This window comes from Amblyomma maculatum, chromosome 3 (assembly GCF_055883805.1).
Source record: "Amblyomma maculatum isolate TAMU_Amacu chromosome 3, ASM5588380v1, whole genome shotgun sequence".
Classification (NCBI taxonomy): domain Eukaryota; kingdom Metazoa; phylum Arthropoda; class Arachnida; order Ixodida; family Ixodidae; genus Amblyomma; species Amblyomma maculatum.
In genome coordinates, this window is record NC_139346.1 from 177,023,506 (window position 1) to 177,167,684 (window position 144,179).

The following is a 144,179-nucleotide window of genomic DNA, read 5'->3' on the forward strand; positions in this document are numbered from 1 at the left end:
GCCTTCTCTACGAGTTGCAGCAAGAAAGGCATGGCATAATTCACATGACGTGTGTCATTGCATTGCAAGCAGCAATCATGTGTGCGCGATATATACAGCAACTGAGTTATTCCCTGATAAAACATTCAATGTAATTCAGCCCCGAGATGAGCTTCTATTGTCCCTTCCTTAGGATACCAGCGTGGCTTCCTGTACATTGGCTACCTGATGCCTTTCTACCTGTCGCCGATGCTGTTCTACGGAACACATGTGAGTACTAAACTACTCACGAGCAGTAATCGTCTTGCTTCGCTAACAGTACCCTAACTGCAGATATATTTAAGATGAACCGCTTGGGCCACAGCCCTAATAGCACTACACTCAAATTAACTACATGTGATCTTGTTAAATATTTCATATTTTTTCTTCTACAGCTCTATCGATAGAAATGAAGGGGTTTGGTGCACTCCGTTGCTGATTGCGGCTATTGCCATTGGCAGCGCCACCTAAAAATGAGAACACCCTAGTTCTTTTGATAGCTTTAGTTGCTTAGGTGGCTTGAAACTCAGCACAGCGCACTAAAAAAAAAAAGGAGAGGAGAGGGGGCGGACACTGCACATAACCTGCTCCACTGCTGCTCTCAGTTCTATTACTTTGAAAACTTTCCAGAGCTGGCCATCTGGTGTTTTTTATAACTACTCGCCGCATTTCCAAATACACTAAAAATCATCACCACGACAGCCGCGATATCGGTACCCGTCACAAAAAGGAAGCGCAGTGTAAGCAGGATTAAAACATACTATGGTAGCGACACCTGGCTAAGAAGGCGACTTTAGAGAGGCAAAAGGGCTTGCAGATTCTGACCAAAAGAAGACAATTCGTTTTATCCATCATTTCTATAGCAGATAATTTTCGCCTTCGTCTAGTACAGCATACACTGCTAAATCGTACGAACAATTGTGTTCACAATAAAAATGTAGCAACTCGGCAGTAACATTCACATTTCGCAGTCTTTTTAATCGGATCAAGACTTTTGCCTGGGTTAGTTCGTTCATGGTTAAAAGGAGAAAGAACAGCACGAAAAAAAAAAAAAACGAGGACGAAGGAACACGCAAACACGACGGGCGCTGACTGCCAACTATTTATTTTCTAAAATCAAGCACGACAAACACCATACATACTGAACCACGTAGTAGGTCACATAATAAAGCAAAGACATCAAAACTTTGATGTGTTATCGTAATGAGTTAGTGATGAGTGTTATGAGCGTGTTGAGTTTTGCTGTGTTATTGCCCTTCGCTTTATCATGTAGGCTACCACATGGTCCACTGTGTATGGTGTTTGTCATGCTTGGTTCTAAAAAATAAACAATTGGTAGTCAGCGCCCATCCTGTGTTTGCGTGTTCCTTCGTCCTAGTTTTTTTTTTTTTCGCGTTGTTCTTTCGCTATTTAGTTCTGAATCGGAACGACCGTTTTAACCAGCGCGCGATTTAAGCATCAAACAAAAAATTTTCCATGTCAGACCCAGGTACATTGGGGAACGTTAGTCTAGTGGAAACACGCGCTCATCGTATCAGTCACTGAAAAAAATTTAGTCGCCCTAAGAGGACCTTAGGATAGACAAGTCACACTGATTGCTGTACAGAAGGCCCGGCGCTGGCTGCGGCAAGGAAAGATAACACAAAGAGGAAACGGAACAGAGATTCGCGGTAAGGGGCCGTCTTGATAAAACTACTTCGGCTTTTGTAAATACAAACAGAGCGTAGTCCAAAGACTTGGGGCCTACACGATCCTGTAATATGCCTACACTATCGAAAGCATCAAAGGTATCATCTACACTTGTGTAAATCTTGTGACACGAACACATGCTACTGACGCCGTTTGTCTTGGTATTTCTCCCCAATTTACGAAGGGAGGTCGTCACAAACAAGGAAATAAGGGCAGATGCTTAACACTCTGCCGTCTAATAAGTGCTCGGGTGACTTTCATCTCAAATTACTCGCAGCGTTCCTACTCTTTGTACTGCGTGACGCTGACCTTGAGCTGGTGGATCATCGGCCCTATGCCCAAGGCGACCCACGCATTCCTGCTGATGTGCTGCGCCCCGCTGCTCAAGGTCTCCGACCCGCAACGCCTAGCCTCCGCCTTCTTCTCGGTACGGAATCAAATACCGATAACACTACGTGACGACTTAGTGGCATCCTAAAATTACTTCGCTTGTCGATGCATGTACAAAAATAATGACGCGAAACAAACTAATTCCTAAGAATATGATGGCACTTTTTACTTCTGTACATCGGGCAGATTATGTGAATTTCAGCACGCCTTGCAATGCGCTTATATTAAGATATTCGTAGCGATGTTTTTATTTTTGCTTCTCAGTTACACTTGCGAAAATTGCGAAACGACACGAGCGAAAAGTTCAAACCGTACTGCAGGTGCAAAAGTTTTGTTGCAGAAAAAACATCAGCATTAGGATATAGTTTTTGGTAACAGCAGTGTATAAAGTGAACCTCGTTACGAACCTTTGAAGAAGAAATAATCCTCAAAATGAATTCAGTTAGCTAGACACACTCTACTTGGACCACGTGAATTTTCATGTTCACGCTCCCGCTCAGAAGATCACTGGACAAAACTGATTTCTCAGTAAGGAAGGGAGGCGCTATTGTTCTTTCGGCCTTAGAACAAGTGCAATTACGAGCAGTGCTTCACACGGCCGCCATAGATGCTTTTGGATCGTCCAACCCCATCTTGACAATTCACAATGACCGCGTCCGGCTCAGTTTGATGTCGTAGTTTATCGCTTCTTTGTCGCTTTTCCTTTCTGTCGCCTTTCAGCTGTGCATATTGTGTAAATTCTTAGATTCAACGCGGGGGTCGCCTTCCTCGTATTCGGTGTTACCAGGTGAATTTATCAGTGGAGAAATTAAAACTGCTTCTTGAATACTAAAGCCGAAGAAATTTCTCAGTGTTCAAACCTTCATTTTGCCTATTAGCAAACATTGGACATAACCGCGCACATTAATAAAACACTTCAAGCGAACCAGCTTCCTCAACGGAAGCACCAGCATTCAAATAAAAGTATATCTCAACGCTTTGAAACCTAAACAGCGCCGAATTACAAAGCATAGACGAAGTATACGAGACGGAAAGGCGATGGCGTTTGACCTTTTTGCCCAGGTGGACGTGCTGGAGGCTTTGCTGATGTTGGTGCTTTCGGCAGCCGACCGCAATGTACGCTTTCACCTGGCGCCCTGGCTAGCCCACCGCTGCCAGAATGACCGCGTGCGGCTGCGGTGGCTCTTCCCTGCCGTGTGCCTCGGCGCCTTCTTGCTCGCCACACGTCTACCCGCAACGGTGGTCGCCGTACTTCTGTTCGCGTTCATCGAACCCGGACTCCACTACCTGGAGGTAGGTGCCTTAAAGAACGCAATGCGTGAACCTGGAGTCAATCGACTGCTCTGGAGCTATGGCTTGAAAGTTTCTAGTTAGTGAAGATTTAATAGCTGAGGCTGTGAACCGAAGCTTTTCTTAAGCTTGAAGGCAGTTCACCAAGGAACGCCGTAAGTACGGCTGAGGTCCTCTGCTACACATTCTTTGGGTTTTTGGGCAAACTTCGTGCAATCTAGAATTCGCGCCTCCACCAGAGCGTCCATCTCCCTCCGCACGACTCGCAGGAGAAAGTACTTGTTATAATTATTCCTCCGGCTCAAACCAACGTATTGAAAAGACTAGATGGGATCCCACGAAAGATCGTTTACAAATGGCAGCCTGAACTGCATGCAGCCTGCGTATCCCAGATTTTGCACATACGAGCTGAACAGATTAGAACTCAGCTTAGAAGGTCGCGATGTTGAGTTGTTTATTATATGTTTCATCGAAAAACGGGCTATAGATAATCTGGTATTTCGATAATAAACGACGTTTGAGGACCTTTGTGATTGCCCGCCGAGGTAAAATATTGCATCGAACTGCAGCTGCGTAGAACAGATGCAGCTAGCAACCATAGACGGCTACAACAGCATCAAAGACAGACGGGTAGTTCATCCAGACTCTCAAGTGCACTGCACTGCCATCGAAAAGAAGTGCCCCCAATATATGCCCTTCCATATCACACCGTCAGGCAATCGTGGTTGATGAGCAGAGGCTGTATATCATGTTCGCGGTGCACTTAAGTAATGAGAGTTGTCGGCGGACTGAAGCAGCTTGCCCTGGCGTACTTCTAGGCAGAATATTATAACCGTGTTCACGTATGCACTGACGGACGTGTGTGACCTCAGGCCTCGGTGGCATCTGGCCGTGTTGATACCGGCGCAGCAGACGAGTCGTCGATTTTAGGACAGAATCCAACATCCACTGCTGCCAAGCTTACGGCCTTTCTGGAAACGATTTGCGATATTTGTGGGGAACCTCATCGAAAATGGCATATTTCCCTCGGCTCTTTTCATCTGCTCGTGAAAAAGGTCCCCTTACAGTGACTCATTTGATATCTGGACACTGCGGGATCGATGGGGACAGTAAGGCATAACCAGGGAGTGCCTCCTCTAAACAGTGCCTTTCTTCAGACCGGACCCAGGCAGGCAATCGATATACTCGCCTTAAACGGCTCAGGTAGTGTACCCAGAGTAGAACGGGGTCACTAGACCCGGATGAAATTTTCTGTTCCGCCCCATCACGCATGCTTCTTGCACAGACTGCGTTCAAGCGTTACTTATTCACGCGCACGCGCTTATGTTTAATCGGACATGCGGGCTGTGCTAATTTTTCCACATGCGGCATCGCTGAGACAGAGAAGAAGAGGAAGAAGAAGAACAAGAAAAATGCTCTGTCACCTGCAGCTAATGCTTTCACTCCACATTCGGTTCAGCAACGTTGAACCCGGCCTTCTCATTTTTTTTTTTACTTTTTTTCCAATTCAGGAGGCACCGCAGCGTTCTCCGTTGGGGGACCCGGCGCTGTTCACGGCCGACGAAGCGGAGCGCGTCATGCTGATGCTACAGCGCCAAGGGCTGTTGGGCTCGCTTCCTCGCTCACAACCGCCTTCGTCGTCGGTCCCGTCCACACCACACATCCTGGCCGACCACCCGCTCAACTGGTTCTCGCCACAGGGGCAGCCGCCCGCCAAGACCATGGCGGATGCCATGGCTGCAGTGGCTGCGGCCAGGATGCCGTCCTCAGCAGCTGCCCCGATACCAACCGCCTCCGCCAGCAAGGTGCGGTTGAGGCACTGTTGTACCTCGCACAGCGAGTCTTATCACTGTCGCTTTCAAATAACAGCTGTTAAAAATGCTTTACATTCGTGCCTCGGTGGGACTTGTAAGTGGGTGTCGTATTATGTAACAAAAACGAACTCTCGAACCATTCCATAAACTTTTACGGGTGATCTATTGCTCTATTGCAGGGTGGTTCGAAGGCTGCCAAGGGCGAGGTGGAGGTCGTATAACTCCATAATTTATTTATTTTATTATTTCACAGAGGCCTGATTAACAATTATGCGCGATAAACCAAGCTATACTCTCGCACATCTCTGGAGAGACCTGATTTCATTCATTCGCAAGTTTAGGCGTGGAAAACAGTCACAGCTTCATGGGCTATTGCCATGCATGTTGCAGAGACTGTGGCAGTAGTTCTGACCGTCACTGCAACCGTCTTCTCGGACGCTGACTACTTTAGTTCTTAATCGTGCGCTCACGATGCATTACATAAATAAAATAAAAATAAACACGCCATCCACGCGCGTTCTGTGTCTCTGTCATTAAGAATTTACGCAATGCACATTGTGGAGGCTCACCCGCAGCGCCGAGTGCTCCAGCGTGTAAAGTCAATCGCGGGCGGGCCTCGAACAAACCCATACTGAGTAGAATGTACAATATTATATTATACTCCTTTACCTTTTAACCTAAACTCTTCTTTCTCCCTGTCGCTTACCTCTTTGATTTATCCTACCTGTCTCCTTACTATCTCTATATTTCCGCCACCCTAGTTCAGGTGCTTCAGCTCATTTCGATAGCAGATATCGGGGCAGGCAAAAAATATTTTCTTTCGTTTATTATTTTTATTTTATTCTATTATAAAAAAAAAACATTTACTACTACTCGCGTTGCACAGCACGTGAGCGTAAACGTATTTCTCCTCCAAAAGAAATGCGACCATTACGGCCGGAATTCGAACCCGCCATCTTTGTCTGAACTGCCAAAAGTCATGCATGGCTGCCGAGATACCGCGCGACTGGTTGGGTTATTTTTAAGTTTCAGTCTTGTGCAGTGATAACTAAATCCTATTTGACAAATTTTCAGCATCTCACATATTTCGTACTCTTTAGGAATATTTGGCAGAAATATCCTGCTTGCGGTTCTCCGTGTGCAGAAAACATCCACGGTGAGCGGAGACGCTAGGGCTCGGGAACCTTCCTTGTGCTCCAACTTGAACGAGCAGGGCGGCACCGCGCACTCCTCCACCGGCTCTCAGGCATCTGGCACTAGCTCATCGCCAATGGCGACACCACGCTTCTGCATAGCGTCGACGGAGAGCGCCGCCAGCGTCAGGTCTCACCGCGATCTGCACGGCTCCGTTGCTGACGGTAGCACCGACGGTAGCTCGGACGATGACCGTGATGGTGCAGCCACCGGAGTTACCTGTCGCGTCATCATCATCGGCACCGTCACGCAGCCGGTCCCTACCACGTCGCGGGAGTCTTCAGCCTCCCGCATCACTGGCGGTTCCCCTAGATGCAAGTCTGGCAAAGGCCAGGGCGCAAACATCCCCTCCAAGTGAGTTCCGTGCATCGAAAAAGTAATTTTTGTACTCCGGAAGAAGTTAAACTGTCTTCGTGGCGACCTGGTCAATTTTATTCCGTCTGCACCATATACGGTAATGAACCAATGCAAGGCGCAGCTCTCAGGAGAACTAACTGGCGTCTACTGGAAGTTGGCTGCTTGATAATTACGCGTGCTCAAAGGAAAGGGGAAGCTTAAGTCAACTCAAGAACCAACCAACGTGCCATATTGCCCGAGCACTGTTAATGGTTTGATGGACGATAGTAAAGCTCATGAGATAAAGAGACTCCGGAGAGAAGATGCACGAAATAATGTTCACTGCAGTATGCGTGTGACTCGATTTAAGTGGAACACGTTTAGTTGCATTCATTTCAAACTGTGTGTTTTGCTTAACGCCGCTAACACACAGCCGTATCATTACTTTCGCCATCCAGCAAGGGTTCTCTGGCGCATAGCTGTTGGACGGTACGATATATTGCTCTCAAAGATCGATGATAACTTGAATCAACTATTCGGGATTGCGCCGATACCAAGGGTCTGCTATAGATAGCTTTTCGTAACGATTGCAAGCAATTTCCTTGGCACGCTAGGCTGTTTGTCGCAAAAGAAGTCGCAACTTGCTTAGCAATCGGTGACTGAGCACACATTTGCGACAAACAGCCTAGCGTGCCAAGGAAATTGCTTGCAATCGCTACAAAAAGCGAACTATAGAAGACCCTTGGTATGGGCGCAACAATTCGTTACAAGTAATAACTCATTAGGTCCACCCAAGACCCGCTACATGCACAAACAAAGCTATGCGTCTGTAATGAAACCTTTTAGTTAAAGTTAAATTCAATCTGATGAGGACTCTAATCCTGCATCGACGCATTTAGAATTCGACGATAACACTAGCTTCGTCGGATCTGCTTCGCACTAAGCTGAGCCGCCAAGCACACAAAGCTGTCTTAAATGAACGACGCGAACTGTCTTCCCCTTTTTCGATTTCCGCTCTGTTTCATTAACTTGGCAGCCGGTGCACTGAGGAACAATCGCTAGCGCGATACTGTTAAAGATGTGTAAGACTTCGCAAGCTAAAGGAGATGTATTTTCAGGCTTGCCAGCTCCACGGGCCTCGTGCCGCTGGCGGACGGGAGCGCGCGCGTGAGTAGTGGAGACTCCCACCGAAGCCGAACCCGCTCTGCACACGACGTGGGTTTTCACAAGACGAGCGCCTCTCCAGGTATACCACTTGCACCAGCAACACTTTGAACGCAGTTTTCGCTGTTTTGAACGCTGCGCTCGACGGGAAACAGGGACGGAAAGGGTTATGTACTCCACCTACAAACAATTTGCTTCCATGCATACGAGGAATATACACGCGTTGTCTTATGTCAAAGAAAAGCTGGCTTAGTGCATGTTACTGGATGCCACAGACATAGAAAATTTCGCGAAATGCACAAATAATCAACAGACTGAGCGAAATCGTTTTACAGGGTAGGATGGACTATAAATAAAGAACAAAGTTCGTCTAGTGGGTGTGAGCAGTATAGAGGATGACAATCTCACAGAGTAAAAGAATCAAGTACAACACAAAAAAAAAAATCGCAGAACACCGCATAATAGTTGACACATTGAGTTGGGGTCAAATTTGGGTATCTCGTCGGCAGGCTGCGCGTTGGAGCTAAAATATGTGGCGCGAACCCGAAGAAGCGCCGTGGAGAAGTAGGGAGAGTGCGTGCGTTTTCGTGTGTGTGGATATAGTATATATGAAGGAAAGAAGACAACAGTCGACGAGGCCAAGCAAAGCGGAAAATAAAGGCGGACCAAGAAACTTTTGGATCCATATAAGCTACCTAGTTTTAAAGAAGAAAGCAGAGTAGGATTCAAGATGCAGAGTGAAAATCGTTAGAGACGACCACTGCGAACTAAATTACATCAAATATGGCTGAGTCATTCAGAAGCGAAGATAGGGTAATCTCCCCTAATTAGGGAGCAACACAGGACAACATAATAATAAGCACCTTTGAACCGATCAATCTTAAATGGAAAAAGGAAGAAGCAAATGTCATTAAATGCACATCTACAGCCTTATTACGGAATTTTAGTCAAGCTGGTGAAAAAAACAAAAATCTTGGACCAAGAAGTGTGTAAAAGTTGTAAATGCACTGGCAACAGGCATAAGCGATAGGCTAATTCTAGACAGCTGGCGACAGAATAAAAATGATTTTGAATTGGAAAACCTTTCAGACCGGCCACGATAATATCTGTTATATACAGGCTAGCAATGCGGGCAGTGAAATTAAGAAAATGCGGTCATAGGTATAAAGTAATAATACACTCGGAGGACTTCAGAGCGGGTGTAGAAATGGTAGGCGGTTGATTTATTCAATCAATTTATTTTAATGTTTGCGTTTCGCGACTAAAATTTCTCATTTTGATTCATTCTTTTTAGTTTTTTACAATTTTGCAGTTTCACAACCATGACCATTTTCGCTGCTTAACCTCTTTTGAAAATTATTTAAACTTCCTATTAACGAAAATTCTGGCATTTGTTAAGAATAGTTCGTGTAAGACGTACCACTTCTTAGAGTAGATTAGTAGACTAAGGACTCATTTCCATCAAAAAACAGTAACAACCCAAGAAACATGGATGTTTTGCAAAGCGATCAACATGGCCGGTTGAAGCGGAATCGAGAACATGGAGGCATTGATAGCTCTGAGAGAGAGAGTGCTCAGTATACTACACACTTACAAAGTGACAGAGAAAAAATTCCACAAAAATTTCCATCGCCAGTAATGCTACTACCCCTTTTGTGTTCGCATGTTGCGGCGTTTTGGGGCTAACAACGCACATACGCATATGGTTGGTTGGTTGGTTTGTGGGGTTTAACGTTCCAAAGCGACTGAGACTATGAGAGACGCCGTAGTGGAGGGCTCCGGAAATTTCGACCCCCTGGGGTTCTTTAACGTGCACTGACATCGACAGCACACGGACGCCTTGCTTTTCGCCTCCATTGAAAAGCGGCCGCCGAGGTCGGGATTCAATCCCGCGTCCTTGGGAACAGTAGTCGAGCGCCGTAACTACTGCGCCCCCCCGGCCGCAATGACATAAAGCACGCGAGGAATATAAAATGTCATTGACAACTGTCCCAAAGTATTTTCGGTGCATCAATGCCAATTTGGTTTGGTTTGGTTTGGTTTATAGAGGTTCACATGCCAAGGCGACTCACGCTATGTGACAAGTGGAGGGCTCCGGAAATTTTGACCATTTTGGGTTATTTAACGTGCACTGACATCGCACAGCAGTCCAGCGCTTTATACACTGCGCCACCTCGGCGAAGCTCAACACCAACTTATGAGATTCGATAGTAGAATAGGTGAAGAGACAGTGCGCTGATAGTTATTACAATTATGTATTGTTTGTTTGTTTGTTTGTTTGTTTGTTTGTTTGTTTGTTTGTTTGTTTGTTTGTTTGTTTGTTTGTTTGTTTGTTTGTTTGTTTGTTTGTTTGTTTGTTTGTTTGTTTGTTTGTTTGTTGTATTTGGCTCCATTGGGACATAACATAGGGGCTTTTTTTACCGAATGTGAAGTACCTGTGTACCGGCTTGTTAATAGGTCATTAAATTAAAACGAACCACTTACAATCGTTGATGCCAGCCGCAGGAAAATTTATATGTATCGTATAGAATATGAAGGTACCCATGAGGCCTGGACAAATGCAGTCAATTATCCATGGGATTATTTCGTTCCGTTTTCTCATTACAGGTCCCATTTCTGACGTGGACGAGCAAACCTTCGAGGTTGAGGAAAGACACAGGTAAATTTTCAATAATCTTAATGGCTCCTAATAAGCTTTAATCATTATAGACATTGACGATGCAAAGCTGTTTGAGTATATAAGCTGATTTTCATCTTGTAAAGGGGCCTGTAGTCCCTCCTCCTTATATATGTGGAAAAGGCGGTGGAAGCTTCTTCTCCGCTTAGAGACTACAAGCCAGAAAGCACTACCCTAAAATCCCGGGGAAGAAAATGTGGCTCCAATCCACACTGTGAAGGTGCTTGGACAGTGAAGCTGTAAAATGACACCCAGTCACCGATTGCAATGTTCACTTGAATATTCACACTCGTATCTGGCGTCTTTATTTCTGTGGTCTACTCATAGCAGCCTGGAATGAACTAAATGAGTTGCTACACCAGCTGCTAGCTTACGCGACCATGATATTTACCGGGAAACACACGCGGGGAAAAGGAACGTGATTCGCATTGTTTGCAGGCGCCGTTATCATACATTATGCGGTTTGCACTTCACACGAGGGCTTCGAATGGCGTCAACCCCTTTAGAAGGCCTGGCGCTTTTTGGTTACGACAGCGACACGAAAATTTCCTTGGACGGAAAAGATATAAAGCTCAAATTACATCTTTTTCGATGATGTTATCTTAATGAGTCTTAATTACACGTTCCTTATCTAATTCGACACAGGCCCGGCGGTTCTAACCCCATTTAGACTTATATCTTTTGCTATTCTGACGTCCGCACTGTTTGCACGTCCCCGTGGCTATATCAACGTCCGCGCTATTTTGACGCATATTCCAGGGCCCTCCAAGTAAAGCATCTTCGTTTCACTCTCACCTTCCTCCCTTCCTTAAGCGTGGTTCGCATGTCCACCGAGAAGTGTGAAAAATACATGCGTCTTTCCTTTCCTCTGAACCAATTTAACAATTCATCCCATGACCCCCGAAATTTATAGGCCCGTTACGGTTTCAATGACCAGAGGTCGTTGGTACTGCTCCCTCACACGTGATCTCGACTCGGCAAACGATTCTGAGCATTAACTCGACCCACTATTCCATTAACCATTTAACGTCTTATGTCCGAACCTCAGGTGACCAGCGATTAGACGAATTTTTATTCAAATGACCCCCTTCCACCCCCTCCCCCCCCCCCTCCTCCAAGGCCTGGCATTTTTACGACGACGACACGAAAAATTCCTTGGACGGTAGAGGTTTTTAGAGCTTCGCTATAAAACGGGGGAGGGGGGGGGGGGGGGCGCAAGTCACCCGTAAAGTTTTCTCAACCTGTAAACAAAGCATGGGGAGTATAGGTGCGTTGCGAATCGACTTCAGTATAGACGTGCTCTGACCCATCCCCTCTGTTCCTGCATCGGAATCGCGCGCCTCTGTACGCAGGAAATACGCGGAGATCCGTACCGCCTTTTTAGTAGGGCCTGTCATCATGGCTGTGGTGGGGAACGTCTTCAGCCTCTGGACGCTGCCATCCCGCGTCGCACTCCCGCTTGCCGAAACCGCACAGTAAGCACGGACAGACTCTGTTGGCTCGTGTGTTTGACCGCAGAAATAGACAACAGAAGGCAGGGATCCCTGAACTAAGCAATAAGCGCTGCTTAAATGTTCAGGTGCCTCCACAGCCTAAAACAAGGGGCTAATACTGCAAAGATACTGCTGCTGTAATAGACTTGAGCCTTCTTTTATACGTCGTTTGGATTAATTCACAAACCGTCGCAGCGTGCCAGGCTATTCTTTCTATTAAGCCACATAAGCGCTCAGGTTCATTTTCTACATTACGCCTTTTACTCGTGGCCGCTCTGAGAATATAAGCATTTCTTCATCTGCCCCTTTCCAAGCTACGAAATGCTAGCCTTTACCACATACGCCGAGCTTAAAGTCAAGGTGGTCTCGGGGGGGTCTGAGACACCTACCTCTAATTAATGGAGTCTGAGACTCCTCCACTTTCGAGTGTATAAAGATTGCATGAATACGAAGCAGGCTGCCATATTTTATTCTTGTCAGTGCTTGTCAGAACATTTATTTTCAGTTGTTTCGTCAATTTCAGTCAGTTTAGTAAGAACAATTAAGGTAGTTTCTAAAACTCGAGAAGAAGAATAATTTCTGCCCTTTGTATAAAACAATGTGCGAAGCGAGCACCAGCCGCTTTCTCTCTCTCTCTCTCTCTCTCTCTCTCTCTCTCTCTCTCTCTCTCTCTCTCTCTCTCTCTCTCTCTCTCTCTCTCTCTCTCTCTCTCTCATATTTCCTTTCCACCTATGCTCGAATCACTAAGACACCCCTCGGATGGAAGCATACTTTTAGACCTGCCCATACATGCGATAAATGTTGGCGACAGATTGTAGACACCGTTTGCGCAGCTTCAATTACAAACCTGCCATTTAGCTTACAGTGTTTCCATTTTACAGAAGCAGACCGCAACGTGGTTTTCAAACTATATCTTCGTTAGATGTGGGCTGTACCATCGCGAAGCTACACATGGACTTTATGGACGCCGTATAGTCGAAGGCTCCGAATTTAGGCCACCGTGCGATCTCTAACTTTCGTTGACAGGGCAGAACAAAAATACTTTTTTTTTTATTTTTTGCCTCTGAAAACGCGGCCGTATGTGCACTGCAGTATAAAATGTGTATTTCTTCTGCACGGCACGCAATTCTATAATAGTATAGATTTTTATTTTATCGTCGATATCAGAGTACAGCGACTAGACAAGTCCGCAGCAGCGGCATCATAAGAACTCCAATTCAGCGCAGCCTTTAAGACGTGAGACCTTACAACTTGCCCCTCTGCGGTAGCTTAGCGGTTAGGGCACTCGACTGCTTTGTCCAAGGATGCGAGATCGATTTCCGGCAGCGGCGGCCACTTTTCGACGGACGCGTAAAGCAAGGTACCTGTGTGCTGTGCGATGTCAGTGCACGTTAAAGAACACCAGGTGGTCGAAATTGTCGGAGCCCTCTACTACGGTGTCTTACATAGCCTGAGTCGCTTTGGGACGTTAAACCCCATAAACTAAACTAACTTGCAACCCCTTCCCCCCCCCCCTCCCCCTCCCTCTGCAGTGGTGTGCATACCCGCGTGACATAACAGCAATGTGAAACTGCTACTTTTGCAGTGCTGACCATGATGACGGTGCTCTGGGCTTGTGGCTGTGGGCGCTACTCACGCTTCCAGGAGTGTTTGGAGTGGCGCTCTTCGTTTGCGGCTACTTCTACGTGGCAAACCTGCAACACCAGTGAGCAGCAGAGTGCCTGATCTTCCTGCGCTTTATCAAATGGAAACTATGAAACCCTACTAGCCTATGATCGAGCATGACTGCTAGAGTATATGTCAGAAGGGATAATCAAAACAAACTAAACCTTCCTATATAAAGGGACAGAACGGTGAACGTTAGGCATCTAACTTTTTCCGGCGCATTGATAAGCTTCCTGTCTACGAGTTCCATTCTATATGCAAGCAGTTTTGTTAGATGCACTGCAAAAAAAATTTACGGGGGATTTCTTCTTTTTTTTTTATCAGTGCATGAGCCCGTTGTTATTTTTATATAGGAGCAAGTGTGACAGATACTGCGCCTTTCCCTTCCTATGAACCAACCAACCAACCAGTGATGGAAACTATTAGCAGCAACCGCGATGACGATTAGGCGTCGACAAATTTGATGTGCTGAAAACTAATACAAATTATACATTCCAGGCACTAATTACACATTTTAGTGTACAGTAACGCCCATTTAAGTTTCTACATTCAAGGCTGATAAGGCAAAAAAACGTACTCATCATCGACAAAAGCTTTAGTGGACCGTGGTCACCGCCTCATCTAAGGAATTCGAAACACAATGTCGCCATCTATTGACAAACGCTGAATGCAGATCATTGGCGATGCGAAAGGAGGGGTGGTATTTACTTGAGGGCGCACTGGGGAGAGCGGAAAATATAATGAAACATGACGTGCGCTTCTGAAGAAAAAAGAACAGTGTGTGATATTTTACTGAGATTTCGTATGGGCTACTATGATAGTAACAACGTGTCACCGCAAGAGGTCACCTCAGTTGTTTTTGTGATTTTCAATTATAGAATAATAATTCGTTCACAGGAAGAGCAAGACGCAGTATCTGTCACACTTGTTTCTGTGGACACCTCAACCGCGACGTTACGGAAGGGAGGTAGGTGGGAGTGAAAGTGGAAAGAGCAATAGCAGTCGTAGTGGACGTCTATGGAGTAATTTCGACCCCCGGGTGATCTTTAACGTGCACTGACATCGCACAGCACACGGATGCGTATTTGTTTTGCCTCCATCTAAACGCAGCCGCTGGCGGTAGGGTTCGAACACGTGTACACCGGTACAGTAGTTGGTAATCTTAAAACCACTGCACCACCGCGGCGGAGCTTTTCAATTATAGAACAGAATTATAAATATTTCTTTCATTGATATTATACTGCTCGATCTGTACTATATGATGCATGATCTTTTCATTTCCACTGTAATCTCATGGCATATTATCGCCAATGTTCTGTCCCTTTAACTTCACTGTATGACTCAAACTGCAAGTTTCCCAAATATATATCCCATAACTGGTGTAAAGACTTCGTGTGCAGATGATTTGAGGCGTAATTCTTTTCAGCCTTTACAAGTGTGGTCTACGGAGTTTTGATGCGTAATTAATAAAACTAAATTCGAACTAGTGCACAAGTGTGATTACTGGCAGTTCCATCCTAATGTTAAAAGAATAACAATAAATCAAATTATCGATCATATCCATACTATCAGCCAGGTGAAAAATGTTATCTATAGCTATAGCCATCCCTTATATATAGCTATACCCAGCCCTTATACATAACATTCCTTTATTACGAAAAAAAAAAACATTTAACTCAGTCGAAACCTCGACAGTCCTGCAGGAATTGCGAAATGAAGTTGTAGACGAACTGTATGTGAAAGTATTGGAATATATCTTTAGTGGCTGCTCCGCAACCATAGTTCTGCATAGAGTAACAAAATTCCTATGAAGAAATGAGTTAGTTAAGGAGACACGATCTGCCCAGTACTATTACCAGCTTGCTGAGATGAAGTATTCAGATTTGGAATGAGAGCACTTAGATGTATGGGTTATTGGAGAATACCTCAGTAATCTGCAATTCGCTGATGACATTACCTTGCTAAGTAACTAAGGGTATGAACAGTAAATAATGATAGATGACCTATAGACAGGCAAAGCAAGAAGTTAGGCCTAAAAATCAGTATGGAGAAGTCTAAGGTAATGTTCAACGGCCTCGGGAAGGAACAGCTGTCTACAATATGTAGTGAAGCACTGGAAGTTGTAGGCGACTTTGTCTGCTTAGAACAGGTAGTAATCTGGACCATGAAAGGAAAATAACTAGAAAGATAAGATCGGGATGGAGCGCGGTTGGCAAGTACTCGCAGATTATGACTAGCAGCTTACCGGTACCGTGGTATATAACAGTTGCATCTTACCTGTGCTCACCTGTGGGACTGAAACGTGGAGGCTAACGAATAGGGTTCTGCTTATGTTGAGAACAACGCAGAGAGCTATGGAACTGGAAATGGTAAGTGTAACGTTAATAGATAGGAAGAATACAGAGTGGCTCAGAGAAATAACACGAGTTAATGACATTCTAGGGGAAACCAAGATGAAGAAATGGGCATGGGCAGGGCATGTAGTGCGAAGAGAGGGAAACCGATGGTCACTAAGGGGAATACATTGAATACCATGATAAGGGAAGTGTTGCAGGGGAGGCAGGGAGTTATGCCGCTGAAGCTAACAAAGAGCCGGTTTAACTGGAGTGATATGAGAGAGGCATGTGCCCTGCAGTGGGTCGATACGGGTTGATGGTGGGGATGATGACAATAATCTTTATAATAAGATACCATTGCCAGGAAAGCTGAATTCTGGTTTTGGAAGCGTCAGTATATTTCCACTTTATTCCCTAAAATTAAATTTCGTCGTAAATTGCATCGGGCACCTCATGAGATAATTTTGGTCCTCCCACGGTATTTGAGGAAATATGCTAATGCAATAAATTCATAAAGGTGGCCTTTGTGAGTATTAGAATAAAACTTGAAGGCTCTGCAAGGAGCCTATAATTTGAAAATAATGTTTAAAAAGTACTCCTGGCAGCCGCTCGCAATCTATTAGGGCCGCACATCCCACACGAAAACCTCCCCGATGACGTCACTGCAGCTTGCTGGGTGCGCGCCCATTCATTGAACGTTCCCATGTTATGCGACCGGGACGGTGTGTGCTGGGGCGCCATCACAACTTGTTCTCTTCACTTTTGTTTGCGCGCCGGGTGCGCTGAGGTGTGTGTGTGTGTGTGGGGGGGGGGGGGGGGGGTAGCATCATTTTCGATCGCCAATAAGATCAGTACCAATGGAGCAAGCTTAAGAAAGGTTTGCATTGCGGTGTGGTCTAATAGTCTGCCCATTATTGCTCATGCAAATTTTCTGTTTTTAGTAAATAGCATTTCATGGGCCATTTAAGTAATATAAGCGTCACGCAGAAAGCGCCCCTCCCTCCACTTCACTTCTGCAAAGAACACGAACGAAAGCAGTTAGTACACCGGAGCCTGCTTCGTATGCTTCCGGTCGCATATAACCCGTACGGGTAATATATAGTTCTTTGTCAATACACAAGAACCTAATAGAACTTGGTAGTAGGTCAGTTGACGGGAAATCGTTAGGAACAAAACCGCAGGAAGGACAGAACAGAGGCAGAGCATCGGACGGCCATATATTATCTCCATCCCTCTGTCCTGTCATTGCTGCTGTTTTCTTCCTTAAGATCACTCAAGAAGTCTGCTTCTAAGCCATGTAGTTGATCACTGCCACCTCTTGAAATCATAAACTTTGAAGAGTGATAACCAGTATTCGTCAGAAATTTCGATTTTTTGGAATGCTAATAACGCAAAGTAAGTCACCAATACAGATCCCCAGAAGCAAACGCGGCGGGATGTTGCACATTGTTGCAAAGGTGTCACACACATCTCGGCACTATGTATACGCGTTCCAGTGAGGCCATCAAGTACTCGCCGTCTGACCAGGCCATCAGCCAAGCGGCGCAGAGCAAGCGAACCTCTCCACCACCACCACCTCCCCCACCACCACGGTACGTGTTACGCCTTTCGCACTTTCATCCGCCACTGAAGCCGCATTTACCATACAAAGTTTCAAAAACTAAAATAAAGCAGAGACAGATCGACTCAGCCAAACAACGTAGCATTTTGCAAAGTCGTCCAAACCTGGGCTGTCCATCCACATTTAAGACTTTCCGACCTAATTTTGGTTGTGGGCCAATTCGATTTTGGACGCGATCAACTCAATTTTTTAATTTAACAGCCAATCCTGTGATGAGCCACCCTAATCTAGGAGGTGGGTGAAGTCCATTTTTGGTGTGGATCGACCACGGCAGTGTCGAGAACGCCATGGGTCACGCTAGTTTTCCCCGAAGCTTTAGTGAACTTAACGCTCAAATTCGGCGAAGGTCATTCCAATGTGAAAAGTTCGGGTGCGCCATGACATGTCTAAGACTTGTACAATGTACTTAACCGTGCACTTTCAATCATATGTCCTTCAGGATCTATCAAGGTCGTCCCCAAAAGTGAGCTTTGCTTGTTCCATTACTATGCTCACCTATTCCTGTACTCAGCTTGGCTGAGGCTTCATTTCGTGGCAGACATCGTCTAAATCGCTATGGACGAGCTATAAGTGCTATCGCACTATTAAAAAAAAATACCACAGTTCTCGTCCTTCCTTCTGCAAATAATAAATAGCGTTTGTCTTGCCTACAGCCTCCCCCCCCCCCCTCTTTCCAAAGAGAAGGGGGGGGGGGGGGGGAAGCTGTAGGCACTTATCACTACTCATCACCGACGAGCATTACCCTGATAATCAAACCGGAAATTACTGCACTGTGCACTCCTCCATCAACATTTTCACATTTCGAATGGCTGATTCCGTTGCCTGCGGCTTTTTCTTGGAGAAGGGAGATAAAATCTGCCACCGCATTTTGGTTTTTAAGGCAATCGTTCAGCCTAGCTTCTTCTTGACCTTCAAAATTGGCAAGGGCCTCTTGCATGCTGTTCCCTACACCAACTGCTTAATTTGTTAGCAGGGGGATCCGATACGAATTGCTCAAGTAATCATAAGGTTTCTTATAGACGGCTACCGTAGTTGTTCCCATCTAGACGATCATGCCGTGCCGGTAATGTCTGCCGAGGCTCATTGCGAAGCGGCTTGGCTGCTGAAAACGTTGTATACACCACAGAGAGATTTTTGAGAAATCACACGCAAATTTACGGAAGTCTCTGCAAAAATCTATCTTGTTCCTTTTTTTTCTCCATAACCACATTGGCCGTCGACAGGCGAAGCAGATACCTGTTCCTGGTCTATCTCATCACGTCTGGCGTCATCCTGATGGGCGCTGTCAATATTGGCGCGCACCCTACGTGAGTTTACTTTTATTTAACAAACACTATGCGATTTTAAACATGTCTACCGTGTTCAGTGACAACGCCTTCCTACTTATTCATGTAATGAGTGATCGTGGCCTGAATTTATGTTTGCCAGCTCATCGCAGTGAAATTGCCTTATTTTTTTCCTTAAATTTCATACTCGTACAAATAGCATGACAAGGAAAATCTAACGATTGCTCCAAATACATTATGCATTTCATACGTGCTCCGCACAGCTCGTGTCATATATACTTGTCCTTCAGCGAGTTCCGCTTCAAGTGCAAGTGATTTCTTTTTTCTTCCCGCGTTTTAAATACAAGTCCGAATACTGGGAGCATAAAGCTCTAAGAGCTGTATATGCGAGGGGATGAAGTGACATCTTTTTGCAGCTCTACAGTGAACTGAAGATTTTTAAACACACTCAAATTGGGATATGCAAACGTAACAGGGACATTGAGCCGAGATAATTGGTATGCTGATAAATGAAGTACCAAATATGCTTCTAGATTGGCACATTAAAAGGCCAGAATAAAGTTTGCAATGCCGCATTGTGCTCCCTGCAGACGATGACCTGTACAATACCATTGAACTGGAAACAGTAAGGACACATGCTCTTGGAAAAGCTCTAGCTTACTGCTTCTTAGCACTCCTGTTCGTTAGGTCACAGGCGCTTCATGCAACCTCTGCAGCTGATAAAGGCGCTTATGCAAGAGCGACGCGAAACTCATGGTCAGAACATCGAGACATATGGTATACCAGTGAGGACCTAGAGAAGGAATAGGGCTTTCCTGTGTGGCATGAAAATGCTTAGCCTGAACGCTTGGAACAACGTTGCCTTTTAGCAAATACGACTGCCGCCAGGCATGATTCGAGGCTGAATTCCTTTAAGAAAGGTCACAAACTGGGGACGTGATGCAAGTTCCTCACCACCTCTGTTATAAAGCGTGCTCCTAAAGAAACATATCGGCGACTACTTGTCCAATCAGATGGTCTATGGGAGAAGGGAAGCGGAAGCTTACCGTGGAGGGAAAAAAAAAATAGTGCACTGCGCGATAACCGGGATTAATAAGGATGCAAGTAGGCAGCTGACAGCCGCACGGGTGTTCGTCCACGTGATTATACATAGCATGAAAAAAAAAAAAAAAAAAAAAAAGTAACGGTCCGAGAACTTTTTTTATGAAGAGGAGGAGAACATGGCACATCTGTTCTGTTCCCCGGCGCGATGCTGTGCACACTAACCAACGTCTTTAAGGCCTGCTCCCCTTTCCCGTCCAACAGACAAGTGTGGATCCTGGCGGCATTGGTGGTGGTTGCCGCCGGCTCATCGCTATGGCTTGGCGACCACAGGGCCTTCCAGCGACACAATCTGGTCTCAGGCATACCCTGGAACGTCTTGTGCGTCTTCGGAGGTGCCCAGCTCATCACGCACTTCACGGTGGTAATAATCATGTGTTCCTGGTCCCCGTGCGCGCTTTGATACCTACCGTAGCGGTTACATTGACATGAAGAACCCGTCGAGTCGAAAAAAGAAAGACTCCTAGTCTTCATTTGATCCTACTCCCGGGCCCAGCACCTCATACAGCAGAATTACCGAAGTCCGAGCGTTAGCCGAATCGTGGACACTTTTTATTAAGCCTATCATGATCGCAAGGCTACAAGCAGCTGATTTTCGAAAGCGACCGCCTTGCCCGCACCTGACGCATGTATACCTAGCGTCAGATTTCGTGCTCCCCCGAGCATTAGAAGGCACGTAAGTGTTAACAGCAAAAAAAAAAAAAAAAAAGAAAAAAAGAAAAAAAAAACATTCACAAATTCAGCGAAATTATTTTCTAATCCTGCAGGAGTCATGCTTGTACAGTGTAATTTCTTGTTCGCGCATGCGCATGTCGTCCGCCCCGTCAGGAGGGCCGCCTGGTGGAGGGCTTCTTCGAGCTGGTGAGCCCGAGCTTCTGGCGCGGCAACTCGCGCTTCGCCAACCAGCTGCTGCTCACGGCGGTAGCCTGCGTACTGGCCGAGGTCGTTGGCGTGACGCAGCTGTGCCGTCTTCTGCAACCCGTACTCGTCACCATCGTATGATTCCTCCTCTCATCTCGAACTCGATTTATCTAGCGCTGTTTTCGAACTTGATCCGGATAGACTGAATAATCACACGCAATACATTTGCATGCTTGAATCCCCTGGCTTAAAAAAAGTGTCGTTAAATCCAGATTTACGTATAGTCCATTGGCGACCAGCCAGCCGTACTCGCAGGCGCAACAGTTCAAGCTACGAGAAAGCACCAGAAAAGTTCGATCTTTCAATGTATGCGGAGGAATCGCGGGAAAAACCTTTAAATGCTGATTTGTACGTTGTCACAGCTTCAAAAGCTTACTGCAGCGGTATATCCAGCAGATGGCACGGCTCTTTCCAAGCTAATCACTGCATTTTGCGCAGGCCTCAGAGTCGAGAACACGACTGCTGTACTACCTGCTGCCAGTATCGGTGGCACTGTCCAGCAACATGCTGGGACCGGTGTCGCTGCCGATCGTCATGCTGCACGAGGCCCGGAGCGTGTCCCTTCAGCAGCTGGTCAGTGTTACGTTTATAGCAGGGACCATAGAATGTGTGTGAACAGAAAGAATGTGTCTACAGTGGCTGTGTAGTTTACGTTGAGTATATTAGATGCACGTGTTATATCGGAAAGCTTGGTCGAGTACAATTGCCCTTTACTAACTTTAAGTCTCAATTACCTGTCGTTATTTACTTAATTGGGATTAAGGCGATAATTATGCTACAATATTAAGTCACATATCAATGGATAGCTTATGTCGAGCATAATTGCACTGAACTAATTGTATATCGTAATGAATTTGCTTTAATTAACTAATTATAATAATTGAACAATACGCTACGACATCAGTTAAATTATATATCGCGCTTATGTCGAGTATAATTGCACTGAACTAATTGCATATCGTAATTAAATTGCTTTAATTAACTAATTACAATAATTAAACAATACGCTACAATTTAAGTTTTATATATCGCTGGATAGCTCATATCTAGTGCGACTGCGCTACATAAATTGTAGTTCTTAATTAATAACCGTTAATTCGTTAAATGTGATTAACAATATTCTGATTAACTCTAGGCTACAACATGGAGTTATATATCATTGAAAAGGCCTCGATGAGTAGAATTCAAAATAAACCACGCAAAATAATGCCAAACTGATAAAAGCACGTGTTAACCAAGCTAACGATTATCTACCTCGGTCGAAAAAAGGCGCAACAGAAGAGAAACAGTACAACTTAACGATATTTATTGGCAGCACGTAAGGAGACTTAATTGCCCTGGTAGTTATTCTCGCTGGGATCACGATACGAAGTCTGCAGGAAGCCGGTACAAGATGTTGCGTTCTTCTCGAGAGGTAATAATTGCAATCGAAGAAGTTATATCGCAGAAAAAGGCCCGGAAGTGAGCTGTTTGCTTAACTTGGTATTTAAAAAAAAAAAAAAACTCTGTGGTCTGCTAGTTACGGCGCAGTGCGTCAGTCAGCTAGTAGTTTCTCACGCGGAACTAGTTTTTAAAAATCCCGGCGCCTCGGCTTCATGCGGCCGTTTTTTATCTTTAACGCTAAGTTTGATTTTATAAACATTTTACATATTTACAAGTCTTACACATTTTTCTGTTTGCGAAGTGTCACAGGCGAGCGGGTCCCGAACAGACGTTCAGCTAGCCCGGCGCACGCCTAAACCCTTCAGTCGCCGAATGTGGTCTACCGTTCGGTCTTCGCGTATTTTTGCGAAGAACAAACTTTCCAAGCAGAATTGTTCAAGGGGTGGTGTGCACCCACAGTGCTGAATCGGCCCGCCACTCTTCCTATCACCTGCTATCGTGGCACCGATATGCGAGCAGCAATGCAAAATACCAAGCCAATTTTCAGCGCTTCCAAGCTACACCAGGGATGTGAAGCGCGCAGTAGTAGAAGGCTGCAGATAATTTTGAGCATCTTTGGACCTTTACCATGCACCGAAATCACGACAAAATGTGGTTTTAGATCCGCGCTTCTATAAGAAAAATTGGCAGTGGCTTAGCTCGATCTGCTATGCCTGGATATACGTAGCGTAAAGCATGCACAGTTCAGCGCGGCGCAGCTGTCGTAAACACGGCTCCGGCTAAATATCAAAGGCTAGAACACTGTAATCAAAGGTCACGCGTCGGAGAGGAGCGCACACCGGCGGCGGCGAGGAGCTCGCACCGGCTGTGGTGAGGAGACGCCCACCTGCGCCTCTCGTGACGTCACGCGGCTCTCACGCATACGCATAACGGGCGGCGCACACTCACGCGAAACTCGGCTCTGACCCGCGTAGTGTAGCTTTTATGCAAATATACAGAAGACGGGGGGAAGGGGGGGGGGGGGGGGGGGGGGCTGCGTAGGTCGGCCTTGAGAGCGTTGTTACTCGGTATAGCTCATTCACGGTAAGCGGTTTCATGTTTCTTGAGGTGCTATTTCTTCATCGTGATAGCCACGGCAGCACACCCACTACATCGCTGGACAGGCGTCTATAGTACACGCTTATACACCTACGTGGCTTTCGGTGCATTCTAGCATGTAATAGGTGTTTGTTCAAAGTGGTCAATCTCGCGTGCTAAAAACTCGTGTTACGAAGTTTTCTCGGGAGTATACCTTTGACAAATGCATATACGTCTGCGGTCAGCAGGTATCCCGCCTGAACCTTATGTATAAAGAGATGTGCGCCACGTGGAAACTTTGGTGGCGGGGGATCCTGACTGGTCGAACCATGCGCTGCGAGGGCATGCTTCTGCCGTAATAGTGCGTGTGGGAATGGCGCTGTCGTCCAGGACAGGCTGGTCCAGATGTTCCGAGACAAGAGCGGGCGGTCGCTTACGTTGTTCTCGAAAGCACGTACGCTGCCTTAGTACTAACGCTGGCCGCGTTGTCTCACCACTCGGGTCACTCTTACCTCCAAGCTATAACCCTCAAGCTATGTTTTCATATGTTTCCCAAGACTGTCCCAACTCTAGCGGTAGTTGCGTTTCTCTCTTAAGTCTTCTGTGGGAGGCATGTGAAGCAATCTATGCCCTGCCACTAGCTGGATTCCGCCGTCGCACTTTGTGACTCCCATTGAGTACTCGGTTGACCGCGCCTCGTTACTCGCCTCAGTGAACCGGCGCACCGATAAAGTTCGGCGTTTCGCGTGTGTCGCATTCGTCTCTTATTGCACGCAAGCCCTTCGGACGAACAGTCTGCATAACTGTTTGTGATATGTCTAGCAGAGGTTGAAGCACACAGCTCCGTAACATTCTTTAGAGGAATGGGTGGACAGGCGCAGTGTCTTCATTGGCTATTTCAATGTCTTGACCCCCTACTATAGGAAGTATGTCCTCTCCGATGATCATCATCTTGCCAGTGATCGTTAGGTAGCTGTCCAGTACTTGCTGCACAGACTCGCGATGGTGTGAGGCGAATTACTTAATGTCAGCCTACAGCGTGACGTTATCGGCGTAGAACATCAGGCGGAAGTTTGGTACGCGCCGTAGTTTAACAGTAACCCCCTCGCCCTTCCAATCACCAGATTGAACATGACTGCGGCCAGGATAGCACCCTGGTGCACGCCTCTCATTTTCTGTAATAATTTTTATTTTCGCCGCTGACATCATGCGTGTAGTCGCTGGAGGAAATCTAAAAACTCTCATATGCTTGTAACAGCCACAAGATCTTTGCAATCCGTGTACGCGCTCAGGTCTCCAGTGCTACATTATACTTGCAGGTGCATCAACGTGTCATACCAGTTCAGGGTTCGCCGCAGCTACTATGTAAAATTTAATATATCAACAAGCATGTCTGCTTTTCATTTCCAGGTTTTCGTGGGCGTGGCCGGCAAGTCCATTCTGTTGGCCATGGTGCTGCTGTCTGTGAACACGGCAGGCAGCTATTTCTTCCAATGGGGCGACGCGCGCTTCCTGACGAAGCACCATAACCATTCTGTGATTTTCGGCCCGCATGTACCACACACATAGCCCGTGCTACTGCCTGCGAGTGTATTCGTCGGAGACGCTTCAAACACACCAATATGCATCGCAAGAATTGAAGCGCCCGACTGTGGTCTTGTGGACAGCGAGCTAGCGGAAGTGCGTTTTTATAGTATAGATGGAGTGCGAGTGGCCGGTATGCCTGACTGACCACAAGTTATGTGGACTTCATTTTCGTCGGTGTATATGAGAACCGGCCTCTTAATATAGGCGGCACACTAGTGACACTTTTCTTTTTTCGTAAATTTCTTCACCCATACGGGAGTTAAAGATGATATCCAAGAGGCATATAGGCACTGCGATTTCCATAGCAGATTTCACAACATATGCTCGTAGACTTCACAATGTACAGTTCTTGTACTTTGTTTTTGCGAACCACGTGGTCCTATAATACATAATACAGAAGCATGCACATTCGCAAGGACAAAAGCGTGTGCAGTTCCATCTTAAGTGCCCGTAAAGCTACTATGTCGCTACTATGTCATTGTAGCGTAATAAAATCTTTCAGTTAATGACTACATCAAAGCATTTTTTTTTTCGAACGCACCCCGAGTTGTATTTTTTGTTTCGAAACACGCAATGCAGCTAGTCACTCACCCAAACTTGCGCGTGCCCTTAAGGTCAGCAGCATTTAAATTTTACTGTGTCCTCGGTTTCTAAACCTTCTCTGGGGGGATTAGGGACCTATCTGGATCCTTCTGCTTAGTCTGAAGAATCCAGACAGGGTCTGGAGAAAGATTCAAGCCAATCGTTTCTTTCCATATGTTACTCTGCATAATGAGTTGACAGGTGGTCCAGAGGATTGCAATCTCTGCAACGTACCTCTGAGTCAAAATCATCTAATCTGGCAATGCCACAAATCTCCAGTAGCTAAAGAGACTGATCCCCTTAATCAAATTACCTGGGAGTCCTACATCCTACGCCTGGCAGAGGAGGCTTCCTCCAAGACCTTCTCTGCGACCACGGCGCAGGAGAGCCGGCAAGGAGAAGACCCTCCCTCTCGCTGAGCCCCTGCCCCGAGGTCCATCTCGGTGTAAACAGTCTTCTTCTCTCTTTCTCTCTTTCTTTCTCAACCTTCTCGTGTCAACTTTGTCATGCAAACAGCAGTCTGACGTCTCCGGCTGCAGTTGTGAGCAGTCCACAGGCGTCTGGTACGTAGCTACAACACCAAACTAAATACTAAAAGTGCCAACGCCATCACCACCGCTTCCGGAATGTTGACATCCGCATTGCGTCCGCGGATCGCCAACAGATGGGAGGCGGATGCTCACAGGCGCGTACAAATTAGTATATGCCGAGATTCAATTTTTTCATAATACCCTCGTAGACAAGCGACGTCCTGAAATAGCACATAACTGCTCCAAACTGCTTGATATCTGAATATAGCTGCTACAAAGTTGATGTTTGAGTGCCCCAAAAATAGCCCCAAATCCTTGCATGTCTGGCAGTGTAGCACTTCTTCCAGTTGGAAAAAACTACGGAAAATTTTCTGTTACGACCGAATTTCTGTGCGGTTTTTGACGGGAAACCTGTGTGGCAAGAGAACGTTCTGTAGTTACAACAGAAAAATTCTACAGAACTACAGACAACAGAAATCTAATACAGAAAAACTACAGAACTACAGAAACAAAAATACAGATAAAAATGAATGGCCTGCTATTGGTCCTCGGGATATCTGGTGGACATTGCATACTTAAATGTACACACCCCCAGCGTTATCTTGCACGTCATATAAAGATCTGCAAGTCCGAATCTGGCCATATTTTAAAACCGAAGCACGTCTCAGAACAGACATAACTTTGTGGGATGTCTACGGGGCATACAGGGGACTTATCTCTCCGGAACAATTTATAACTGAGTATGCGGTCAGGAAGGCCAAAAAGGTTTGTCTGGCGGTAATAAGCCAGGCAGGTCGTCACTTCCAATGTATAATTATAATTAGAAGGCTAAGGGGTCGACACATTCGGAAACAGCCCTTTTAGCGGTACAATCTTCATTGCATTCTTGAATGCTTTACGCGGAGTAAGGTGGAAGGCAGATAGCGACCGTGTGATCGCATTCCATCTGTGACGACGAGCGGAATCTTATGAACGTGTACTTTAGGCTGCAGGACTCTGTGAATACGTGGTTTGAGAACCACGAGCAGTATTTTGCCAACTGGGAAGCTTTTCGCTGTGAGCTGTTCGCCACGTTAAGCCAGTTTGCGAAAAGAAGCAGAAATCGCCGCTTGGTCCAGGTTACAGCAGTAAAATGAGAACTCGGCCATGTTTGTGGAGGACATGACACGACTTTTCAATCGGGCCGACCCGACATGCCTAAGGCAAATAAGGTACAGCACCTCGTGTGCGAGGTGAGAGAGCGGCGGTTTACTGGTCTCATTCGCGACCCTCCGAAAACCGTCACCAATTTCGCCAAAGAAGCCACGAACGATCAGTGCAGGAAATAAGCGCGTAATACGGATGTCAGGCAAGTGTAGCGGCCACATACCACTGCGCGTTCATGCCAGCAGCGAGGGAAGGCGCTGCGTGAGTTTGTGCAGAGCATTTCCGATGAAGAACTGCGAAACATTCAACCTTTGCTTGGATGCTCCGTCTTCAAGCTTACCTTCTACAGGGGATGCCGTCTGTGAAAAAATCGAACGAACGGTGCAGCCACCACCAGCACCCCTACAAGAGCCATACATCATATGTTATCGCAACCCCGCCCCCCCCCCCCCCCCCCCCCCGCCTGCATTCCGACCTATTGCCGGTCCACAAAACCGTTACCTTCGCCCCGCACCGTCGGGCAGCTGAGCGGAGGGAGGTGGTGAAGGGTGGCAGTTCCTGGCCCTACGGGGCTTGGACCGTAGGTCAACGCCGCTTGCGGCGGGGGCTAGCCAGCCACCGAATTTTATCTGTTGTAGGCCGTCATTGCACCCGCCACTGCTTCGGTGGTGGACGACGGCCGTTGTTGTGGCGCGCGTCTTTCTCCAGCTCCCTCTTTTTTTTTTCCTTTCTTCTCTATTTTGTCTGCTGTCCGCACGAGGCAGCGGAGGTGGCTCAGCTACAGAGCCAGTAGCAGGCCCATGCATTTTCTTTTCCTTCTTCCTACAGCCACAACAAAAACAACGTCGGGCAGCTGCAGGACCGGCGCCATATCAGAAAAGTGCACTTGTGGCGCACACCAAACAGACGACCGCTCTGCTATCACTGCGGGGAGCCCGGCCATATTCTTCGCGACTGCCTGTACCGGAAGATGGGTTTGAGAGGACTCCCACCGGACGTGTCTTGACCCCGCTATGGTGAAAGATGGCCGGCAATTGAGGATTGCCTGGTCGTTTACGAGTTACCACTGGCATCGCAGCAACGGCAATCGCGATCATCATTTCTGGGGCGCTTTGCTTCGCCCATTAGACATTCCTCTTCTAGGCAATTCAGAGGCACGTCCCTTCGCCGGGAAAATTAAACGCGGCGGCTCCGTGGGTGAGGCCGCCGCTACTGCTCAGACTCAACAGCTGCTTCCACCCGACGACCCGATCCGACGGCCTCACCGATGTGCTGCAAACGACTGGTTTCTGCTGAGGTTCTTGTAACCGCCGACAGTTGTGACGTGACCGCACTTACTGGCGCAGATTTTTTTGCCATGAGCAGCTAGCTAGCCACGATACTCCTTAAGGTTCGGACGCCTTAGTCTGGGCCAATGATTCGTATCGCCGGTGGTCACGTGATGACGCGCCGATTGGCGTGTGCACCTGCTCGAAACAGATCCGCAGCTTCACCTTCACTGGCACATTTGCTGTCTTACAAGAGTACTCGAGTGATATAATTCTCGGCATGGACTTTCTTCGTGAGTATATATGGTGCAGTTTTCGACTTTCAAAAGCTCTGGGTATCATATTTTTGATCGAGCGAGCCGTAATTGACACTTCGAACTTCTCAGAATGGGCTAGCCGAAATCTTGGTGGTATTTACGTGTTAACACCAACATTTTACGTCGCTTATTTGAACAACTTCAAGAGTGTATCTGGGACAGTGCACTCTATCCAACGCGTCGGGCCTCGACGATATCGATGTGACGCCTACCATTACGACCAATCTGAACCGGCACGTGCCAGACAGACCACTGCGTGGAAAGTCTTTGCAATTCCTTCCGCGAATGTTTTGCGTCAACCGCAAGGTCCGATAGACGCCCTTAACGAAGCACCGTATTACAGTTGCCGGCGACCAACGGCCACTATAATGTCGGCGTCCTTACCGGGTGTCTTCAAAACAACGCGATATACTATATATTTGCTGCCAATTAAGTAACTGAAACGCTCTAGGACATCATCCAACCATCACCGAGCTCCCGAGCATCGTCTATTGTCCTTACAGACGCCCCAACAACGTTGCGAAAAAAAGGTGTGTACCCACAGCCACGCGTTGATCACTAGATTGCCTTAGCCATGCCACCCACTTTTTGTCACTTGACCCCGCGGCGGGTATTGGCGAATACAGGTCGAAGAGCGCGACCAAGACCGCTCTATTGCGCCTGATGATATCCATTTTGGTCTATGCTCGGCCCCTGCCACATTCCAACTAATGATGGGTACCGCACGTACTCTCTGGTTTGAAGTGACAGTTGTGCCTCGTATACATCGATGTTGATTTTCTCGGACACGTTTGAAGAGCACCTGAAAGTTCGTGCGCTGTTTTCAAGGCCATCCGTTCCGCCGGTCTCCGTCTCGAGCTCCAAAAATGCCACTTTGCATTTAATGAGGAAGTTTCTCGACCACATTGTCAACGCTAGAGGCGTTTGCCCCTAGACCACGAAAAGACAGCAGCTGTGGTTGCATTCCCCCCAAGGAGGTCAGGAAGAAAATAGCCGAGCACAATAGAGAAATAGAGAGCTACGCATTCAAACTAGAAGAGAAAAGGTGGGATCAAAAATGCGACGAGCTAGAAAAGAATATGAGCCATCCCAACACGTGGCGGATGCTACGTCACCTCATAGACCCCACCAACACCAAAACCCACGCCAACATTGAGCAAATCAAGGCCAGGTACAAATTTGACGGAACTGATGAACAGCTAGCTCATCGACCGATTTAAAGACATATATATAGGCCCCGCATTCCCGGCAGTGGATAAAGAATATCAGGGGGCGGAGAATCCGCTACTGGACGAACCCATTCTAGTAGCAGAGGTCAGAGCCGCGCTCTTTGACCTCAAAAGAAACACAGCACCTGGGCCAGACAAGATAACCTACGGCATGCTTAGGAACTTAGACGACAACTCTATAGTTCACCTTACAGCATATTTTAACAAAGTTTGGGAATCCGGGGACGTCCCTAAACACTGGAAACATGCCAACATAATTTTAATCCATAAGAAGAGCAAAATCCCGGGTATAGAAAATCTCAGGCCAATTTTACTCACCTCGTGTCTAGGCAAATTAATGGAGAAGGTAATTCAGACGCGACTAACTCGATTCGCGGAAGAAAACAGCATCTGGCCCCACGAGATGGTAGGTTTCAGACCACACCTTAGCGCTCAAGATACCATGCTAAGGCTCAAACACGATATAATAGACAAACAAAAGACCAAAGATACAAGAGCAATATTGGGCATAGACTTAACCAAAGCGTTTGATAATGTCAGCCACTCGGCAATCCTTGACGGCCTGTCAGATATTAGCGTAGGGAAGAGGACCTTTGATTACGTCAAATCATTTCTCAAAGACAGAACAGCAACTCTGCATATGCAGAGCCTCAGCTCGGAAGAGATTAAATTAGGAAACAGGGGCACCCCACAAAGGGCCATCTTATCCCCCTTCCTATTTAATCTAATTATGAAAGACCTCCCGCGCAAATTAGGAAGCATCGAAGGGCTAAAAACGAGCGTCTACGCAGACGACGTCAACGTTTGGCTCAATGAGGGCAGTGATGCGTCTATCGAGGAAAGGCTCCAGCGGGCAGCCGACATCATAGACCTCCATGCCAAAAATAAGGGGCTGAGCTGCTCCCCGACGAAGTCGGAACTACTAATCATCAGGCCTCGGACGAGGGCAGCCAACGCATCTCCTCCCAGAATCTCGATAGAACTGAACGGGAAAGAAATTGTGCAAGTAGATGAGATCCGAATTCTGGGCATGCTAATAAGCAAAACAGGAAACAATCCCACGACTATAGCTAAGCTAGACGCGCATGCAAACCAAGCGGTAGGCATCATTAGAAGAATCTCGGCCAGAGGTAGAGGGCTAAAGGAGAAGAACAAGTTGAGGCTGGTCCAGGCCTTTATCTGCTACTCAACCCCATTCCTCAACATCAAAAAAGCAGGCAAAAACAAGTTAGACGCCAAAATAAGGAAATGCACGAAACGAGCACTGGGACTCCCAATCTCGACCTCAACCCTGGCACTAGAGGGAATGGGGGTGCATAACACATGGGAAGAGTTAGCGGAAGCAACGAGAACGGCGCAACTCGAACGCCTAAGTCTAACTGAGACAGGGCAGCAAATTCTAAGCTGGGTAGGACTACAAGGGAACAGAGGCACTAAATACCAGACGTCCCACATTGAGTCCAAAATTAGGAAAGCCCTCACGATCTTACCGATACCCAAGAACATGCACCCACAACACGATCAGGAAAGACGCCAGCACAGAGCCAAACACTTGGTAACAAAACTAAGCAGAATGCCACCCGAGACGGTTGCCTACACAGACGCCGCTTTTGACGATGACAGGAACTCTGTCTCGGTGGTAGTGACGGGTCCGGAATAGAGCAAGGCAAGATATATACAAGCGGAGTAGACGCCACGGCAGCGGAGGAAGCGGCGATCGCCCAAGCGTGCGTTAGTGCGAACGCGAAGGTGATCATCAGTGACAGCAAATCAGCAATAAGGAATTTCTGCAAAGGCAAAATATCACACTACGCGTTGAACATATTATCGAAAAGCAACATAGACAGAGGGATCATCCTAACCTGGGCCCCAGCTCACACCAACATACCAGGAAACGAAGCGGCCAACGCCCTTGCCCGAGCGCTCATTATCCGGGGGGGACGCCTGCCTCAACCTAACTTTAAGGTCGAGACGCTCGCGACCTACAACGAAGTCATTGAACACTACAAGTCGACGGCGGAAATACCCACCCCTAGATAGGTCCTTCACATCCACAGAGGCAGTCACCTGGCGCCGCCTGCAAGCCAAGAACCACATGTCTCCCAGATGGAGATACCTCACGCAAACTGGAAATCCGGAGGACCAATTCTGCAGATTCTGTAGCGATATAGGAACTTTAAAACATATCCTCTGGGAGTGCAGCCACTCCCCGGGCTACAATTTATTCAAGGACGCAGAAGCATGGGAGACCGCGCTTCATAGCGAAGACCCGGCGACACAGGCCAACATTGTCCGTCTGGCAACCGAAGCGGCGAACCGCTTTGTCTACTAGCCCCTGCCTCTTGGGGTGACATCGGGCTCCCTGGACGCCTGCGAGCGGTGCCGGAGCTCCGGTGTCGCCTTTTCCGGACAATAAAAGTTTGCACCACCACCTCCCCCAAGGCAAGGAATGAACGGAGCCTGCGTCGGTTTCTCGGCCTCTGCGCATACTGTCGCCAATTTAATCCAAGATAAGCTAGTATAAGTGGTTCTAGCTGAGCCCCTGACCTACCTGACGAAAGACGCCGAACTGTTCTTCTGGGGCTAGGACAAAAAAAAAAATGACAGAGGTTTAACCCTGCTAAACCTAAATAATCAAAGCAAAAGTGGCGGCACGTTTCGCTTAACCCGCCTCTCTTCGTCTCGGTGTGACAGCCTCTCGGCAAGCTACGTCCACTGGATGATCAGATTCGGCCTATCGTCTTCGCGACCTCTGAGACGCAGACAGCTCATGAGGAGTCTCGCTCGATCATCCATGATGGCTGCTGCCGTTAAATTGTCGAGAGCTGTTGCAATCCGTCGCCACCGGATGAGAGCGTTTAACCGGAATTTAAAGGTCTTTGTTCCGTCCTCGGGTTTCGGCACCAACAGATATGGTGGAATCAAGGAAGAACGCAATCAGCTGTCTGGCCTATGTCACAAGCACCTGCCCGAGCCCATGCGCGAGCGCGCAATAGCTTTGGCCAAGGAGGCGATTCATCTTTTTTTTTTTTTTTTTTTTTTCAAAAGCAGCGGAGGCTGTTAGACAGAGCGAGCGCCACGGCTCCAGCGTAGCTGCGGTTGAGTGACGTCGGGGTTGACAGGTGACTAGGCAGAAGTGAGCGCGCGGTTACCTTGGTTTCGGCAGCGGCAGTTGAGTGACTTCATAGCTGCCTCGTGGCTATGACCACTTATGTTATTCTCTGAAGAACCGCCGTTTAGTTTTTGCCACGCTTTACGGAGGCAAGTTTGGTACATGTGGCAACATTGACGGAATTTTCCCGCCACTCGCAAACTAGCGATTCCATGCGCTCTCATATAAATGAACATTTATTTTTAAAGTGTAGCCAAGCACATATATACCTGCGTATTTATAACGCCAAACCTCACATCAAGAAGCAGGCCCGCTTGTCAAGACGTGGCAGCAACGCTATCACTCATCCGCCATGTCGTGATGCCAGGCCGCGCCATCGATCCCCACTATATATATAATTAGTGGATGCCCACAAAATTACAGTTCCTATTAACCCAACATCGGCGATTGTTTGGTGCCCACTGCATCCCTGTCTTCACTCTTGCTTGCTCAGTCCACTCTCTCAAGGTGCAACTATTGTGCATAACTGAGTTACAGGAAAAACTATATTTAGAAAACTTTAGAAATACTTATGGAACAAAAAAAATGTAGCAGGCATGTTCGCTTCCTCTACTGCAACAGCTCAATTGTGCGCATCACAAAACACAGGGAAAAAAATGCAGAAATAGATACTCTTGGTTAAAAACCCGCAGAATGATTCTGGGTGCCCCCATCATCAATGGAATAACTAAATAGTATTAGAAATAAAGTGCCATAACAAAAATATATAAAAAAAAGTTTTGTGTTTTTCAAATGTGAGTCAAAGGAAGCTCGCACACTTGCATGCTCCAGCTTTGTCAAAGGAGCACGAGTTCCGCAAGCCAATTGTATATGCAAAAATGTAGCAGATTTAAGCCTAATGCTAGGCCCTTAATATAATACTCTATTTACTCACTAATAAACCCTCTCGCATAATAAACCCACCTCCCATATTTGCCACTAAAGATTTAAGCTGAGAATAAAAAAAAAAGAAAAGTTAGTCGTTATCGTGTCCCTCCATTTCGCACCATGGCAGTCTACAGCACATATTTTGGCAGCGTGCCAAGATGCTGCGTATCAATAACATCACCTTGTGTCTCTTGAGATTACCTCTAGTGACGGGTGGGTGTGGGGAAGGGGCGATCTTGGCAGAGTGCTAGCAGCCTTGACAGGAGTGCCAGTTGGCAAGCCTGGTTTTCAGTATGTTTGCTTTATCAACCCGTGATTTGGGTGGACGCAGTCCACTGCCAAAAAATTATGTCAATTTTTTAAGAGTATTAAACCTTCCTTCTAAACTGACATCAATTTTCCTTAAAAAAAAGTGGGGTCATTACACAAATAAATACCTCCAAGAATCCATAATTATGTGTGCCAAAGCAATTAAAGTAAATCAGGACAATCAGCATTATTAAACACACTTAAGTTTGCTGGTCCTTGCTTTCAAGCCCTTTGAAACAATCAAATGCTGGCAAGCAAAATGAAGTTCGCAAAAAGTAAAAAGAGAAAACCATGAATGCATTCTCCTTCATGAATGAGTGTTTATGATCGCAGGCTGCAAGGAATGAAAACAGATAAAACCATGTTGACATCACCAGCCATCATCACCATATTTCTTCTCGTCAAAGAACAAACATCAGCCAACATTTTGCAACATACATATATGCGCAGGTGTAAATTCTCTGGCTGAAGCCCATGTTACGCTAAAGCATAACCTCAGTCCTTGACTGCAATTTACCAAACCGAAAATACTTCTCACACAAACCCCACAAAATAGTTACGTCTTCAAACACATGCGTTAAAGGTTGAAGCTGATGACACTGAAAATGAAAACATTACTGCAACAACACACAAAACAAAACCATGCACCAAGCCCATTCACCACAGCGCTAATTTCAAACAGCACGGTATTCTTTAAAAAACCCCACAGGTGAAAGAGAACTGTGGCAATAAATGCTGATTTCTAGTGAATATTTTTGCAAGTTGTTCTTTCAGTGAGCAGATAATTATTACACTAAAGTACTACGATGTGTTCAAGACCTGTAGCATTTCCACCTTGCACAAGCTATGAACAAAGTATGAATTTATACAATTATAAGTCCAGTAAAGCATGCAACCCTAGCTTGGACAATGTGTATCCAATACAGAAAGATGGTATTAGTAAGCAATCATTTTTTCCACCTTAAGGGCAAACATTGTACCAATACAGTTCAATAGCAGTTTGATATTCTGCACACAAGTGCCTACCTGTCTATGATGAGCCTGTTTTCAAACACACTTCCACACAAACAGCCGGAAAAAACTTTTATCCCTTTTGAGAAAACATATTGCTTGCACGCTTCGCTTATCTCCAGTGAATAAAAGCAATAAGATACAATGCAAGTGCCCTTGGGAATTATTTTACAAATGCTCATTTAAATGTATGTTCCTGTTGACAGGATATTGAGAAAAAATATCCAGCTCTCCCAACATGATCCTTTCAGCATAATAGTAAACAACATCAGCTGTAATGAAGTTCCCATACCTCCTAAAGCACAATTCCTACGCAGGAAGCAGCCATTCACATTGATAGTAGTCCTAAACTGGGTCGTTGCTAGCGCATTCAAATATAATACTGCAGTCAAGGTCAAGACCAGAAAGCAAAACATCTGATATAAAAATTCCGAAATCTGGCAATGTGACATAAGGGCCTTGCAAAGAGCACAAGTCACTGTACCAGACTAAGTAACCAGAGATATCCACAATCCTGTGAATATCCACAATGGATACCCACAAGTATCCATTATAAGTCCAAATGTAGACCTATGTGGACATCCATATTGGGCACGTACAAGTTCTGCACGTCTACTTATGGACTTATGGGTGACAAATATCCGTGACATTACCCTTAACATTTGAAATACATTTACTCAAGCAAAAGGTAGGGTTGACATAAATTTTACTATAAATTGAAAGAAATTATGAATATGTCTTTGCACATGTGACCATCGCTGTTTTATGACAAAACTAGACAGATGGTCCAATATGCATGCCTCTAACTTCACACAAATATTTTCAAGATTAGGACAGTGAATCATAAAAAGATTTAAAGCAGATCTGCAGGTAAGAGACTAGACTTAATTCTTACAAGCTATATATGGAATGCATTGACAGACAATACAGCTAGTCGAGTACTACGTTTCAACATCAGACACCACGTGGCCGCAGCGGCTAATGCCACGAGCACATGAGCAGTGGCACAGCACTGATGATGGCAGTCCCGCCATTATAAACCCGTTTATGCACAATATGCTCTATAAAAAACCTTACAAATCTGTTTTTCCAATATTTTCTACAAGAGATTCCTTGCTGCTGAGCAGTCAGCCTTTAATGGAGCACAAACCTTTTGCTGGTAAAAAAAAAAATTTGAACCAGAGCCTCTGTCTTAGCAGGCATGGTATGAACCTGTAGTTCGGAGTGTTGCTGCCACTGTTTAAACGATGGATTGATTTTGCCACCCTTTTGTAAGCAAACCCAAGCATAAAAACGATATCGGTGCAGCTTTATTTTTGCTACAAGAATCAAACACCCACCTAAGATATACGCATGGCATCTAAAACAATTACACAGAAATTTCCATCAGACAGTGAACAGATGTTTAAGAGCATTTCAGATACCTCATAAGTACTCATAAAATCGAAAAATAATGCCTGATGGATGCTCCATAGATGCCCATGGCTATTTCAGCCCTTGAGTAAATCTTAATTCCATGAACATCCTTTGATGCTCAGTGCAGAGCAGTGACCAAGTCAAATGTGTAGCAATCAGTGTAAAAGAAGCTGCAGAGAATCTCAGACACTAATCCTAAATCAAACTTACAGTGTTTGACAATAAATGAATGGTGACAAAAAGAAAGGAAGATGACATTCGAGCTCCTGCGTGGATCAGGATGCCAATTTTCCCCCGGTATGCGCGAGGTGTCTGGGAAATGTCGCGTGCCATACTTAAGGCGACAATCCTTCATTCAGCCTTCGTTGTGCACTAGACTCCCAAGTGGGAACTGAAACATCACCTTTTTTTCTTTTATTTTGGTTGGCGTCCTTTATTTTTAACTGTTCTCCATACCAACCAACAGGCTTCCATAGAACTCTCAACTTCAAACTTATTTCTTAAAAATTTGTTGAAAATTACATCCTGCAGTTTTGAATCATGAGACTGGATTGCAACAGTGCAGCTAATGCATTAAAAAATCCACCCGGCCAAAAAAGCACAACCTGAGGGCACTATACTCTATGTATAAAATTTGAAACCGAAATTTAAAAGAAAGCACACGTGACAATATAATTTGTGGGAGGGCTCATCAAAAACAGCATGAGCTTTTATAATGCAAGGTAAGGCCTAAATTAAGAACTAAACGGCAGAAAAGCAGTCCCAACATGGTAAAGAAGGTGACAAACTGGCTGAAGCAGAGTGCATAGCAGCAGAAACAGTTTTCTCAAGAAGTAGTGCGTAAATATAATTTTGGTCAAGAGAGCAAATAAGAAATGCAGAGCAGCTTTAATGCTCCATGTGGAATTCAAATTGAGCTGTTGACTGCATATACAGCTTTTCTGTAGTGTTGGTGACCCACATGTGAAACTAAAAGCACTTCACGGTCCAAGAACCTGGCACTGTCCTTACAGTTGAGTTCAGCAAACGAAAGCAGCCCAAAATACTGCCTAAATTCTGAATATTGCGCTGTGGTGAAGCCAAAGATTTTGATTTACCCTAAACTGCAATGTACAAAAACAAAAACCACGGCGCTGAGCGAGTGCACTTGGCACTAACCTAACCCAGACTGCTACAGCACACAGCCCTCAAGACACATTCCCATTACATTAAAGAAAATTGGATCAAAAATTGCACAAAACAAAGAAACAAACTTAGAGGGTTGCATGAAAAAGGGATGAAACTGTTACATCACAAACATTTCAGACAAGGTTTCTCTTTTTTTTTTTTTTTTCCGAACAAGAAAGCGAGAAATGCCAGAGAAAAGAATGTGAAGTACACATGATATGGTTATAAAGACCTGTGCAGACTGCCATTTCGAAGCTCGAGTTAACAAACACGAACCTACTCAGCAAACACCCTCACGTGACTTGCATATAGCAGCATGCCAATAAAGGGTCCCGGTGCAGTCTTCTGACAATGGGACCCTCGTCTGTATATTTATGCACTTTGTAAATATGTTCAAGCTAATAATCTTTCACTTTCACTTAAAAAAAAAATTATCAACAAGTAACTCACCATTCAAGAGCAACTCGCAAACCCAGTGCATAGTGGTGGCATCGGTCTTTTTATACACTTTGCGCGGAAGGATGGACTCGCTCTTGTCTCATTTCTCATCGCAATGCACTAAAATCCTCTGTTTGTGGGAAATTGTACCACGAGATAAATAAAATGCTAGTTGTAATTAACCGGAGCATTCAGGCTTTCAACTACATGCATGGCAAGCCCTCATGTAATGTGACGCCACTGTCTGCAGCAGCATATACGCAGAGGTTAATAAACGAAGCTCGTATGTCAGCCTTCCAATGCAACGATTACAACAACTAATTAACTCACTGCCGTACTAAGCCAAAAATATCTCGAGAGACACAGGACTTAAAGTCAACAACACATCCCCAGTTACTCACAAATGGTCACACACAAGATCTAGCTGATGTGCTCTGCATTATGCTACACAGCTTGAAGGGTGGTGAAAAACTGTCATACTGAAGGACCCTGACAAAACATCTAAAGCATTTATTCAGGCTTATATATTTGTGCATGGGCTACGCCTCGAATTTTTGGCACAGCTTACTGCCGAAACAGGTGTCGAAATTCATCGCATGTTGACACATCAACCCAGCGAGCTTTTTTTGTCCTGCCTTAGCACTAAAACGAAAAGGAAAACTGCAAGCTCTAATTTCTGAGAAAGGAACCCTCAATTTTTCGAGTGCTCCACTACACCAGTGCAATACCACTTGTGGGAAGCAAAGACAGCAGTCACAGTTCTCTGCTAGAGACATGCATGCAAACCCACTTACACACACATACAAAAGAGCCCTTGCAAAAACAGACCTGCTGCCACAAGGAAAGATGGCAGCGTAAAATGCGGTGCAGCACCCTTTATATACGCAGCAACGACAATACTAGCAAGCAAAACAAGCACACGAAGGTACACACCAACTATGCAAGAAACAAACAAGCGCAAAACTAAACGTAGGGTATCACGCCAAGCTGAATGTGAAACGCACTGCAGGTGTCCACAGCCATTGTGGGCCCACGAGAGAGTAATGATGGTATTGTACATGTTTTCTTCCCGCCAGTGATGGGAGAGGCCACATTTGACCAAGTCATGAAGGCCATCTGAAGCGGCCAGCGGTAGCTGCACTCGAGTTAAGTCACTGAGAGACACGGACTTCTTTCTTGTCTGCCGCTGCGACTTGTGCCCAGATATGGGGGAGGAGGGCAACATCTTGGCGGCTTGCACTGGGGAAGTCCTACAGCGTGAGATAGGGAGAGAGAGTAGAGGTCGTCAGGGTTGGATGCAGTAAACACGAAATCACAAGGCAGCGTACGACCTGGGCTCTCACCTTGCAAGCAATAACTCATTTGGAACACTGAATCCACACTCATTAAGGTAATAAACAGAACCAGTGAATCACAGGGCAATTACTAATTACCGTCCATCAAGTACAGCCAACAGCTACAAACAAAAGCTATGCAACTTTTACAGAAGCTTTGCAGTTCAAAGGAAAAAAGAACCCCTTGTGGGTTTCCCCTAAGTATATCGGATGAACCTAGTGTAGCAGTAAAGGTGTTCACCCGCTAGCCAAAAAAACATGCTGCTTTTAGCTTCCACTCTACATAACACTTTCTTAGTTGCCTTCTTGACTGTGTGCTTTAGAAAGTCAGATGAAAATGAAGACTACAGAATAGAAGAAAACAATGTCATTTCGACAAAGAACCAATGGAAGCTTTTGTAAAATGAAAAAGAAAAAGCAATAGGGAGGGGAGAGATTAATGACATCGTCAACTAACAAAATCATGGGGGAGCTAGACAATGATAAAGACACCATGCATTTTCACTGTTCTTTTTTTCATTTTGCAGAAAAAAAATAAACTGAACCAAATAATTTTTAAGTGCTAATTGCCATGCCAGATAATATTCCTTTTGAAAATTCTTGGATAATATATTGTCAGGCAGTGATGAGGAGAGAAGAAGGAAGTGTGAAAAAGAGGAAGCTCGCCAACTTTCAGTGAATGCACCAAGCTAAGGTGGAGTCATCCCTGTAAGTAAACTTAAGAGTGTGGTGGCAGGTGCTGTAACGATCACCACGGACCCTTCTCGACCTCGTTGGAGCCAACAACTCGCTGGACTTTCACCTTTGCCTTTGAACTTGCTCCAGAAAGGAGACGCACAGCAGCAAGGCACAGCGGCACCCATTATCAGCAAGTGAGCAAATACAATCGCTGAGACGCCACAATCAAGCTGGCTAACGTTGTTCCTTCTTGGACGCCAAAGCCCTGACATGGTTTGAGGACCGTGAAACGTCCTTAACGAGCTGGAACCACTTTGAAGAGAAAATTCAAAATTGTTTTGGGGATACTGCGGCAAAACAGAAATGCGCTGAGCAGACTTTGCTTCAGCAAGTACAAGTGCCTGGAGAGATGTGCACAACATACATTGAAGAGGTGCTGGAACTCTGCAAAGCAGTAAATCTCCGAATGTCTGAAGAAGACAGAGTTGGCCACCGCTTAAAGGGCATCACAGAGGACATCTAACTTTTTATTCACTAAAGATAACTTGGATTCTGCCACAGCCGTTATCAAACACTGTCGCACATTCAAAGCTCTTAAACTGCGACGCATCACCTCGAAGTTCTGCCGCTTGCCTGATGTCACCACTGTCACAAGCATGCATTCCCATGAGCCTCCAAACTTACCCGACATAATTTGACAAACTGTTCATGATGAACTCTCCCGGCATCAAGATGTTGTGAGCCACAGTTCACTTCCCTGTGGCAGCTGCTCCCTGGTATATTATCCTGATCGTGCTCGTGAACCGCCACTTTGCTACTGCTGTGGTATGCTTGACCACATATCCCTATTCTGCCACTGCCAGAACCAGGCTCCCCACTACCAGCGCCAATGGTTGAGTCGTCTACATAATGTGACCCCACCTTTCCACTCCCTTCGGACCCCTACCGCTATGCTCCACTACGAAACGATTCTCCAGCTTCTGACCAGAGCCTGACCCCTCCTGCTTACAGCTGCCGACGTTAGCCCTTTCCACATCATTCTTTCCCGCCACCGAGAAACTAGCGTGTATGGCTGATGGAGGTAAGGTCGCCAGGTCATCGGTGTTGCCAATTCTTCTACCCGTCGTTATGCTAAAGAACCGCCTGGAAGTGTTAGTGGACGGTGTTTATGTTATGACCTTAGTGAGTACTGGTGCTTCTGTGGCACTTCTGTTTTAATAAGTGCCGCTTCGGGGAACGCCAGATTGTTGTGCTTGGGCATCTGGTTGACAAAAATGGTGTTAAGCCTAACCCACACAAGACTGAAGCTGTCAGCTGCATCCAAGAGCCCAAGTCTGTGAAAAAACTCAGGAGCGTCCTGGGACTTCGCTCTTACTTTCGGCGCTTCATCCCCAAGTTTGCCGACGTAGCCTACCCACTCACATACCTCTTGCAGAAAGATGTTCCTTTCAAATGAACTCTTGAATGTCATTATGCGCTTCACCAGCTCAAGTTTCTTCTTACATCGTGGCCCATACTGCAATGTTTCAGCCTAACAGCTTCTACTACACTCACATTGACGCCAGTAGCATCGGCGTGGGTGTCCTGCTCATACAACGGAATGGTGGGAATCAACACGCTGTCGCTTACACAAGTCGCACCCTCAGCAAGTCTGAACGCAGTTATAATGTGACGAAGCAAGAGTGTCTTGCCGTCGTTTTCTGCGTACAGCGGTTTCGTACCTTTATGGATGTGACTTTACAATCATCACTGTAAAATGATCTTTGCTGGCTGGTGAATCTGCGTGACCCCTGCGATCGGTTGGCCCGCTGGGCATTACGCCTTCAGGAATTCAACTCTACAGTGACGTACAAAAGTGGCCGCCAACACGCCGACGCTGACTGCCTCTCGCGGCTGCCTTCACAATTACTCTTTGCGATGAAGACAATTTTGACAACTATCTTATTGCCATTTCCGGGTCCACTTTCCAGCAAGAACAACGAAAAGATTAAGACTTGGTACTGCTTCTTGAAAAGCTCGTGATCCGGCATCTGCGAACCCTTTCTGTGTTTGCATTGTTTCGCTTTACTGAGAAATTGCTCGTCTAACGGTGCGCGCTTTTTGCTCGTCGTTCGGGCTAGCCTCTACTCTTCTGTTCTACAACCAATGCACCATGACGTTACAGCTGGGCACTTCGGGTTTGCCAGGATCTTTATAGTACCACATTGAGGAATGTTTTTACTAGCCAAATATGCATCAAACGACTCAGTGTTACATGACCTCCTGTGTGCCATGCCAGTGGTCCAAGCTTCTCACAACATCTCTGCCAGGCTGTTTACATCCAGTGACACCACTGACCACACCATATGAGCAAGTGGATGTTAACCTCATAGGCCCGTTATCGCGCTCGTCCAAGGGGAATCGCTGGGTCATCGTATGTGTTGACCATCTCACTCATTACTGTGAAACTGCCGCCATCTCTTCCACCACCACTGCTGACATCTTTCTTCCTTCCCGCTGTCGTCCTCCGTCATGGGCCTCCTCGTGTCATTATAACTGACCGTGGCCGCCAGTTTACAATAAATGTTGTGGAACAGCTTCTGCGCTTTTGTACTTGCCAATTGCGTCACTCTACTTCGTACCACCCCCAGACAAATGGAAACTGCCGCCATCTCTTCCACCACCACTGCTGACATCTTTCTTCCTTCCCGCTGTCGTCCTCCGTCATGGGCCTCCTCGTGTCATTATAACTGACCGTGGCCGCCAGTTTACAATAAATGTTGTGGAACAGCTTCTGCGCTTTTGTACTTGCCAATTGCGTCACTCTACTTCGTACCACCCCCAGACAAATGGCCTCTTTGAACGTACAAACCGGACACTGACGAACATGCTTGCGATGTATGTCGACTGTCAGTACAAGAACTGGGATGACGCGCTTACCTTCATTACACATGCCTATAACACCTCGAAGCAGGAAACAACTGCTTACAGCCCACTTTTCTTTCTCTATGCCTGTCCGCCTCGAAGTTCTCTTGACACCGTTTTGCCGTTCTCTCCCGACACCAAGCCTTCTGTTTCGAGCACCCTCTGCCATGCTGAAAATGCTAATCGGCTAGCCCAGTTACACACTCTGGCCTCACAGGACCGCTCTAAGCAACGCTACGATCATCGACACCAGGATGTCTGCTACTTTCCCGGAGACATAGTACGGCTCTGGACACCTCTCCGGAAACATGGTTTATTCCAGAAGCTGTTGTCACACTACACAGGCCCATTTATTGTGCTTAATCGAACCAATTACTTAAATTACGTGGTGTCTCGCTAATGTTCCCAGGGCCGCCCCTCTCGGAAAAGGCAAGTTGTGCATGTCGCAAGAATAAAGAGCTAGATGATAGAGGATTTCAACAAAAATTTGGTATACAGTATAAGATGCACCTCAACTTATTCAGGTTAGGGTAATAGGACTTCACTATATATATATATATATATATATATATATATATATATATATATATATATATATATATATATATGCTTGCTCGACCATCGAGTGCTATGCGCCTGAAAGAAAATTTGTTACGTGCGCGTGCGAATGACAAAAAAAAAAAAAAGAAGAGGTAACACTCATGCACAAAAGAACTCTCGCTCAATGAAAGCCGGAACTTTATTATTACTCAAAGCCTTGAAAGTTTACATCTTGGTACGTGGTTGCCGATTTCTCGCGACAGCGCTCAGGCGTCCTCTTTGCTCATAAACACTACGCTGATCGTCGCTGCACGCAGAGGCTCTGACGCACGTGGCAAAGCACATGCAGGAGGGAGAAAATACACATGCAATAGCCACCAAACAACGTTGTAAATCGTAACTGGAGAAGAGAATCAGCTCTATCTGGCTTGTCCCGGCAGCATAGAAAGGGCGAGGAGTATGGACATCGCCACCTTTTGGCATTCTGCCAGTGAGACAACTGTACAAATCTAGATCATTTAACACTATAACGACTGCAAGCATTGTAATCGCAGGCGTCGCTACCATTGCTGTTTTATAATAGAGTTCTCCTATGAGCATTTCGTAAAACGAAAAAGCCGCACTTAAGACGCCCGATGCACCGTTGTATAGGACGCACTACCAAAAGTTTTGTCAAAAAGCCGCGTTTTATACACCAGAAAAAATAGTAGTTGATTGTTAAATGGAAAGAAAAAAGTATGCATGTTTTCAAGACCAAAGAAAATGGCAAAGTATTTTTTTTTTTTTTTCCAAAGAACCAAAGCCTTTAGGCACAGTTAAGATGCAGTAAAGAAATAGTACATAATTAGGATATCCAGTTTAAAAATTTTGCCACATTTACCCATATTCTCGTGAGATACAGAACTGGTCAACTTTCCTCGCTAAGTTGTTCCATACCAACTGAAAGGCAAGCATACCAGAAAGCAATGTAACCTCCCAAGGTGTGCACAAATAGAGCAGAATGAACCTGCTGTTGGGCTAGTTAGTTATACAGTGCATTTTTAAATAATTAAAAATGCAAAACCACAGCACGGACACACAGTAGACAACGGGATGGAGCGCTTTGTCCTGTCGTCTTCTGTGAGTTTATCCTGTGCTTTTGCATCTTTAAATATTTCGGAACGGACTGAGTGTTAAAAAGAAAATACCCACTAAGACGGACTGTTTCGCATGTTCTTCGATTAAGATGAGACCCTGTCTTAGAGCGTTTATCCAACATTTCCATACCATACAGGTAGGACTTTGGAACACAAGCATAAAACATTGGTACATTGGTACATTGGTACATTGGTACCATTAATGATCTAAAAACAATTTTTCCCTCCTTCAGTAAAGTACCAGTGAAATATGAAAAGCATAATTTTTTTCCCAGGAACTCAGCACCAGGACCAACAATTTTCAAAGAAATAAGAGAGCTACTGCTCAAACCACAAGCCGCTGGACCAGACTGTTTTGCTCTTGCACTTGTTGGTTTGAAAGATCGAAAAATAAAAATAAATGACCTACTGATGTCACCACGAACAAGTCAGCTTCTTTTCCAGCACAGATATATATACTTATTACTACACAAGTAAATGTCAATTTCAAACAATCTGCACTAAACCCTCTAACTAGGAGCACTGGTTCTGTTTCATCTATTTCACATTGTTGCTGCATCCTTTAAACATATCGATATCTAAAATATTCTTTGAGCCCTGCCACCGTGGCTTAGTGGTTGGAGAGCTCGACTGCTGAGCCCAGGAACTCAGATTCAACTCAAGGCTTTAGATAGAGAAGACGCATGGCGCCTATGTACTGTGCGATGTCAGTGTCCATTTAATAGCCACAGGTGGCCAAAGCTACCAGAGCACAAAAACTACAGTATTCCTTGCAGCCAAAGTCACTTTGGAATGCTGGAGCCCCAAATAGCATATATCATACCACAAAGGTTCTGTGTGCACGACCTGCGCTCATATTAAGGTATTAGTTTGAGTTTCAGGTCAGCAACACTGTGGCTGCTATTGTAGTACTTTCTTTGCATTAGTGCATACGGGTATACCCGCTTCGGGCATCTATCCTGGCTTGTTTTTGCTTCAGTCTTCTTGAAAATTATTATTTCTTCAAGAAAACTTTCGCCATTTTTTCAAGGACTTATTTTCGAACTCAAAATCAAATCTCTGCTTTCTTTTCAATCTATGCAGTATGCTTGCATCTATTACAACTACATGATTTCCTAGTGAAGTGATGAATTGCAAAGTTTGGCTTGTGTTTCTTGTTGTTTATCTGAGCGACACAAAAGAACTAAACAAATTAGGAGTCATGAAAATGCTATAGCGTAGCACAAAACTGCAACAGCTCCACGCACAATTTCAACAAGACAGAGTTCTTTAGTATTTGCTATTTCAACGTTTCAGCGACATTTTTAAGTCATCATGCGCCAAAAGCATCGGACAGAAGCACGTGGAACTGAATATATCTGCAATACACTCATCCTGTCTTTTCTTTCGGTCTCTAAAAATGTTTGTTGCATGTTTTGCTCTTACATGTATACTATTACAGTCCTTAGAATTTTTCCTAAGGTGTCTCAGCTTTCAGCCTGCATTAAGTTCCTGCTATTTCATTTCTTCAGACTTCTTACAAATGGAGAAACTTTATAGCATTGGGACAATATAGCATCCTGAAGTGCCAATGCCATAGCACGACAATGTGATTACATGGTGCATACAGTCAAACCCACTTACAACAATATTTAAGTGCCATGGAAATATAATTGTTGTAACCGGGTTAGGCCAAAAACACACAGAAAGCATTATAAATTATACATTTAATGAGGACGAGGTAGCTTACAAGTTTTATTTTGTAGAGGGAAGAAACCTGTAATCCGTAAGCTCTGTCTGTTTCACAGCAATCTGGCCAACATCTTTCTGCAGAGCATCCAACTGCTGAATATACTGCAGTGGAAGGCTCTTCTCTTAATAAAAACAAAATCCCACAGGAAGTCAATCATTCTCAAAGCCTCCTGGTGAGACGCAACCTGCGCAGGTCGTCGTCGCTACTGTCACCAGCTTCCAAGTCAGTGACTGTTGTGACGATAGCCTCTTCTGTCAGTTCTTCACCTGTCGCGACTGTATCGTTGGCCTGTAAAAATTCCTCAAGCCCCAGCACGTCGCCGTCTCTACTGCTCACTGTAGACCAAAGTTCGGTCACAGCTGTGTCAGCAGGAGCTTCGCGACCTTTTGCGTCAACAGCATCCCCAGAGAAGCCCACTTTACTGAAGCAGTTCATGATGGTGGAGGAGCATTTTTGGAGCCCATGCTCTGAGCTGTACTGCCATCAGGAGCGAGATCTTCATGTCTAGCGCCGGTCGGCGTTCTCAAACAACAGAAATATCAAGGTTCAGCGCGAGCCTGCTCAAAACACGTCGGCGGTACAGTGCCTTGAACCAAGCAATCATGCTTGCATCCCTACAGCCTACAGTCATGTTAGGTGGGAAGAAAAAAAGCTCTGCGCAGTGCAATTTTCGAGCACCAGTACCAACTTCCTGTCTTCACGCTGCATCTGCTGATCAAACTCGACCAGCCACTCGTGGAAAAGTTCACGCGTCACCTATGCTTTCCCGTTATGGTGGTAACGAACCGGGATCCTTGCGACGCCACGAAAACAGTGGGGATTCTTAGATTTCCCTATGACAAAGGCGGGGCGCTTGTCGCTGCCGTCCATGTTGGCACACAAGAAAATGCCCACGCGCAATTTGCTTTCCTTGCCTCAACAGCATGCGTCTTCCCCCGTAGCACCTAGAAAAACAGCCCAGTCTCGTCCCCACTGTACAAGTCGCGGTCCGCATATGCTTCTTAGATGCAGGGCAGTGTTTCCTCAAGCCACTTCTGCCTAGCGCCGACAACGAGCGACCCTGCCTCGCCCACAACTGCCTTGTAGGCAATTCCAGGTCTCTCCTTGAGCCACTGAATCTGACCACCACCAGGCTGGAAATCGGTGTTGTGCAGGAGGTATGCGAAGTTCTTCGCCTTCTCCGCTAAAATCAGGCCACTAATCGGCATTCAAGAACCAACGGCAGGGCGCCTGTTCTATGTCTCTGTAGGCCCCATGTCGAACCCTTTTTCGGCCCGTCATTCACTGCATGGGCAGCACTGGCATCGCTTTTGTTCTCAACCTTGAGTTTGTTGCAGCCCTACCGTTGACACAACAATGCCCTCTCTAAAAAAAAATCAAAATTTACATATACCTTTTCATTGCAAATTGTGCAATTTCAAGACAAAATGTGAACCGAAGTTCAAAGAAATTAAGATTGTAGGCAGGAGCAGAGACAATCTTGCCCGTGAGCTGCTAGAAGCCTCGTTTATAAAAAGACTTGGTTCAAAATGTATTAGTGTACCATCTCTCTCACTGTATAGTAATGAAGGTCGACTGTTAAATGATGGTAGGTAGGGTTGGCCAAAAATGCTATGATGACTTCGTTGCTGACTTTGCAGGAACATTTGGATGTTGAAGAAGAAGTTTGTACGTGATGTTCCGAGAAAGAAATTGGAGTCGACGCCAGTCCTGCGAGTCTATTTGTGCCTATTTGTGAGTGTCTTTTTGTGCTATTAACCTTTCCTTTATGTGTTGCAGTCGTGCTGCTAATTACGTTATAGCACCAAGTATTTTGCACATAAGCGTTTTGTGTTTTGTGTAGTACAACATTTTCTCTTTACTTCTTGCTTTGTATCTCGCGCTGTATTTTATTACCTTTTTCCTCTCACATGTTTTCTATTTGTACTCTTACTCAATGCCCTTCTGGGCTTTGGGAAACATTTTGAATAGATAAATAAATACTTCCAAAAGACATGGGCCATTTTCTTTTCAATGGCTGCTGTTTTTATTATTTTTTTATTTACTTTTTTACTTTCATCCTGCTTCAAGCGCTTCAAAAGTGCCCAGCGCGATAGCCTCGTGTCTCTCCCTCACCTCTGTTAGTGCAGCATAGCTGTTATAAACTCCACGAGCACGTACACCACGTGCCTTTCCATCAGCCACAGGCTGTGCACATGGTGTATACGCCATAATAATGCGTGTCGCGACACCTCGTCAGTTGAAAATGCAGCTCCAGCATTTTTCAGCCTGAAGCACTTCATCCCATGGTCTTCCCCATGTTCGGCCTGTGGCTTTGAGTGTTTAAATATTTAAGAACGCACTGTAGCCAACTAGCCCAACAGCAAGTTGTCTTAAATTACATTCAGTCCTACGGGAAATTAACCAAACAGTCTCTTCTTGTCCCCCTCATCAGAAAGCCCATTTTAACAAAGTCTGTACTAATGGTAGTTTGCTGCACAACAGCAAAAGAATTTCTTTACACATCCCATGAATTTCCTGTCAGTTCCTGCTAGCACCAAGAAGCAACATGTTTCCTTTAGTTTCTGCATTCTTGATGGAGTATGGCTTCTTCTACTGGCAGTACAACACACATCATACCACACAAACATAAACACAAAGCCTGTGCTGTTGCTGACGTGAATGCATAGATAAATGTTAGCAATGGCTTACGTAATGTCATTTTCTAGGGCGCAGCATATAAGGTCGGGTATTGGTGATGAAACTTCTACCAAATAAATAAGTACTTTGTTTCTCACAAAAATTCCAATTACTTTTTGGGCAGTTCCATTATGTTCATTCTAGTGGAAATCAAGAAGAAGAAATGGGAATGGGCAGGTCATGTAGTTCGAAGAGAGAATAACCGATGATTGCTTAAGGTAACAAACTGGATTCCAAGGGAAGAAAAGCGTAGCAGAAGGCGGCAGAAAGTTAGGTGAGCGGGTGAGGTTAAGAAGTTCGCAAGGGTCAAGTGGATGCAGCTAGCACAAAACCAGGTTCACAGGAGGAATATGGGAGAGGCCTTCGCGCTGCAGTGGGTATAGTCAGGCTGATAAAGAAGAAGCAGAAGATGATGATAATGGTGGTGGTGGTGGTGGTGATGATGATGATGATGATAATGATGATGATGATGATGTGCCTGCAAAGTAAACAAATGAGAATACCCCTGTTTATACTGTAAGGTGCACAATATGTCCATAAGGCACAAAAACAAAAATGGGACAGTGTCATCCGCTTCTCGCTGAGAAATTATAAAAAGGGCTTCAAAGATGTCAAAATGATCAGAATGAAAAGCAGCCAAACTAAACACCTAAAAGACTACACGAGTTTTTCATCTTTCTCCCTTCTCTGGATTCTCACCTATCACCCCACCTTACAACGTCGACAGAGCCCACACCGGGGTGGGCAGCTGCTCACCCTGCCTCAGGAGTGTGCCAGGTGGCTGGCCTGCAGCACGGCCAATGAGGATGGCGGCGGGGGCATGGCCAGCGCCGTCGTATGCGGTTGTTGCTGCGGTGTAGACAGCATGCCGGGGGAGGGACCCGCCGAGGGCCCACCGTGCTTCTCCCTGCGCTCGGCGGCAGCTCGGCTCAGCAGGTACTGGGCCGCAAACTGGTGCTTAGGATCCGTGCGCATGTGCTCCATGTGGTGCAGGAGTCCTGCAGCCCACCCCAACAGAAGCAAGCAAGATGCAAGCCAGCCCACCGCAACCGCCAGACGGAGCATCAAAGTCAAAACACCACGTCCCACGGGTGTATGACACACCAGCCAGATATGGAGCATCGAAATGAAAACGCCACGTCCCATGGGTGTCTGAAATGTCTCCCATCACCTTGTCATGCACCACACTTGCAAGAAACATGTTAACTCGGAAGGTTCGAAATTGCATTTCTGAGGCGCACATTTTTAGTTTGTGTTCTGCTACTCTATGCCTGTGACACGGGTGTATGACACACCAGCCAGATATGGAGCATCGAAATGAAAACACCACGTCCCATAGGTGTCTGAAAAGTCTCCCATCACCTTGTCATGCACCATACTTGCAAGAAACATGTCAACTTGGAATGTTCGAAATCGCATTTCTGAAGCGCACATTTTTAGTTTCTGTTCTGCTACTCTATGCCTGTGATTGCAAGCAGAGTTACAGCCACCAGGACAGATATTTGCACTTAGGCCTGAACCAAAAGTGGAGTACCTGAAGCACAGCTACTGCACAGACCACCTGCCAAGCCAAAGTGAATGAAGCTACACAAATATGGGGGCCCTGTCATGACTGCTCCGAGGCTTGGACACTAACGAGCTCTTTCTGATAAAAGACATTTGCAATATGATGTGCACAGTCATATAGTAAAATGTTGTTAATTATACCTCCGGTAAATTCGAATAATTTAAACCAAGGGCGCAATCCCGGCCAATGCCCATGTAAAGTTCTATAGTAGCGGGTGCTTGTTAAGTCAAACAATGGGTGGGCTTGGTCTGATTAATTTGGACGAGAAAGTGTGGTGGTGGGGGCGGTCAAGATAAGATATGACCCATACAGGCAGCTACCAATTGCCAAAACAGACCTCTCCGAACCTCAGTTGCATTGGAAAGTGGCGCCTGTGAACTTGGAACATGCTATGGCGGGCCCAACGATGGTCAGAAGTTCCCCATAACCACTCAGTCGCATAGTATTGCTCTTGCTCTAACTTTACGCCATCCCGCAGCTGAGAAAGGGCATGCGCGTTGCTGTTTCAGGCACTGCTTGGCGCATCACGGTTATTTTTATTTTGGAATAGCATAATGCTGTTCTAACGCCTATGCATATACTCCTCGCGTGCATTCACATGCTGCTTCCGGTACCCCGAAATCACTGAAACCTTACATTGGACACAAGCAGTTTCATCGCACTGCGTGCTTCACTGCGATCTTCACCGCAGGTGGAGCATCCTCAAAATGCAACAGAGCTGTTTTGTGGAGGCCCCACTGGTAATGTGTCGCACTGCAGAAATGGTAGCAGAGGCCTTTTCAGATTTTGGAGCAATTCAACGTTCTCGACAGTGTGCGCAAAAGTAAAGCACTTGAAGAAACCGGGACAAACTGTCATTGTCACTTGGGTTCCATCTCAAATGCAAACAAATATCATACAGGTGTTCCCTGCAAACTATTTTCGGCAGTCTTTTCAGGCACGATAATTCGAACATTTGGTTTATTCGAACGTTTCGTCTGGTCCCGTATTAACGAGTTTGCTGTTGTTTCGGCAAGCACATTTTTGCTGTGAATACTCCTTAAACAAATTAAATATGGAACCTTAAAAACTTTAACTAAGCCAACAGACCTCCTTTCCGAAGCAAACTACAAAGTTCCACGGACATGCAAGAGATATTCCTAGGCAACTTACCGAAGCTACGTGGCTGGAACCTCAGCTAGATCACTTTTACATGTCCAGGGGGTATTTGATTTTTTGCTTTTGCCAGAATTCTGATAGAAATGCATGGAAAGTATTTTCCTTTTTACAGGGATTCTACTACAGCAAAGCACTGTGCTGGACGGTGCCTGGCATAAACACTGGTTCCTTCCCAATAGCTCTTACGGTGCTGCAGCTGCAAAGGTTGCCAGCAGCACACTAATTTGGGCCAGTTAAAGCAGTACACTTGACAGAGAGACATAAGCAGCAGAAAGAACAGGGGTTTATGTAACATCCTCTGTCCTAAATAAGAGCTTAGAATTTCAAGCTCAAGCAAATATGAGGGACCCTTAATCTCCGCCATTAAGGGCATGAAACAATAACGTAGGCTAGCATCCAACAATAAAGCCCCACTTTAACTGAGCCGTATGAATGTGCCTGCGTGGCATAGGAGTAGCGTGCCTGACACTTGAGTTAACCTTCTTATCCTGTCTCCTACTCTTTTCTTCCTCGAGGATGCTTGTAGGTTTGGCTTGTGTCTGCTTAATGGCAATGATGAGCGGAACCACAAACATTAAATGGTCAACTGTGTACTAACTGCGACCCCTTCATTTTCAATTATTAATGCAGGCGTCGTGAACGTCAGAGTTTAAATTCAAGGAACTGTGTAAAAGAATTACAACAACCAACAGGTACACTGGGCACTAACGGACACAAGAGAATTGTACTTTACACTAACCCTATCCTCTAGCCAGGCAGAACACAGGACTCGTATATTGCAGCCCAAATAAATTGTGTGTGTGTCCAAAAATCATATACACTGCATGCATCATCGCAAACTGTTCATCAAAGATAGTGCCATACACTTGAACAAAACGGTAGTTTACAATGCATGCTATCAGGCTCATCAGCTCAGAAATGCCTCCACCAACCTCCACCCGAGAACAGCATGCAAAGCATGAACCCCTCTAGTTGGCTAGAGTATGGCTGCTGTCGGCCACAGCTTTACCAGTCTCGTGGGTGAAGACGCTGTGGCAGACAGTGCAGGGCCACATGCGCAGCGGGGAGCCCAGGGAGGCTGCCTCTGGGTGGCTGCTCACGTGCTTGCGCAGCGAGCCCTCATTCACGTACACCTTGCCACACACAGGGCAAGCATGGCTCAGCTGCGGCTGCTGTTGGCTCGCACGCCGCTGCTGTTGTTGCTGCTGCTGCTGCTGTTGTTGCTGTTGCTGCTGCTGTTGTTGCTTGCCTGCGCCCACAGACAGCGCTGGTCAGGGGCGCAAGGCTATGCAGCTTAGTGGCAGCATTACAGAGAGCGCAGTCTTGAAACCTCACCACAGGCATCCCTCTTTTGCAGGGATACTGTGGGCTGAGGCATTCAATTGGCATGTGGACATTACCGATGATCAGTCACAGTATAACAAGCTCCAACTTCTTGAAAAGCATCAGGCACATCTCTTTGCCATTGTAAAGGAATTTTATAAAAGATAACAGCAAAAGAACAAATGAAAGGCTGTTTATGGCCAACGGTACAGCGACTAAAAACAAAAGGTGGTGCTACCTGCTACGATTGCATATCTCAAAGACTTTTGTGGCTTATGAGAGGCGGCAGAGCGAAGGTTCTAAAATTAATTTCAACCAACTGAGGTTCTCTATCAAGACTTCACACTGTAGTGCATGTGGGCATTTCTACATCTCGCTTCTGGTGAAATGTGGCCATGGTATCTGAGATACAATACTGCAGCCTTGGGTTGATTACACCTTGTGAAATACCTCATCTCAAATGGTTCAAATATGCATATTCAGGCTTTTCTTTGCTTATATATACATATATATAAAACAGGTGGCAAGGAAAACACGTGGCAATATATATATGCTATGATAAGCAAACTTTAGATATCCACTAGACGTAAATAACAGGCTACAAGCATTGAGGTAGTTTCTTGTGGGCACCCAGGGGCAAATGAAAAACATCTGTAATATCACACAGAGATGTCCATGGCATGTCTGATTGATATCCGCAGTTACTTACGAACAAGTGAAACACCGTTATCAAATGCAGTCCACAGAGATACGTTTCTGAAATGCTCAACATGTATGTAATAAATTCATCATCATCACCTTCATCAACAGTCCATCTATGTCTTCTTGTCTACTGCAGGGCTAGGGCCCCTAACGCTGATGTCCAATTCTACACCAAAAAAAACTTTAAGGTGAAAGCCTTTCTAGGCTCATGGAACGAAATCCCATATGCGAGAATTGTGCGCAAGATCAAATAATGCATTAAGAGGTGTTGGATCTGTACGCAAGATTCCACAAAATGTGTTCTCCTTGTCTAGTGTTCCTGAAATCCTGTAATTCCACATTTGAATGTGAGCCAAGGAACGCCACGCGACAGGAGCTAGGGCGCCATCCAAACTCATACTTGGTGGAGAAAGTGCGACAGATACTACGCCTTTCCTTTCTGTTAACCAATTATAATTATTGTAGCACTGCAACGAATGCCGATAAAAGGCAAATGACAAGAGAGGAAAGGTAGGCTTTCGCAAGAGACATCTAAGAGACCCTCTAATTTTAAAAGGTGTCCATGCTAAATGAGAGACTAAGTTTTTTCCCTAGACAGTGTGCACTCAGCAGGGAAGAACAGTGCCCACACCAGCAAAATGCTTACCTTGGTCTCCTGGTGACTGAGTGCTACCTGGAGTGTCACCACCGGTCCATGTTGTACCTGCATCAGAAAGACGAATTACTTCCATGCATTAGCTCTATAGCCTAAACACCAAGGCAGACAGGAAGCACAGCAACTTCTGAACCAGTTATAAGACACAACTAGCAAATTTAGCCACGCATTAAGAAGTGATGGCAAAGCAGAAGGCACCTGAGATTTAAAGGCAGTACAGCATACTTTTAATTACTTTCATTATTTTACCTATACGCGGAGAGTCTTGACGTTGCACAAACCGTCAGGTACCATAACATTTCATACCAAAGGCAGCCGTAATGACTTAGCATATTGTGAAAGAAGGCTAGGTCTAGACGACGAGGTCGTGATGGCAAGGCCAGCGATGCCTTGTCTAGCATTTTAATGCGATCACAAACCCAGGCGCGTGCCACAGCCGGCGCCGCGGGGCAATGACGATGGTATGTACAAATGAAAGAAGATCATGGCATGTACGAATGAAAGAAGAAGATCATGGAAGGTGCTCACACATTCTGCCCAGGGGGTCGGAAGCGGCCAGCCTAGCCGCTGTTAACTAACCGATGCACCGCGGCGCACAAACGGTTTCAAGCGAGAAACATGAACAATTTCAGTTCCACGGTGGCGTCGATCGGCTGGGGGATCAACAGGGGTGACTTTGTAGTTAACTGGGGAAGTTTGGCTGATGACCTCGTGCGGACCAAGGTTGCGGTGGTGGAATTTGTCTCTAAGGCTAGGAGTGCACAGTGGTGTATAAAGTGGTACTTCATCACCAGGACGAAAAGAGACCACACGATGCTTAGAATCATAGCAACTCTTGCGGTCTTCCTGGCACGCTACTGTGTTGAGGTGGCCAAAATGACGGCATCTGGGCACACGAGACAAGAACTGGGTAGGTACTGATGTGGAGTAGTCGGGCGTAGAGAAGAAGGAAGTGTCGAGTATTGTTGTATTGTTGTGGGAGGACGGCCATAAACGAGGAAAAATAGAGAGTAACCGGTAGTCCGCTGTACTGCTGTATTATAGTCGAATGTGACGAATCAATATTGATACCGAGAAAAACAACTGAATGGTTTCATATATATAGCTAACCACTAACTCCTAGTGTATAAAAGACGCATTCAAGGCACGTTAGAAGCAAAAGCTGCATCTCACTTTCTCTCAGGGCAACTCAAATTTCTCCTATTAGTACTCCCTGACGATGAAAACAGTGCTATGCTTTAGAAGCTGATACCAAACACCGCGTCTATGTATCATTGTGATGGAGCCTGCTACCTCTACAAATGCACAATAATAAAGCTATTTCAAAGCAGATTAAGAAAATAATATGTGAGGAATGCAGTTTGTAACACTGCAATCTGCCCTTTCCAGCACTGCAGCACTGGTATTCGCTCTGAAAGCATTCTTTTCTTCAAAGGGCTCCAGTGATCGAAATTCACATTCTCTATACTGAGCTCAACGCAGTAAACACTGGAGCAACATGGCATTCCTGTGCTTTATTTGTTTTAATACTTGCCCCTAGTACAGTCCTCCACACACTTCTCTAGAGAGCTTGAATGGCACAACACAGGAAGCACGTGCTTCACTTAAACCTAACTGCTCAATCGAGCTATATGCATGCAACTGCTCGGCTCCACAATACCATTCCCTGAGAAGAAGTAGGAGCAAGAAATTTTGCCACTTGTGAACTGGTCTTTAAAAAACCCTTCTGTGACTTTCCAATTTTTCAACTTCTCACATTTTCAAGCTGCAATTTCAGCAAATGTCTCGCATTACATTTGACTGTCGTTATTGCACAAGATGAACAAATATGGAGTGGAAGCAACTAATGCAAGCACACAACTGGCTGACAGTGACAGGAGATCCTTTCTATAGTAGCCCAGTAGGGCATGCAAGATGACTGTGAATGTCTTACTGCCCCCTCTTTTAAAGCAGTAACAAAGATCTGAAGCCAAGGACATAGAAGATGCAGACCCCATGCAAAGAGACCGACATAAATGCGTCCAGTGCCAACAGAGATGACCAGCTTAGTGCTTTCCCTCTTATCTCGCACCTGGTGTGGTGGTGGTTAATGGATCCTTGTGAGAAATGCGCATGTGCTCCATAAGGGCTTCAGCGTTGACGCAGATCTTGTGGCAGATCGGGCAAGACTGCGATGCTGCTCCTCCAACCAGTGCCGCGTGTTGCTGCAAGCGACGGATATGTCACATCATTTATGGCTCAACACACAACTCCAAAGTTCAAGGTGCTCCCTACAGACTGCATTACTTCAGAGAGGAAGATTACCATCACTACATAAAACAAAAAATACAGCACTGCAAAAACCATACAAGGAATAAACACTGCCACTAATTTATTGCTCTGCTAAACACAGTAACACATCAGTACATACTGCAGTGAACAACGAAAACAATTTTTTGACACATTTTGCCTGCTACTAGAAACCTGTCAATATACCATCTGCAACTTTTCATGTGCCTTGCAGTTTATTAGAAGTGATTTGATTACTTCAAGAGCGAAACAACAACTGCAAACTACCTTCCCAGCAAAAGGACATTTTCTTTTTCTTTTTTCGCTGCAAAGGTAGCAAAATGTTAGTATGTTCCTCCTTCAGCCCATCACCAAATGTTACTAAAGAAACGAACGAGCATGGATGCCTGAGACCGCTAAATACTATCACTAAGCAGATACTGCTATTGACAGACTGCACTATCACTATATTACTCTGGATGTTTTATTGAGCCCTAAATGCTTGCATATTGAAATAAATCCGTAGTACTGCCACAGTTTTTGCTATGACACAGGAAAAAAATTTTAACTTTCGACTTTTTATATGCCACATAGAAACAAGAAGTATGAGAATCTCGAGAAGGCACTCTTCCCTTACGTGTTTCGACTACAAGTGTATGAATGAGCAAAGGATGCACCCACCTTGGATCTGTGAGTCCGCAGACTGCTATCCGACGCGAAGCCCTTGCCGCAGATATTGCAGTGGAAGGGTCGGCTCTTGGCGCGTTCCATTTGGCTGTCATGATTTCGCAAATGTTGCTGTAGGTTGGACAGCTGGATGAATGCCCGGCCACACTCGGCGACGTGGCACTTGTAGGGCCGCTCGCCGGTGTGGAGGCGCGTGTGCTGCTGTACGTGTGAGAGCTGCTTGAAGCGGCGCTCGCAGTAGGAGCACTTGTACGGCTTCTCGCCCGTGTGGATGCGCACGTGCTGCGCCAGCTGGTGGGTCGACGAGAACGACTTGAGGCACTGGCCGCACTGGTGCGGCTTCAGGTCGCCCCGATGGGCCTCGCGCGAGTGCTGCTGCATCGCAGACTTGTGCGCGAACACCTGCATATGTGCGACTGAGTGAGAGACCAGCAAGCAAGCAACATAGTGGGCCATTTTTTTACCCTATGCCAGCTACACTAGTGTAGCTACACCAGTGTAGCTACACCAGTGTAGACACACTGGTGTAGACACTGGTGTAGACACACACCAGTGTAGACACACTGGTGTAGGTTAAAAAATGAAACGTCCAAAGCCTATACTGGTGTTTTGCTTCACCAGTACGAGTTTTGCTAAAACACCATTGTAGGTGCTTTAACCTACACTGGCATAGCTGGTGTAGATTAATATAAATGGCCCCAGTATTGGAACGGCAAGGTCACATACAAGGATGTGCATTTTGAGGCCAGGTACAGGCCTGGTGTATGTAAGAACACCAACACTATTCTGAAATTACTTGCTGTGCGACTCAAAAACCATCTAAGTTTTGACTCGGGTCATCGTTAAATAATTTTCGGATGCTTTAGTAATCATTAGTCTCAACTGGCACAGTCAGGTTTTGAGTTCACTAGCGTTTAAGCATAACAATGAACTGGGATTCAGTAGAGTTCAACAGCCCTGAAGACTGCTATGTGCTAAACACGTCTAATGAAAGTTTTGTTGTTTTTTTTCACTAAGGTGTAACACCATCATGTGCAACAATTGGGGCTCTGTTCCTGATCAAGTTAAGGATGAAATAATATTTATTGATTGAAGGACATTAAAGTATGCATACCTCCATCTCAATATGAAAGCAAATGATGCAAATATGAAGTGCCACACAAGCACGTACATTAAATAGCTCAAGGCTTCATCAATTCCTGGGAAAACCAAGATGCACCCGATATATGAATACCTTAATTCTGCCTCTGTCGGTGAGTGCTTAAAAATATTATGCTGGCCAACTTGATACCAAGAACAAGCAGCACCTTGAATGTTAAGGCTCGGTTCCCAATGTAGGCATGCAGACTGGCACACTTCGGCAGGAAAAGATTTCCAAACACACCAAAATACTCTGCAAGGTACAGACCCTGCATACCAGGCCAAAGTCGGACTAAGGCTAGTTGCAGAGCTCTGCACAACCAGAAGTATTGACACTACGCTAAAGAGGACCTCTGCAAAGGTCCAACATACAAGGCCAACACGGTCAAACATCAGCCAGCAAAGCAATGAAGCCACGCAGGAATGGTCTGTGGTTACCGCGAGCGATGGGCCGCCGCCGGCTAAACGTGACAGGTGTCACACCGGCTTGCCTCCAGCCAAGAAGCGAGCGCCCGCGCGCTGGTAATGATCGCTTCAACCGATGATAGCTTGGGTGCAGAATTATAGCGGTGTTCTCAAATGCTGTCCATACCCATCCACTGCCAGTACGCGTCGCATTATCGCTAGCTTTTTTCACGCTGTACAGCGTGCGTGCACGTCAGCCTGCTGCTGACACGGCCATTAATCACGGCGTCCATCGATCAGGTACGCGTCATTTTTCTGCTTACCTAGTAGCTCAAGAACCTGCGAATTCTGGCGATTCGACTACTAAATTAAACCTCGTTATAGCCATTATTTCATTTTACTCATAACGGTACCCGACCCATGGCTGCCCGCGCTGCGGTGGTTCAGTGGCAATGCACGATCGACTACTGACTGATCCGGGACCCGAGCACCTGCGTTCGATTCCGGCCGCGGCGGCTGCGTTTCGATGGAGTGTGCGCAACGCAAGGTGCCCGTGTACTGTGCTATAATAGTTTAGTTAGAAATCCCTTGGTCTTCCGGGGCCCTCCTCTACGGCGTCCCTGAGACTCTCAGCTAGGCCTTAAAACCCATAAAACCGGAACCAAATCGGCCTTGGCTACAACTGTGCATGTCAATATATGGGCTTACCGGCAACGGGTGAATGCAGAGCAATGTAGCCGGTGTTAAAAGTCCAAGCAAAGGATCTTGGCGGCAGCGTTTAACAGGAGCCACGTGCGCCGAACAGCCGCCACACGGCAGCGGATGCAAGCATAACAAACGAATGACTGACTGCTCGCTTTGCAGCTCGATGTGTAGCGGGCGCGGAGGCTCGCCGCAAAGCGAGCAGTCATTCGTTTGGTATGCTTGCTCCCGCTGTCGTGTGGCGGCTGGACAGCCCCCCAATACCGACGCCACGCGCAAGCTTAGTGCCCTGCTAGACTTCATGTCAGAGTCTGGCGCCCTCAACCTCACCTAACACGTACACCCCTTCCCCTCTAGGCCTCAGGTCATATCCTTATGAATAAAGATTTATGAATGAATGAATGAATGAATGAATGAATGAATGAATGAATGAATGAATGAATGAATGAATGAATGAATGAATGAATGAATGCTCGCTTTGCCAACGCACCCGTTTCCTCCGCGGCCCGCAGAGGCGACAGGAGAAAAATTAGGGGGACACTTAAGCCCCGCCATTAAGGGTTTGACATAGAGGCCATGGTTAGGCGCGATAGCGTTTCACACACACTATAGTTTTCACAGTTTTTCTTTATTTTTATATCTCTTATGGCATGCCAAGCGATGACGTCAGCGGTTTAAAAGTTGATGTAAAAGAAAAAATTTGCGAGAACACTGCAGAATCTGCACTGGGTAAACGTGTAAGCCTGACCATTGCTGTGTTATCCGCGATATGTGTCCAACGAGACTCCGCGAGTGAAATATACAGCGCCTTCCTTTCCTTTAAATCAATTATAGAACGCTGGTGAAGTCTGATGCGTTCAACGGAACGCTAGTTGTGCTCAAAAAGGGGCGCGCGATGCACCGTACGCAGCAGCAACGCTCGGCTTTTGCATTTCTCCATAGCACATTCTGCAGTTCTCTCGGAATTCATCAGACTGCAGTTGGTTGTTTACCTCTCTTCACACTTTCTAACCATTCCCACCATTTTGTGCACGCAAATCACGCCCTTTCCCGCTCGTTCACGTTCAATCATTTTAAATTTCCCGCCACCGGAAGCTTATTCCCGCTCGTTCACGTTCAAACATTTTAAATTTCCCGCCAACACAAGTTTAGCCTACGTCACCGGAAGTCGAGTACCACGTGACTTCATGACGTCGTCATTACCCCTCCTGGCTATTTGGACATCTGATTTACTTAATTGGCTCTATACCTAATTAACCCACATGCACCAATATTTTTCCCCAGCGAGATTTTTTCGTCCTCTATCTAATGCAACCATTCTTTTTTTCTTACAAGTCGTTTCGTTCGAATTTAAAAGTGCGGACCAACTCGTGATGACACTAACCTGTCGACATACTCACTTAACGCTTACGCATTAATAACAGGTAGGTCCGATTTTCAAGAGCTGAAGCCGAAGCGGCCGGCTGTGCAAGAGGCGGGCGTGCGGCGACGATTTAAGCGACGCATGTATGCGCGCAAGCATTGCTCAGCGGACCGCGCATCTAATTTTCGGCACAACAGACAGACCTTCCATACAGACCCGGGATGCAGGATGAAGATGCAGACTGTTATGAAAAAATTAAAGAGCACTGCAGAATCTGCATTGGGGAAGCGCGAAAGCACGACTGCTGCTGTTGGTTGCTTCTGGTTGCTTCTAGTTGCTTCATTCACTTGTTGTTTGCCCATTTTAGTCTTTGGTACTTTCAAATTGCACGCCAATCCCTTCATATGCCCTTTTTCGGCTCTACTTCCGGTAGCGTGACGTCACATCCTCTACGTCACATTAATTCACTTCTTGTTTATTCATTTCAGTCTTTGGTACTTTCAAATTGCGCGCCAATTACTTCCTATGCCCTTTCTCGGCTCCACTTCCTGTTGCGTGACGTGACATCCTCTACGTCACATTAATGATTGGTTGGTTGGTTGGTTCACAGGAAGGGAAAGGCGCAGTATCTGTCACACTTGCTCTGTGGACACCTGAACCGCGCCGTAAGGGAAGGGAGGAAGGGGGAGTGAAAGTGGAGAGTTTACTCATTTTAGTCTTTGGTACTTTCAAATTGCGCGCCAATCCCTTCCAATGCCCCTTTTCGGCTCTACGTCCGGTTGCGTGATGTCACCCTAATCGACTGCCTTAATTAACTACTTTAGTCTTTGGTACTTTCAAATTGCACGCCAATCCCTTCCTATGCCCTTTTTTTGACTCGACTTCCGGTTGCGTGACGTCACATCCTTGACGTCACCGTAATTGACTGATTTAATTAACTAGTTTAGTAATTGATATATTCAAATGTGGTGCCAAGCCATTCGCTAATGAGACCATTTTCGCTTTTACTTTTTCATTTTTGCATATAATTAATTACCTAATTATATTTTCGCGCACATTACATCACCCTCTATCGATTGACACCACTCATTAACCTCTACGACTTTTCAATTACAACTGCTGCGGACACGATTTTGTGTGTTTTGCCTTTAATTAATTAAATAATTCGTTTATTGACTTAATTATTATTTCGGACACAACATTACGTCAGCCTCCATCGATTGACACCCCTCATTAACCTCTACCACTTCTCAATTACAACCGCTGCGGACTTTTGCATTTCTTGCCTGTAATGAATTGCCCAATTAACTTATAGGCCTAATTATTCTTTCTGCAGCAACATTACGTCAGCCTCTATCGACTGACACTACTCATTAACCTCTACCACTTCTCAATTACTCGCAACTGCTGCGGACACGATTTTGTGGACGCGGCCTACGGACACGGTCTGTGGACAGAAATCTGTGAATATAGCAAAGTAACGCTTTCGCGTTAATATGATCTACTTCATGTGCTTTGGGCTCCGGATAATATCGACCACCAAGGGTTCTGGGATAAGCTTCCCGCATGTTAAAAACAGAGAAGCTATAGTTATGAACGGTAATACAAAGTTGCCACGGCACCGTTACAAAAAGAGATTTGCCAGGCGAAATGGCCAGCGGGGTTTACTGGGAATTTCGTGTAACCCATAGCTGCAAAATTTTACTTCGTATTTTACTTCGTAAAAACGAGGTATCAGATACACTATCTTATGTGTTCAAGCTTCCCATGGGAATTGCTATACGATCGTTATAATCAATGTTTCGTTATGTTTCGTTATGGATCGATTCGCCATCTCGAATTTCAACTATATTAACAGATAGACGCTGCAATGAATGTGCTTTAATTTAAAGTCTGAAGGCGCAGCCATGAGGAACGCTGCAGCGGAAAGCTTTGGAATAATTTTCGATCACCTAAGGTTCCCAACATGCCCTGATGCACTGACATCGCACAGTACACGGCGCCTTGCGTTTCCTCTCCATCGGAACGCAGCCGCCACCGCCATTTTTTTTAACTTACACCAGCTACACTAGTGTAGCAAATCTCCTATACTCCCAATGGTTTTTTGCTACACTAGTGTAGGTGGTGTAGGGTAAAAAAGAAATGGCCATTTTACCTCGCATCAGAGTGGTGATTGGTCAGCGGGATGTGTTACGCCTGTAGATCACGTGAACACTCGACGTCACCATACCATGACGCACCGCGAAAGCAGCAATCTAAAACGTGGGATTCATGAATGCAGCCGCATTCGATAGTACTGCGAATGTACACGGACGAAAACATGTGGGCGCTGACGGCAAAATTAAGAGACACCGGGCCGCGTCGGTTTAAAGGAAAGGCGCTGTGTGTCACACTTCCTGGTGGACACCTGACCCGAACCGTAGGAAGCTGCATATCGTAGCCGCAGAAAAACAACTAATCACGTTTCCATGCGCTATTTCAACTGATGTCGAAATAATGTCGCAATCCTCGCATTATGTTTGGTTGGGATTGACATGGGGATTTAACGCCCTAAAGCGACTCAGGCTGTCATAGTGAAGGGCTCCAGATAATTTAGACCACCTGAAGATCCTTAACCGGCACTGATATCGCAAGTGCTGATTCATTCTACGTTCCATAATTATGAGTCATGCCACGTTGCATTAATACTATTTATTTATTTATACTGCAGCTCCATCTGAAGTTATAGCAACGGTGGGGTGGCGCACATTCTAAAAAAAAAAAAAAGTGCAGAGTAGCATACAGTGCAAATCAAGTAAACAAATGCAGAAATCAAACTAACAATTTAATGTTCAAGACAGTGATCAACAGTGGCTGATTGCGTTACCAATTATTCCTGCAATGTAGCCTGTTCCATACCTCGATTGTACGAGAGAAAACGCTGTTTAAATGTGTTGATTCTAGCAAAATAAGAACTCAGGTTAAGTTAATGGTAGTGTTTTGTGGAGTAGTAGTAATAACTTTACTATAACAGAGGATTTTGTGGCATGCATGCCCCTGAGCCTCGCACGGCCCCACTACACTTTGAGCGAACGCGATGGTTAGATGGCATCCTCGAGGCACTGCAGATAAAGTTATGTGATGTTAGGAAGATAGTGAGAGACCGGAAAGCGTGGCGTGACATGGTCAATAGGGTCACGAAGAGTCGGACACGACTGAACGACTGAACTGAACTGAACATGCACTGAATTAATATAATTGGTAGATGAAAGCCGATAGTGAGCACGTACAATACTGCCACGAACGAGACAATACAACAAAGAAATTTCAAAGATTCTACTTGCCAGCGAGTTGCTAGCTGCAATGAAAAAAGAAGCGGAAGTGGACAAAAAATCCCGGCGAGACTGGCGACACATATGCGTTATAACGTTTGTAGAAACTTGTAATACTTAGCCTGCTACGTTGATAATGGCTATTACTCATGACTGCGATATGGTAGTAAGTCACGTGTCATCATTCGTGGCTACACATGCTCCCTTCATGTGCTATGACATCGTGCACTGACGCGGTGAAATCATTCGGATTTCGTGCCTATACTTTTGCGCTAAAAAGGCCTAAGTGCAGAATAATTCGCAACCAAGCAGTGGAGCTACGAGAAGCAGAAGGGTGACTATTAGAAAAACCGGAAGTTAATGGAGAAAACGCAGAAATGGCACAACGTGGGGGAGAGAAAGAAATGCGGAGGGTGATGCGGCTGGGGAGAGAGGAGAGCAGCGTAGGAAGGCAGAAGCGTAGGGTACAGCTGAGGGTGAGAGTACAGCGGGGACAAGCGAGAGAAATCGAGCGCTTAGTTAGCGCCGTATGCGTGGGTAATTATGAGCGCGCAGAAGAGAAACGTCCACACGCCTGCCCACACTCCGTTCGAGACGAGGTTGGCTAGGCGCGGCGACTCCACTCATTGCTGTGACGACCTCACGCAACTAGCGGTATGCGAATATTCGCAATTTCAAATATAAATCGAATATAGTTGTTATTCGATTCGTAATCTAAATACTGATATATTTCGAATTTCAGCGAATACATCCTAATATTTTCAAATTCATGGCAGTTTCTCAGCATTGCTTGCAGTTCACTGCGTAGTGAAGCATTCTCAAAACGCGACGGAGCCGTTTTGTGAAGACAGACTTTCTCTTTTGTGAAGGTCTTCCCGACAATGTGCGCAAATCGAAGCACTCAGACACAACCATCGTGCAGCTAGCTGTTCATCAGATAAAATTGCTAAGATGCAAACTGTTTTCGACATTTTTTTTTTCTTTTTTTGTTCAAAAGAGAGGGGTGAGGGGACGATCAAGCCGAAGATACACAGGCGTTGAAAGCTCCAAATCGAACATTTATCTATAGTGATCAAAATATGTTCACGCTGAGGCTTGGGCATATTTCCTTACTTCGCAGGAACTGAAAGGCCACGGCGACAGCGGAGTCTCTTGCTGTCCCTATAATATGCTCAAACGTAAACATAAAATTACCGCCACACAGAAAGTCACTAGGAAGAAAGAACCGAATAAATTCGACGAAGCGGGCGAGGCAAAGCATAAACTGCTGAGTTCAGCTCGACATCGTGTAAACCCGAAAACCAGTGCGACTTATGAAGCTAACAAAATACAAGGGGCGTAAAATTTTTCGCAGACTGGCGGCATGATCGCAGCAGAGAACCGCACAATATCACATACGCGGTCGCCTCAGTGTCCTCCCAATAACATCTGCTGCTTGACGACCAGCCGCCGATTCGGTCTTGTCAATTGAAGGGGAAATCGGTCGTGCCAAAGAACAAGGCGCAAGTCGTATACGATACCTCAGATCCTCCAGCAGCCAGAGAAGCACCCATGCTCGATGATGTCCACTTTTTCATTTTCAGAAATGCCAGCCTTGGACGACGGGGAGCCGTTCAGAATTACGAGTGAGCATCGAGGTCAGCTGACCCGTTACTCATAATGATGGTGATTACTACATATATAGGAAAATTATGTAATTTATAGTCGATTGATTATATAATTATTAATTAGGAAAATTTTATTGTGACAGGGCTCTACGGCTTATTAACGGGATGGCGTGTGGGTTGAGCAACATTTATTTTGGTTTAGAATCAGTGCTCTTCTTGTGCACAGGCTTACAGTACCAGCAAACCTTAAGTTCGCAACTCTCATCCGCACCTTAACAGCATAATTAAATACAGGCCAGGCAGCTAGGCCAACCTGTGAGACGCTGCGATCAAAAGCACCCGCGCTGACATCCAAAATTTATTTCTCTCGCAGGTGATAACAGACTTCCTTCCCTCCCGTGAGTAGAGCTGCTACGCTACTATAAGCTTCCGTATACATCCTATATGAAGCAGCACTGAAGCTGACTACAACTGCAGCAGCGTCGTGTACAACGACTGCAAGAGAGCGCCAACCATCTTCGTTATCCCGGCAACCACACAAATCACTGGCTATGGCGCCGTAGCTGCTGAGCACTAACTCGCTGGTTCGATTCCTGACGCTGTCGGCGCACGTAGACAGATACGATGCGGAAAAAACACCCATGTTCGAGGTTTTGTTCGTTACGTGTTAAAAAAAAAAAGAAAAAGAAAAAAAAATATAAGGACGATTATCATACTCCATAATGCGAAATTTGAACGCAGCAGCTAATTAGGCGTTTTTTCGATATATGGAGGCAAAGAATTTGAGCGATATGCTTTTATGTATGTATGCGCAGTTACAAAGTACTCTTAATTTTTCTCACGGGCCAAAAAGAGCTTCTCAGAAGAAGATAAAGATGAGCCACGACTGAGCGGCGCAGAGCTCATGGCTCCAAATTTCTGGTCATTGAGTTTACCGTTCCTTGTAACATCCCTAAAGTTATTTTGCATTCCACTGTCTTTCTGTATTGACGGCGCTCGAAAATTCGAGGGATACTCTGCTTTGCCGTTACCTTTATTATTTTATTCCTGCACATATTAAAGAAGTGCGCTTTCACTAGGTCCCTGACCACTGCGGCATTACATCGAAAGAGAGGGCAGATTTTTATTGCGAAAGCAATACTATACTCTAAGTTTCGAGCCTTCAGAGTAGCGCGGCGGTAGCCACGTCTTACCCACGTGACGCTGTGACGTCACACCCCACGTGACACTAGGCTGGGCTACCAACTCAAGCGGTCGGCGTAGTGCGGTCGCAGCCGCGGCGCAGCGCGTGACGTCACACCCCACGTGACACAAACCGTTAACCTACCTACACACGTTAACCTACCAACAAATTTTGACGTTTTCTGGGGGAAAAAAAATTGAACATCATTTTTTCACACACGGATAATGCGTAACTTAACGATAACAGTCAACATATCTGCAAATCGTTCCTCGGCAGGCTACTATAGTTTCAGGCTCTTAATTTTCAAAAACGCGCCCCATAATTTATTTCCTAAGGCAGTCTGATTTATTTGTTGTGAGCGCACAGTCATATTTCAGAAGCAAAATTCCGCTACGTGTACCGGAAGCTTACGCTATTCCACCGACATGCGCATAACAGCGTCTTACAATACCCCACATCTGCCTCGGTATCCCAGAAAGCCGGACTTGAATAACCACATGTGACCAAGAAAATCCGGACCGGGCGTTACAGGGGCTACGCTTCTGCGTCCCTCACAGCGCTTACTGATGCGAACTCACGACCAGTAAACACATAGTCAATGCTTTTTTTTTTTTTAATCAACGCTATGAGACTCTGCCATCATTTCCTCTAGGAAGCAGTCGGATTTTAACAAAACGTGCATTGGCGACACGCACAACTAGTCCGATGGCTTCCCGACTGCCCTCCAAGTTGTCCTAAATTCTTCGATGGATGGATGGATGGAATATAGGAGCGTCCCCTTTGAAACGGTGTGGTAGCAGTAGCTATCATGCTCATTTTTCTCCATATATCTTAATTATTTATTTAGAATGGTTAACTAAACCATCATTCTATTTATTAAATTTTTGTTCTTACATTACTAACATTATGTCACTTCTCTGCTTTTAAGCCACCAATCTTCCAGTCGTTTCAGTCGTTCCAGTTCGAAGGGCGACATTCAAACTCCCTCTGTAGCCCTGTATCGCCGACACACACAGCATGTGAGAAGAGGAGGGGGAAAGGGGGGAAGGAGGGGTTAGCGGGTGGCGCACGTCAAGTGGAAAGTGGCACCAATGCGACACGGGGCCCAGCCGCGCGTTCTAAACACGATCCGTGGCGAAGATACGCGGCTCAGGGACCCCGCTTGGGCGACAGACATCCTTCACCGTCAGCAACGAGGCAGGCTTGGTCGCAACGAACGACCATCGATTCCGTTTAGTCGCCGCAGCTGCCTGCTCGGGCACAGGAAGAATTGCAAAGTGGGAAGACAACAACACGGTCCCGCGGGAGGGACAGTCGGCCACGCTCGGCGCACAACTGCTCCTCCACTTCCATAAGCTGCGCAGGAGAAGGACGATGCGTGTTTTGGCCAGTTCGGAGTATATGAGATAAAGAAAAGCTCCGGCCGTTACAAAAGTTTGGGGGCACGTTAGGAGCCGATCTCTCCTCGAGGATACCCGTAGCACATTCATCAGGAGTAGCAGCACGCCTGCATTGGGCTTCCAGTAACTTCCGAGCTGCCGAGGAGGCACAGTCGTCATGACACTGTAAACTGCTGACCCCCGGCCCTCCAAACCTTCTTTTCTCGAAGCTATTCCCCAACTCGACAAACTCACCGGTCACTTCCGAAAGCACGACAAATGACGGCCACGAAGAACACGGACATTTTCAAGCCCAGGTCCCGCTTAATTTTTTTGCCCCAGAAAAAAAAAAAAAAAAGAGAAAGTAGAACGAATCCAGCGAACGCGATGGCACCGCACAATGCCCACGGTTTCGCATCCACATCCCGGTCACGAAGCGTGCTGTCCAGCTCGTAGCTAGGCGACGGGGATAGAACTCCTCCCCCAGCTTGGCCAGGCGGGACCCGAATTCGAGCTGTACTTTGGGACCCATCGATCAGCCGCCATTGGCCCCAATGCTGCCGCCGAAACCAAAATAAATAAAACATGTCGGTGCGCCCATGCCTGAGGCACAGACAAAGGTTCCATTCCGGTATTTCCGACGCGGAAAGCAAGTCATCCCGGCAGAGTTGAGTAAGCGAGGCTCAGCAGATTACTTTTCCATGTATCAAGGCCAAAGACGGCAGGTGACAGCGGGAAACACACTTGTTTAGGTGACTGCACCGCAAGGCCTACACACTGCGTCCGTCGGAGCAATTTGTGCACCATCCAAATAAAGTGTGCAAATCGTACCTTAACAATCAGTTCCCTTAGAGCTGCACATGTCGGGGCCAGAAGGCTTAAAGTTCGAAGTCTTGAAGTTCTTAAAGACACTCAGATGGTTTATATCCAAGACTGGACATCAACAAAGATGTTGGACTAAGCAGAGCACATGCTGGTAACTGCCAGGTTTTCTAGCCCCATTTCTGCCATAAAAGGAATGTTGATGATTACCTCAAAGGCACTGCGACACCACTGGTAAGGTTGTTTCTAACAAAAATACAGATTCCACCAAACGACAAGGTGGGGAAGACTGGCATGGTGTGATGATGGAACAACAAAAAAAATAATAATAAACCGTACACCGTAATCCCATACACTATAGGTAACGCCGCTCTACAGGCATACGCGGAAGATCTGAATTTATGGCACGAAATTCACCACGTTTACAATGATAGCACGATTCGACGCTTAACAAGCATTTGGCGACCCCCCTTCCTTCCCCCCCCCCCCCTCCCCTAACAAATCAGGCATCTGCTTCAACACTTTTCAGACTCCGCCTGATTAACTTGGGGTTGAAGTTCCTGCAAAGTTGCTATCAGAACAGGATCGCCTTCGGATCGCTAATGAGATGCGTCAACTACTGAGGATCGAAGTTATGGGTGCAAAGCTGTTCTCTCGTGCGACTGCAAGCTTCACGGGCTTTGAAATCGCAAGCTAACAACATATTTACGGAAGTGCGAGCGCGACAACCCTCTAGAGGGACGTTCCCGCGTTCGGCCCTGAGATGAGGCTGATGGAGCTGTAGGTAAAGCACGCGGACTTGAGCAACAAAAAGTCCAAGCACCACAAAAAAGCCCGAAACACATAGACGTCAAGATGACAAGTGCGCATGAGTATACCGTCTACCATCGCAGAGCTACCAATCAAGCTGCTTCTTTAATGACGTGTAACGACCATTATGGGCAAACGGGACCATGAGAGAACGAGCAAGTACGTCGAGTCAGCACAACTCGACAGAAAGCTTCGACAAGCGTCGGCGAAACCTTCGACATCGTCCATGGATGCTTCAAATGGTGCAGGAACCTTTAAGTGCGCGCAAAGAGAGTCCGAAAACACAAGTCTGGGCGTCTAGGCGGCGCAGCAAAAATGGTGTACTCACCGCTAAATTTACTGCAATCAGTCCTATTCCGAATACCAAAGCAGATAATGAAAACAGACCCAAGCCTTCCAGCCAAGTCAGCGATGACACTTCCGTCAGGACCTGTCGCCAAGGGACGCACGAGATGGCACAAAAATGTGCGGCGAAAAAAAAATTGTCCAGACAAAAAAAAATTATAAGTAGCACTAACGAATGTCGCGGATGCCGCCACGACGAACGTAGAGGACTATACCTTGCTGAGGTGGCGACAGAAAAGCGGCGTTCCAGTCCCTGCGACGCTGTCCGGACCTGTGGCCGGACGTCGTTGGCTAATCCCCGAACCGGACCCTCGACTCTGCTGCGCCGTACAAAGGGGGACCCGTCGCCGGGACCCAAGGGTGCGCACGGCGCCCCATCGGCTACCGGCAACGCGGCTTTCCCCACCCTGCTTTCTTTCCCCTATCATCCACGTGTCCCCCTCCCCAACGATATTTTATTCTTTTCTTGTACTACCAGGAATAATTCAGCCACCTTTGTACCAATGAGTTTATAGCTTTCCATCTCAAGAAAAATTGATGATCGATCAAATACTATATTTGTTTTTTCTGGTTGTGATAATCGCAGGCATTTACAGTAGAAATAAAATCTGATCGCAACTAAGAGGTCGCCGTCATGGCTGCAGTTTTAAAAACACACACACACACACACACACACACACACACACACACACACACACACACACACACACACACACACACACACACACACACACACACACACACACACACACACACACACACACACACACACACACACACACACACACACACACACACACACACACACACACACACACACACACACACACACACACACACACACACACACACACACACACACACACACACACACACACACACACACACACACACACACACACACACACACACACACACACACACACACACACACACACACACACACACACACACACACACACACACACACACACACACACACACACACACACACACACACACACACACACACACACACACACACACACACACACACACACACACACACACACACACACACACACACACACACACACACACAAAGCACATCTAACCAATCAAAAATAATCGGATTCCGTTTGATCACAACTATGTTTTCGTCAGTGCCAAACGGTCTCGAATTTTGATTCGAGTGCACAGAACAGCGTTCTGTGCTTGTCCAGTGCGAACGACGTTGCTCGCACAAAGGTGCTCTAAGCCTCCAACGACCGAATCTGTTGGTCCTACCAATTTTCCTTTCAGAAAACGATTTTTCCGCAATTCGAAGATATTACAGGCGGGAAAACTGCTGTAAGCGACCACGCATTAGCAGATTTACTTCAACAGTACTAGCACGGGCTTGCGTCCGTCGGTACCGTTGTTCTTCGCCTGCAAGCATTCGGATGCACCCAATTAACAATTGATGTAAACGCTGGAAGTGGCACCGCGACCTATATCACTGGCGGCTTCAACGTTACAGGCTCCGGAAGGTGTTTGAGTCGCCGCAAGATTCAGCATTACCCCCGCAACAAATTGGCCTTTGGGCCTTTAGAACCTGAGCAGACTTGCAGAGTTCAACCGTCAGTACCGGTTCGCATATTAGCAAACCATATCCCGTAGGAGCACTCGTGATTCCTCTGAGCAGCGCCATCTGGCAACAAATACTGGATATATTGTCTAAACGAATAAGAACGCATTTAAAAGCCGCCGTTCCTGTCGTTTTTGGTGGTTTTGTGTTGGTGATGACCGGCAATAAAGAAAAAAAGATTGGTGGCGCAGTGGATTAACACCATTCATCACTCTGCACTGATGCCACTTAAGCATCTTTTCGAATCCTGTGTTGTAATCTTTTTTCTGAAGATTTTTTTTGCAATTGCCTTCACCGTAATTATATCCTGCCTTCAGTGAGTGTATGTTACCTTTACATTGCATTCACAGACACCTTTAAGTAACAATCAGTATGACAACAGAGACACAAAAATTACCTTCCCCATAATCATTTCCTGCCTCAGTGAGTGTATGCTACCTTTAGGTTGCGTTCAGAGACATCTTTCAGCAACAATCGCCGTTTACAGTGAGTGTATGTTACCTTTAGGTTGCGTTCAGAGAGACCTTTCAGCTACAATCGCCGTTTAACTCGCCGAAAGCGTCGTCTGCTCCAGTGCGCCTACGGGATATATGGTTTGGCAATACGCTACCGGTTCAGCACGGCAACATGACCCCCGCGAATGGAAGCTTCCTTGGCAAAAGGCAGCCTCCAAGAGCAAGAACGTGGACCAATGAGGCGACACCGCAGTATCCCCTTCACACCACCCTCCTTACTAAGAAACAAAGAAAAACGATGAGATGACAAGCATTTGCCTGTGTAGGCACACGCGTGAATGAAGATGCGGTTAAGAGGAGGCGCCCTTTTTGTTCGCCTTTTCCTATCGTGGCATATGCACACTGCGACAGTAAAGCCCCTCAATAAACTAAAAGTAGCGCCATCTCCTCTCTCCTCCTCCGGCGGCGCCGCTCCTCCTCTCGCATTTCGACCGTGGCTCCACCTACGGGGTGCGCGACTAGCGCGCGCTCTCCGGAGCAGGCGCCCGTCACAGCCGTCTCGATCAGCGCCGCGCGCGCGCCGAACGAGGCGGCCGTGCGCCGGGTCTCACCAGAGCCTTGCATTTTGTCGCAATGTGTTCAGGTTAAAATATTACTCACTGCTAAATCATAATTACCGAATGTTGACAGGGATTTCCCGCCAGAATAGTTTCAGCTGTGAGTGTCATATACCACATATACGCGATTTTGGCGTTGGTTCAACTCGCCGTCATCTCCGTGTGTCCGTAGTTCGTCACATTTGGCCATTCAGCGGCATGCTTTATAAAATTTGTAACTAGGCGGCGGACAGGAACAATTTTGGAACAGTCTGTGTATGGTTTCTTCGCAGCGTTGACTGAATTGCGAGCTGCCGGTAAACTTGAGAAGTGTGGCAGCAGCTGTCTTCCATGTATTTTCAACTTCAGCTGCAGATAAGAATTAACTATAGGCGGCGGAAGCTGCAGTCTGTGTGGAGTCTTTGCAGCTTTGATTGACTTGTGAGCTACCGGTAAACTTGGGGAGGGAGGTAGCAGTTATTGTTTTTATATTTGGCGTTGAGGCGGTGCCGTGTTCAGCTGCCATGGTGTGTCGCCATACGTACACGATTTTGGCGTCGATTTAACTCGCCTTCACCTCCTTGAGTCCGTCAGCCGTTGACAAAAGTGCGCAACATGCTTGAAAAAAAAAATTAACTAGGCTGCGGAAGCTGCAGTCTGTGTGGTTTCTTTGCAGGTTGGACTGAATTGTAAGCTACCGTGAAACTTGAGAAGCGTGGTAGCAGTTTTTTTTTTTATATTTTGCGCTGAAACGGTTGCGTTTTCAACAGTCAGTGCGTGACACCATTTGTACGCGATGTCTGCGTTGGTTGAACTCGCCTTCACCACCGTGCTTCTATCAGCCGCCGGCCAAAGAGCGCAACATGCTTGAAAAAAAAATTAAATAGCCAGCGGGAACGATTTAGTAGCAGTCCGCGTGGCAGCAAAACACACGGCGATATGTGCCGCGCGCGCGCCGCCCGCCCCGCTGGAAAGGAGGAAGCTGCACGCCCAGCAAAAAAAAAAAGCGCGCGCGCGCACGTGACGGCGCTCGGCCAATGAGAGGGCCGAACGACGAAGGAGAGCGCAGGAGAGGAGGCGGGCGGCAAACTTCACATGTTGGCGCTACTTTTAGTTTATTGAGGGGCTTTATGCGACAGATCGTGTACTGATGTTGCAACAAAGGCCGCCTGCCCGTCTGCAACCGTTTCTGCTTCCGTCAACGACCGGAAGTCGACGGCCGATCGAGACAGGTTTCGAACACCGCACTTCCGGCGTCCGACCGTTACCTCGAGCGCGATCTAAGCGTCGGAGCCGAACCTCGGCCAGGGCTATTATTATACGAACGAACGTCGGCTCACAGAGAAAGGGGGCAAGGAAAAGCAAGCCATCAACACAAAAGGGGCCAACGTGCGTCGCCTGTCTTGGACTCGATGCAGAGTGTATAGTTTCGCTTATTTACGTTTTTCTACGTCTCTCTTTCTCTCTCCCTCTTTCTCTAGCTCGTTTCATCGAAACGGCAGATACACAAACGTCTTTGTCCACAGTTGTTCCGTTAGCAACGAAATTGCACCTTCAGTTTTCCTTAACGAGCCCATGCTAGCATTTATATCGCCTAGACAGGATATCTGGAAGTGCTAAAGTTATCTGGTCTGAGTACTTTGGAGTGACGGGGAGCACAAAGGAGGCGCAAAGAAGAGAGGCAGAGACGCGACGAAAAAAAAGGAGCGGTCAGGAAGTGAACAATAGAGGTCTGATCGAGTTAAATGCGCACACGCAAAAACACACCCAGTATATTCAGTATAGCTATAGGGCGCCGATGTTAAAACACTGCCTCCTGCTGAATACGGTACATCGCGCGCCCCTTGTCAAACACAAGCAGCGTCCCGTTGAACGCGTCAAAGTTTACCGGCGTTCTAGAATTGGTTTACAGGAAAGGAAAGGTGATGTATCTGTCATTCGTGGAATCCTGCAGATGAAGATGTTTTTGTTGTGCTCTCATCAAGGTCGCTATGTCGTCTACATCTTCATCATGCAACTGCAATCGGTAAACCGCTGTTCATGTGCTTACCCAAGGGTTTAAGCCCTTGAGGTTCAAACGTATAATTATATTCCTCTCTGTCTTATTTTCCCAATTAGAAAAAAACAACTGCTTCCAGTAGCCATATAAAAAAAAACTCGCAGTCCTGGCACTATACACGAAGCCGAGCGCTCGCTTAATTAAAGCACGCAAGTACGCACCCGTACACGATGCTTCAGTATTAATTAAGGAGAGGAACTAAACAGAAAGCGAGCGCTGTCAGCATCAAAGGCGGGGTTATGCGCTGGGAAAGGGCGAAGCAGAATTGGAAAGGGACGCAGATACAAGACGCGGAAAGGCGCGGAAGAGGGTACTACTCGTCGGCTATTCCTGTACAATACGGAAAGGGATAAAATGATAAAAACGGCCAAGTAAACATAAGCACACGGCACGTAAATGACGAATGTGAGAAAACGACATCGTCAGAAAGCGGAGCGGGAACTTGCAAGCTTTCAGGGTTGGCCATGAAGACATGAGGAAACGGGAGCAATCCGGAAATGCATAGTACGGTCAAGGAGAACTTTAATCGAATTCCGTAACAGCGACAAAGAACAACCACGGTGTAGAAAATGGAGGATACACGTGTCGAAAACGCTGCACATGGGGGGACACCAGAAGAGCGCAGGAAGAAGAAACGAGAACACAAACGGCTTCCGGGAATTGGTCCGCACTTCGAACGCGCAAGCGAAACCCGAGCCGAAGCTGCAGATGGCCCGCTCCTGCCCCGCGAAGACCAGCATGCCGAAGCCACAGCAGAAAGCTCTCTCCCTCTCCCCCTTTCCTCCTTTCATGTTTCTCTCCTCTCCAGTGCTGTCCGACTCTTGTAAAATAAACCTAGTTTCGTAACCGTTACCGAACGTGTATGTGTCGTTCTTTCGAGGCTCCTGCGTGCGCGGCCCTGCCGCCCGAACGAGTAATGCGCCTAATGCGCAGTAAAGGAGAATCGTGGCGCGACCTTGCTAGCATCGCTCCTTGGTGCGCGCTGTACAGTGAGACTAACATAACAAAGAAAAACTAGGAACTCTACACACGGCACGTACCGAGAAATTTCCGACCAATCCTGAGAGAGGGTTTTTGAACGTAAATTTTTCGCGCGTTGTATAATTGCACAATAACAATCAATATATAGGCCTATACTCCCTCAGCAGGCTTGTAGTCTTGGTTTGTGGGGTTTAACGTCCCAAAGCAACTCAGGCTATGAGAGACGCCGTAGTGGAGGACTCCGGAAATTTCGACCACCTGGGGTTCTTTAACGTGCACTGACATCGCACAGCACACGGGCGCCTTGCTTTTCGCCTCCATCGGAAAGCTGCCGCCGAGGCCGGGATTCGATCCCGCGTCCTTGGGAACAGTAGTCAAGCGCTTGTAGTCTTAGTGAGAACATGTGTCTATAGTTGTCGGGTAGCATAAGCTGCACTGAGTGGTCGGAAGTTATGCGAAGTCACAAGATCACAGACATGTCATGGCCATATTGGCAAGAGCTGCTAACTTGGAGCAGGATGGAGCAACTTTGGAGCAGGGAAGAGAAAACACCTTGACCCTCGGAACGAATAGTAATGCCGGGTGGTCTTTCGCATAATGCCGTCGTCTTCAGCGATCAACTTCCATATCCGTCCGCAATGGATCCAAACACACCGCTATCGCACTGCCCTGTTAGTGCGTTAAGTGAGCCGAAAATTTCACATTACCGTACCACTAAGGTAAGGTCCAAATCATTCATAATCATTCGTGGTTAGTGCCAAGCTAATCCACCCGTGGTATTTGTCTTGATACTTACTTTCAAAAGTGAAAATTGGCCGAATTGGTTTTCTATGGCAGTTCCAACTAGTACTCGGTGCAAACGCAGAAAATATTTTAAAAACAAATTTTTGGCACGCAGCGGCAGCTTAGACCATTCGCGTAAACATCTCCGTAACAATATAACATCAAACAGTTGCCTCTGAATTAAAACGTGTCCGAGAAATTCGACTTGAAACACATCCAAGTCCAGTCTGTTGCAAAAGAGCGCGTCGCAAGAAGTTCAGTGATCTGATACAATAATAGGTGATACACCATCGTTAGACTATAACAGTGTATAAATGTACACCAGCGTTAGAGTCGTATACGAATGGAGGCACTCTACATCCCACTCTCTCTGTAACTTATGGTAGATAATTTAGTCGCTTTTTTTCCAGCTAGGGCTACCGTTTCGTCTTTATTTTCCCTGAACCCTTGCCTAGGCCACCCATGCATGATAAATGGCAACGTCTGAAAGTGTACCGCCCCAGCGCTGGCCCCGGACGCACAACGCGCACTAGCCGAGAATAGGCAGACTCAAAGGCGCGCCGCAGGTCCAAGAAGGCAAGGGCACAAGCTGCGCGTGCAACACAGTGCGTTTCGGCCCTGTACAACAGACCACGGCGCGTATACGACAGCGGGCAACTTAGGCGTATACACACGCTGCCGGCCCTCTGAGCTGCCACAACGGTAGACCAGCAGCAGCAGCGTCGCCAAAGGAAGTGATCGAGGAGCGGGCTCGACCACGTGCGTCCAAAAAACGAGCTCGCTTTTTGCCCCGCGCACGGGGGCCCAAGCGCTGCTAACGAGCGCTAATGCGGGGCCCGCGAGCCGCGGTCGCTTTGTCACCCTGTCACCGACAGCGAGTACAGGTGCCAGGCTAGGCAGAGGGCTCAGAGCAAGATGCGCGCGCCACTCGGGGTTTGCGCGCACGACGACGTTCCGCCGTTGCACAAGGGCTCGCGTGGGTACCGCGGGTGTATAAGGTGCGCGGCGCGCCGGCTGTTGGAGATTTTAGACGACACCACGGCAGCCAAACCACCCCACCGTCACCTATCAACGCCCGGTGCAAACGCTGAGTCAGCACGGTACACTCTCTCACGTGGAGGAAGGAAAGCTCAAGTTATCTCATGCGCTGTCGCCGCATGCGTATAAGTTCCAACGGAAGGTGACGCCCACCGCAGAGTTCGACTTTTAAGTTCGGGCCCGGAGCACGCAGCACCCCATGTGAGGAGCGCGAGAGTGCAGATCGCCGTAAGCGAAAAAGATGACACCGCTTTTTGAAACTTAAACGAGACAGCCTGAAGCGACAAAAGCAAGAAAGTTTCGAAGACGAAACTATACTGCGCGCTTTGAGAGAGAGAGAGAGAGAGAGAGAGAGTCGTGTCACGTAACAGCAGCAAAACGATATCAATTCTGTGTAAACGAGGTTGCTCGATTTCGAACGAGTGTCAATTTTTCCCTCCCGTCCCGCGTATAATACGGCGTATAATATGGCGTCGTGACGGGCACCCAATAGCTTTCGGAGGCCTCGAAACACTGCCACATAAAACGACAAGTGACCGCGTCAACTATGGACAGCCCTGGATACAATCTGGAGCATCTGGAGCGCGGACTCAACGGAACAGCACACAATTTGAAATGGCCAGGTTCTCAGCGCCGTTAGCAATCAGTTGCCACAGAGACGTTAAGAGTCACTCGAAGCGATTCTAATTTGGTTTTCCGGCACTAGTGAATGGCCGGCCGCAAGCTATGCGCGAAGCGTCAGCTTCTATGATATCGATCGAATGCTTTTTGTCTCCAGCGAACGCCTCCGAAAGCACAGGCAATGTCGTGGTCACAACACTAACCTCCCACGCGTCACATGTGACAAAGAGTGCCAAAGTGCAAATAACTTCTGTTTGCACAACTACATGAATTGCTAGCATGTTTCATAAAGCATAATTATCGAAGTGTCACATGCCAAGGTACAGCGGGCATGCTGAAAGAAAAATTCCCGTAAAAGTTTAGCCTAAAATAAGAACAGCCTTAATATTCTTAGTGTAGATGCTGCATTGACAGGTGATGGAGCTGTTAACAGCTCCGCTGTTCATTCGCTGTACAATCCTGCGCACCTGCGCCCAAGTTGATCGTCCTCGGATCTTCAGGCTTCATCCAAGCCAGCTAAAACAAATTGTGCAATAAAGACATTTTCCGTAATAAAATTGCCAGCTTTTTTTATTTACATTCCTGCATTGAATCGACCATTTCTGACGAGATCCTACACGTTCAACTTTTACCTGAAGCAACTTTTCAATGGCTGGGCACCATAAAAGCTTAATGAATTAGTGTAAACAGAGCAGCTGGTAAATAAAACAGCAACCAATACGAAAGTCGGTCGCGAAAAAATGCCACGCCGGACTTTTAAAAAAAAAACAACATAAAAGGAAAACGAGCTTCGTTCCAAGGAGCAAAGGGATAGTGGAAATGTAACACGCATTGCACTATTGCAATTGATGTCCAGCGAGTAGGCTGGACACCATTTGGTTTACCAGAGCAGTAAGGGGGTATACATCAAGGCAGGCAGCCATTTCCTACCCACTAGAAAGATTCAAAAGCTTTGAATTCACTCATTTGTTAACAAGCAGCGATAACTAAGCACGCGTACCATGGATTCTCTGAGTAGGCAAGTCGAATTCGTTTACTATAGGATGTAACGGACGGAACAAATCCTGATAGAATGCGATATTAGAGATGCACAGCAAGAAGTACTTAGATACATGCTAGTGGGAATGAATGCCTTGGTTTGTTTGTTTGTTTGTTTGTTTTTGCTTTTTCTTAGCCCCAATCGCTGCATCACAGTCGTTTCCCGGAGATCCTGGAAACGAATTAACGTGCTTATAGGCCCCCAGATATATAGGAACTGCATTGAAACTAAATGGAAAGGGTGGGTAGTGGCAAGGGTCGCGTAAGAACGTAAAAGTGGGTGTACACGTCCGTGCACCTGTCACACCCAAGGTACACTATGTAGCGCAATGCGGTTCACGTAGCTCTAAAGAAAAGCCCCTCCGCCATTTTGCAATCGCCTTGTGACCTGAAGGCACCTACTGATTTGAAGAAGACACTCTATTTAACAAACGTGCGTTCCATCTCAGAATATGGTTGTGCGAATTGGGATCCTGAAACAAAAATGCTTATTAGCGAACTTGAACAAATTCAAAAACGGGCAGCAAGGTTTGTGTCCGCAAACTATGATTTCACTAAAAGCTCCTCTCAGATGTGCAAAAATTTGGGGTGGCCTCTATTGCAAGACAGACGTGAATACCTTAGACTTAAGTTATTTTACAATATTTTTTATAGGAGCAACAGGTTTGTCTAAAGATTCATACATGAAAGCTCCCAGCTATATATCCTCCCGTTTAGATCATTATTTAAAGATTCAAGAATGCCAATGCCGTGTAAATGTCTTTAAGAACTCATTTTTTCCTAAAACAGTGCATGACTGGAATAAATTGCCAGAAGAAGTTGTCTTAGTTCCGCAATCTTCGTTTGAAAATGCACTGTTTTTGTGTGCTGTGCTGCTGTACGTTTTCTTTTTTTTTTTTTTTGTATACGATTGTTTAATATTACAATATGCCATTTTTTACGTCTTTATTGCTTTCTAGATTCGTTTGTTATCAGATTGCTCAGCATTGAAATGCGTTGTATTTTTATTATTTTTATTGTGTTTTGCAAGCTGTCATCTGCATGACGATGTATGCTTTGATACTGTATCCCCCCTACAAAAATGCCCTCAATGGGCGCTGTAGGTACAGCCTTTGCTAAAAGTGTAGATCCCGGGGGAGGTCTTCTTTTGAGCCGTGTTGCGGCGCTGATTTAGCGTTAGTGGAGGTCCTTCCCATTGGACAGGGTAGGACAAAAATATCTTACTATCAAGAGATTCGGAACGCTGGAAATGCATTACAAGTCGCCTGAAGTGGCTCAGAAGCAAGTCCCCTGGGCTCTACACTTTTGACAAAGACTGTACATGAATAAATAAATAAAAGAATAAATAAACGGGGAGTTGGTCTATACGGCCAATTGTGCCTAACCATGAAAGCACAGTTCGAGCCCACCAACGCTTTTCATCGCGAGCTGTGCTGCTACAATCCAAGGGACATTACGTGCGACTACGCGCGGATTCACGAGTGCTGTCGGCGCATACGTAACGACACTTTACTACAGGTAGGGTTGAAAACACGTGCGGCAAACTCCCTACTCGAACTAAAAACTTCATTCTCCAGACTGCGAAAGAGAAAGAATAATAAGTTCGGTTCAGTCGGGGTCGGCTTGGCACCTGTGCATATTCGCTATCGTTGCCAGCGGCGTTGTCACACTGCGCTTTTCCTCCAACGCACACAGTTTAGAATAGCTATGCTCTTGGAGAGCTCTCGAAATACCAACGCGTCAAGTAAATCACGAGTGCACACCACACTTGGCACCTTTTGGCGCACTTTTTGGGAATAAGCACAACTTTAAAATGAATCTTTTGTTGCGCAAGGTTACCGTGTAACCTATAAGCACGTATATACCGGCAATAGTAATGTATAAAAAAAAAATTTGCAGAGTATATACAGGGTACGTCACAAATGAGTACCGTTTTTACTCATTTGTAGTGCACATAGTGCCTAAAGTCAAACCGAAATAGGAGCAGCAATGTATAGCGTATATAGCTAAAGGTTTATTATCCAAGGATACCGTAACTATTTTATTTGCTTCCTTAAACTTCATAAAACAAACAAAAAAAGGAGTAGACCTGTAAAAACCGAGGAAAGGTCACCTTTGCGAAAAGCTTTACGGCACATACGGAGGAATAAATCAACTTTGTGTGCATGTAAATGCAGGGTTTAACGCCACAAAGTCACACATGGTGGGACTGCCTCGAATTAATATAGGTCACCTGAGGTTCTCAGACTTGCGCTGACCATCGCGCACTACACACGGGCGTTTTCGCATTCGGTCTCCTCCGAACCTTGGCCGTCGTATAGTCGGGACTCTATCCCGCAACCCTGGGATCAGCAGCAGATCGAGTTTCAGAGCTATTGCCCCACAAAGTTAGTACATAAATATATGCGTGCGAATGTGCGTGCGCGTGTTTGTGAGTACACACAAAAATACGAGCTTCGAATGACATCATTAAAGCAGTGGGAGAGAAACAACATCCACGCAAAGCCACCCACGCGCATTCACAGTCTGCTTCTATGCAGTGGCCACTTGGTACATACCCCAACAGCTTTTGGTTTAGTCCAAGTAAGGAAACATTAATCAAATAAAAGCAACTCCTATCCAAGGCACGTAGCAAAAAAAAATGTTAATACGCATTCTATGACTTGCAACACGTACCTCACTCGTCTTCTGTCGCAATCCATGCTCTCGAAACCAAAGAGAGCGCCGCGCCATCGACGAGCACGCTGCGAAGCCGAACAGTAAGAGCACAAAAACGCGCGCGAAGCCAACGAGGGAAAAGCCGTCGGCACTCCAACGCGAGTCATGTTGTAATGTAACATGCTTGGCAGATAGTTTCGTAATTATTCTTCGCCTCTGCTTTCTTGCCTTAACCCACTCGCATTCACTCTCGCTAGAAGGTTATACTTATTTAGTTCTTGTACAAATTTCCAATGCCGAAGATTTCAACACCTGAACGTCAGTGCGAATCGTCTCAACAGATTTCGCGGGCGTGAAATAACTGTTCCCCACATCTACAGACAAGGTAGAGAAAGTATGACTGTCCATGCGAGGCCTTATAACCAAAAGGTCGAGGTTACATGTACTTAACAGCAGCTTTAGCGAATACGCTGCTAGTACTGTACGGCACACACTAATAGCCGATGTGGCCACGCCCAAGTAGCATATGTTATCAAACTCTTGCACCACGCCTTAACGAACGCCATATCATTAGAGAGATTTAGCACAGCGCGATTCGTGAACCCCTCCGCGACGAGCGGGTGGTAGTGGTGGGAACGTTTATCGATTAATTAGAGTTTGGGATGCCAGTGGCAAGAGTGCGGAACTAAAGTCTTCAGAAACCGGTCCGTGACGGCAGAGCACACTATGCTAAATCTCGCTAGCGACACCTGCGAGCTCACTTTCATCTTTTTAATACGTTTGTCCTCCTACCGAATCACACAGCATCTGTATCGGTGCCGTTAAACTCTTCAAGCGTGAGGCAGCTAATGTTGTCACCAACTGCATAACTGATGCGAATCTCATCTTCGGCATTAAACTGGCATCACAGGAACAAAAAGAAGGTGAAAATCAAGCTAAGTATACATGCAGCTCTATATCAGTACAACGACTTCGGACGTTCGCGTCTCACACAGCTCTTAACATGAAGCAAAGCTCATTTTTTGCACGATGATGTTTCTAACCACACATGGTCCACGCCTTCACAGTGTCCCTCCTCACCATCAGCATCCTCGGCCAAATCTACGCCAAACGAAGACTATACAGGAGAAATAAGCTGCAGAAATGAGATAGATCATTGATTAAATATAATGACTGAAGTAGTGAAGAGTTCTATACTATACAGGAGAAATAAGCCGCAGAAATGAGATAGATCATTGATTAAATATAATGACTGAAGTAGTGAAGAGTTCTATACTATACAGGAGAAATAAGCCGTAGCCGGAGAAATAAGCAAACCGTAGCCCGACACGATACGAGATCTTCGCCCTGAAACGGCAGGAGGAGCCAGAGGCACCACCACAGCAGGAATTGCAAGAGAGACAAAAGAGAGCACAGAAGCGACACACAAAACGTAGAGATGCAAAACATTTATTCTTCAGCCACAGACGCATGCACACGCACACACTGACAGATAGACGGCACGTATACACATACACACATAGACGGAACAGAGCGGTGCCTGGCACCGACCACCACTACTACACGCCGCGTTACACACGACTGCGATCACACTTTGAGGGGTGCAGTCAAACATGTACACACACACACATAAACTGAAATGACAACCGTATATCATAATGAGGTTTCTTCCTCGTTCCCCTCCCACCTCCATACTTTCATTCGGCTGGAGTGGCCCTGAACTGCTTCCTCGCCTCGGATGTCGCATCCGACCTCGATCAGACACGTACAGAAACGACGATCACCAAGCGCACGGTTGCCCTTGCTGGGAACGCAGTTGTGCCTGCCGGCTTGTAACGGTGCTGCGTTCTAAACAGTATAACTGCTCCAACTGCCCGATTCTCCGACAGACGTTATGGCTACTGCATGCAGTTTAAATGCGGTAATGTGCATAGGAGTAGCACCCCCCCCCCCCCTTTCTCTCTGTCTCTATTCTTTTCCGTGTGAATTAGACACGCGTTAAAAGAACCTCCTCGCGAAGGCGCGAATGGAAGAACCGTCATCGGGGGCAATAAGTTCAATTTTATGAGATCAATACAAAAACATAAGATGCGGGGAAAGGTGAGAAGTGCCGCTACCGCTGTAAAAATAAATAAAAAATAAAAAAATGAACAAGACGCGTTAATAAACGGGCAGCTAGAACCACCAATGCTACTACCACATCTCTAGCGATAGCCGAGGAGTCCTCTCAAACGTTTCTCACGCATAATACGCAGCTATATTTCCGCACCGATACCTTCCTTAAGCCAGCTCAGTAAAGCAGTACATTCGCTAGCTGGCGAAGCGATCGTCCCCGTATCAACGTTGGTTTATGAATTTGCGCGGTCACTTCGGCTTCCACCGAACGCGCGGCTAATTTGAATGGATCTTGTAAAGAGGAGAAAAGTGTTGCTGTCGGTGATTCCGATTGCTGGAACGCACTTCTCCTTCCCTCTTCAAACCCCATCTGAAAAGCATGACCACGCATGACAACTCACGGGGACCCCCGGCCGACAGCCCACATATGACACACCCTGACGAGATTCTTGTGTTCGGTTAGCGGGAGAATGAGAAAGTTTGTGACTCAAATATTGGAGCACAGTTTGCGACCCAATATGGCGGAAAATATTCTCAGAAATAGAAGCGGAAAGTCATCCACAAAAAAACAAACTGACAATGGCACGGGTGCCAGGCGAGTTCCTTATACGTTGTCGTTCAAATGTAAATGAGGATGACTGCAGCATTTTCGACGAACACTATTTACGTGCGCAGTTGCAACCTGGAGTGTCGAAATGAAAGCACAGGGGGAAATAAGCTACCGCAGCTTAAACTATGCCTTGCCACACCATCAGACGCGCGTGACGACACGTACGCGAAAGGTGATGAAATAAAAATTTCTGCAAGTGAGCGCGTCTCCCACGTCCCAAAGCATATTTTAAAGGGAAGATTTCTAAAACTCCCGGTGCTGGAAGGATTGCAAACACGCATCCAAATATTAATGTTAGGCTAAAAGAAGCTACGGAATGTGGCGAGCACGCAACAAAAAGGGTTATTTTTTGCGGCCAACATTCAACACGGAGAGGTCACGGAAATTGGAATTCTTAAAATGTGTACACGAAGTATTACTAAACGCAGGCTGATTCAGAAACAACCTTCAAAAAGGCGCTCTTATAGCTGAGTGTTTGTGCCTTACTTGTACCATTACAGGACGTTTTTTGTTGTACACAAAATATTACTCTGTTCTTGAGGGCTACACAATATCCGCTCGACAACAACTGAAGTAGGTCTGCTGCGGAGCTGGCCCAAGCTGGCTACGATTATTTCGGACCTGCATTTTCTTTGACGTCTTCTCTCAATCGGTTATGGTCAAACCAATGAGCTTTTGTAGTGCAACAGCATCTCTAAACTGCTGTCTCTGGTTATAATTGCCACACTTTGCAAGAGTGGTTGTCCCAGATGATGGCTGCGCCAGCTTACAGGAGCAACGCGCGACCCACTTTCTTTCATTGCCACTTGCAGACATCCAAACTGGCTTTGATGATTCTGGTTAAGCTTTCCTCACGTAATGGTAGCAAAGGTTCTCCTACCTGCAGGCTCACAAATACTCGCGTGCAACGCCTTACGACACAAAGCAGCTCTAACACCGTTCAGAAACGCTGTACCCAGAGGTTATTACGGATGGTCCTTGAAGACCAGCTAGATCGCCTCTGTGGTCCGTGAACATGCACAGACGTTCTGCATTTCGCTACCACACACGCGTAGCATGCAGACCGTGTGACTAGCAGCATAGCCTCTCGAACGATGCCACTCGATCACGAAGGCGTGGAAAAAGAATGGAAAAAGATGTAAAGCAAGCTGCACTGCACGATATGAAGCGGCATGGCCCGGTCTTGTCGGATGAAAACATAGGTTCATAAAAAAATGATCAGCACCTCCATGTCTGCTCTCATTACGACATGAAATTCGTGGTGTTGCCTGAAGAAAAAGTGTGGCGGCCACGCAAATGGTTTCGAGTCCACGTTCACAAGTCCCGCACCACTCTGCCTCCACTGAGTTAGAACCCTCCAGTGGCTCGTCGACGACGTGTCTCAAGGGTGCGGTAGACCTTAGGCGAACGCCCGCGCGACGATCTCCCACCGTGCCCGCCGACATAGCACGAGCGCATGCGTATATACGGCCAGAGCTGTCCTCTACCACACAGGCGCCGTTCTTGAGGATGTTGCCGAAGCGTGCGCACAACGCACACACTCACTTCCTCACGCGGACAGCGCAGTCCTAACGCAGACCTTCTCCGCCCTGTCGACTCGCAGAAGGTCACCGGGAGAGTCCTGCCGGTGGAAGACGGTGGGCAGCCCGTCCCTTGCGGTCGGCGTCGACGAGCCCGGCTGTCTCCAGAGGCGGCCCACCACCGCCACCATTGGGGTCCTCCTGTCAGACGTGGGAGACCGGAGGCATGGAGGCGAAGTTCCTGATCTGGTGCAGCGAGATGAGCTGGCTGGCGGCGCTCTTCGGCTCATACTGGGTCTGGGGCTGCTGCGTCGACGACACGGGGTTGCAGTAGGCCAGGGCGGCGTTCGCACCCTGCGACTGTGGCGGGTGCGGCAACCTCGACTCGCCCTCGTGCCACGTCACGGCGGGCGCCGGTGCCGGGGAAGACACGACGGTGGCGGTGGTACCCTGGGGAAGGCCAGCTGCGACGGCGGCGACGTGCCTCTGCATGTGCCTGAGCAGGTATGTCTCCTGCGTGTAGCTCTTGCCGCAGCGGGGGCAGATGTGCGTCTTGAGGTGCTTGGAGTCCCGGTGTCGCGGGATGTGCTCGAGCAGGGCGTCCTCGTGCGCGAAGCACTTGTAGCACGAGTGGCACTTGAAGGGCTTGTCCGCCTGGTGGCAGCGCGAGTGCGACTGGAGGTTGGACAGCTGCGAGAAGGCCTTGCCGCACCCCGGGTGCCGGCACAGGTAGGGCTTGTCGCCCGTGTGCGTACGCACGTGCTGCTGCAGATGCGACAGCTGGGTGAACTTGCGGCCGCACAGCTCGCAGCGGTACGGCTTCACGCCCGAGTGGATGCGGGCGTGCTGGGACAGGTAGGACGCGTTGGCAAACGCCTTGCTACACTGCGCGCACCGGTACGGCTTGGCCTCCCGCAGGTGGCTCTGCGCGTGCAGCTGCAACTCTGCCTTGGCGCCAAACATCTGCAAAACAGGGGAGGCAGCCCGCGTCACACCAAGGCACCCAATTGCAGCTGCCGCCGCCGCCGCCGCCCCCTGGTACCCATCCTACCCTCAATGTCAACGGTAATCAGTAATCAACGGTAATCCTCAACCAGCCCATCTATGAAGTGCTCGGTGCCAACCCCATGGTCACGCCTCAGGCCGACATACAGACAAGGCCAACATGATCTGTGGTAGCTTCGCGACCTACGGACCGGCCGTAACCGCCAACGCTATTCCGGAACACCACTACACCTAGGCTTCAAGCGACATGGACAACGCCGGTAGCCTGACCTACAAAAGGTCGCCTGAATGTCGGCGAGGCACACTCGCCAGTAGAAGCAAACCAGCGCAGCATTTGTAGATAGCTAAGCCAATGTCGACATATAATGATAAGGTATAGCACAGCTGCTGCATGAATGACCACAGTGGTCGCAGCACATAAATACCCCTGAATAAAACGAGTAGTTATCTATAGGGAGTTTAAAGCTGTACGCAGTAAGAGAGGTTCAAGTTCCTGCTCTATAACTTGGCACGTTGAAAGAATGCGTCAAATTGAAAGATTAGTTGTACAGTATGCCCAAATAAGAACCCTCGAAACCCCAAGCTGCAAATCATAGCATGGCCTTCCAAATTTCACAGCGTGTTTAGAGCATCACTGAACAGAAAAGGTAGTTTGGCAAGTGTTGCCCTGCAAGTAAGGACAGACCGCCATGGTAATATACGAAACTGATCAGTAGTTTTCTATTACAAACAGGCCTCACGGCCACAGCCAACCAGCTGACTGCTTTACTCTCTCCAGCATCCGCTAATTACGTTATAACAGATGTTTACTAAGCCTCCATCACCTTCGGAGATAAATGTCACCTTCACTCTAGCTTCAGCGTAGACTACAACAGGCTGCCTACTCCTCCGGTGGATAAACGTAGTTATGAGCGCGATTTCTTCCGCGTGTCTAACGAAATATCTCGAAAAATTATCAGCGGCTGAACAAGTGGATGAAGATTGCGTAATCTCTAAGTGCGGCAGGAATCTGTACTGCTTCTTTGCAGTACAGATACGTGCCTCACTGTGAGAGTCAAACTGCAGGGCATAGTACCAATTTGAAAGCAAAAGCGACCGTTCCCGCGGCAGTCAAAACCGTCAATGAAAACATTAGAGGCCTGATTGCGCACCGCTATCAATATGAAACCAGTTTGAGTCTCAAAATACTCACCATGTCCAGCTCCCATTGATCGACCTGTCCACCGGTCGAGGCCGACCAATAAGAGTAGGGCATTTTAAGCGTTTTGAGGCCTTTTTTTTTTTGACAACGGTGCGTTATCCTTCCCCAGAACAGCGGTAGTCAACAGGAAACACCCCAACTGTGAGTTCCGCTAATTTATTCCACGCTCGCGCCCAATTTTTTTTTCTAAAACCCACCAATGGAGGAGTGCTTCTATTCCACCAAGGAATGCACTAACCCCCCACCCTCTCCCTCCACCTTCATTCGATGCGTTAACAGGAGTGCTTGAAAAATGTAAACGACTGAAATTTGGCATAAGTGATTGCTGTCTCTCTCAAAGCGAACTGAAGGAATTTTATTGCGCTTCTAAAAGAGAGGAATACGATACAAGCTACAACCACGGCCACTCAGCGACAGAATTAGACTATTATTCTGACGGTACGCTAAAGATATCAGGGTACAGGCCTTGGTTACCAAGTGACGCTTGAACGAAAATAAGACGTAACAGGAGATGCAAAGAAACTTTCGCTGTACGTGTTAGCTAAAGTACGCCGATAACAACACCCGCGTAACACGGTCATCTCGTATTCGCAATCATATCGCAGGGTCTTCAAACTATATCCAGCTAGAAAAAAAAAAAAAAAGTTGAATCGTACCAACAAAAAAAAATAGTAGGCAGCTGGTGAATTTCAGCGCCTCCATATCGAACAATCGTGCCTGCACCATTGCCAGCGATCGATTCGCAGGTAAGAAATACCATGTGAATGCGATTCATCTGATATCACGCTCCCCATCGTTTCTCTACCCCATCAGCAACGCATCCGCGCGTCAACGCTGCCGCAATGTGTAAAACACGCTCGAGTACTTGTGTTCAAGGTTAAAATCTCTCTGCGCAGCCGAAGTAAATCCAATCCAGAAAGAGAAGCTACTTTCGTCTCGCAGCGCCTGCAAGTGACGAATGGTGCATCAAGTATTTGCCCCTGATGATGTTCCTACGTGTAAACGGTAACCCGCTCAGGAGAACGAATGCGTTCTACAGCGCTCCAAAGCATGATCAAAGACGCTCTGCCACACACAACCGATAGGGCAACGGCGCTGGCAAAAGCCGAATTCAATGCGCCATATATCTCGCTGCTATCAAAAGAACCCACCATGTCAACGAGTTAGCGTAAACCCGCGCCCGTCACTTCAAACTAAAGCAGATCGCCAGCTGTGACAGTTGCGTACGCACTCGCCAGGCGGCGCCTTCTTCAGCAGTGGCGCACCGATTGCTCCACGAGTTCGGTCGGCATTAACGTAGTCAAGCAATACACGGATTTTCTCGTGCACCGAGCCCACCGAAAACATAGCCATGCGTGCGGGTGGCAGCCGCACTCAGTCGCTAGCCTCGATTCATGTCAGTCTCCGTAATTCCTCTTTACTCGGCATCTCCCAAACAATCCTCTTCTGAACTTTCATAAACTATCCTCGCTAAGAGGAAGTGTGGCATATACTACGCCTTTGCCTTCCTGTGAACCAATTTATTATTATTATTATTATTATTATTATTATTATTATTATTATTATTATTATTATTATTATTATTATTATTATTATTATTATTATTATTATTATTATTATTATTCCAATCCCACCCGGGAGGGCTGGGAGACCACCCTCCTCGGTTGCTCAACTACAGGCCCGAACTCTGAACTACAGGCGTCGGTCGCGCCAGGACAGCGACCGACACCACTGGGGTCCCGTAATATAGGGCACCACCTAGTGCTCGTGAGGGCCGGCCCCTTAAAAGTCGGTCCAATCATACCGCCGTACGCATACTCCTTTCGGCGATCAAAAATCACCACCACCGCCATCCTGAAGTCAACACAACACTGCTTCGATTACCCGCCGCGGTAGCTCAGTGGTTAACACGCTCGGCTACCGAGCCACAGCACCCGGGTTCGAACCCGGCCGCGGCGGTCGCGTTTCGGTGGAGGCAAAAAAAGAGAGGCGTCCGTGTGCTGTGCGATGTCAGTGCACTTTCAAGATCCCCAGGTGGTCGAACTCACTCCGAAGCCCCCTACTACGGAACCTTATTTTCTCTTTCCGCTTTCACTCCCAACTTCCCCGGGGGGGCCCAGGAGCCCACGAAAGAAGTGCAAGAGATACTGCGCCTTTCATTTTCTGTAAACCAATTTGCATTTTTTACACCCTCTGATCAGCCGATACCAACAAGTGCAGTTTCTACAAATCGTGTTTTCGCGTCCCAGTTTGAGTGGACTGTTAAGTGGTTCTATGTTTCTCTCCATTTATTTTTTTTTTTTTTTTTTTTTTTTGCGACGCAGAGGAACGTTCCGGGTACAGAAACTACACAAAGATTATATTTCCATGCCTGCGACCGGCGCTGTCACACCTAGATGCACGCCGAGAGGAAGACAGAGCCGTATATTTCCGCTCGGTAACACTGCAACCATACAACTGCCAGAAAATGGTTCATGCCAAAAACACACAAAAAAAGTCAACCGCGATTAAAAAAAGTCCAAGTTTTCCGACAGGATGCCATTCATGCTGCGTTACGCAGACAGCCACACGAATACATAGAATTCCTCGTAGCTCAACTGATCAAGTACGCCCTACTTCGACTGCCTTATAAAAACATGCAGTCTCTCGTGATGCCACTATGGCAGCCGTCCAAGAAGACTGTGCTTGCGTCACCAGCGTTCTGCCGCAGAATTAGACGGCTCTCTATGCACCTGTTAGGTCCATGCCAAGAAAAAGTGTTCCGACATGATTCGCGTACAAGAGCACTGTTGCCAGGCGATAAGGCTACTTCTAATTAGTGGCGCCAGCTACCCTCCAATTGCAGGCCGAATCGCAAGTCATTCTACCGCTGGCCAAATGTGTGTTACCATTCCCGCGCTTAGCTGCCTCCAACACACCGACATGTCCTGCCTTCTCGTCAACATTTTCTGCGCGCGAAGTGTGTATGATTCTGCCAAAGCTGTCAGTTCTTTGGTGCGCCAACGAAGGCAATGCCCACTCAGAGGCTGACGTAGAAGACGAGGTGGGGCCTCGTGAAGTGTAAACATGTAAATAAGGACATGGCTCCACAAAATTTGCATTTAAGTAAAATAAACATATTAAACCGGAGTATTTTTTTTTTTACTTTACTACTTAAACTAGTGGTTGTGGATCGTCGAAATTTCAAGCACCTGCTCACTCCCTCAAACAAACGTATGACGGCCCCTCATCAAACATTACCACTCTGCTGATCACTCCAATTCAAGCTAATATTTTTCAACCTGGTGTCTACAGGAAATCTTATCTGCGTATAAGGCATGTTCCGATGTGGTCATTCTGGTTGAGCTTCACGATCCACCCGACTTGTGTTGAGAAGCGGAAATACTCTATTCCGTATGTTCCATTCATGACGGGTTTGTCTGAAACCGCGCATGACCTCTCCTGTATGTGAGCTTCATATAGGACTGGTCCTCCCTGTTTCATATCCATACTGGATTGGGATGTCCTATTTGGGATGCAGACTGGGAATGGTCTGGCCTGTATTAGCTCCATACCGGACCGGACCGTCCGATTTGAGATTCATACCGAACATGACCTGTCTGGTATAAACCTGTTTAAGCTTCATACAGAACTGGTTACACTGGTATGAAATATATACGGGATAATATACGACTGGTTAAAACTCGTCTTGCGCGATACGGGATTTTTCACTAGGGATGTGGTGCAAAGGTGACCAATATACGACGGAATCAGCTAAGCGCGTTCCCTACTAATTTAGTATTTTCTTGTACCGAAAAGACGCCCTGAATAGACATTTTGAATGTCCATGTGAATTTGTACAGTATAGCATAGTGTAGCAAGCTACACATTAGGCCATATTTTATTACATTATAATTACTTCTCAGAATGCTTGACTTTCCGAAGTATACAAACATAGTAAAAATAACTGTACTTTCTCTCACAAGATGTTTGCCACACTGCCAGAGGAAGGGGAGCCCTGGACCATTAAGGCTCATGCCCACTATAATAGGTAATTGTACACCGACTGTGTACAATTACACTACACCGGAGCACAATTACCGATTGTGTCACCAGGTGGACCCTGCCCTTGCATGTTAAAGCAAATGTAAAATAATGAAATACTTTATGGGGAGGAAATGGGCTAGACTTGAATGACATTTTAAAGCTAAAATGAATACAGTAGAAATGTTTTGTAAACAAGGCAACCTTATATCTGTTCTCTGCTGTCTCTTCTTTACCTGAGCCTTGTAGGAAACAAAAATTAATCAACAGATGCTATAGCTGCAAACAGTAAATCAGTTTAAGCTTAACTATGTCCAATCCCATAACTAACACGAAAATAGTGAGTTGCCTCTTGATATAGCAAGGCATGACACCAACGTCCCCAAATAATATGTCAGGGCGCTCAAAGTTCATGATACAAAAAACTCCTTCAGTCTAAATGTATGTAAAACTGCTCTCTGCAACATCTGTTCATTGCCTGCCCAAATTTATACAAATAAAACGTGTTCCACTTGCAGTCGTGCTCGAGCCCGCATAGCTTGAGGCACACTTGAGAAGAAACAGAATAATAAAAATGATTACGCTCAACCATTAGAATAAAAGAAAATATTTGGAAACATCGAAAAGCAAATAGAATATCCTGCTTTTTGATTACTAAAACGAATCAAGCAGTGTATGTTCGAAATTATTTGAAACGATTCAAATATGCACATCACTTTTCAAACAAGTTTTGAATAATTGGCACAAATTGTTCGAATAGGACCGCAGCTTTTTTTATCCTACGACTGTTCGAAAAACGGTGCCCACGCCATCCGCCAGTAATCAGTACAAGTGGGATGAACGGTTCAAAGCCACTATACAGTCCTATCATGATGTGGCATTTATAATGCTTACGCATGGCCACAAAGGCTGGACGGCATGGTAGAGTACGAACAAGTTTAGCAAACTCTATCTTAATTCCAAAACGATATCGGAGCCTACGGCTTAAATAAAGTATTTTCCTCCTCCTCCTAGCTGTCACACTCTCATGTCCTGAGGTGTGGCCGTAATATATCCCCTTTTGTCATCAATGGGAGACGCCAATTTCTCTACACATATAACTTGACACTCATTGAGTTAACATGGTGAATTCATTCTGCGACCCTGTAGTAGGGATTAGTGCTGACTATTTTAACAGCTATAGCTTTAACTTCGAAAACACAGCGACACCATAACCCTGCAATGTTCCGGACTGTTCCTCTTCTGGTAGTACAATTCGAAAAAAAAAAAAAAAAAGGGGGGGGGGAATATTACTATGGATATTCCATACATTTCTATCACTATTAGATTCAAATTCGATCCAGTACCGAAGCTAGAACATCCCTGTTTGTTTCGGTAGTGCAGCTACACTGGTTGTATTTCATTCGCTTTAGAATAAGTACTATTCGCACGTCCCTAGTATGGAGTCTGAAGCAAATATTCACGAGTGAACAGCAGCCCTCGGATGTGAGGTCTTATTAACTTCCAGTGTAATCTGGAATCTGCATGCGACGGTTTAGCCTGCAACAAAGCTGCAGCGGAATGCTACTCTCTTCTGCTGAATTCCAACGAAATCTGTTCAAAAATAACACTCACTGCCGAAAGTAACACTTGCCAGACCTTGCTGGCTTTCAGTGCGCATACAGCGAATGATGTATGAATCCCTGATAAATGCCTGCATTAAACTAAAATCAGCTGCGTGTGCTTACACCTCCGCTGTGCATCTTGCATCAACGAATGCATATGCTTCATTTCAAACGTAAAAAGCTGCTCTCTAAATATCTACAATAGTGACAAAGTATTAGCATACAAAGCGTACTTGCTCTGTATGCGCGTCGAATACAGGTAGTTGCCTGGAACTATAATGAGGAAAGAAATTACGAACATGTTCTGTAATCTTTCATACTGTGTTTACACCAAACCGCGTCGACGTGGCATCGCAGGAAACAAGAGCGAACTTCCCGCTAAAATGCTGGCACGCCGTCATCGCGAGACTCGTATCAGAGCAGTTGGTAGGTTGCATAACTGCGAGCACCGCGCCAATTTGACGATTACAAAACAAAAGAGCGCGGACTCGAGAAAACCACATGGATAGCGCCCGCTCCAGTTTCGGAGATCGTCAGAGACACCACCTGCAGAACAGCAGCTCGCGTAAGCATCCGGCATAAGAGCACCTAAGCCAACATAATGAAGACGTTCGACCAAAGCGCGCTAACAGCAAGCACCCCGGCGCAGCGGATAAGAGCTAGTGAAGCCACCGCACCGACACCGAAGGCAACAGCAGTAGCATCATCTACTGACGCCAGCCGGGGCCCGGAGAGTCTCAGCAGAGAGAGGGAGATGTAGCGACAGTTTCGCGCTGCATTCAGGCGCGCAAGAAGAGCAGTGAACCGCTTTCCCTCTTCTTTCCGGCCCGCTACCCTCGCCCTTTTCTCCTCGCCCGCCACAACAACTAAAATGGCGGCCGCGGTGGAAGCTCACCTTCAGGCCGGCCGAGTCCGCAGCAGCAGCGTCGAGCCTACAAACTCCCTCGTCAACCTTCGCATCTCCACACGTCGCCTCCAGCTCGCAGCTGCCGTTCACAATCTCATTTTCGTAACATACTCGCGGCGGACGCGGGGACGGTGGTGGCAAACGAAAATTTCTTCTCGCGGTCGCTCAACGAAGGCCATTTTTTTTTCCAACTCGTCCACCGCCCTCCTTCCTCCGCCGGAACAAAGAGGGCTGGTTTGAAAAAAAATTCGCCAGCGCCCCCAACGGCTCTGGTAACGAGAGTACATCTATAAAACTCTCGAACCGCGCGCGCGCGTCGTAGCAGACGACGCGGACTAGCAGACGACAGAAGCGATTTGGAGCGTGCGTTGGTTCAGATCTCTCTCTTTACGACTGTGGATTTAAACAACTTCCGTTTTTCTCGCCTAGTGAGGAGCAACACTTGAATTTTAGGATGTGTTCTTCTTGCTTTTTAGGCTGGCTTCCGTTTTGTACTAAAATTCTTTTTTTTTTTTTTTATGCTGCTGCTGCTGCTGCTGAATTGCGTTTGTGGACGCGGCCGTTCAAAATTTTTCGCGAAGCGTTTAGCATTGTTTCCAGGAGGTCAGAAATGCTAGCTACATTTGAAAACCCTGCTAGACAGGCCCACTTAAAGACAATGCTGATTTTTTTTTTTTGCAAGATCTTATGATAAAGAAAATAATTATTTGTGCGTAAATGTACTATTTTTTTTTTTTTTTAGGCTAATACTGTCATTACATCAAGGTTGAAGTGCGTGGCGCACGTGAGTCCTTAAAGCTTTTGAGCCATCATTTTCTTTTCGTGAAATAGGGGATAGTAATACAAACATAATTATTCGTCATTTTCTTTATAGTAAAACGTAATGCGTGTGTAAAGCAGATATTGCAAACAGGGTTATTTTGATAAATAAAGCAGAGCAGTAGCGTTTTTCTGAAAGAAATTAGTATATCCCTTTAATTTTTTTTTTCGACATGTGGACAAAACGACGGCGGGATGGAATGCAAACATTGTTTCTGATAGGCTGACCACACAAACAGCTGTGAAGTCCACGGAAGGATTCAATACCTAAGCAAGGATTCAATACCTAAGAAAATTCAGTCTACATCTATCACTTGTAGTTCTTTGTCGCTCTTTAAGACCGTAGGAAATAGGAAAATTCTAATATTAGATAACTTCCTGGAGTTGTTTCAACTAGACTACATGCAAACAAGAACTGAACACTTGCATATCTGGCGCCAGTTATTACGACCTCAATTTACCAGAACATTCAACGTGACAAAAGCACCAATGTGAAAGTACATTTCAAGCTTGCGTGAACAAAAAAAGCTTCAAAGAAAAAGCATTTCAAGCAGAGCATTTCGTTACTTTTTTTTATAGGCAGTCGACGTTGCACAGCTATTGACAGCACCCACAAATTTTCCCAAGGTATGAACAAAAATATAAGCGTGAACATTTGCCGGAAAATATCGAGCTCTAAACGATCATCCCACCTGTCAATTTGCTTTCAAAATTGAAACAGAGAAAACAAGGTACATTTAGCTCTTCCTGAAACCCAAGCAAAACCTCTCTTTGCGACCCTACACACAGCTTCGATTTCGACACATAAATATATTAAAAATGAGAGGTGGACAATTAAACAATATTTACATCAACTGTGACGAATTTATTGCATCCGAAAGGGAAACGTTATCATGAGGGGACAGGAGGAATCAAAACTCTTATTTAGGTACGGCATTTTGCAAGTAATAATATCGTATCTGCAAATTTATGCGCACATTTCTTAAGCAACATTATTTTTAAAGCAAAAATGAAAACAAATTTTGAAGCGTGGCCGCAAGATAAAAATTGTGTTAAAATATCTCGGTTACAGCGTTACGGCAAGTGAAGTAAACATCTTTATTGTAGCACGCGCCTAGATGATCATGCAGGTTTCAGTCTCTCTTCAAAAAACGTATTTCTGATAACCCGACATTAATTACAATCAAATTATAAATACTCACTGAATGTTTCAAAAGGTGTAGTTAGTAGCATTCTGATCTCTGTTTTCATTACAAAGTTTATGAACGCGAAATTAATTTGTCAAATTATTTCATTATAGCCCGTTTGAAAAGGGAAATTGAGGATCATTCGCATCATTCGTTACATTTTAGCCATTGCCCGCTTTCAGTGGGCCACACCTTGCAAAATACTGCGGTCGATTGCATAATATGCCCTTATTTAAGTAGCACATAATGTTGATACCATCCTAACAAGAGGCTGAATATCATTGTATAACGGTGTTGAAATAGTTAGCTTGCGCAGCACATTCGATGATTTCAAGAACCACATTTCATCACATTTCATGAAACTACTAAATTTTAAATTCAGAATTTCCATTTTTGTAGGTTTGGAGTTATGAAAATAAAGAGGCATCAAAATTTCAACCCGCCAGAGAGCTTAACTAAGAAAAAACTAACATCTTAAATTCTTCTCTACTTTCAGTTAAGGCAATTCAGACTTGCGGTACGAAAGACTTGAGGTACGAAAGATGGTAAAACATGCTGAAGATATCAGTTTGGTGGGGTGTAATATTCAACTTTTTTTATTTGTACATGTTGCGATGTGCCGAAATATTTAAAAAATATTTATTGAATAACTTTTTCTACCTGCTGCAGAATCGGGAGGAAAAAATCAGCTATTTATCTTAACACGAAAGCAATCGTGGATATGTGAGTAAAATGACACTAAACTGAGAAAGAGGTGGAATATTATGTGTTGCTGTGAGGCAACCGCAACCGTATATATATATATATATATATATATATATATATAAATATATATATATATATATATATATATATATATATATATATATATATATATATATATATATATATGTGTATATATATATACTTACTGCGTTACTTTCTGATCGAATCAACTTCAAAATTAAACAAATTCCACGACTGCTGAAAAGTGCATACAGGGATTTTCACTGAATACTTAAAAACTTCCTAAAGAGAAGAACCTCAAGATAACATAAAATATTTTCTTTCTTCAGGAACAAACTCTCAGCCGCGGTGGACGTAATTTAATGTAAAAGCTCTCCTAATTACTTAATCAATTACAATTAGCAAAAAAACTTAATGATTCACTTCTTAATCGACACATGGAGAGATGGAAACCAATGTCAATAGAGAGTTAAAAACCATGGAAAAGACGATTTCATATCAATTTTTGAAGCGAAGAAACACTCACTTTTTAAAGCTTTGCGCCGCGACGGATTCCGGCGCTTTCGCGCACAAATTCAGAACAGGGCACATCAAGGGATAACGCGACGTCCACTGGTGACGTGTAGCAGTTACTACAGCGTCCGCTTCTAACTGCATGCGTTATCGTTCAACGTAACGTGCATTATATTGTTTCATCGCTTGGTTCAAAGTAAAGAGTTCAGTTCAGTGCAGTTCAGTCGTTCAATCTGTCCGACTCTTCGTGACCCTATGGACCATATCACGCCCTGCTTTCCGGTCTCTCACTATCTTCCTAACATCACATAACTTCTGCAGCGATTCGAGGATGCCATCTAACCATCGCGTTCGCTGCCTACCCCTTCTCGGGTGACCCTCAACCTTTCCCAACATCAAATCTTTCTAAAGTGACTCCTCTCTTCTCATCAGATTACCAAAGTAGCTGAGCTTTAACTTTAGAATTTGACCCTCCAATGACAAGTCAGGGTTTATGACTTGTAGGGTCCAATGACAGGGTTTATGGTCGACAATATCGACTGATTTGATCTTCTGGCCGTCCAAGGAACTCTCAATAGTCTCCGCCAGCACCACAATTCAAAGTGTAGTCACTGCCAAATGCCTGGTCGCTACTTTTGAGAGCGGTAGTAGAAAAGAAGGGCAAAACGGAGTACAGACGAACAGGTAGTTCGAATTTGGCGCCGTAATGTCACTGCAACACGACCTCAGCGGACGCGCCGATTCCATCGATTTTCCTGTGCGTCTAATGCACATAGTTTCGGTTTTATGCGGAAAGAGGCTCCGAATTTCCACGTCCTAGAAGGCTTTTGAAAAATCAGTTTTCCTTTATCCCGAAAGCGGTCCTGTCTTGTCCACGGCTTCAAACGACTGATTGGCCCCAATGACTGAACTGTTAATTAACAGCAAATAAATCAGCTTTAATTATTTGCTTTTGTTATTAGAAGAACTTTTCAGTATATTACGCCTGCTGCTGTTGACAATTTTTTGCCGGAAATATCTATATCAAATTTCCAACATTTAGGACACAGGTAGGTTGGCCAGCAAAAATGCGAAATTAATGTAAACTCAGCAGAAAAAAAAATAATAATCGGGGTAGTTTTGTAGGTCAACCTACCTACTCCCCTGCAGCATGTACCACCTGCGACAGCCATTTTTATTGGGCAGCAGATATTCTAGATCACGCTTTTCCAAATCCTGCCACTCTTTCCCCCCACACCCTTCACCTTCTCATCAGGGCTTCCTGCTCGGAATGAATGCCCTATTTTTAATTGTTTGAAAGAGTTCTCATCTAGCATCTCCTACCTAAGCCGGGCATATACATACCTCGGATTTTTTTTTTTCTTTCTTTTTGTCGAAGGCATAAATCATCGTATGTATTAGACATCAGTGTTGCATAGAATATGTACGCAGCGTATTTCATGCTAATGCTTGAATAAGATATTCAAGCAAGCGCCCCTTCTACCAAAAGCGTCACTGGCGAACGTTTGCATGCTACAGGTGTATCATCAAAATGCGAACAAATGCAAGCAGCTTCCTCCCGAAGAGTTCGCCGCACATGATGCCACTCAAACAACGTACCTAGTCCATGATAGCTATAGCTTTAGGTTGTCAGCAAAAGCGGAGGGGCCAGAATTGCCTCAACAATTTATAACATTTGTACGTAACTGAGAGTTCGATCCGGTTGTTGCATCAGTTAAAATTGCTAAAGGCTGTAGCTGACGTTCGTTTTAGTTCCTCATCGCTTTCTTTACCAATTCCGCGAGCGCCTGCCCAACAACACTATGTTTGTTCTCCCTGAATCAATCCTTATTAGACCGGAAACTTTCCTATAGGAACCATCTTTTTTTTTTCTTAAGGTACAGCTGCAGGTTTCACATGCTACTCCATTGGTTGACGATAATAAATCTGTACGTGCACAACACCTCCCCCCTCACCCTAGACATGCGGATGGAAATATTATTTTAATTCAACTAATTATCAACTAATTTAATTCAACTAAATTCAAATAAATAAAATAATTTAATTAAGTAGCCGACCGCGTGCCAATCACAGGAGCGGACGCCATGTCGATAGAAGTATAGACAGAGCAAGCTATAGAATGATGCTGGTACAATCTCATGCGACCATTTCCAGTGAACCGGCGGGGTCACGTGCTCAGCTGAGAAACAATGAAGACGGAACATTTCGAAATGGCTGCTTTGTCCTAATGTGCCCGACGTCACAGGCAATGTTTATAAACAGAGAGCGGCTGCTGCACGGACCACAATAGCAAGATAAGCAGGGTAAATAAGACTGACCTGCGGGCACATCTTGCACTGGTACTTCCTGGGTTGCGGAGGGTGACCATGCGGCGCCGTGGCGGCGGCTGCTCCGTTGGCCGCCTTGAGCGGCTGCGGCGCGGCCAGCATCGGACTGGGCGTGCCGGTCGACGATGAGGAGCCGCTGCTCGAGGCCCGGCCGCCGCCGTACATGGGCAGCAGGTCGCCTTCCTCCAAGCTCGGGCCTGCAAAGGGGAGACGGGGGATGGGCACGGGCAAACAACCGTCAAAGTTCTTTGCTGCGACTGAGCTTTGTCTATACGCGTAGCTCCTGACTACGGAGAAAAAAGAAGCCCGCACTCCTTTTCCAACTCAGTAGACGTCAATGCCAAACTGCAGGTTAACGTGTCAAAGACCTATTAGTTTATATAAAAGCTAAAATAACGTGTTCCCCATTTGCATCTAAACTGCAGCAACATGTAGTCGATGAGCAAGTCTACAAAGCTTATTTTCACATTTCTACACGCTTATAAAAGTGAGCAGTAGAAGTGCGCAGCGCTCTCCATTCTCTGAGTCCACCGGAATGCGTCCGGCTTCCAAGAACCCGCGGTAGGCTCCACAGAGCTGCGACTGAAGCAGCACGCCAGCTAGAGTTCGAACCTTGTCAACCGTAAGGTCATCCTCGTGGCCCCGAGCTAGGTATATCCTCCGCGAAGGCACTCATAAAATCAAGTGCTTAAGAATAAGATCACAATAAGAAAAACTAGCACTCTCACGGATCTGCTACCACGCGAGAAACAAAGAGCAGCCACAGCTTAAAATCTCAATGACCTGAGACATCGCGCAGAGGGTGTGCGGAAGAGGTCATCCTGTTAATAACAGCCCGCAAGCTGAGACATTGTGGCTGGCTAATCCTTCCCTAATTTTCCTGACTACTTGGACGCTATTTTGGACGACACCATAGGAACAGATCTCGACAAGCTGTGTTGCGAAGGGATGCATGCCTGGTGAACCGCTGCCGCGGTTTGGACACCAGGACCAGCTAGGCTCCGCCATAGATAGCGGAAGGTTTCCGCACTTTGACAGTGGCTTCGCGTAAGCTGGCTGGCTGCATGCTCCGTCGAAGACGTCAACGCATATTCGACTTTACCTGTCATATCCTTAAAGGCGTCGTTTCCTACGGTTACCTCTCCTGCTCACGGCGTCAAGCCAAAAAGAATGCGCCGTAGCTTCAGGGGCATCCCCAGCCGATATAGTCACCGCGACGGCGGCAAGACCCAGGATGCACCATGTGGCCCGGGCCTCGCACACCTATACAGCTCACCATGAGCTCGCTGTGGCGGATCGCCACCGCTCAGCGCCTGCGGTGTCCAGCCCTTGTGGTGCGACAGGAACGACTTGAGCTTCTGCAGCGAGATGACGGGCGTCGCGCATGCCGATCCCGGCGCCGCCTGGGACGTGCCCAGGAATGCCGGCGACTCCACGAAGCCGCACGTGGCCAGTGCGGCCGCCGACCGGTGGTCAAACAGCGCGCGACGTCGTCCTCGCCGCGAATCTCGTCGCGGCTCCTGCTGCTGACGCTTCTGCTCGTCGCTGTAGTCGCTGCAGGTTCTAAGGGAACGCCGCCGCCCCTCCCGGAGATGACGCAACCCTCATTTTGCCCCTTTGTGTGCGCTTGCGCGCGGGCTTGCGAGGGCGTTGTTTGCGCCTTGTGCGTGTTTTGCTGCGGATCCCATTTGCATGCGACCCTCCTCTCTCCCAATCGAAGGGGTTCCCCGACGAGCGGGAGTCACCCTTTCGCGAAAGAGCGCCTCTCAAAAACAAGCACGCTGTGCTCTTGCTTGCCACGCGATCGATGCCCGCCCGCGCTTCCCCACCTTCCCGCTCACAGCGTCATCGCTGGTGCTGCTGCTGCTGTTTCTTCTTCAGCACGGCACAGCGAAGCTATGCCGTTGCTGTTGGAACGATGGCAGCGCATACGCGGCCACCCCTCAGGACGCTTGGGAAGACCCCGAAGTCCATGGCACCGAAGGCGCGTCCCTACAGCACCGAGGTAGTGCAGGCACGTGGCACGTGTCTGCACATGGCGTGTGTAATCTGGGCACAGCCGTGCGGGGAACATCACGCGGGGGGCTAGAGCCCCTTGATGCGCTCCCCGAAAACCAAAACGAAGCTATAGTGGTAACGGTACTCCTGGCCCCTTTCGCCGCATACCGCTGTATGAGGTCGGCTACAGAACCTTCCGCGTGTTTCTCGACGGTCCCTTTCCTGCTACCATTGCACCGATGGGCTCGGAACGCAGGAGCATGATGGGCGACTTACTCTTGCAGATACAAAGTTCAGGACGCAAAGGCCCGCACTGGAGCTGCAAATGGCATGGAAACATTAAGGACTTCCCGACAGCTTTTCTGTGAAGGAAAGGCGGGCGTTTTCGAGTTTAAAGGACGCGGTCTTTTCGGCCGTTAGGCGTTGGCGTCCACGACCGTGTTCTTGGCGGGCATTCCTTTCTTTATTACCTTCCGTCTCTCAGGCGCGCCCGTCCGTTAGTATGCGGCTGCACGCGCTGAGCTCTGTGTGGCCAATTATCCAAAGCAAGGCGCGAAGAAAGGTAGTGCTTCCAGTCAAGACACATCTTCCACCCATCTTTGGTGTACCGATGACGTGAGAACAGTCACATGTCAACAGTGCGCGAACTTCTTTGAAACTTCGTCCTTCTACATTACTCGTATACGATTCCCATTGAAAGCTAGTGTCGTAAACGCACTAGAACGCCTGGACGGCTAATCAGCCGTCCAGGCTTCCGAACACTGGAGGCCTTATGTTGATGAAGTTGTCTTTACCGTGCGTGTAGGTATGTGTCGAATGTAACACTCGGTGGGAGCAAATTTTACGGAGTGTGACTGAATCTTGGGGCATATATGCCGACGGTTGGTGCTGTTCGTTTCAGGTACTGCAGTGCTTTCCGCATGCATATGCGTCCGCTTCGTATGCTGCTACCGCATGTTGTCGCTTAGTCTTGAGTTTATCGTCCGATGAGCGGACAAGCTTCACCAACGACAAGCTTTGCACTTGCTGGGAATAATGTAAACTCAAAAGTCGGAATGTATGTCGACAAAAATTGATTCTTTTTTTGTCCAAAAAAATATATGGCGCTCGCATCTGTCGACTCGACAAAAACGCGTGAGTAGCCGTCTTTGGTGTCTGCTTAGATTCTTGTTCACTCACGCATAGTCATTTTAGACGTTCAGATGTTTCTTTTTTTTTCGTTCTGATTATTCGACCAGATATTTTGGTGATCACCTCACATCCACCTTTCAAATTGCAAAGCTCATATAGACCTTTTTTTTTTTTTTTCCTATTTTACTCTGACATCATTAGGAATTAAGGTGCTGCCATCCGAAATGTTACAAGTTTTCATCGCTGTATCTTCGTAAGATTTATTTTTTTATTTTTTTTTTTATCTTTGTCAACAACCTCCCAACAGACATTTCATCTAAAATTCGCCTCTGAATTCGCTGACGGTTGAGTAGTTTATGGTCGTACGACCGCTCTGTCTGACAGCCGCGCTTGCAGAAAGACCTCATCTTAATAGAAACCTGTTTGCGCACTACCCGGCTTATGAAACTGAGTGTATTTTAAGGCAAGAGTATACAAGTATTGAGAAAGCATTCTACCTCAGATTATTCATGCTCACCGAACTTCACTGCCACTTCCTGTGCTGAATCGCATCGGCATCTAGGTGTTATCACGGACAAACTGATCTGGTAGAACATATCGTGAAACTAGCTGCCGACACATCTAAAACACTTGGCTTCATTAAACGTTCGCTCTCGTTGTCCCTCAGTTCCATCCGAAAACTTGCCTAAAGGGCATACTTAAGGCTAAAACTAGGATACACCTGCGCAATATGGAGCCTTTACCAAGACTACTTGACTTAACTACTTCGAAGCACCCAGAATCAGGCGTCTCTCTTCATCTGCTCCAATATGCTTCATGGATCAGTGTATAGGTCCATCAGCTCACCCATTAGCCTCGCCTAATTACACCGTCGGAGGAAGATATGGAGGCTCGGCCTATTTCGCAAATTTGTATTGCAATCGCCCTGATCGTCGAGCCTCCCTTGTAGCACCACCGTTACGAACATCGCATCAGCTTTCCAATCATCTGGGTGAGCACCGAATAACTCGTTGCACAAATGCATTTAATAAATCTTTCCTAGATCTGGACACCGAGGAACTCAACTAGATTAGCGAATTCATCCACGACAACTCAAAATTTAGACGGATGTTACCAGACCAGTTCGCTAAATTATACTGATAAACAGAAATAGGTTTCCCTTCCTTTTTGCTTGCCTCAAATTCAACTAGAAATTTAATTTAAAACGACTACCTATTTTAGTTTATAAATAATCTCACATCGCTTTACGTCTGCGAACTGTCTTTGGCGGGTTGTGCCTCTAAAGCTCTTTTAAAAATATTTTATAAATGCATGCTATCGTGAATCGCATCGAAGTTCTTTTCTCTCTATTGGTTCCCATTGCCATTTTGTTTTTTGGTTTCACTAGCCTGATAATGTGTAACGTTGTTGTACCATAACTTTGTTATATGACCACAAACTTACTTTATTGTCCCTCTTATGTCATTCCCAACCCAAGGCAATAACAATGAAGACAATAACAAGGAATAACAACAATAAACAATAATGATGACGATTCTATTCGGCAAAAGAAGATAGTTTATTTTAGTTCCACATATTCTTGAGCTGTTGTTTTACCGTTATCGTGGCACCTATATAGTCGTGTGCGTTACAGAGATAGTAACGGTTTTGGGCGATGACACTCAACTTTTCCGCTACCGTCAATAACGCAAGTCAACATTTGCCAGAAGACATGTAGGGGACCCGCGGAAGATTCTTTTCCTTTCTTTTTTTTTTTTTTTTTCAAATATGCGGTTGGCACCATGTCGTAGTGGGAGAGGGCTAACTTAGGTTGCCAAAAATGAAACTCCACATAATACGAAACAAAAATGTAATTAATTCAGCCTGTCAATGATTTAAAACAGCACAAGTAGCTGATAAATGTCCTCGTTTTATTTTCGGCTAAAGAAATCGAAGGAAAACCATACTAAAGCTCTGTGTCAAATCAAGGAATTGTTCAGCGACAATCGCCATCGTATTACATGTTCAATTATGCGGGCTTATAATTTCAAGTGACGAAATTTCGGAACACGTTCGACAGCAAGAAATCTACAAAATGCAATAACCTCGGAATACGACAGCCTTCGTCTTGTAAAGAGTAGATACGCATACGCGAGCTGCTATGAATAAAAACCTCCTTAACTGATTTTGTCCCTGACTGTGTCCATGTTGTTGTGTGCAGTATTTCAGCGTGGATCCTTACTAGCCAGTCCGCCCGGTAATTATGTTATGTGATGTGAGTTGTTATTTCACGGCAATATTTACCCTGCGAATGTGTGTCTGCTCATCCTCATAAACTAAAGATTAAAGATTTCGTATTTGACTTACGGTCATCATAAGCGCTCGTTTGTCATCTATTTTCTTGCTCGCCTGTTTCTCGCTTTGTCGTACACTGGTTATTTCTTCTCTGAAAGCGTAATTTTTGTGAAACTTGTGCAGAAACTTAATTACGCTAAATATCAGCCTTAAATTTTCTCTCGTAAGTTATCCACTTGTAATCACTCGATCAGTACAAGAATATTGAAAGCTAATATTCAAGAATTGCGTCACATTATCTATTTCCTTATATCGCCGGAGGCAAGGCTAACTATTAGTAGTCTTAGAAAGCTACATACATTATACAAAGTCGTATAGGGACATCATGGCGTAATTCGCCCAGGCCAAATTTTGCAAACGTTATCTGTGCAATCTCCTTTGGTGCAATCACTGCATGAACTGGTGGATTAGCTGGAGGTATTGACCAATATCATCATTACCATCATCATAGTCTCTAATTACGTCTGCTGCAGAGCAACGACCGCTACCAAAGACCTTCAAATAAACCCGCCGTGGTAGCCAGTAGCCTTGACGCTGGGCCATTGATCTCAAACAGGTGGGTGTGACCCCAACTGCAGTGGCCGCATTATCGATGTAGGGAAAATACAAGGAACGCCCGCGTGCTCCACGATATCAAAGCTCATAAAAAAAAAAAGAAAGAAAGAAAGAAAGAAAGAAAGAAAGAAAGAAAGAAAGAAAGAAAAGAAAGAAAGAAAGAAAGAAAGAAAGAAAGAAAGAAAGAAAGAAAGAAAGAAAGAAAGAAAGAAAGAAAGAAAGAAAGAAAGAAAGAAAGAAAGAAAGAAAGAAAGAAAGAAAGAAAGAAAGAAAGAAAGAAAGGTGGTCTGAATCCATCCAAAGTCGCATACGTGACTACGGCGTCCTCGTATCCCATGTCTCGCTCTGGGACGTCAAACCACATAGTTCGAAATTTGATGAGCAGAGTGCGTATACTCGAATTCTTAAATATTACATTGAATTTCTACCTATTCGGTTCCCTGAAGGACTCTAAAAATACACGTTCGATGTTATTCAAAGCGAATCGAATATGATCCGAAGTTTTCGAGTAATTTTCGAATAACTGGCACTATGTTCGTATAGGGCATGCTATAGTTTTCTTCGGCGACTGTTTCAGAAACACTGTACGCGCTATCGGACAGCATAGGAAAGATTGTAAAACGCGCCGCAACGCAGGTTCATTCGCGAGCCAATATTCATGGGGCCTCCAAGATGGGTAACGTTGAAGTGTTCAGCCAAGTTCAGAAAACCGTGTCCAAGTCCGATAAGGGAGGCTACGGCTCCAAGCTCTTGTCCCCCGACCGACTGAGATGTGGCGCGCCCAGGTAGCACAGAATGTGGGGCCTCAGTAGTTCGATGTAGGAAAGTAGGGCTGGGGCAACCATCCTAAAACCTGCATTGGTCCGCGATGGGTCAAAAATGGGCAAGCCCTATTTGGTCTTGTCCCTGTTCTCCTGGGTTCTATAGCGGCGTTGCTATAGGACTGATGCTGAGCACATTCCTGCATGCAGACCACAAGTATCCCTTGTCGGATATTTGAGGGCAAATCCAACCTAATGGACTCTTTATGGGAAATCTCTCATAGATTGGAAATGAGGCCACTCACATCAGATCTCTGTGGGACCTATAGATCAGCCGTAGTGGAGCAAAAAATGGGCATGCCCACATGCTGACCGACTCATCCCCTTCTAGGTTACTTGAGGGCAGGAGAATACGAATGAGAGCTCAATTAGGGCAAGCCCTCGTGAAGCTCAAGTGAGGCAGCCTTAGCTAAACCGCCTCAGGTTCCACATCGGCCGTAATGGAGCTGGAAGGCGGGCGTGCCCGCATGATACCACAATCGGTTCCTTGTGGGGAATTTGAAAGCACCTACAGCAGCAAGCGGGCTCTAGGTCCGAAAACGACACCCAGCCCAATAGGGCTTCCCACACAGAACCACTCATTATCCCACATTTACCTTGGTTGGGATAGAAACTCGAGCTTTCTCATATTCGTCACATTGCTGACACAGCGCAAATGTGGGATCTTGTCGCAAGAAATAGCGCTTGACCAAATGTGGCTGCCGAATCAGTGCCGTTGTAGATCCTATATTGGCCTTAGCGGGGCTGAACACGATGGAGTGTCCGCACACTATTATGCACGCATTCTTTCCATCCTTTATTTGCATTAGACGTTGCCCTAAATTACTATTATAGACAATTTGTATAACATTTGTCAGCATATTTAGTCGGTTAGAAATATTATATGGCTTTAGTTTTCGCGCTCATGCAAATTGCTCTAAAAGACAGAAACATTGCTACCTATTACTCCTTATGTAGTTGCCGTGAACAGCCTGCAACTTTCAGTACAACATTATTGTTCAGAACACACATCACCGCCTGAACAATTTGGAACATGAAGTCATTTAGGCTAGATTAACGATATGAATTGTGAATTTTAATATTGTAGCTGTTTAGAAAGGGCAGTCATGTATAAAATAATTGCTTAATTCTGTCCGTAAATATTCAGCCGGAGAACTTGGACTAGGGCTTCTCATCAGTTATCTGCGCCGTAACCTTGTGAGGATAATGTGGGCAAGCCCAAGTGCGGCTTGCCCCTCCCTGTAGAGCCCGCATTGGTCCTATGTCATCTGAGGGGCTCACCGAACTAAAAAATAAATGCTCATCCAAAGCGGCTGCCCGAATCTGTCCTACTTGGCCATTGGGGGGAGTTGGCGGGATGTGCACATTTGGCAATGAGAGAAAAATGTGAGCAGGCCCACAAGGGCTGCCTGCATCGGTCCCAAGTGGGGCCCATTAAATCATCATCAGCCTGACTATACCCACTGCATGGGCGAAGGCCTCTCCCATATTTCTCCAATTAACCCGATTCTGTGCTAGCTGTATCCACTTGACCCCTGCGAACTTCTTAACCTCATCTGCCCACCTAACTTTCTGCCGCCCCCTGCTACGCTTTCCTTCCCTTGGAATCTAGTTTGTTACCCTAAGCGACCATCGGTTATCCTCTCTTCGCACTACATGTCCTGCCCATGGCCATTTCTTCTTCTTAATTTCCACTAGAATGTCGGTAACTTGAGTTATTTCTCTGACCCACTCTGCGCGCTTCCTATCTCTTAATGTTACCCCTACCATTTTTCATTCTATAGCCCTCTGGGTTGTCCTCAACCTAAGTAGAACCCTTTTGGTTAGCCTCCACGTTTCAGCCCCATAGGTGAGTACAGGCCTGTACTCGCCATTGTAATAAGCTGAAATGGCAACTTTCCTATGCCTAGGACAGAAAAGTATGAGTTTAAGACCAACGTGCACCCCAGTGGAAACCAGTGTTGCGTCTTCGGACAGCTGCGACATCAACTTCAAGAGTTTTATTCAGTGCAAGCACATCACTGTTTCACACAAATATCAGAGCAGGTATACATATGAATAACCAATTTGTGTTCGATTCGCCTCGGTTCTGTCACTATGTGATTCATATTCGATTCGGTTTATAATTATTCTATTCTCATTCAGATAGTATTCAGTTAGTTCCTATTCGTACATCGCTAAATTGGCTCCATCCTGCGCTAGCCGCGACCTTGCTTAGCAGCAGATTTCCTCTCTTCCCCTGGCCGTCTGCCTGCAAACCACGAGTCCGTTTTCTCGCTGTTGGAATCTCTTTGTTACCTTAACTAAAGCACTACTTGTTAGTTCCCTCCGCATCACATGCCTCGTCGAAGTTAATTTTCTCTCCTCTGAAATACCATTCGCTAACGCAAGTATATCAGTCATCAAAGCGGCCTCCTTTCCCCTGTCTTTCCACGTCACCATCACTAACTTACGTTCTATGTCCCACAAGCATATTGTCATATGTTAATATGACATATTGATCATATATGATATGATGCATTCACGCAACGAGGGAGGTCAAATTTTCAGAAAAAAACTTCACGTTGAAGCGTGTAAGGGTCAATGATGCGGGCATTCGGCTTGGCTCCACCGGCGTGGTGCAGTGGTTAGGGAGCTCGACTACAGTTCCCAAGGGTGCGGGATCGAATCGCGGCCGCAGCGCCTGCTTTTAGATGAAGGCGAAAAGCTAAGCGACCGTGTGCTGTGCGATGTCAGTGCACGTTAAAAAACCTCAGGTGGTCAAAATTTCCGGATCCCTCCACTACGACGTCTTTCATAGCCTAAGTCGCTTTGGGACGTTAAGCTCCACAAAACAAACAAACATTCGGCTTACTTTGATTGCGTCATGAGCCGAATTCAAAAGAACAGCAGTAGAGGCGATGTACCGCGGCTCACACTTTTCGCCTGTCGTCGTAACGGACGCGGCCTTTCGAGCAGAAAACTTCTTTTCAAAACAGCCGTCCGGCGCACTCTTAACATCATATCGTTAAAGGCTCCGTTCTCCACAAAATTCAACGTGCTTAAATCGCGACCAAAGTTAGTTGCCAGTTGACGAGTCTGTGCACTGATTGGTCGACGGGTCGAGTGACGTTATGAGACCGTATGACAGGGTAGACACCGAAGGCGCTGGCAACCCCCAGGCTACTTTTGAGATGGCAATGAAACCCTATGGGACGCTTGTATCCCGCGTTAGGCACGCTACTCCTAGGCCAGGCAAGCAGGTTCGTACGGCTCGATTAAGTGGGATATCCTATAATGTCGGGATATTTTATCTATGTCGTAAGCTACCACATTATTGTGGCAGCTTACGAATGTAAGGCATTAGTGATTGAGCAAGTAGCGGAGTGAGTGTACGCGAACGGGGTAACCGCAAGGGGGGCCGGTGCGTGAGAGCCTTTAATGTCCCGTCATACCTTGACTCTTGAGAGTTCCTTGGACTGCCAGAAGAATCAGTCGATATTGTCGACCATAAACCCTGACTGCTCATTGGAGGGTCAAATTATAAAGTTAAAGCTGAGCTACTTTAGTCATCTGATGAGAAGAGAGGAGTCGCTGGAGAAAGATTTGATGTTGGGAAAGGTTGAGGGTCGCCGGAGAAGGGGTAGGCAGCGAACGCGATGGTTAGATGGCATCCTCGAGGCACTGCAGATGAAGTTATGCGATGTTAGGAAGATAGGGAGAGACCGGAAGGCGTGGCGTGACATGGTCCATAGGGTCACGAAGAGTCGGACACGACTGAACGACTGAACTACATACCTTTGAAGGCGGGACTTAAGTGACATCAACATTTTATGACAATGAACGCAACAAAATTATAGACCATTGATAACCTTATTAAAGCACAAGCCTAACTCAGTAAGTGTTGCCAGCATTCATAATCCTACACATTGGATTTATTGGCCTATGCATATGGCCTATTGCATTTAAGGCATATGGTTTAAAAGATCATAAGCGTGTCACACTGTGGTCTATAAGTCCTTAAAGTGGAAATGAATGACGCATCCATCATACTTTAATTTAATTTAATTCCCACCTCCCCAGGTTGAACAGGCAAGATAATTCACTTGATTTAAAAGTGGCGTTTTAATCGCGAGCTGGTGCACAGCTAGAAAGCTAGAAGCAGTTTTCGAATTTTTATAGTACTTGTCCAAGAAGACAAACTTCGCTCCTCCATGTCCTGTATACTTTTACTAGAATATGACAAAAAGCCGAAAAATCACTCCAAACCACTCAATGCGTTAGTGGATTGTTACCGCTTTCAAATCTGACATTTTTAACAATCTGAGAACATTTGTTTGTTTATGAAAGTTTTAAGAGCCGGGAAGCGAGAGAAAATAAAAGTTAATAATACTGGACTCACGCGGGGGTAAGGAAATACGAGATCCTGTCTATGTATGAGCATGCCAGGGTCCAGCGGTTGCAATAATTGTGAACCCGGCGCCTGATCTTTCACTCATGCCCCTCGGCACACAAATGTCATGTGACAAAAATTACGTCATAATTAAGCTGAATACAACCGAAGCTTGGAGCAGATATAAGCGCGCTTAAATAGCACTGAAGCAGTACTTTTAATTCCTCCAGCAGATGTCTGTGCACCGTTTTTTAATTGACCTTGAATTTATCCATACAGTATTCAGGTTCCCATCGTTGCTGACCATAACAGTAAAATAACGATAACAAGTAGTACTCAGTAGCCTTTTCTGTCATAGCAAACGTCTTCAAGCGTTGTACACCGAAAAAAATTTGCTCCTCTTCCGCGGGTGCAGCGGGAAATATTGTGATCGCTATTCGCTATAATCGTTGCGAGTGTGTTCCCTACATTTCAGCCTAACGTCGCTTTGATCAAGAAAGACGAAAGATACTTCTGAATCATATCTTGATTGTAGTTATCCTTAGTGGTCGCTTAATTAATTCTAGAATCTCCTAATAATTTCTGATTCCCTGAATGTTTTCAACCGCTGTGTCAGTTAGTGACATTTGAATGATCTCTGCACTTTATCTAATTAATTTGTTGTTTATTTCTTCTATAGTCATGCGAGTTCCAAACTGACGCTTACCATAAATACTACCGCAGACAGTGGTATTTTGCTTTTCTTTCTCTCTCATGCTAAAACGAAAGCAAGCGCAACGCTTGAATAAAAGTGAGCCAAATCGGGCTTTGCGCTGCCAGCCTCGTTATCGAGGCCACTAAAAGACAGAAAACATTTGTTATGTCTCCCATTATAGGGAATTGACAGGCACATGCGGTTCTCGTGCTTGTTTCAAAAATAAAGTGATCGGCGGCGCGTAAATGTGATAACAGCGAATAAACCTTTTTTCGCCTACAGCTGCACCAAGAAGAATCTTTATGATTGAACTTAAAGAGTAAATCATTAACTTGACAGCTCAGCGGAGAAACGCGAATTTAAAAAATATAAATAAACAGACAAATTATACAGTTCCGGCCAACGCCCACCGCAAAAGTCGTTGAAGTGAGCCGAGCGATCACCTCTGGTCAGCAAAGCGAGAGAGCTTTGAGCCCTGAAAAGATCTAACATAGATCCTTTCCGCTGCGCCAATCAATCAGGGTTTCCCACCGTAACTTACACACGCTTTAAAGCACAGCTTTGTAGAACACTCGATCGTCAAATATCGATGTGCGAAGCATCCAATATTTCGTTCAGCGTTGAATCGACGCCTTCACACCCTGCCCCTCCCCCTCTCCCGCCCCCCTTCCCTTTTCGCCTGTTCCGTGCTAAACCGGGCTTTTTCCTGCTCCTTTCGAACCCACTGACCTACTGCACCAACCTTACAGCTCACACGTATCTCGTACTTTTGCTTCACCGCATTGCGAATATGCTAAGAGGCGAAGCAACTTCCTGACACACCCGTTATGGCGCGATACATTTCCCTGAACGCTACCGTCAAGGGGCCACCATCGAGGTAGCAAGAGTATTAGGGAGCCATCACACTCAGGCCTCGTAGAGAGCCAGCCATCATACGAGCGGGCCATCCGCACTAGCTCAAATATCAGTGTAACATCTCTCGAGTCGCCGAGAGGCTAATTGTGCATCTCCACATCAACGGGAAGAGCCAGCGACGGTGTCGTGTCCACGCAACCCCAAATCACGCGTCTCACCCGATCGATGCCCGCGAGTTGAGCCAGGGCTACCGGGCGCGCGCACAGAACCCCGCAAACCCGAGACGCCGTCGACGACAACGGCAGCGGCCGAGCGAGCAGAAGCGGAGTCGCGACGCGAACCGGTAATGGCGACCCCGGCAGCAGCAGACGACGCGGCGGCGGCATGCAGCGGCGCGCGCGGCTCGCCCGGAGCGGAAAAGGAAAAAGAAGAGAGAAGGGCGGCCCGACGCTTTATGTTGCCGCGGCTTTCTTTTTTCAAAGGGGCGCTCTTTGCCTACTTACTTGGGGAAGGCTGCTTGTCCATCATGGCGGCGCGCCGCCCTGCGCGCAGGCTCGCCGAGCTTCGACGTGGCGCCCCCGGGCGGCGGGATCCCGACACGCAGGGCGGCGCGGAAACGAAAAAAGCGGGCCGCTGTGCCGCCGCCGCAGTGAAGAAGCCCGGCGCGGGTTTGAAAGCGAGCGAGACTTTTTCGCCGGAGGAGACGTCCGCCGGATCTCTCCCGAGGCGTCAAAGCAAGCCGGACTCCCTCTGCCGCTGGCTACCGCGACCCGCGGCGCGAGCAGCACGCTGACCAAGAGCTATCGGTGGCAGGGGGCTATACTGCCGCTGGCGGCGCTGTCTGCCACTAAGGTGGGCGCTGCCCCCCGCGGTCAATGGAGATTTGCCAGCGCTTACACCTTGCCACTGTGTCACAGGCGTTGAGCTGAGAGGCGTGTATTGAAAGCACCACGGTGAAACGGCAGGAAGAAGCGTGGCTTCCAAACACGGAAAAAAAAAAAAAAAGACTATGATGAAGATAACCATGTTGAAAGAGAAACAGGGCCATGGAACCGCAAGTGCACGCAGCGAAATACTCCTAAGCGCTAGATCTCAGCAGATAGACAACGATTACTTTCAAAACAGCAACTGCCCATCGCCTTACAACGGCAGTTTTTAATCTAGTTCCTCAGTCACCTTTCCTCCGCAGGGCTTCATATAGCAAGCCGTTACACATAACGTTTCGTTTCAACGCGTAACTGACACGCATCAGCAGTTATCGCAACGCATAAGTTTACTATTTCGGCGCGCGGTGCATGTTCAGAACGTCGCTAAACACGACGAAATAGGTATGAAATCCGCATCTAAGCAGACGCTCACTGTGTTGGTCAAAACATCCTGGGCTCCCAGAGTTGATGATTTGTGGACACATTTTATTTTTACGTGCTACCTTTACACTCGCGCAGCTGGTCCTTTTTCGTTGTTTAACTAACTTCAGTTTGACGTAATTTAGCTCAATCAGCTTTTTCTGTTCAAGTAATAAATGCAACACACCCATCACTCCCTTTCGACTGTTTTCGAGAAATGAAGCATGAAGCAAAAGCTGGAATACGTTTCTGTGGCTATTAAATAACTATATTTGACTTGATTGGACAGAAAATGCATGTCTGTAGAGATTCGTACTGGCAAAGAAGTGGGCGCTTCTTTCACATATTTAACCATTATCACCAATCTTCGCCATCACACACGCAGTTTGAATTGCCCACTAGTAACACGCTGTTAACATGTGTGCACCCTTTCGTCATTATTCAATGTGAGGGGTTTACAGCAGTACTTAGCGTTGTACAGCTGTGACATACACTTGATTCCTAATCAAAACACAACAGCAACTTTAAAGCTTGCTTCGCCGCTACACTTGTAAGCAAGAGGTGAAGACAACCACACTACTGAAATGGTCACATGCTTAGGAAGTGACGCACACACAGAGTGATTTCACATTCCTTCTCAATCGTAATTTTGCGAAGAAAACACGTATGCCTTCTCTAACAAGAGCCTTATTTCTTTATTGTTCAAGCTGTCACTGTAGTCTTTCCTTTAGATTGATTCCCCAACCAGCTCGCGTCTCTTCTAATCAGTCTTTATTCATTTACTTCAAACCGAACATTTATGCACCCGTTTCTGTTGTTTTTTTAAGTTTCTAATTTGCGTTTTCCTTTGAAGCGTATTTCCCCTTCATGCACTGCGTAGCGCGTAAACGACTAAGTTGTGAAATGAAGGGCTGCCGCTGCCATTCAATCTTGAGTGAAGAAGTTCTTGTCTTTGAAGCCCCCCCCCCCCCCGTCTCTCTCTCTCTCTCTTTCTCTCTCTCTCTCTCTCTCTCTCTCTCACACACACACACACACACACACACACACACACACACACACACACACACACACACACACACACACACACACACACACACACACACACACACACACACACACACACACACACACACACACACACACACACACACACACACATTTTCATTACTTCAAGAGTGTACCTAACTGCACCCTTTCATCGTAGTCTGCTGGCTCTCCTGTGCCGTCTTCGTAGTTTCTCGGATTTTCTTGTTTTTGAGGGCACAATCTTCAATCGTTTCAAACGGGCTCATTCAGTAGCACGCCTCCCAGCTACCGATCTTAAGCGCATAAAACAATTGACACTAAAACATACAACACTATTTCAGGGTGCCAGGCTGCCTTGTCGTCCCTTTTCCGTTTCTTTTATAACGATGGTCCAAAGTGAACAAGTAAGCCTTGTGGTCGGCTAGCCTATGCTTTTTTTGTTGTTTTTTACCACAAAGACAAACCGGCTTGCACGGCTTCTTTAGGATGGAACTGACATCCGCTCCCTCAATGAGTTCGGGCCATCAGCCTGATTGCCATTGGCGACCCCGCGCCTTCTGTGTCACCTTGGGTCTACCCCCGGGCGCCAATCTGCTTGACTGAGTTGATGAATAATAGCCGAAACCGGAGCGGCTTGATATCGACATTTTCCTTTCAGCCTGATCGGCCTTACACAGAGCAGATGGCCACTCTATGGCCACTGACGACTACGACTTTGCTCGAACTCTGTCCAAATGTAGACGTTATGTATGCTTATGAAAAGAAAGCCTCACAGAGATAGGCGAGTTGACGGCTAGGAAAAGGAAACCTGAGGCTTTGTTCAAGCCTGCCGTAAAGCCGTTCATCGGTTTGAGCAAGGCTACGTCTTCGTCGCCCTAATTCACGAATAAAAAATTGGAGCTCGAGCGTGCCTAAATCTTCTCTTATGTTTCGGCGCAGTATGGGTGCGCAACATCCCTCAAACACGGAGTCCACATTCATGGGCGTGATCTGAACACTCACCGTACGCAAGGAGCAATGTCTACAGATGCGGACGGGGCGAAAAGTGCTAAAACCTTCATGAGTAAACATTTATTACGGCTGGCATTTGAAATGAATGCAGCATTTTTTTTCTTTTTTAATGGATGCCCCTATCTTTTACGGTAGCTCCAGTATAGCTTTCGTGAGCACGAATTGTCGTTTACTTGTATGGTAAACATAAGCCGCGAAGATGGGCGAGGTTGTTTACTTAATGGCTTCTTATACATGAATGAGCCAGTAGAAGAATAACTGAAAATTTGAAGGCAGCCTTCAGGCTAGTGTTGGACGTGTGAGGAGTGACAACATTGCATAATTAATTATAATACAAGATGGCATTTTTTGTTATATATGTGCAACCTTGGCATAAATGTAACAAAATTATCAAATTTGTTAATTTTGCGCCCGTTAGCTAAAATTAGGGCCTGGATGAGACATACAATGGGAGCGGGTACGTATATCGCCTTTCAAAACCTAATGTTTTTACTCGCCAAAGTTACAACGGGGCTGTAGCCTATAAGATAAGTGGTGTAATCACTTCTTGTTTTTTCTGGCCGCCTGGACCTCTTGAACACACGCTGAAATTTCAGCAAAATTCTATTCCTTTGAAGGCAGTATGTATAGCTTCCACCCTGGTTGACTTATCTCTAGGCATATTCACACAAGCGAGTCGCGAATGTTATGCCAATATTCCCGCAGTGCCGGAGTCGAAAAGTGGCTTATTAGGGAGGTCACTCGCTTACTGATATTTAGCGGCACGACGCAGGTCCTAACCATTTTCAACCAGACTGCAGAACTACGAGAAATGACAACGGTAGTCGTCAGGTTTGTACGCACGCAGCTGCCTCGCTTGAACGTCATTGCTGTATAGTTTCTATGGTTTCTCAACGGGCGCTGGTTCACCAAAGATTCAAATAAGCCCTGTACGGCTAACTGCCCTAAGTCAGGATCCCCTTTGCAAACGACTAACTTTTTTGTCTTGTCGGTGGTTGCGAGGAGGAGACTGAGCGGCCCCGGCGAGTTGCTGATGTGAGCAAGCCCCTACCTCCACCATAAACCTGAAGTAGCTTTTTGATATTCTGTTCTTTGAAGGAAGAATAGGAAAGAAGTGGTTTCACCTGTGGCAGCCCACCGGTGGAAGCCATGCGGAGACTCGGCAGGGCTCCCCGGCTTCGCAGCCAGCAGGCTCCGGGGGTACATCGGGGGCGGCTCTGCAGAAGCAGCGTGCGCTTTCAGTGTACTGCCAGCACCCAGTGTCTAGACTCCTCAGCTGTTGTGCAGAAAGACCTGTCCTTTCGAGTTAACAAGTATAGAGGAAGCTCACGAAACACGCTGGCGATCCCACACAAATGTAAAGAAATGTGAACATTAGGTTGCAACCATTCCGAAGCAAGCATCGCCTCAGAGAACAAAACGAACCGGGAGTGACCGAGGGACTGACTGGACGATTAGTGGGGAAATGGCTACTTCACACTTGTTCTCCACCGTTTACCTTCGCTTCGCATATCACTCGCCTTAGATTGAGGGAACAGGCACACACAAGGTTTCTGCGGTCTTTCGAGAGCCTGTAAAGGGTGCCGCCATGGTGGTTTTTGTGCTAAGAGGAGAAGCCATCTCAAGCACCTTGTGGCGATCATAATTATCTCGGCAGTGCTATTTGACTAGATTTATGTATTATAGTGGTCTGCAAAATTATTCTTTTTTATGCATCCTTCCTTGTGCTACACTAAATCACTAAGCGCCTTGCCGATTTTTTCTTTGATTAACAGTGATATGCCTGCGGTTTTCGTACCTTTTGACCTGTTGTGCAACTCGTTATAATTTTTTTTCCTGTTTCCGTGTACTTCTATTTTTATACCACTGTCAATAAGCACTGAACTGAAGAAGAATGGTTTTCAGTGTCGTTTCGACGCACTTTTGTTGGTAAACAATCGTTTACTTTTTTTGTACTGCAAGCCTTTTCAGTACACAACCATTTTTTTTTTTTGTTTAAGCTGTTACTGCACCGGTTGAAAAAAAAAAAAAAAGTTTACGCGTTCAATGCGATTATTATAGTGTGCATTGCCATTAGTTTTCCTGCTGGGCGGAGCCGTTGACGGTTTGAGACCATGCAAGTGACGTGACTCAACGTGATTCCGTGCATGAAACGCCGTACGACGCACCGTACCTCATCTCCACTTCTCTATCCGCCATATCAACCTTTTATCTTTCCCTCTCACTTCCCGTCGCCCTCTCCTCTGAAGGTAGAAAAGGGGCATTTCTCCTTTCCATCTTCCACCTACTACCTCCTACCCTCTTTTCATTTTCCCTCTCCCGCCTATTCCCAGAAAGAGAAGAGTGGGATGACCTTCCCTCCACCCACCACCCGTTGCCTCTCGTCCCCTCTTTGTCTCCCTCTATCCCACTTTCCTCTCCATTCTCTCTCCGTTGCCCCTCTGTTTTGCGACATACCAACCGAAGCTTTAGGCGGACGGACAGATCTCTCAGGCGTGCGGCCTGTAATGATTACGCATTAACATAAGTCCAAACGTTAAACGCTACTTGGCGCAGAGTAATAAGTCCTCTCAAGGCTATTAACAAGGCAACGCAAAGAAAACGTACTCAGTGCTAACTCGGGCTATTTGTCGAGATTAAAACACTAACGCATGTGTCTATAATTTGCGGTGACACGCCCGTCAAACCACTGTCGCTCACCGCGTTGAAGGAATTTTGGGTTCGCAGTAAATTTCGCTCATCACCCGGAGGCAGCTCGTGAGACTAGACAATCCCGGGAGGCTTTGCGGGTACGTAACTTCCAATCTCACTGTTTTTCGAGTAAATTTCCTAGCTTTCTATCGCGGTGACGCGATTTAGAAGTTGACGACGCTCACTTCTTCTGATTCGTGGTGAGCCGTGCATCAAAATAGTTCACCGTAAGAAAATATGTCGTTGGTATATATATATATATATATATATATATATATATATATATATATATATATATATATATTAATAATTGTCAGGAAAGGTACGAGCCGTTTTTTGCAAGTCTCTTCTTTGTGTCCATCAGAAAAAGGATATATTACCGGAAGAATTTTCATCGGTGCGTTTGCCCTACTTCGCGCTGTTAGGCTTGAAACCGATCGAACTACCTATACGTCCATGTTGGCGCGAAATTACCGAAATACGAGGTGGCGGCAACAGATAACGCTGAAAATTCACCACTCTGTCGCTGAGTCCAATCGTTAAATATAGGTGCACCAGCTACAGCGAACGGCGATGACGTTGTCACCACGCGTCACATATCGACAAGGAACATGCGGTTACCGTTTCACAATCTTCGAAAGAGTGCGCGTTGCTGTAGAATTGAAAAAGAAGGAGGTACCTCTCTGAATGGGTGGACTTGCTTGGCACTCGACGCCATTCAGTTTTGTCTGGAAAAGAAAAAATAAATGCGGGAAAGTTGAACAGTTAGCCTAAGGGCAAGCGAAACAAGTCTAAAAGAAAACTTTGGAGCCACTGCTCCCCCCTCATTTCCTAACAACCAAGAAATATTCCCCAGAAAATCTTTCTTCACATTTGTCACCTAGGATGCGATAAGGTTTCGTGCAATCAAAGAAAAAAAAAAAGTTGAGCTAGTTGGTGCCTGCTAAGTAGCTGCAACATATGGCTACTAGCGTCAAAAAAGAATAATAACCCACTGCAGAACGCGTGGAATTGAAGCATGGATAAATGAGCAGATTGTAAGTATTTTATAGTTCCTCTTTAATGTTGCATTTCTACTCAGTTATTTTTTTTTCTCTTGATTAGTTTGCATTGTTTGCAAGCATAACTGTTAGCAGCTCGTTGAGGTCTGTGATTGGTCATATTCGATGAAGGTTGGAAGCTGCAGCAAGGGCACAGGCAGCAGCGCTGAAAAAGCTGGCGTGAGAAAAAAACTCATCTGCACAAAAGGCAACGTAAAGTCGCGGACAAGTAACAATGGGAGGAGGGTTTGACCTGGACAGAACCAGTGATAAGTGTTAAGAAAACGTCTTGAAGGAAAGAGATCGTACGCTCTTTCCGCAAGTACACTCATCTGCACAAAACAATACTTAAGAGTTTTAAGGTTCATCTAGATGAGGAGCATCCTCTTAGTCAGCAAATTTTGTATTCAGGATTGCATATTAGATTAAAAATTACACAGCACATTCACGTAGGCTGAAACTTTATCACAGCATAAGCTGCACATGCAAGTGGATTCTTAATATTTTCCCTGAACTACAGCTTTCTTAATGTGCAAGTGCCGAAATCTCACGTTCTAAAGCACTTCGATTAAAAGCGAGGCATGTTGCAGCCATAGCAGAGTTCTGGTCAGATGGGTTAAGCCGATTACTGAGATCAAATACTCGTCGGAAATATCGGTGTGTGACAACGCCCTTCCCTTCCTTCCTTCTTTTCCTACTTTCCTCTTTCTTACCCTACTAACTGCTCTTTTTTCCCATATGCCTTTTTCATTAGAAAAATGGCTTTGTCTGACCCACAGGAAAGCTCACCAGATGATCGACAGCCATTGAACACCAGAGGCTTGTGCCGGCGCCCCGGTGTCTTCAGTCAGTTTTTAAAGACATCACTGCATGGGCGTTGCCAGATAAAATAGCACACAAAGCTCGGGTCAGAACCACTCTACTGCGCGCGGTCGCAAACGGGGATGACTTCAGCGGGCCTTAGTACAGAACCTTGCCTGAAGCGGCTTCTTACCTAAGGAACACCTGACTTGCTTCCAAGAAGGGAGCAGCTATACATAATGCAATACAAACAAATCGAGTCTAAACAAAAAAGCATCCCACATTCGCAGTTAAACTACCTCCCTGCTGTGTGACAAAAGATAAAACTCCATTACTCGTTTGTTCGCTAATCTGCCGCTCTCCTGTTTTTTGCCGCCGGTCTCCCCCTCGATGCCCCCAACATCCCTATACCCCCACAAACGGCTCCCTCTATCCCGACTACCCGAACAGCAGATCTGGGTGCGGTATTGTTATACCGCTCGTTGCTTCTCGGGCGAGTGGGTGTGAATGAAATTCACGGTAAAACAAGCGCCCGCTGAGTCAGCGAATGCGCCTCGGGAGGGAAGAAAAAAAGCCACGCCTAGAGGAACAAGAAGAAGGAGGCGCGCATCAGAAAAGGGAAGTATAGGGACTGTCACTCCCCTCCTTCCCTTCCTGCACCCAGCCTAGGGAGGCGTACACAAAAAACACACCGGGCCCATGCCCAACGCGCGCGGCCGCTGTCTCTGCAGCGTGTGGTGTTAATCTCTTTCTCCCCTTTAATTAAACCCTCCTCTAATGAGCCGAGGGAGGAGAAGAATTCGACTCACGACGCACGCCCGACAAACAAGCAAGAGCAGAGCGCCAGGGACCGCTCCCGGCAGGCACGCGAGGGCGAAAAAAATTATTTCAGTTTAAACAAAAAATATGAAGAAACGCGTCCCAACATAAGAATATAAAATACAGGAAGGAAAGAAAAGGAAAACGCCTGGGAGAGAATGGCTTGGAAGGGAAAGAAGCATCTCTTTTGCTTGCAGTGGCGCAGACCCTCAGCGCCTGTGGTGAGAGTGAGTCGGAGACCGATGTTGGGGATGCGCACCGCAGATATTTTCCATGCTGGCTGCGACCCTTTCTTTTCCCTTGCGTAGCCATGGGGCTGCGTTTCTTTCGCGAAGCAGTGCATGCCACTGCTCCCTGGGACTCGGAACCCGTGGGTCTCTCCATTCCTTAGTTGGCAGTGAGGTCTTCGAGAACTGTGAGCAGACGTGTACTGAACAGAGGTCTGCAAATATATGTGTTTACCGTCTAGGAATTAGCTGTTACTTTGCAACATATTCCTTAATTCAGCTATTCGAAGGCACGACGTTCTCTCTTTTGCGCAAAAGAACTGTGTACGCGTGCGTGTGCGTGTTTTGTTTTTGTTTCTCTTTTTAGTCATTGAGGAAAAGAAACATCTAGTGAAGAGTTTCCATTGAAAAGCAGATAGTTTTACCGCTGTACGTTCGCACATCTTACTCTGCGAGGAAAAATTATAAATATAGGTACTGCAATCGACAAGGAAGGAGGTAAGGGGGAGGGGGGGGGGGCGAGGAGGAGGAAAGAATACTATGTGTTCAAATACAATTTCTCCTGGCTTCTGGAACCCACAGTACATTCAGTAAAGGACTCAAGATCGCGCCAAAAAAAAAATGAAAAAAAAAATATTTGCTCACTACAAGATGAAAAGCATATTGATGGTCCACACTAAATCATATTACGCTAAAAATAAAGCCGACTGACTGAAGAAATTATTCAGTTTACAAAACTTCCACGTATCGGTTGCGTTCGACAGTCTATTCCGCAGGGCACGAATGTCGCGCGAGCCGAGTCTCGGTTCCAGTGCCACTTCACAGAGGGAGCCTCGAGCACGTATCCCTGCGGAAGTGAAGCCTGTGCCGGGGAATTCGGAGCACGCCGAGAAGGCAGAGCTAATGCGAGATAAATCGGGCGTGTCTTGACCGTTAGATAATTACCTCATTTCCATGTTTCTTTTTTCTTGGAGCGATTGTGAAACACTGCCGCTTACCTTGAAGCTAGCAAGAGACCAAATAGCTTTTTTAACTACATCCCTCTAGCTGTCCTAGGTACAAATGCCAGTTTGGCTATTTCCCTCGTAACTATTTCAGTTATTTCATAGTGCATTCGCAAGTGCAGTTTGCAATTCAACTAAACTAATTAAATACCTAATTAAATTTTCTTTTTTTACTGAAGACATACTAACATCTAGCGTTCACCGAAAATTTCAACGTAAGTTAAACACCTGTATAAACTGTTTGTAAGTGCGCTTTGCCTGAATACATAACTTTCTACAGCAAACACCACCTTCTGCTCGAGTGGCTCTCAAGCAACCAACCAAAGCATAGCTTACGCGCATTTTCCTATATCTTTTCATAGCTATTTTAAAAATAGCAACAATAAACGTGTGCTTCACTACCTATCTTTTTTACTTTATCTTGAAGGAAGTGACTAGTAAAGTAAGAATTGTCTCATCACAAACTTTCAAAGGTTTCAAAAATGCCTCATGAGAAGCACCAGCCAATAGGTCGTGCCGGGTAACTGAAGCGCGCTCAGTAGATTTTTAGTAGCAAACGAGGCTTGTCTGCAAGGTTCTGTTCTATGCATAAGCATTTCATTCGTGCTCAAACGATGTCGCCTTAGTCCTGTCAATGTGCTCGACGGTTGATGGTGCCACAGCAAAATAAGCTTAAAAGCAGGCCTAAAATCGAGGCCTCCGCGATTGATTTTTGTATAAGGACTGCATGAATACGAAGCAGGCTGCCATTTTTTTTTTTTTCTTGTTAGCGGTTGTTAGAACATTCCTTGTCTGTTGTTTCGGCGATTTCTCTAAGTTTTATTAACAAATCATTAACAAATTTTCTAAAACTTGAGAATGAGAAAAAATTATTTCTTCCTTAAATTTGTATAAAATGTGCGAAGTAATCCACCAAACGATTTCTCTCTCTCTCTCTCTCTTTATTTCTTTTTCACTTGTGCTCTAATCACTAGAGACCCCCTTCCGATGGAGCCGGCACTGCTTAAAAGCACATTGAAAGTGAACTGTATGTCTGGATGTATTAGTGTGATGTGATGGCAAATATGTTATTTTTAACAAAAACGATGCTTTTATTATCCAGAAAATCAATGCAAAAGCGAAGTACCCATGGCGCCACAACTTGCGGATTCGGGCAGCGGTCACGCCTGAAGTAAGTACGAAACTTCCCGAGAAACAATATTTCAACGCCGCAGTGGACAACTACCGTAGAAATACGAGCCAAACAGAGCGGCGAATGTATCCAAAAGTGCGAATGAATCCATTAATGCGATGTCTCATAATTCCAATAGCGCTAAACAGACGATGGAGAGAAAGGCTAGACGGAAGCACATGCGCTGAATCCTTCTAAGCATGGCCGGTGCGCGCAGCACGTTCAGAACCGCGAGCTCTCAACGGCCTTCACGCTCTGTTCTAAACGGCTAGGGAAGCGGTTTCATTCTCACCCTTCCAGCCGACTGCTTTGTGCAGACTGAAATTGCAATTAAACTGCAAATCACCAACACGTCAAGAGTGATGCGAGCACACGGTATTTGATGTTCTTTTTTTTTTTTTTTACGCAGTGTAAAGGAGATTATGCTTTGAGAAATACTTTAAAGTATCTGAGAAGTACCACGCGCATGCAGAGTTACCTTTTATTTTGTTCATTGCAAAAAAATTCAGGATTTTTCCGCGAGAAAATTGTTCAGCCAGTGGTTCTTCAAGATTATGCATTTATTTCCCACTCCTGGGTACCTACTTTACGTATTATGTTCATGGAGAAAATAAAAACTTTTCTTTTTCTTCTTTCTGCCGACAGTAAAGCTGCGCGGAACTTATAGTCTGATTTCTTTCCGCTTACGAACCACAAAACGCCATTCACTGACGTAGAAATCGTGGCAGCAAGTCAGTCACAAATTTGGTTTATGATGTTTTTTAGTCCCAAAACGACTCGGGCTTTGAGAGACGCCGTAGTGGAGGACTCCGGAAATTTCGACCACCTGGGGTTCTTTAACGTGCACTGACATCGCACAGCACAAGCCCACCTGGACTTTTCGCCAACATCGAAAGACGGCCGCCCGATCCGGATTCGATCCCGCATCCTTGGACACAGCAGTCGAGTGCCCTAACCTCTCCGCCACCCCGGCGGGGGTTCAGTCACAAGAGTCGCCTGAGATCGTACTTACTGCGTAGTTTGTGAACAAAAGCATCACAACCGATGGCACAGTGCGGCCTTTGATGAGTGATCCGGGTCCAATTTTTCACTCATACTTGATGTTCAATGAAATGCATTCAGAGTGAGTGCAGCTTGCGTACTTTTGAAGGCCCCTCAAAGCTTTTGTGCACGCTTCACGACAGCACACAACGCACCGAAGCCTACATACTGGCGTCCTCTTCGCCGATGTCGTCCTCTTCGCCGATGTTACTTGCTTGAGCGCTATTAGCAGTTTGTTGAGCATTCTGCGGATAGCTTCGGTAGCGTCCCGTAGTTTCTTTTCTACCCGCAGACCCTATTTCTACCGGTATGTTTCTGGCACGTATATCAGGGTCACACGCATGCGATTTCCATTCTCCGCTAGAGAGAAGTTTGCAGGTTTTCTTTTTTTTTTTTTGTTGTTTCTTATATAGCGCAATAAAATAACCGAAACGCCAGAAGGAACGTTGGACCAAAACTCTGGTGTCTAATTTTTTGGGTCGAGCCATGAAGATCCCAATGGTAGCACCGATAAATGCAACTCATAAAAATCTGCGGCATGACATTTTTGGCAGTTCTAAACACAGAAAGGAAAATTCAAAGCGGGGGGTAGCAATATTTGGCCCTTTAAAAAAAAAAAAAGCTTGAAAATATTTTTAACTATAGACCAAGTCGTATGGACATATATTAAATTCATGTTTTCTTTTTCTTCTTTGATAAACCATGACAGATCATAGATATACGTTTCGGTCTTTCCAAACGCAAAATTTTATAATTTGCTCTACACTGGACGTTTCCGAACACACGATCATCATACGCCCTAATCCCAGCAAAATTTATTTTAAACATGCTTTAAAACCTCAGTAATCACATCCTAAGGATTTTTTCCCCTTAAATTTAAGGCAATTTAACGCTTGCAGTAACTGCAGGACACAAAGAGGCAATTTACGGGCCTTTATATATTATGAAAAAACTAGCTCAAAAGGATATCTCCCAAAGTGCTTACAATCGTGATTCTGCAACTGTTGTATTATCGCCCGAAAAAAAAAAAAAAAAAAGGAACAGCACGTCGGCCAGATGTAAAAAACACGGTACAAAACGCCCATTGATGCTTATCCCCTGATAAAGCGAAGCCTTGTTCATAATGAGGCGACTCGCTGTGATTACTGTTCTTCCCTTCGCTTGCCTTCGATAACTAGTCGGCCACGCCAATACATGCGACCCCATCGTTACCTATTATTTTAATCGCGTATTCCTTCTTCGGAGGCCAACTACGGTAGCTCAGGGGCTAAGGCGTTCGGTTCGGCTGGCGGGTCTGAATCCATTTTGAACTAGGCGAAATGCAGGAACGTCCTGAAGCTGTACGACCCGGCACTCTTTATATAATCTCAAATGGTCAAGATTGCTCCTGAGCCCCACACTAACGTTGTCCGCCAAAAACTCATATACAACTTTGCGACGTCAAATATGATGAGCTTCAGAGCCTATAAACTCGACATCAGCCTGTGGCTCTTCCATTCGAAAAGCTTATCTTGTTTCTCCACATGCCTCACTATCTTTATCGCCGCGAACTAGACAAGAAACATATCTGCAATTTATGCGCCTCAAGAAGTGTAGCCGCTCTGATTTTTTTTGTTGACTATTGCTAGAAGTATGTTTGTCCAAAGCTTTCTGAATTGAAGCCATAACATTATTTTGTACTGCGCAGGCAAATTCTGGTACTTCATTTATTTTTAACGTTTTTTTTTTTCTGTCTACGTGAGTAGATTAAGTAAATGAGAACATGAGGTTGTCCGCAAAGCTTCATTGAAAACTTTATTCATTTTCTTGCTTTTTTTCTTTTTTATTTGCAATCGGATGAGCTCGCAAGTGCGGAATAAACCGAAGAGCCAGAAAAGCCAGAATGCTGGTGCATATGTTTAAAACAGTTTTTTTTTATGTGTGTGTGTGCATGTTTTCTTTACTACTCCAGCTAAGGTTTTGCCGCCTTGAGATAATAAATAAATAAATAAATAAATAAATAAATAAATAAATAAATAAATAAATAAATAAATAAATAAAACTGCCCTACGCAGGCTCTCATGGAACTTATGCTGATGAATCTGCTTTGCACGTTGCACACAGTCAACTCTCAACTACGAACTCGGAATAAAAAAAAAATACAGAAGTTCTGCAATTTCTCTGCAATTTTTCAGTTCTGCAAGCCTCATACGAATTCCAATTGGAGGAAAATGGGAGAGGCCTCCCCCCTGCGGTGGGTATAGTCCGGATGATGATGATGGTGGTGGTGGTGGTGATGATGATTATGATTATGATTATGATGATGATGATGATGATGATGATGAGGAGGAGGAGGAGGAGGAGGAGGAGGAGGAGGAGGAGGAGGAGGAGGAGGAGGAGGAGGAGGAGGAGGAGGAGGAGGAGGAGGAGGAGGAGGAGGAGGAGGAGGAAAAAGGCCACCAAAGTTTGGGGGCCTTTTTCTATGTGCCGCCTGTATTGGGCGCTCCTCATCCTCTCAACTTCACTCAATGTTGGGGCGTCAAAGAAAACTGATACTGCAACTGAGCTTATTCTTTAGCGCGCCTCGGGCATAAAGAGAGAGCAAATTATAAAAAGAAAGCTTCGGCATTTAATTACTAACCGTTCGAGGAAGAACGTCAGTTCTTGGTTGCCAAGATAGATGTGTATAGAGCTGTCAGTGTCCTCGCGTTTGAAATTCGCCGATTTTTAAGAAGTGATGCGTCATTCAGCGAACAGTTACACTACGCAAAGGTGAGTAACTACGAGACATTTAGAACTTCGATCCATCGTAAAATATTGCGAGAATCCCACTTGATCGTACTCGTCGTTTCGTAATCTGTCATACCCTGCAGGTTTAAACGTAGCAAAGAACGCTCGAGTTGTGCGTTGTGTACGTCAGGGTGTGGCACTAAGCATCAAATCCTCGGTGCATGTCATCCTTATTGTCTAATAACACTACCTGTAATCGATTATTTGAGTATACTATTCCCATAGAATAGATTCTAGTCCCAGTCAACAAATCCTGATTACACTTCTTCCCCAAACTGTTAGCTCTAGAATTTTACAGTTTGTGTACATACTCTACCGCTGTAATGTCAGCACACGCGAGGTAACCCCATTTGGACGCGCATCCGCTACTCCGCGTGCGTGTGGAGCATCAGGTAATCCGGTATGCGCCCATAGAGTAGCACAAGCCTCTGTTATGCTAAAACTGTCTAAGCACTCCGGCTCTGACCCAGACGTTTCAAAGAGCGCCTCCAACACGCCGGAGTAATAGAAGGAGCGCTGGAGCCCCTGTGGCCACGTCACTTATCCAACCGCGGCACTATCCGCCAGCCTTTCCAAACAGTTTCGCTAAGTTGCCCCCATATCCCCGCACCACCATCTGACAACGACACTTAGTGTAATTCTCTTCCGCTCCCTCTAGTCATCGGCGCGAGCAAAGAGCTCTGCCGCGCACGCGCTCCAACTTAGCGCATGGGAAGGGAGGACGACCCCGACGAAACCTCGCGACGATGCGTGGCCAGCAGCTGGGTCCTGCGGAACCAGGAGCCACACAGCGCTCGCGCTTGGCCAGCAGCCCAAGCTGCATGCCCTCTGCAGAGACGCTGGCTGAGACAAAGGCGCGCGCGCAAGTTTTTAACGACTTCTAATGAGATGTGCAACCCACGATCGAGTGCGAGGGAGCCCGCGCAGAACACAGTCGCTTGCGCCCGCTCTCGCCGAGAACACGCGCCCAGCGCGAGCCAGCGCTATTCTTTCTTTTTTAATTTGTTTTCCTTTCTTTACCTGCCTGTCTTTTTTTTTTCTTTTTTTTTTTTCGTGAGTGGTACCGCACGCGAGAGTTGGGTGAGGGGCTCGCGTCTCGTGTTTGCATCGTGTTTGCTTGCCTCGTTTTTTGGGGCCTTGTTCACTCGTCCGCGGTGGTGCTCCCCCCAGGCTCTTCTTTCTACTCTTTTCAGAATCGAAAAGCGTGCGCTGGGCAAAAGAGAGCTCAGACTCTCGCGTGAGTGTTGGTTTTCTTCTGTGGGTGGCGCGCGCGCGCACTGATCTGCCGTTGCCACTGCCTTAATGACATCTCGCGCCCGCCTTCTTGCTCTTTTTTTTTTTTTCTGCCGGCCGCCGGCGTTTCGTGGGCTCCGGTTTTTGCGAAGACCCGCTTAGTCCTTGTCGTCCTCGCCGGCTGCGCTTTATCCGTTGCCTCCACCTTCGTCTTTATGCCTGCCTCGAATGCGAGAAAAAGTTCGGCGCCACCCCGAGCGCATGTCGGAGAGCACGTGCCCTATGTGCGGTTTCTTTTAAGCGGCGAGGCACGTGGTTCTCTTTTAAACCCCGCTCTCGAAACAGCGACCGTTCAACACCGGAGGTATCCACACACCTACACACCGGAGCGTTCCGTTTCGCGGTCGATAGAGGCGCATTTGTCAGCAAGTTGTGCGTTTATGTGCGCCCCCTACACACGTCCGCGACACGCCCGCTCAAAGGCCAGGAGCCTCGAGCCCTTGGGCCGGTGTTCCTTTGCTGAGCCTAGTCCGTGGCACTTCGAACTCAAAGTTTAGAGAAAGTGCGGGTAGAGCCGCGCAGGAGCCGTGGGAAAGTAGTCCTGACTGGGGAGAATATATCTCGCGCTAAATAAAGAAAAGAAAAAAAAAACGCTTCCTCTTCTCCCAGTTTTGCACCCTTCGTAACCCTTCCCTCGCGGAGCGGTTCAGGTGTCCGCTAAGGATGAGGCGGCATGTGTCCATTTCCCTTCTTCCTTATCTCATCCTCCTCCTCCTCCTCATCGGATAACGGCACTAGCTCCTTATGGTGCAAGTCCAGTAGAGGGCGCGTGATACCGAACATGCGACACTTGCGTCGCTGGAACGCTGACGATAAAACGCGCGCGTGGCAACATTCTTCGCCGCATAAGCATACTCTCTGTCGTCTTAAAAAACAGATGGATATGTCCCGAACGAGGTAGCGGGTCTCTTTCTTGTCATCACCGCCCGTGAAGTCGTAAAGCCGCACTTGAGCCTTCATGTTGCAGCATATCATTAACAACCTTCTCTCCGCCGTCCTTCGGTTACGCTGTCCTCTTCCCATAAATATATGCGTCCACTCTCTCACGTCCATATCACTCGCCTGAGTAGTTATGATATGTGGTTGCTCAGCCCAAGATCGCGGGATCGAATCAAGGCCGCTTTTCTATTGAGAAGGCATTCAAAAGACTGTGTGCTATGTGCAGTTCACGATGAAGAACCCCATGTGGATGAAATTATTCCCCACGTCTCCATAATGGCGCCTTTCATAACGCCGGTCCAGCTTCGGAACGTTAATCCCAACCACGTTAACGGATGAACCAAAACAAGGCACCCGTGTGCTGTGCGATGTCAGTGCACGTTAAAGAAACCCGGCTGGTCGAAATTTCCGGAGTCCTCCACTACGGTGTCTCTGATAGCCTGAGATGCTTTGGGACGTCAATCCCCACAAACCAAACCAAACTAAACATCGATCAAAGGATTCAGCGTGACACATCTGCAAATGGGGTGTGCGACTCCGACTCCAGAGCTCTGGGATACAACGTATTACGTGGCCCTGGTGAATATTTCAAAGGAACTCCTCATACGCATATCGCTGCCGCAGACGAGGCACTGTTGGGAGAGACACTAAATAAATACTAACCGTGGATTGTGTACTGAGAGAATGCCACATTTAATGGCAAAGCGGGTGCTTCTTTTTTATGCAGATATCGGAGCTCTATAGCAGGAAGATTATCGATGGCTAATGCCCCGACCAGTGGCTTTTCCTACAAGTCCAGTGTGATGACGTCAAGTGAGGTGTTTATATGCTTTGTAGAACCGAAAGAGGCTACATGACTGAATATTTAGGGGCAACTTCTGTATTGATTTTGTTTGGTTTATGAGGTTTGACGTCCCAAAGCGACTCAGGCTATATGAGAGACGCCGTTGTGGAGGGCTCCGGAAATTTTGAACACCTGGTGTTCTTTAATGTGCACCGACATCGCACAGCACACGGAAGCCTTGCTTTTCTCCTCCAGCGTAAAGCGGCTGGAATTCGATCTCGCGTCCTTATGTTCAGTAGTGGACCGTCCTAACCACTGAGCCACCGCGGTGGAGTGGGCATCTTTTGGATCGCTATGGGTGGCGCACTTAAATGTCACAGAGAAGAGCCAAAATGAACACTAAACTTGGTGCATAAGCTAAAACTTACAGCCATCGACGTCATCATCAAAGACACGAGTTCAAACAGAAGTGACGGAAAGGAGAAAAAAATTCGCTTTTAACTCCGAATTTACCAACAATAAAACCATTCCTTTTTTTTTTCTGTCGAAAGCGAATCAAACAAATAGCCCAGCTATCGGATTTTACTGAGAACTCAGTGATGTTGCCCTCGTCACTGCTTTAGCATCGCAAACAAGCCACGCCGTGAAATAGTAAACGTTTCTGGTGTCTCTAGTTACCAGAACCAAACTTCTAGTTTTTCTCATCTAAGCAGCTGTTTGCCACAGACCCGCTGCCGAAGAGTGCCGCTATCGAAGAAAACGCTATACTGGCCTACCAGCATTGTTATAAGGCTGCGAATGTGAAGCAGGATACAGCCTGCACAACGCAACAAGAGCTGCTGAAGTCGTAGGGTCCTCTTTAGAGCACGCAAGGAAGGGGGGGGGGGGGGGGGGGGGGGTGCGCAGAGCATTGGCCGCAGGGCAGAGCTGAGCCGTTTCAAAGCGGAACCGTCGTTTTCCGGCGCCTTTCGAACGAAGCGCCCTAATCTCGGTCGCTCGGAACCTCTTGTGAAGTCTGGGGGAAGCGGTTGAAAACTGCGACGGCACCTTCCCTTTTTCCCCCAAGACACGTTGGGATGACGACTACACGGCGACCACAAACGCTCAGATATCAAGAGACAGAGTGGAGAGGGCGGAGCGGGAAAAAAGCGCGCGTCGTCTCTGAAACCACGATGCGCCGCTTCGGCGAAGAGGTGGCATTCGCCACCTCTTGCTGCTGCTGTTCGCCGAGCAAGCCATTTCCGATGCCTACTTGTACATTTTTGAAGAAATTTCTAGCAAGTGCAGGCAGAGAAAGCGGGACAACGGACCGGCGAGGTACGGTTGGCTAGCGCAACCGTTTTCACGGTGATGTGCTCTCATCGAGTATAACGAATATGATAAGAACAAGTGCTTCTGGATATGCTGCTTGTGGGCCCCGTATCTATTTTTTAATGAACATATATTGCGACTTGTTAAACGTGCCACGACCAGCCGAAAAGCTGTTTTAATAATAAGAACTTCAAAAATTAATATATATATATATATATATATATATATATATATATATATATATATATATATATATATATATATATTTCATTGATTCGATCGTGAAATTTTCAGGATTATCGTTGAGTTATATAAACCACTCACACAACGATAAGGCAAATAGGCAGAATGGTCATTTCATGGCTAAGCTCGCCTGGTACCAACATCCATATTTCGTTGAACTAATTAATCGAAACTTTGAAAAAGTAGCCCCTTTGTAAGAAAACGGTACGTCAGCATATCTGTTGTCTTCAGGCGTCGTGCTGCAAACCACCCAGATGAAAACTCAAGTTTGTGAACATCTCAGGCAACCTGCTATCTTTCTGGGCAAATTAACACTGTTCATTTCTCGGCGCCACTAGAATGATTTGATATTTTTCTGCCAATCATAAAGCTGTGGCGCACCTTTGTCCAAGACACCGCGCAGAGGCGCTGTCCGTTCGGAGGACCCTGCCTCCAATTGCAAGCGCACAAATGATATTTGACGCTACCCCGAAATAACCTATCACTTTAATGGTTTTTATTTAGAACATGTGCCAATTAACCCACTGAAGAAAGCTTAGAAAATAGAGTGTACATTACAATGTCTTCTTTTTACGTTGGAAGAAAAATAAAATGCGCACTTGTAACCACATTTCAGCGCTTCATTAACTTCAATTAGCTAACTTATTAGAGAGCCTTAGAATAGTAGAAATTATTTTAGCGGTCCCCTATACGTTGAGCGCAAGGCGGCCTTTCTGGCGTGCACACACCAGAGCTTTAATAATGGCTCAAAAGTAAACTCAAGATTGTCGGTGACGAAAATTTGCATTAATTTCTCCCCACTTTTTTTTTTTTTTTTCACGCTTGAAAACAGTGCATTGCGCGAATAGCAATACATGGTGACTTCTTTTTTGACAACAATCAGAAAACAAACATTGATTGAATGTCCCACGCTTTCTGACTTCTTGTTTCAAATCCTTTTCAAATCCAGAAGGAATTTTAAATTTTGAGGCGTTCTCGCTTGAATTTTGTGGTGCAGGAATCTCGAGACAAAAAAAAAAAAAAAAAAAAAAAGATAATTTGTGGTTTAGCTCTGGTTAACCCTAGTTGAATTACGAAAGCAATGTCGGAAGCATATTTTGCCTGGTACATTATTCCCCTATCACGCCCTATCAGTGTAAGGTGCTACATTATTGGGGACAATATGACGCAAGAGCGTAAGCTACCAGCCCACATATAAATTCGTTATTAATATAAACAGCGCGAACACGAAGACAAAGGACAAGATACAAGAAAGCCACAGCGCTTGTACTGTGGCTTTCTTGTATCTTGTCCTTTGTATTCGTGTTCGCGCTGTTTATATTATTAATGAATAAGTACCAACTCGCCCAACAAAGTATCTTGGTAACCCACATATAAAGTCACGCTTCAAAAGTAACGTGAAAGTAACAAGAATACAAACGGTTCTGGCAGGTTGATTCTGATATCACCCTCCCGTATGAACAGAGCGACACGAGTTGCAAGGTCCTGCCCGTGGCATAAGGGTAACGTATATTCAAACGTCATGGCAGGCTTTTTTTTTCTTCATGCGCGGAAACTGTAGCTACGCCTATCCACGACGCAGCTGCGGTCACCGGAGGTCTTGAAAACCTACCGCAGTGTAGCTTCGCTACAAAAGAAAAGAAAGAAAGCTTCGTGTATCATTCGTTCGCATTGAACACAACACAGTGCAGCTGCAACCATGAATTCATGGCGCGCCGAGCGGTCTCAGCTTCGTCGGACGCCGCCATTTTGCCCCACCCTATCCGGCCTTTGGGTAAGGTGTCTATTTGGGGGCCATGCTATTTCACCAGAATGAAAGCCACTCCCCTCGCCCATTCATTGCAGCAGTCCGCTTGTGTGCATTGTAGACCCGCTATTACCCTTCCCCCAAATCGGTTGTGTCCCCCTATTGTAGATCTGCGCACTAACAACCCGCGATTCCCCTGTGCACTTCACTCCAGAATACAAAAATAAGCGAAAAGAGGTTTCGGGATCTGTGGAAGCGAGGCGGGGTCATGCATATCAGCTAGGTGGCAACACCTCACATACGTTAAAAATCCGATGCATTCTCATGTGCTGTCAAAGCGATAAGAACAGACTAGAACGTACAACAGCAGGTGGCGATTGAGGGTCATTCCTCTTTTAAGATTGGGGCCGGAAGAGGGGGTCACCGTCATCAGGTGCTTCTGTAGTCCACGGATGGACAGTGAAAAAGACGGTGGTGCCTCACTGTCCTCCTCAGTTGCTCACTACAGAACAACAGTGTGCTGAGGGTGCAACTCGCGACGGTGTGATCTAAACTTCCCCCTCTCTCGGGGTGGATATCCTGCCCGAGAATGATATTCTCCTCTCTACCAGAAGAGCGGTGAAGGTGTGCGCGATGGCGCTTTCTATGGGACTAAAAAATATAGCCCCCGCCAAATATGCAATAATCCAGCTAAGTATCATAAGTTCACGGACCCTAGTGAGCCAGACGATGTGTTTCTGTGTGCTTCTCATTTTTCTGCACTTCGTTTCCGTGACGTAAATACGTACTGTGAGGCTGATAACAAAATTAAATTTGGAGCAATAAGATCGAATCTCGATTTATGAGCAGTCTGTTGCAATTTGGAACAATAAAATTACAATTTCGAAGCACTGCGGAACTTGGGGCCTTTATTTTTTAAGTTCCTTGCGTGTTTTATAGGGTGCCTCGATACCAACGGCGGCGCGCTACATCGAGGCACCCTAGTGTTTTACAGACTGACACGCCGCCACGCGGCGAAAAGTGTCCCTATCTCCGTAATGATCGGCTGTAGCGGCGGCAAGTTCTATAGTTGTGTGCGGTGCTAGTGAAGAATTTTCTGATTGATTTAGCAGCGAGATTATCAGAGTCACTTCTTGAGTGAGAGGAACCTTGCTGCAGACCAAAAAAAAAAAAGTATTTTGCTTCATAGCGAGACAATCTATCGAGTGAGTCGTTAGCGAGACGTCGACTTTGGTTGAGTTTTACGAGTTGCGAGTGGTGAGCGTTTGTATTACCCTCACGGCGTCATGCCTCTTAATTTTGTATTTTTGAGGGTAAATTATGCAACTTCAATGTTCAAGATGAAAGACGGGAATTGCATTATTGATAAAGTGATAAAGTGATTGTTTTACACAGCTTATGTATAAGCAAACTTTGTTTGGAGACTGAAATATGTTCTGCTGAAAATGCTAAACGCTCCACTGCTTTATATATATATATATATATATATATATATATATATATATATATATATATATATATATATATATATATATATATATATATATATATATATATATATATATGAAGGAAAGAAGCCAACAGTCAGCGAGGCCAAGGAAAGCATTGGGGATTATGTTTTATGTCTTTTTTTTTTTTTGTAATCTTTACTTGGATAATCACAGAAATGAGTAATGCAATCTGCTTAGGGGAAAGATAATTAAACACAAAGTAGAAGAAAAAACAACGTGCCGATGGTGGGGACCGAACCCACGATCTCCGAATATACAGACAACATTAATACCCGAGAAAGTAGCAGCTAGGGGGGACAGCGGCCGATGTAGCTCAGTTGGAAGAGCACCGGACGCGATATTCGGAGGTCGTGGGTTCGGTCCCCACCATCGGCACATTGTTTTTCCTTCTACTTCGTGCTTATTTATTTTTCTCCTAAACAGATTACACTACTAATTTATGTGATTACCGCTGTAAAATTAAAAAAAAAAGAAAGACAAAGTACAGTCCACCATGCTTTCCATGGCTCCGCCGACTGCTATATATATATATATATATATATATATATATATATATATATATATATATATATATATATATATATATATATATATGAAAGAAGTCACTGCCCAGTGTGTAGATATACTATTTGGTAAGGAACATCTCACCTTCCCGCACCGCGGCATTTTCACTAGAGCTTTGTTCGGACAATATTATGTCTCGCACTTTTATTGGGGGTTCTAGCTCGACGAAATGATGATTGCGCACGTTCACCTTTCTTTCCCAACTAATATTTGAAGCGGTCAGCAATTATAAATAAAGTCGATTACATGGGGATCGAACATCCACGGGATTCGCGACGCTAACAGGGTACACCTGCGAATAAACAGCATGTGGGCGTGTTTAAAAGTTAGATGCTGCGCTTTCTAATGTGTTACATCAGCTTGCGCTGATATAACACATTACCAGGGAGGTGGTGAAGGGTGTTCCCCTTGAGAGTGTTCCCCAGCGCCATCCTCAACCATAGCAGTGAACACTCTCAAGGTTCATATACAGGCAACATTAATACCGAAGAAATTAGGAGGTGGGACAGCGGTAGATGTAGCTCAGTTGGAAAAGCGCCGGACGTGATTTTCGGAGGTCGTGGGTTCGGTTCCCACCATCAGCACGTTGTTTTTCCTTCTACTTTGTGTTTATATATCTCTCCTCTAAACAAATTACATTACTCATTTATGTGATTACCGAAGTAAAAATTAAAAAAAAAAAAGACAAAGTACAATCCCCAATGCATTCCCTGGCCTCACCGACTGTTGGCTTCTTTCCTTCATGTATTATAGCGAGCACCCTCATTTCCCGTTCATTTATCTACTTACAACGGTATAATGTAATTTTCTTTTCTGTCGTTCTTTTTTTAATTTCTCACTATATACTCGCGAATGTTTTGTTTGCGCTGTTGCACATGCGTACGCGATGGTTGGTCTCCAAATAAAACCTGTTGCATTGCAAGGTAGCGCTCGTCCAGTTCCTTTCGTGTGTTCATGTGCCCTTCTTTCTTTTTCTTTTCTTTTTTTTGCGCTCCTGTGGCTCCCTGAACATGCACCGACACACCCAACCACAAGTTCTCAACAAAACTGTGTTGGGGAGCACACGAAAAAGCATTGTGTTCTGGCTACCACGACGATCCAGCAGGTGTTCCATCGCTGTCATCGACACGAAAACCACGTTCACTCAGCGTGACAACTCGACGGTAATCTACCTCGTGACAGGCCTCGCTACCAGATAAAGCGTGCTGCCAGATTCTTCGTGGAAACGAAGAGTCAAGTTACCTTCTCCTGCGCAAACCCACGGAATGTCGCCAGTTGGTCAAGATGCCGAGGGAACAGGGGTAAAAAGGGTACACATCTTTGTACTAGAGTAGAGGACGAGCGAGATGGAGGATTATCCTGTGCTTGCTGTTGTGGTGACCCAGAGCTTTCGGTCACTCCCTCCTGGCTTACCGCGCGAGCTTTGGAGCCGTGACGAATCCGACGGAAACTGCCGCGGGACGTGATCCTACATGCCTCTTTTCGTTTCCACAAAGGACTCGGAACGAGACCTTTTGGTGGGAAAATAAGCCTTGAGGAGAAGGCTGACTTCCAGATTTCCACAAATGGTTAACTCCGTCAGTTGCAAGTACGACTATTTGCAGGATTACTAGGAAATAAACTGTACCGAAGAAGAAACTCCAAGGCAGACTCGTTAACTTTGTGCACACGGTACTGCCATATTAAAGGACTATAGACACCTAATTTTTGAGCTCGTGTTTGACCATTTGTAATGACCATTTGTAATGAATACTGTACACAGATCACCATTTCACATTAGTCTACGACTGCTCAATAATATATAATAGAATTTATTTTTTCACCTGCTTCGGCTTCGGTTTCAACAGCCGGGCAATGGCTGTGACGTCATAGTCAAGTCTAGGCCACGCGAGGGATAAAAATACTGCGATATAATCATTGCTGTGTCATTTAAATTCACAACAACGATAAAGCCAGCCTGCCTCAAGAACAGGAATCATTACAAGTGAAGAATGAGCGTTTATATCGCTGTTTTTTCATGCCGCGCATCAAGACATGATTGTGACGTCATAGCCATCTCTCGGAGATCGAAACCGAAACTTATGAGAAAAGAAAATTCAATTATAAGTTACTTAGTGGTCGAAAGCGAAGACTGCGTGCGGATCAACATACAGGAATAACTTGCGCATCCTTAACAAGAAGAAAAATGCCACCAAAATTTGGTGTGTATGGTCCTTTACGTCACCGAAAAAGTCACATTTGTCGAAAGCTATTATTCACTGAAAAAAAAAAAAAAAAAAAAACGAAACTTACTCCGAAATAAGCACTGAAAAAGCCCGCAGAATTTTCAAAAAAATAAAAAACCGAAATGTCTGACCCTTAGGTATATGATGCATAAGGTTGGGAAATATTGTGCCATCTAGGAAAGCAAATGGTTTTCTCGAGGGAACACGTCTAAATACGCACGAATTTTTATCGTTATGTGTGACGAGGAAGGATAATTAGTTAACTAAGATTAATTAATAAACTTTCTAATTTGAGCTTCAAGGCTCTAATTAATATTGCAAAATCGGAGGCCATCAACATCGAAGGCGAGCCTTTTCAATCATCTGAGTCAGCGTTGTGGTTCCAGATATCGATCACCAGAAATAAGCATTTGAAAACTAAATGAGTTGTTGTTCTCTATTATCTATATATAAAGTGATATCCCTGCGCGTAGCACTGTTACCGAATAAATATAAGTTTTAATTCATAAATCGCAGAAACTGCATTTGTATTTGCTGCTTCAAAAGCTTGAGAGAAGCCGTTCTATTAATATGCGCAGCAGCAAAGATAACTCGGTGAGCTTTCAGAAGCATATTTTTGACGCTCCACATTTCTAACCGCCCTGATGACCCCGAAAACTTATGAAGTAAGCTCGCTTTCGATGTTGACGGCTTACAGTTTCGTAATATAATCTTGCGCCCTAAATGCAAACAGAAAAAAAAAAAAAAAAACATTAAATTTGGTTAACCCCTGGATGGAATCGAAAGCTTCATATACATGGCTACACTCATTGTCAAGCTTGGATTAAACACATTGCGCGTTTCTCCAAACGTAAAGTACGTTCTTATCGGTCTCTTTGGCATTCCGCCTTTTCAGGGCTTCATTCTGATGTGCCTTCTTCGCATTCCGATACGCTAATGTAGCAGGATGTTCTTCCTCCTCCATCTCGCGCAGTGTTGTAACCAGAAAGGGGCCCGGGGGCTCCTATTTCTACACCTATCGCCCCTCTAGCGTTCTCTGCTTCCACATTACACTGACGTCACCTCGCGTGACCTTGACCTTGACAGTGGACACGGGCAACTTGATGGCATACGTTACTATACCCCAATGTCATGTGGCGACCACCAAGCTTAACTCAGAAGTTTGACCGCTAAATCTCGTGACCTTGACCTTGACAGTAGTCACGGGCAACTTGGTGGCATACGTTACTATGCCACAAAGTCGCATCGCGACCACCAGACTTAACACAAAGGTTTAACCTCTAAATCTCGTGGTCTTGACCTTGACATTGACAGAGGTCACGGGCCACTTTGTAGCCTAAATGATTATTTATTTCAGCTTCTCAAACGTCTCTTGACTGAACATATGATGTGCTCATTATGCACTGCCACGAACATCGCGATGCTGTACAATCCGCTCGTACACACCGCATCGATTTATCTCTCACAGTTTTGAAAAGAGAAATCTCAAAATTGCGAAAGACACCCAGTATAGCGAAAGCAACACCGCTTCTCTTAGTGATGCCATATCTTGCAATTTGGAAGATGCAAAAGTTCTTCCCAGCTCTCTTTGTGTTCGGTGATGATGTCTCATGCTGTAGAAATGACAGTTCCTTTTTTCACAATGTTTTGATGTCTTTCTTGTTGAAAAGAAATGTCCTTTAAGAATAGCAACAAAGACGCACAATGAAATGTCTAACACAGCTCTGCATTTTTAAGAGGCACCTAGCGACCCGCCTGGCTGAACAAAGGCTCGCTTTAGTCGTTCGTTGCAGACTAGCAGGCTCTGCGCCAGCGTCGTGCGAAGAGCAAGTCTTCGAAATGTCCTACACTACTCTGTCACGACGAGAGGGCGGCTTGAGCTGACTTCCTTAAATCTAAGCCGCCCCCCACCACCTTCCCCATTACCTGGCAGATGCAGGGAGATAACAAGCATCTTAATCGCGCAATGCGGCACTTCTCATTGCTTTCGGTCTATGCCGTAGAACCAAAATGTTCGCACTTTCACGTCCAACGGCGTCCTCGAAGTAATAGGTGAAACTTTTGTTGCAAATATGATTTTCAATCTGGGACACACACCCAACACGTATTCAGGCAGCCACCCATCCTTCTTGAGGGGCGTCTTGCGATGACGCAAGATTTGTAAGAAACTCCCGGACGCCGGGGAAAATGGTGAAACTGAGCTGTTATGACGAGGCGCGTTCTTTCGACGCCTTTAATCAACGCCCCCGGCCGCGCCGCGCCATGGAAGGGTGGTGCACAGCTGTGACGCGTTCACAATGCGCGGCCATTTTTCAGGCGGCAGCGCCCGCTCCCGCTGGGCAATGAATGGACGCGGCGGGAGGTCGCCGTCGTCGCGTGTCTCCACCATGATACGCAGATTTTCGCCGCACGCGCAAAACGACGAATCGGCACCTCGACTTGAGACGCGCTGAGAACAAAATAGGAGGCAGCGTCGTCCCCTGGCACCAGGAGCAAAGTGTTACTCTCGCCTAATGCCCTCAAAGACTCTGAGCCAGACGTCGGCGGAAACTTTGATGGTAGGTGACACCATGCTCTGCTCCAGTTCCAGAAGCAGTAGACCTGGATTCTTGCCAAGAATGTGCTTTGGAACAAGTGATAAGAGTAAAGAATTTTTAAAACTCTGGAATCCCGGTGAGCGTTCGTATTTGACAGCTTCCCATGTTTTCATCCTCTGAGAAAATGCGCTGCTGTCGATATTGTAAGAACTTACAGTAAGGTTCAAGTGAATTAAAGAGACTGGCGACCTGTTCCAGGGCAGGACTCGATGGGTGTGAAATGAAGCAGGCAACGGAAGATCTTTTCAAGAACGGCGAAGGCCATCATCGGCTCAATGGAAGGTACCCCACATCACGTGCTATGTAGTGGTAACAGCGGCTAAGCCAAGTCACAAAAAAATCGCACGCTAATGTAGATTCAATAAGGAGAAGGGCGAAGTGCGAGGTGAACATCTCTCCTCCACCAAGCGAAAGGTTTACCATAAAAATACCGCCTTTGCCCCGAAAATCTGGAAGAAAAAAGGGGCCAATAGATGCACTTTTCAGTGCATGACAGCATCCCACCCCACGGCGCTCAAACGGCCTCTTGAGGAATCGGTCGTGAATACACGAAGCGCCGTTGATCAGTGCTGTTTCTACGGTGACATGAAACTCACTAGACCATGCTGTTTCTCGACAGCTGCACTGCAAAGCAGCATCGCCGAGGGCGCTCTCGCGCTAAATCACAGAGTGACGATAGAGCCTCCGTACGTGATGGTTAATTATGCGCAGCAGAAAACATCACAGCTGCTGAATGTCGCCTCTAAAGAAGGCACTGAGTCGGTCCTGAGATGTTTAACGCTATATTGGTGCTGAAGCCTTTCTTCTGTGCTACAAAAACGAACTACCGATAAAAATATTCACGTTCGCGCGCCGAGCGTCTCACGCATGCACTATTGCTGGAAGTAAAGAGTGTCGCACCTGCAGGGGAATGCTCCAGGAAGCGGCGTGAGAAGGCTGCACCTGCTCGTGATCCCACAGCGATGCGGGGGGAGTGGAGGCGGCCCAGCTCACTGGAGGACCGGCCTTCTGCAAATACAGACACACACACAAAACAGTCAGTGCCTCAGTCATCTAGTCAAGTAAAAGTAATTCGAAAAGAGCCATCGTGTCCGTCACGAATGGCTTAGCTTGTGACTGAACGCACGAAAAAAAAAATATACGAAAAAAATTTTAGTATACGGTGGTAGTTCAGGAATGTCCCCACCTCTCATGAAGGTGGGGTATGATCTAGACAAAATGGTTTCCTTAATATAAATGTTCTCCCATTTTATAGGCAAACAATTAACTCAGCCACAATGCAGTGCATAGGGTCTATAATCCAAACAAATGCTCGTGCAGAGAACATATGATTTGATTCGAGACTTCTTTATTCTAATCTAACAGCTCAATAGTACTGCAATTATTTCCCTGTTCCTTTCCACTCCTGCTGTCATGGCTTTCATTGTTCTTCATGCAGTGGCCCCATATGCAGCAGTTCCGGATAAGCGCCATGTTCCACGCGAATACAGGGCATAACAGTCACCGCTTTGGCTGACCATAGCCAGTATTATTCAATCCCCTCGGCGTAGAAAGAATTTGTCAGGGTGTGCACAGCACGTGGACAATATCTGCAGGGGATATCGCTTCAATATATCTTTGGCCCGGTAACTGGGATGACCCCGGCCGCGAAAAATTCCTCGTGCTGAGCTTGCGCGTGGTTTCATTTTTATCCTAACAAAGAAACTAAGAAAAGAAATCTCCCAGGATTTCCAACATCATTCGCCGCCATCATGACATGTATGGACAACTTTGTCTCTGTACAGCCGTCTTAAGCATCGGAGAAAGGCATTCACGAAGTTGTCGCTTGAATAAATCCGCAGAAACAAGCACGAAAACGGCAAAATGAAGAATAGAACATTCTTTTCAACCAAACGCACGAGAATGGGCGAACGAGATGGATTAAGTGGCACTGAACGTATTAA

At 46.1% G+C, this 144,179-nt stretch overlaps 2 protein-coding genes across 2 annotated transcripts; one reads left to right on the forward strand and one right to left on the reverse strand.

Annotated features, from left to right (window-relative positions):
- The first annotated feature begins 11,970 nt into the window (after window positions 1-11,970).
- Window positions 11,971-25,546, forward strand: LOC146197038 (uncharacterized). The gene is made up of 8 exons (XM_084597115.1): window positions 11,971-12,047; window positions 13,651-13,770; window positions 17,563-17,658; window positions 18,911-18,994; window positions 20,279-20,438; window positions 20,903-21,070; window positions 21,434-21,568; window positions 24,866-25,546. The coding sequence occupies exons 1-8, from the start codon at window positions 11,971-11,973 to the stop codon at window positions 25,022-25,024; spliced, it is 999 nt and encodes a 332-aa protein (XP_084453241.1). The 3' UTR covers window positions 25,025-25,546.
- Window positions 25,547-34,826: 9,280 nt separating this feature from the next.
- On the reverse strand, window positions 34,827-95,993 carry dati (zinc finger protein datilografo). Its single transcript, XM_084598752.1, has 7 exons — window positions 95,733-95,993; window positions 57,852-58,259; window positions 56,974-57,106; window positions 54,894-54,950; window positions 53,232-53,471; window positions 50,254-50,495; window positions 34,827-39,744 (listed from the first exon to the last, which is right to left on the reverse strand). The coding sequence occupies exons 2-6, from the start codon at window positions 58,236-58,238 to the stop codon at window positions 50,260-50,262; spliced, it is 1,053 nt and encodes a 350-aa protein (XP_084454878.1). The 5' UTR covers window positions 58,239-58,259; window positions 95,733-95,993; the 3' UTR covers window positions 34,827-39,744; window positions 50,254-50,259.
- Between the last annotated feature and the right edge of the window lie 48,186 nt (window positions 95,994-144,179).

Coding starts and splice junctions, on each gene's coding strand:
- LOC146197038 (XM_084597115.1), top strand. CDS start 11,971: ATGGCTGTGGTGGGGAACGTCTTCAGCCTCTGGACGCTGCCATCCCGC. Junction 18,995..20,278: donor AATATTGGCGCGCACCCTAC/GTGAGTTTACTT, acceptor CCCGTCCAACAG/ACAAGTGTGGATCCTGGCGG. Junction 20,439..20,902: donor TCATCACGCACTTCACGGTG/GTAATAATCATG, acceptor CCGCCCCGTCAG/GAGGGCCGCCTGGTGGAGGG.
- dati (XM_084598752.1), bottom strand. CDS start 58,238: ATGCAGCAGCACTCGCGCGAGGCCCATCGGGGCGACCTGAAGCCGCAC. Junction 57,107..57,851: donor TGCGGACTCACAGATCCAAG/GTGGGTGCATCC, acceptor CGTCGCTTGCAG/CAACACGCGGCACTGGTTGG. Junction 53,472..54,893: donor TCAGTCACCAGGAGACCAAG/GTAAGCATTTTG, acceptor CTGTGGGCGCAG/GCAAGCAACAACAGCAGCAG.